Source organism: Balearica regulorum, chromosome 3 (assembly GCF_011004875.1).
Source record: "Balearica regulorum gibbericeps isolate bBalReg1 chromosome 3, bBalReg1.pri, whole genome shotgun sequence".
In the NCBI taxonomy this organism is placed as follows: domain Eukaryota; kingdom Metazoa; phylum Chordata; class Aves; order Gruiformes; family Gruidae; genus Balearica; species Balearica regulorum.
The window spans coordinates 15497978-15642156 of NC_046186.1; positions in this window are offsets into that span (position 1 = coordinate 15497978).

Genomic DNA, 144179 nt, shown 5'->3' on the forward strand with positions numbered 1-144179 from the left:
TAAGGTAACTAACTTGGATGCAACAGCACAAATGTGCTTCCTACCCTTCATTTTTTCAACTGCAAAGCCATCAGTTGGGCAGATTGGCAGGGAGTTGGAAGGAGTGAAGAAAGGTTAGGTTTTTCTTCATTTTGTGGGCTTTTTTAGTTTAAATTTGGTAGCTAGTAAGATGGACATCTTGTGATCTTTTTTTTTTTTTTTTTTTTTTTTTTGGAAAGAAGTGTCTGTTTTCTCTATTAGTCAAAGAAAGTTTAACATTGTCAACAGCTGCCAAACCACATAAAGATATACAACTATTATAATGGAAGAAACTATTATCAATTTAGATAATGCTTTTCACAGTGCATTGAGCAGAAGCAGAGTTGATACACATGAGAAACATGAAGAATTTCCTTTTATTGTGAAGTTAAATCCATATTTCCAGTCCTGAGCTTGTTCACAGCACGCTGGCTTAAAGTCAATGGTAATGCCATTCTGTTCTGTGTCTGCCACATGTTAGAATACATTTTTCTGGTCAGACCATCAGGTTCTGTTAATAGCAATTTGCCATCACTGGTTTTCTTACATTAAACCAATGTACCCATAAAGCTAACGGCTGGCTGTTTATAGTCAACTTATCAATCAGTCTTCAGTAGGAAAATAAAGACTTTTTTTTTTTTTTTAAATAGATCTTTTCTATACAAATGCTAACTGGAGGCACAGCTCCTTAGCTGTCAAGGCACGTGCATGGAGTCTGCCATCAACATCTTTACCTCCATTGCCCTCCCCATTGTGATAGTGTGTAATGTAGGAAGTCATAAGTTTCCTCCAGAGTTCTTAAGAAACATGCATTAGTAATAAAGAAAAATAGAAAACCCAGCCTGTGACTCCTGAACTGCTAGTCCTGTCACAGCTGAACTACCAGAGTAATTTTTATCTTTCTGTACTCCATAGGGTTATTTCAGGTTTCCACTGGTGTACAGAGAATCTGGGTCACAGCTCAGCCATCTGTCTGTAGATGACTTTTCCTCAGAAATGTTTTTTTTCAGTCTGTACCTATGATCTGAAAAGCAGCTAGTGCTGGGTAGGATATTCCACAAAGTATGTTTTCATTCAAGAATGCTGATGAGTTGAAACTGAAACTTTTTGTTGCTATTTGTTTCGACAAATATTTGTTGAGATTCTGTGCTTTAAGGTGAGATTTTTTGAAGTTTCATTTCAAACCTGGCTAGTCCACAGTGGCCTAGTGGTTACAGTGCGTCCCTGAGGAAGAAGTTTCCCTGGGGAAACTCAGCATCAGATCCCTGCTTGATGTGATTTGAAGCAGAGATGTGAGCTCAGCTTAGATGAGGAGACTTCATAAGCTACTTTTAAACCCTTGGAAGAGTTAAGGCTCGATGGAAAGGGTTAAGTTCCATGAGTATGTCATTTTGTGGAAGCAGTCCCCAAAGTAGCCTCATAGTATGGTGATAAATTCCCACTGTTAAGTACCTAACAGTGAGAAGATGGAGCAAACTCAAAAAAATCTATGTCCTTCCTAGGTCCTTCTGTCCCCTAGGACAGAATAATCTGTGGGTGTTGCTTCATGCTTATTGCAAGTTAAGGCTGAAGGTTAGATATCTTGAATTCTTTACTAAGATAAAGGTCAAACAACATGTTACAGAATTTGGAAACAGGTTTACAGAGTAAAATCAATAGACTCATAACTCCATTCCAAGCTGTTGATTCAGGAGCTCTCTCAGGAGTGCTGATCACAATTGAAGTTGACGTTGTCCGTGTTGTTCTGGCAATTATTCTCCCCAGCTGGACAGGGCTTCTCAGAGACTAATTTTGCTTTGGTTCGAGGCTCCAAGTAATGCTTCTGCTTTGGCAGCACAGTCCTAGATGGTAAATAGAGGATCTCTGTGAGGGCTTTATGTCCTTCATGGAGGTTCTTTAGACAAACTTTGAAATTTCTTGTTTCCCTACTAACCAAGAGATCTTCTATTCCAACGGATGTGACTTTGGCCATTTCACATCTATGACTGATACTAGAATTCTCATAAGTTTATTCAAGAAGATGTCTTTGAGTCCAGAAGTGCTCTGAAGTATTGCTTCCACATTTCTGTTAGCTCCTTTTCCTAGAAGTAGTTTCAACTTCAGACTTAAACTTTCTCAATATCATTTTGCATACCAAATGCCCTAAAGAATTCTTTTGTTTTTTCTGCAGCAGTTTATATTTTGGTTCACCCCTCCAAGACTGCATGATTTGTAATTTGAACCTATTCATACTTTCATAATAACATGTAATTTGCCGTATAATAAAAACCATTCTCTGCAGAGCATCTCCGACCTGTTTCACAATTGAAGTTATGTTAAAGACTTTCTGCAGGGCCTCCACATAGCCTGTCAACGTGAGATACATGACTGATTTGACACTTAGAATGCTTCTATTTTCCCTTTGTCATAGAAATAATATCTGCACTAACATTCAGTTAACCCCAGTAATGGACAGACATTCCTACAATATTTGCTTGGACTTGTCTGCCTGAGGTGAGTTAGTGCTCCTTTCCAAGCAAGTCTGAAGACCATGATTCCCTGGCAAAAGCAATATTGACTTTGCATTGCCTGTCTTTAAATTACATCTCATTTTATATAGTAGGATTTTATCTTCTATTTCAGTCTCTTGAGACATTTGGCAAGCTTATCTTTTAATCCTTGGAAAAGCAGGATTTTGAAATATTTCCTTTCTGATGTTAATTCCTGGTGCTTTGGAAGGAAGTGTCAGAATCCCTGCAAAGGGACAATTAAATTGTAACTTGCCCAAAGGAAAGTTTCTTTGTAGTATCAGGCAGTAATTCCTTGGCATGTATCCCAAAACATGAGGATTATATATTTTACAAGCATGGTATTATCTAAAATCACCATAGATTTAAGTATTGGGTCATATGAACATGTAATCCTCTATGTAAGACTTTAGTTTTGGATAAGGCCGTAGGAAGATGACTGTGATGGCCTGAAAACAAAGACCAAAATCATGCTGACCCCAAAAGGATTCTGGAACAGTGGGAATCACAGGTTTTACACTGATTATAAAGTAAAAGGCACACTGAAGTGGGACCTGAAATGAGATTGTTATATACTGTGAGGACAGTTACAGTTCCCTTAGAGCTGCAGCTGTTACCTGGCAAAAGAATGGCCATGGGTCTGCCCAGATCAGTTCCCCTGACCTTGACCAGGTCAAGGAGATGGATAGGGAGATATATAAGAACAGGACAAGAATGGAGTGATACTTCCCTAATTCAGTCTTTCTTCTTTGTGGAATCTGAAGCAGTGTAAACCATCACACAGTATCCTGTGGCAAGAGATTTCCTTCCACAACATAACCATGTGTTTTATGGGAGAAAAAGGCCTCCATTAGCCTGGGGGTTTGTGAACTTTCACCTGAGAATGTTAGCTGAAATAAAAAGTTTTAAAGTAAACTTCAGGATTTTGTGTGTGTGTGTGTGTATATGTATATATGTTTTGAGATGACACTTGTTTTGTGGACTCATAATGGCAGAATAAATATTTTATTTTAATTTGATAAACGTGAGGTAGTTGGCTGTTAATGAAAACCCCTGGTATATCACATATTTGGAGAAATGGTCAGAGCTTTTGTCCTAGCAAGACAATTTTACCTGAAAAACAGAGCTTGAGGTAGGGTAAACACCTGTTTAGCTAGCAGGAATTTTTTTTCCCGCTTTGTAATCTGTGGTGTTGCCACAAATATTCAAGCTAGCTGGAAATATCCTGTGCTGGCTGTGCACTACACTGTGGTGCTGAGGTTGCAACTATGAGTGCGATGTGGCTCTGCCTATATCATGCCCTAGATGCTCCTATAGAGGATGCAGCACTATCAACTTCCCCTTGTAGTCTTGCCTGGGGTCCCAGTTCTGTGACGTGAATATTAAAAACAAAAAAACCCCAAATCCCCAAAATGAAAGAAAGCAAGAAAGCAAGCATTGTTTGGCCCTACTTTCAAGATAAACCTGTTTTAATGAATTAGAGCAGTCTAGTTCGAGCTAATCTGAAAAGATTACAGGCAGGACCACAAACTGGTACTGCAAATCTGTAAGACTCAGCGGAGGGTGGGGAAGGCTGTTTGTGTCACACTGCTGATAGGATTTTTGCTTCTTGTTTTCCCACGGCTGTGATTTGAGGGTTAGGGTGTTACGTTGTGCCCACGCTGCCGTCAGCTCCGGACACAGCACCCCGCAAAGAGGCGGTCTCCTGCTGAAGGCTGTCCAGATGAGTGCAGCCATAATCTCATCCAAGAGGAAGGGGTGTAGTCCGATGTACACATCCCATTGCCTGCAAATGGCTCTGCCACCCCATTGTTTTGAGTGTCTCAGTGGAAGTGGATCAGGAAGCTTATCTAAGGCCATCCCCACCCTTTCATTGGCAGCAGCTGTTTGAACACACCACATTTCCATCCCTCTTCCCTCCTCCCCTCCGCTCCGATTTAGAGCTAGCCACTCCAGTTGTTCCTACAACACTCTCCTTACAGTGTTCGACATTTGGTGCAAAGAAATCTCATTTTAATTCCTCAAGTGCTATCTGTTTCGTTCGCTTGGGGCTCATGACAGGTGCCCCTTTGTTCTTTGATTTGACGTTATCTCAAATAGCCTTGGAGCTTCAGCCAGGCTAAAAAACGCACTAGCAGCAAACTGCCCAAATTAGCATTTTTGCTAATTCCAGAGAAACGCAAAGTTGCTGAAGCCCTGCCAGGAACCTGTCAAACTAATTTGCAGTGGGAGAAGTGGATCTGGGGTGAGGAAAAGGTTCAGTTGAATATGGCACAGAAAATGGGCTTTATAGACTTTCCTATTCCTCCTTTTAACTTTTAAAGATAGAATTATGAATTTGAAAGTCAGATGAAGTAATTTAAAATTTTTTTTTTCTAACATGGTTGAAAATCTTGCATTTGTCTGAGATCACTTTTAAGTATCATTTCCCTTCTGTAAGTTATTAAACCATTAATATTTTCTCTGTAAAGCACTTAAAATGCTCAATATTGTTGGATTTTTTAATCTCAGTAATTGTGTAATTTTTCCTATAACTTTATGTTTTCGCAGTTTTCAACAAAGTGGTTCTCCTATATTTGTCTGTGCTCTGAAGCTCAGAGTTGCTGGGCTTTTTTCCTGTCTGCTTTGTTAAATATATAATTAAATATGATTTCTTCTTCCTCTTCCTCTGCTTAATTTGAGTTTCATTTCTTGCCTTGTGTGAAAAGAGTATGCCCAGCTTCTGTCTACGTAACTACCTGGGTATTGTTTTAGGCAGGGGGAAGTAAGTGGAGTCCTTGGTTTTACTTTCCTGTTCTCTGCCTTTGCAATATATCTGGACAACAGAGACAAAACAAAGGGTTATATAAACAGTAGATGAGCCATTGCAGGGTGGGTCATATTTTACAACTGGAGTAACTCAGGAGTGAATTGCTCTGTGCCAGGAGCAAGGAGGAATTGAGGAAAGAACTGTACATCTGAGTCACAGAGTCACTCCCAGGGTGGTGTGGTTCATGCCCCACCTTTGCTGGAGGCGTAAAGTTTCAACCCAATCCTTTATAATTTTCATTAGTAATATCATTGAACGTTCATTACTTGTTTTGAGGAATGAACTATATTATGCAAGTTTTGCTTACCAGTACCTTGTCCTGGTACTCAAGGAGGCAGAAGTAAATGGTCATATCAAGGCAGGGGATACAATTTCTGTTAGTAAAACTGCTTCCTCTTTATACATTGCCAGACTTCTGCATTCCCCAGTTACACTGCATGTCTTACTGTGGTGTGTGTGAAGGATAAGCTAGCAAATCACTGTATTATAGCTAGGAAAAAAGTTTAAAATGCAGGGCTGGGGAGGGTGGAAGCGAGAGAACTTCAAACTGTGATGCTTTCCAAATTGAGGGTTTGTATTCTGGCTGAGGCTGGTTTCTATTTAGAGTAGACTGCTAGGACCATTCAGTGAACAGTGGTAAAACCAGGTCTCAGCTCAGGTCTCCAGTTCCCAAGCTTTCTCTTGTTTCATTCATTACCTGCACTGCAAGAAGAAAGGTTGGAGGAACAAAAAATGAAGTTATAGACGATGATATGCTGTGTGTCACAGGGAGAATTTCTCTTACTTTGCAAACCAGTTTTGAAATGATAGGAAAAAAAAAAAAGAAAAAAATAATCCCCCAAGATTCAGTTATGGATTTTAGCTGAAGATCTGTTACTATTACCTGCTATTTCTATTATTTTGTAGTATAAAGGCTGGGCAGTCTCTTCCTCTCTGATGTTAGTGTATTAAGCAACCTGATCTAACTTTGAAGATAGTTCTGCTTTGAGCAGGAAGTTGGACTAGGTGACCTCCAGAAGCCCCTTCCAGCCTATTTTTTTTTTTTATATGACTTTATCAGCCCTTACAGAAACTATTATCTGACACCCTGACACAGTAATTCAAACATCCATCTGTCCTCCCACCCTCACCTCTCAGCAGAAAAGCAAATCTCTTTTTCTTGGACATGCCTCTGCTCTGCTCTGTGCAGGCTGGAGTCCAGTCGATGCAGGTACATGGCAATCAGAGCCACAGAGACTGGGGAGGTCTCCCAGTATCCTGTACCTGGCACTTGCACTGACTTCACAACATAGGGTGGCTTATGCCTGTCCCTGGCCAAGTGCTCAGTAACGTGACTTTTGCAGCGTTACCTGCATACTCAAAAATCTGAGCGTCAGTGCTTCGTTGAACTGAGACTTAGCATAGAGGATAATTAAGTTCTGTCTCTCTTTGCTAGTCCATCAGTGAAGATGACACTGGTATAAGAGCAAACAGGATGAAAGCTCAGGATATGGCCATGCCGAGATCTTTGGTAGGCATTGAGGGCATCTCAATAGAATAAATAGTCCATGTTTTGGAGACAACACTATTAAGTGATGCTAAAGCTAAATCTGAGACTCAAATTTTAGCAGATTAGCAGTTTTAGTGTTTCCGCAGAGCCCTGACACATTCCTCTGCTTGTTTCCTAAAAGTACTCTGCTTCAGTATTTCTCAGCTAGGGTTTATCTCCTGTAGTATGGATACAAAAGCTGGGCTTCAGTGTTCCTCGCATGACCCTGCCTGGCAGAGTGAATTCCTTGGGGGCTAGTTCTGATGCTGGCCTGGGGAACAGGCAGCCCAGCCCTTGCTATCCGTGTCAGCCATTGCCTTTAGCCAGCTGCTGCTACTGAGCTTTCTGCCTCCTTGTAAGGGCTTTGGCTTGATTCTGCCTTGCATTCACTCATTTACCTGCCTTTATCTTAAAGCTGATGTCCTTCTTCTCAGCCAGTATCAGTGCAGTTTGGAGGAGTCTCAGGTCCAGTATCCCGTGCCCTACCTTTTACATATAAATGCAGATGCAGTTTGTAGGATCCTTTATTTTTGTAAGTTGATTTTCTGCTTGTTGTTTTTTTTTTTTCCCCTCTCCTAGACTAAATAACTTTCATAATTTTTATCACAGAGTATAACACACATGAACTTTTACAATGCTCATAGGACTGAGGGTTGCAATACCAGCGACTACTAATACTCAGTGTACACTCCTGCACTTTTAGTGTGTTCTTGGCATTTGTCAGCAGCTGCACGTGATGCCTTTAGACTCATTGTTACTCTAGGTGACAAGCTCTTGAAGGAAAAACATACTCTGCTTGAATGGCCTCTGAAGATGCAATGTTTTCCCTTCTCTAAGCAGCTGTTGCCTTATGGGGGTTCTTTTATCATGGGGATGTTAAGAATTTTAAATCAACCTCCTCCCATTTCCCCCATGCTCCCAGCTAAAAAAAAAAAAAAAAATCAGTTTGAGAAGAGGCAATTAGCTAGTACTCAATCTGCTGTAATGCCATAATAGTAATAATAATGGTGCTTGGTCTGGATGCTCATAGGGACGCAAGAAATTCCTTATCTTGTGCAGTTACTGGAGTTTTAATTTTATTGTTTTCACTTCATTTTCTTTTGCATGAAAAGAAAAAAACAGAAAAGCCAAGCACGCTTTGGGCATTCTTACAGTCTAATAATAAATGTGTGTGCTTGTGGTGAAGTTCTGTTTGGAATTATGTAGAATGAAAAATATTTAGAGATTTTGTACCTCAAAAACAACAGTAAAACTGTTGATAAGAATTCTTTGCAGAATTTTATTAGCAGAATTTAATTAGCATAAGTTACTGGTAAGGCAATTGCTCCTCTCATCCTCTGCTCTCAAAGGATCCAAACATTATGATCTGGACAGAGAGAAGATTATCAAACTAGCTGCTATGGATCGGCTCATTCAGGTCACAGTGCAGAAAACATTAGTTCAAGACTTTTAAAAATTAATAAGTTTTTTCATGAACTGCTCGATACCGAGGGGGAAAAAAAAAATAAAAAAATGTTAATTTGCTTGAGTATCAGCATGGTGTTCAAACTCAAAATAATCAAATTTGACTGAAATAGTAGTTGGAAAAATACCTTGAGATGATCAGGGTTTTCTTTTCAAAAGTGTACCATTGGTGGCATACTTATTGAACTGGCAAAACTAAACCCAGTGAAAATTCAATGTCATCAACAACTTGAATCATGGCCTACCTTAAAGCATAACGTTTAAAAATAAAGAGTGACTTGTGTTTGTAATGACTCCCTGCTGTGATGCCACTTCTGCTTTTATTTCCAGCATAGCTTCTGTAGCTTGGAGTTCCTTTGCCTTTGTACAGTACAGTTAATTTCCTTCTTAAAACATGCATAGCAGAAACCAGAGATTTAAATCTCCTCTTTCCTGCTGTGGCTAAACCACTCAAACAAATCGAAATGGGAGTACCATGTGTAAATAAGGAGAATAAAATCCTGTAATGAATTATTAATGTTAACTGGGTCATCACCTGTTGAGGTGATCCAGAGGTGTGGGTTTCTTTTCATGGACATTAATCTAGATCTTGTAGAACATCCCATTCCATTTCCTACTCTCTCCAGTCTCTATTAAGAACATGACTATGTCTGGAAAGATTGAGAAAAATGCTGCTTTTTTTTGAGAATCACAATAGCATACAGAGGGAGTCAATTATCCTCAGACCGGCACCATTCAAATTCCCAGTAGCAATAGAAGTGCCAAGAAAACCCCAGAAAGTTCAGCGGCTTTGTTTGGCTTGGAAAAATACTCAGAAATTTGGCTTTTCATTTATCCCTGATCCCTACAGCATGCTTCACCCTAGTTGGAGCCTGACTGAAGTCACATTGATCAAGTATACCATTGGAGCCATATGCAGGCACGGGACTTCTAAATGCATTGCAGGCCTGGGCTTCAGGCACAGGGAGCTTTTCTACTGACTTCAGGGGTTTAGACTGGGTTCTGTTTGGGCTATGATTATGTGCCAAGTTAAAGTACAGTTCTCATAGGGTTTCCAGATCATCCTGTTACTAGGTGGGCAAAAAAAACCCAACAGAAAACAAAATGAGGAGACTAATCTCTTGGAATTTGATTGGTCTTCTGGACTGGAAGTAGAAGCAATCAACCAGAAAGAAAGGCTTGGAGAGGAGATAGTATATACATTTCAGGGCTGTGAATAGAGCCAGTTTCAGCTGACTACTGGCAAAATTCCATGCGTCCTTCTTTTCTATAGACAGGTTTATCTGTTCCCATATGTTAGGCCTTGCTTCATTTCCAGATTCATCTGCTTTCATTCTTTTGAATGCATCTGTCCTGTTAGTGGTCTGCCTTGGGAATTAAGAGGCATTAAAATTGCAGCCAGTTATTTCCATGATTTCTCACTCTCAGAACATGACAAACTCACTACAAAGCTTTTTCTGTGCCTTGCATGTACATATCAAATGTGCAGAAGCCAAAAGCCAAAACTAAGAGGTAGTGCATGTCCAAAAAGGACTTCTTGGCTTCCATGAGTGCTTATGACTTTTCAGAATGAAAGATTATTGAACGTTTCCCAAAGCAGCAGCTGTACAAATGGCTCCCACGCTAGGAGGAGGAAATATACATACTAATCCCTGAACTGGCAGTCCATGCCTAAATATGCTGGGGACAAATTGAAACCCCAAAGGGAAATACCTGTTAGCTTTCAGGACCATTGAAATGCTGAGATCTCCTCAGGGTTTTTAAAGTTTCTCTATTTTCCAATCAGTTTGGTTTGCAAAGTCCATTTGTAGCCCTGAGGCAAGTATGGTCCTAACACTTTACTGACCTCCAGTAAGCATAAATTGACCTTTGATTTCAGTAGTAACCTACCAAGTTGTTGGCTCAGCAAACCCTGGAAGTTAATACACTTTTGTATGTTAAGATTCTTTGTCTCCCTGCCCCCCGCCCCAATGTTAAACTATTCCTGGGGGGAAAAAAAAAATATATATAATAAAATTTGTGGAGAAATGGGGAAGGAGAGAAACTACGCACAGTTTCTTCATTGTCAGCATTATGTCAGCTGACATTTCAGCATTGTCAGCTCAGGTTTGGAGCTCTTCTCAAATATCTGCCAATATTTTTTCATCCCTGGCTCAAAGGACTGCCAGGAGCAGTGCACCTTCTCAGATTTGCCTGAGCATCACCTTCATGATCTTTTATCCAGCTCCATGGAGAAGCATGTTCAGCTATCTAAGCCTCTTCCATTTATGTTGGAGTAATACAGCATCTGATCACATGGCCTTTAGGTTTATATCCTGCCAGCCAAAACAGGGTCTATAAATAGGTCCTAATCTCATATCCCTCATTCCTATAGCTGGTTTGTTGAAGTGCAGAACTGCTATTAGATGTGCACAGTTGATTTACCATCAGTGGTCTGACATTTTTGTACTCTTGAATTATGAATGAAACTTAATTTCTCAGAACTTAAATATATCATTAGAAAATTACTAAGAGCAATTTTCTCCCCTTCACATCTACATAATGAAATTCACTTCAGTGACGTACTCTCCCTACATATATAGAGCCTATAGAAAGGTCAGGTGTCCGAAAGCCATATAAAAGAAGGGTGCACATGCAGATTTACAGGAGGGGGACAGAGCAGCTCCACTCTTCCCTCCAGATTAGCGCTTCTGAGTTTTGAGTGTGTGTTCCAACTTTCAAATATCTGTGTAAAAACCAAGATGACTCTCAAGCAGATATTGTCCCGAAGGATCTGATACGATTCTTATTTGAAGTACACAGAAATTTCAATGAACATCAGCAAAAATTAAACTGAAGTATAAACACAAGGTCTTGTGTTTCTATTTCCCTTTGAAATACTCATCTGAGTGAAGACTCTAATTTCTGTAATCTGCAGAAATTTTTATGTCCATTACCCTTTCATTTCCACCCTGGTTTTGGCATTATTGTGACTGCAAGGAAGCATCACTAACATGTAAATTGAGCTGATACAGGATCCTAAACCATGAGTATTAAAGCCTTGTTTTTGCAACTTAATTCCTCTTTCAAAAAGGTATGTGCCTTCCATCTCCTGCTCCCTCTTCCCCATACACAACACTTTTTGTGTTCCCCACCCACAGGCGAACCTCTGCTACCCTTTTCAGTTGATCCCTGGGCTCTTTGTATCCTTTCCTCCCCTTTCTCCCCACTCTGAATATCTGGAAAAGAGTACCTGGGTGTCTGGGACATCTCCCCCAAAGACAATAAAGAAGCATCTCTGAGGGATCATGTAGGAGCAGACAATCTTGTCAGTGGACTAGGTGAACTGCTGAGGTCCCTTCTAGTCCTATTTTTCTGGGTTTCATTGAAGCTTAGAACATTCAATGAATGCTCAAAGGATCAAGCTGATTTATATAATCTCTTTTTATGAAAGAAAGATTAATGCATTTGTTAAAGGTGATCAAATATGCCAGCTGTAAAATATGAAGTGTTACTTTTGGTAAGTTACTTACCAAAGCGGTAATGTACAAATCAGAGGTATAGCAGTTGTTTCTTCCTATTTAAATTAAGTAACAGGGACTCTTAAGTAGTATCAGTATTGGCTGAGATGTTTTTTAGTTGCTGTCCTGTATAATTTGATCTATAAATTATTACACAACTATAATAGTCACAAATGAATCCTGTGATTTACAGGACTTTCCGTTAGGTTGTTATTCAGATGCGGACTGAATGTTTTAAATACAAGTACTGTACATATGTAATTTAAAAAATTGGTTTATGACTCCTGTCAAAGAACTATAATGGCAACATTTGGTATTATTTGATATTATTATTAGGAACAAACTTTGAAATCAGATGGAGAGTGCAAAATATTTCTGCTGTAAATATAGCCAACTATTTGTTTTTGTTCTGTCATTCTAATTGCTCTTTATGTCTCCAAAAAGGAACTGTGGTTAGTTAACCTTGGCTGGTTGCTCTCCCACTCCCCCACCTCAGTAGGACAGGGGGAGAAAATAAGATCAAAAAAGTTCGTGGGTTGAGATAAGGGCAGGGCAATCATTCACCAATTATCATTATGGGAAAACAGACTTGACTTGGGGGAGATTAATTCAATTTATTTCCAGAAATAGACTAGCATGATGATTAACAAAAACTAATCTAAAACCACCTTCCCCCACATCCATCTTTCCAGGCTCAACTTCATTCTTCTGTTCCTGACTCTTCTACCTCTTCCTCCCTTGCCCCCAGTGCCACAGGGGAATGGCAGATTGTAGTTAGTTCATAACAATTTGTCTCTGTCGCTCCTTCCTTCTCATGCTGTTCCTCTGCTCCAGCGTGGGGTACCTCCCTCGAGTGACAGTCCTTCATGAACTGTTCTGATGTGGGTCCTTCCCAGGGGCTGCAGTTCTTCAAGAACTGCTCCAGCGTGGGTCCTCCTTATGGGGTTGCAGTCCTTCAGGAACAAACTGCTCCAGCGTAGGTGCCCTGCAGGGTCACAGGCCCTGCCAGAAGACCTGCTCCTCTCCATGGACTGCTCCTGCCAGGAGCGCGCTCCAGCATGGAATCTCCATGAACTGCAGCTTCCTTCAGGACATACCCATGCTGTGGCATGTAGTCCTCCATGAGCTGCAGGAGGACAACCTGCACCACCATGGTCTTTACCATTGACTGCAGGGGAATCTCTGCTCCAGCACCTGGAGCACCTCCTCCCCTTCCTTTTTCACTGACCTTGGTGTCAGCAGGGTTGCTTCTCTCACATTTTTTTCTCACTCCTCTCACAGCATTTTTACCCTTTCTTCAATATGTTATCATAGAGGTGCTACCAACATCACCGATGAGCTCAGCTTTGCCCAGTGATGGGTCCATTTTGGAACTGTCTGGAACTGGCTCTGTCCGACACATGGGCAGCCCGTGGTCTCTTCTCACAAAAGCCACTCCTCTAACCCCCCTGCTTCCAAAACCTTGCTATGAAAATGCAATACATAAACTTATATGAAACTTATATTTCTTTTCTACCATTATTCCCTGTAGATTTATCAAGAAAGTATGAAAGTTTAAATATGTTTATCTCTTTCCAAGCAACTTACTGTTCTATAAGTGTTTTTCATTACTGATGTTGGCATTCCTTTTATTTCTGTGGTGAAAATGGGCTGCAGAGCATTTGTCTTGTATGTTATATGATACTTTGTACATTGCCTACTTTTAGAGTATTTTTCATGTTCTAAAAAGTTATAAGTTTCAGTCCTCTCCTTGTCTTCAAAAATTCCTGTTGTCCTTGAGTGCATCACTGGTTCCTACAGCATGATTGTATTGCTAGTCTGTTTTTGCAGTGATCAGAAAGGATTTGTCAAATAAAAGATCATAGAACATTTTAGACTTTAATAATTCCCATTCTTTCTGAATGCGGAAATAAAAGGTGAACTGTGTAACTGTTAGGGTTGAGTGTAAGAAGGACCCCGTGGATGAATGAACTTCAAGGACCTAGTTGTGATGAACCTGAGTCATGTTATTTCTTTCTGTGTCTGGATTTCTTTGATCCCATTCTTGCCCAAAGAGAGACGACTAGGGTATGCTCACTTTCCCTCCCTTTTTTGCCCTCAAAATAGTATATGTTAACGCTGATGACAATGATACTAGAAGATGGAGTTCTTTTGGAGGAAACCCAGCATCCTCTGAATTCTCCCCTGCCTTGAAGCCTGAATATGGAATAAAAACATGATGTTCTGCCCATTTTCTTCATCATAACCAGCAGAGAAAATTCGTCCTGCTGTGGCAGAAGATCAGACTAATATTTGCTAGTATGGCAGGAAGTTCTGATAACTGTTTCTGGCTATACCGAAAAGCAATTTTGAATTTACACTTTTCTTCAAAGACATTTATTTCTACTTCAAGGGGTCTGCTTCATTACGTAGCTTGTAGTCTCAGATAGAAATATTGTGGGGTTTCTGGGTTTTTTAAGCTTTCTGTCTTCATGGAACTTGATAAATGACAATCACTAGAGCTGCAAGTTTTTAAGTCTGAAATTTGATTAAAAGATTATTGTAATGAAATAACATATCTTCATATACATTTATTAGTATGGAAGATGCTTTAATTGAAATTAAAGGAAAAGCCTCTCTGGAGCAGGCAGCCAGAGAGGTTGTGAAGTCTCCTCTGGAGATATTCAAAACCCACCTGGATGCCATCCTGTGCAACATGCTCTAGGTGATCCTGCTTTAGCAGGGGTGTTGGACTACATGATCTCCAGAGGTCCCTTCCAACCCGTGCCAGTCTGTGAATCTTTGAATCTGTGAATCTGTGAAATGCAGTATCTGATAATTGATGTAAAACAAATATTGTGATCCCACAGGTATCACCAAATCTTATGTGAATAAGACATTCATAAGAGGTTTTATCTTTTTCATTTAGTTAGTCCTACACAGCATCCTGAGGATAATATGCACTCTTCCTACAGAATGGAATATAGGTACATATTCTTCCATTTGTTGCTTTGTATCTGATTAAATTGCACTGAGGAAGCTAGTACTTTGCACACCAGTAAAGTAAGGAGTTTTAGCTGAACAGGATTTCAGCACTTCCCGGACAGAGCTATATCTTGTGTAATGTTCCTCTCTTCAGCCCCTCTGCTTTCTCCCTGGTGAGTACCTGAGGCCCCTCCCAAGGATCCATTCATAGCCCACTCTTGGCTCTTTCCATCCTGACTCTGACTTCTGGGAAAGAACAACTTACCCAATTTGTCTATCCCCTTGTTTGCCTCCTTCATCCCTACCTCTTTTTCAGTAGTTAAGACAAAGAAACAAGAACAGTTGCTTGATTTGAAAGGCTACCCTGATTGTTAATCATGATTCTATTAGATTTGAATCAGTATATACCTGTAACTTAAAACTTACTGAGGACTGTCTAATTTTGGAAATATCTCCATTGATATCAGAGGCATTTTATAGGAAGTAAAGTGCCACTTGAGATTAGTAATTATATTACTATCTTCTACCTTTCTTGCATTATTTCATGGAGTTCATTTCATGAGACTGCCTGCTCTGTCTCTTACAAGCTTGCTTGTACTACATAGCTCTATTAGACTCTCCTTGTGACTCCCTATTTATAACCATCTAAGTTTAGAAATATTTGATCACATATTAGCAGTTGTATAATGTGAGAAGCCATTTGTATTTCTGTATCAGCAGATTAGGCATCAGCTATTTTCTCTCATACATGGCACAGCAAGCTGCAGTGCTGCAGTACTTTGTCAGGAAGTAGAGGAGATATATTGGGTGTGCAACGGTAACTGCATCCAATGAAGAGATAAGAGTGCTGGTTTAGGCTGATGTACAGTGCACTTTCTGCTGGCAAACAGGTGTCCCTTTACGTTCCGGCAGAACTTGTAAATTGTTTTACAAGTTCTCTTCCTTATAAGAAGCACTATGTAAGTTTAAGAAGGATCATAGAAAACATTTATTATATTTATTTATTATAATTAGCATAAGATAACAAGCAAGTGTTGTAGTATTTAAAGTTCACTCCTCTAAACAAAGATATATGAGCATAAGTGTCAATTTATCTTCCAAATTCTTTACTCTCTCAGTGTGGTGTGAAGAATATAGATTACAAGATGTAAGGGGAGGAAAGCTTTCAGGCTTGTCTCTATAGCTATTGCTGTCATTAGGTTTCAGTATGGAATCACTGGGCTTTGTTTGGCTGAACACATCTGACATTTTTCCTCTCATTTGAATGGAGATATGGTCAGACTTCAGTGATTACATACACTGCAGTAGAGGCAAAATAATTCAGTCTTCGATCTGCAGATTTCCGGAGGCAGCAAGGCAAGTAGAAACATTTTTCTTTCCTATTCTTGATCAGGCTTTTTATCAGCCATGTGGAACCACTTTTGTTTGCTCAGCCACAGTTAGACTGAGGTACAGTTTAATAAGATCCATGTGTTAGAAGGCTTTTTAAGCCAAATACTGGAGACTCTTCTCATTCCATGTTGGAACACAATATAAATCCTGCACATATATATATGTGCATATGAATACATGTGTGTGCATGCATACATTTCTATAGATACAAATATATTTTTCAGTTGTTTACATATTGCTGCTCACAAACTTCAACACTTCAAAATTTCAGGAGTATTGCAGCTAAATACCATTGCAGTTTCTATTTCTCTTCTTGAAAGTACTGAAGTTTTAGATATTTAATCTAAACTATGCAGTATGGGTAGAATTAAAACTTTTTCTGTTTAATGAGGAGATAATCAAGGACATATCACTACTGTATTTAGAGGTTGATTGGATACAACAGTATTGTGAAAGTGCAATGGGTGTTCCAAGACTGGATGTGGCTTCAAAACATGAAACATGAATCCACTTTCCTAGGGAAAAAAAAGTCAAGACCTGTAACTATTTTTCCATGTCTCTGCAGTTCAGACAACAAGATGAAATATGATAAGAACAGAATCCTAAAAAAAATTAAATGCATTTTTTTACAAAGAAGAATAATCTCAGTATTATTTCCAGGATTTTCCAGGACTGCTTCTATGTATACGACTAGTTTTGCAGTGGTGTAACAGCCTCTCAGTCGCGTCAGTCCAGCAAAGGACTGTATAATGAAGAGAAGAACGAGGCCCATTGTTCTCAACAGGAAGACAGTTTTCTGAGTTCTATGAACAGAATGCCTGAGCAATTGCCTTGTTTCTTCTCTGCAAGAGAAGACACAGCTGGAGATAGAGGTGCACATTCACAGCACATGTCTACCTTGGTACCAAGGCTAAGAAGGGCTTTACTAACAAGACTAGCATAGAAAATATCCCCAAATAATGTCAGCAGCTGTGAAAAGATTGCAAGTCAATCCACGGTGAGGAAGTTCATCAGTGCTCACTGCGTCACCACCAAATGTGAAATACAGTAGCTTTGAAAGCTAAGCCAATCCATAATTTTCTGAACAAGGAACTATTTCATAGCTGAAAGAGGAATAAGTACCAAAGAAAACAGAATGGAAGTGGAGACAATTTAGTGCTGTAGGCGTAGAGCTAGTGGAATCGCTATTTGTCAAGAACTGACCTTTTCCTCTTCAGTGGATCTACTTCTATGTTGACCTATCTTAAAATGAAAGTAATTGCTATCCACTGTGTGTTACCTTGGTATTAGAACTTACTTTCTCTGACGTTTATGTATTTCAACTACTGTTCGCAGGCTAGCAAGTAAACAAATTCAGTTTTAGACTAGTTGACTCAGTTGTTTCACTGAAAGGAGCTGAGGGATAAGAGTTTTTCCTTGGCTCTACTCTCCTTTTTTTTACTTACTGCAGAGTCTTCCTTGGTCACTTCTCTGGAAATGAGATCAGCAACCAAATTATAATTTAATAACATTTTTCAATTAGAGCTTGAAAAATGGGGGGGGGGGGGGGGGGGGGGGGGGGGGGGAATGCTTCTGGGAGAGCAAAGGGAGTGGTGTTTTTCTTCTGTGGGACTGAAGGAACTTGATTTCTAGACAAACTTTATTTTTGAAAATTTCATTCTTTCTACAGCCATGGGCAAGATTGTACATTTATGTTGTACGTTCCCTAGACTGATTCCTACAATACAAAAGAGTTTCAAATGACACCTCATAAGTAATGCAAATCCTACTGAATAGGGTCCTTAATATGCTTGAAAGCAGCCAATTTACATCAACAATGGAGGGAACCTCTTTTAGCTGATATTTCAGTGTTGAAAATAAGGTCTTCACAAATATTTTGTTTGCAACAAAGTATCTCCCTGCACCAAACTTCCATGGTGACTGAAGCAGGTTGCATTCCTGTTTCTATCTAGCAGAATATTTAGCAATCTCAAAGTTCAGGATCTGCAGTTCAAGGCCATCCCCTGCTATGAATTAGGAAACTTTGGGCAGCCCTCTCACGACTAAATTTGAATCTTCTTAAATGATCTGAGACTCAATTTTAACTTTCCCAGTCATCCTACCATGCAGTTGGAAATGCTACAGGGCCTTTCTGGTGTCAGGGGATTCTGGGCTTTCTTCTCAACACATTGAATGTTACAGGCTATCTTTGATTTTCTTAAATTAGATGATCTCATGGTCCCAAATTTTCAGGGGCCACCCAGGTTGTTTCTCAGAATAAATCTCCAACAGTTCATTCTTCCTGAAGCAATTTTTGTGTCCCCCCCCCCCCGGAATCTCCCTCTACAAGAGTTAAGAAAATGATTAGTTTTCAATTTTAATTGGAGCTTGTCCTTTTTCCCCCCTCCCTAAATGTCAGCGTTTCCTGTGGAAATCAAATTTTGAGTTTCAACCAGGTTTGAACAAAGAAACTAGCTGCCACAAAACTTGGTCATAGTAAACTGTGAGCCAAACTGTGGAAACTCTTCATGCCAGTGCTCAAAGCAACCCAAACCACAGTCATCCTGCCTAGAAACTAATCAAAACAGCAAAGACAACACTGAATATGGTTTTCAGCTTGAGTTCTACCCGCGTTCTGGAAATGAAACACACATTGGAACCAAATGCTGTTTAAATCAAATGAGTGATTATAGCAGGCGGTAAGACATGAGACATGTTCACTCATTAGTGATCTACTGGAATGTATTTGTGGCTTGGACATCCTCTTGACTCCTGAGAATCTTTCTTCTGTTGCATTTCCCATTATCGTTTCTTTTTGCCTTCTTGGCAGAAGGGCTACAGCCATTTTAGCTAGCTATCTCTAAATGGGTTAAAACCATTTTCCATGGCCCAAATGGATAAAGTGCTAAAACAAATTAATTACTAAGACTTTTGTCTATCTGTTTCTCCTGACTGAGAAGAAGTGGTTTAAATCACATTAAGAGGGCCTTTCTACTGGTTACTTGACACGGGGGGGAAGCCTGTTAGAAATAAAGTCCTCCCAAATATGCTGAAAGCCCTATTTTGTCCTGTACATAAGGTTTCCTTCTCGGGAAGCCCTGTTGCTGTCTCCCAAGTTGTAGTTAATTTTAATTTGCATTTCAGAGAAAAAGATATTCTGTGCGATCGGCTAATCTCATAACTATGGTCTGGAATTCTCCTTAAAGGATGATGGGCAGCCCCGTCTCTTGCAACAAGAATCCTACTGCAAGCTAGGCAAAATTGGATAGTACTTTTATATTACAACAGTTAAGCAAAGCAGTAGTGAATATAGCACTAAATGGGAAGAGCTTTATGGTCCTGCAGTTGGGAATGATAGCTCTTATTTCTGATTACCACCTTGTTATCTTAAGGAAAGATAGTTCGAATATCTGTTTGCAATTTGGTCAGTGGCTACTCACAATGTAATAGGGCAGTTTCCTAAAATATCTATAGCTTTTTTGTTGTTCTCTGCATATTTTCATACAGTCAGATCAGTTAAGAATGTGATTTACTGTTTAAAAAACCCCTCAAATCTCCACCCTTCTTCATAACACAAATTGGATAGCCCTGAAATGTTTTGCTGAAAGGTGAATTTGCTAAAAAAACCCAAATCTCAAAAATGTCAATGCTTAGTTTTTTCCATATGAAATGAAGCTTGCTTTTTTTCTCAGAATTTCAAGAAACAAATCAAATCATCCAGCCAATCTGAGGTAAAAATCAAATCTTTTAATTACAGGTTGAAGTAAATTTCCACATGTATAAAAACATTTATTATAATCATCTGCTGACAGAACAACCATTTGTTTGATGTTGCTGTACTCAGAAGTCACTGAAAGCAACTGAGAAGTGAGTCCAGTGAATATTTTGGTGACCAGCAGCTTAACACTTCTTTAGTAAAGAAGTGTTATCTCACTTTCTATATTTCTGTATAAATGAAACACAGAAGAGCTCTGCTCTTTGCCATGCATTTTCTCTAAATGACTCAAATATGGATTTCCATTTCCATAAATCCATATATATATACATAGGAATATAATTCACATATGACTTCATTTTACCACTGTCCCAAATCCAGTCCCAAGATTCAACATAAATAAATGTTCAATGTGAAAGTCTCTCAGAGATATCTTTTCTCATTTGTTTCTCATTAAAGCCAGTAGTGTAAATTCAACATTCATAAATTATATAAAGTTCTTTTTATCAAGAAGTTTTTGCAGAAAATTAATAAAATAAAAGAGACTGCCTGGCCTTGAAAAGGGAAAGTTTTGTTTTGATCACAATTTTGAAAGTTAAGGAACAGAATACAGTCTGTATATTTTCCTATCCATTCTCCCACATGGGAAAAATTTTGAAACTTCACAAGTGGAAAAAATAAATAGTTCTTAATACCTTAATGTCCATAAGGTGAATGCTTTGGGGGGAAAAAAAATAAAATCTTGAAATTTAAAAACATCAACAAAAAATTGCATTTGGATTATTTATACCTCAGTTGCAAATTTTGTAATTAAAAAAATCACAATTAGTTTAATATTTTGTTAAAAATAAATAATGCTTTCTGAACAAAAATACACCTTGTAGTATTTTTGTTTTTTCAGTTGTAATTTGATAAAGATATGCCAGTAAGGTCTTTTGGTGTCCTTATCTCTTGAGAAAAGGTACAGGACATCTGATGTCCTCAACTATTGCATGTTCAGGAAAGGAAAATTCGTATGGAATATGCAATAACAAAATCAGAATGGAATATGCAACTTTTTGACTGATCTCATCCATAGGAAGCAAATGTATGCGTTAAGTAATGAAGTCTTGACTCCAGAAAGTTTGTTCAGGGTGGACACCATGTTCTTCAATCCCTCGTGGAGATCTCTGATGTCTCGTTGGCAGTCCAGATCCAGATAAGTTAAGGAAACTCTATTAATCACCCATCAAACCCAGAAATGTCCTCTGTAGGTCCAAAGGGTTATAGGAAAACTGCAGCTGAAATGTGTACTTGAAAAATAATTCCGTATTCCTTTGTCATTAATTCTTGTCAGCGCTACTACTGTCATGAAGGCTTCTTTACCAGTTACCTCAAAATGTTCTTGATCCATCTATTTCTTCAGGAATTGAACTTACCTGCTGAAAGTTGGTCTGTGCAATATTTTTTTCGTTTTTTTAAAGCAGCATCAGCTTCCACAGTGGTTCCCATTTCATGTATTTCAACACACTTTAGAAGACCAGTGCCCTTATTAACTGCTTAAGCTGAACTCATATTTCACATGGCATGAGTTACACTCATAAAAGTAAATTCTGCCAAGATCAAATCATGTACAGGTGGTTTTGAAGGGAACATCAGCACCCTGTCTTTCCCCCTTTGCATAGCTGACCTTGGGTCGGTCTGATTGTTGCTGATGTGGTCACTTAGCAGGAACCTGTAGCAGGTGAAATGAAAAGGCTTACTCACAAGACTGTTAAGGTAACTTAATAACATACAGTTTTAGTGGAGAAAAAAAAAAAAAGAAATATAGTTTAATAGTTGCAGCAAATATCTCCTGTTCATTCTAAGCTGTTGTGAACATTTGTATCTTTTTATATTCACTATTGGAAGGGGAAATACTCTCAGTACCCTAGTTAATAACAGCAGCTGATTGAAATCATTATAGTAATTCCATAAAACTTCATTGAAGGTCTTCTGTCTTGGCCAGTTGTCAGGTATGCTTTTCAAATTTTGGGGTATAATGTGATGAATGCAAAAAACTGAAATTAAAAAAAAAATGACCAAAATTTCACATGGAAGGCCAGAAACAAGGTAGAAACCTACATAAACAATGTTCTAACCCTTCTGAGAGGGCACAGCATTAGGCTTTTATGTTTTAACTTTTTGATGTGAATTGTTGCTGACTCAAGTGATTATTCAAAATTTGGGACAGGGCCAGTTGTAGTTAGGATGAGAAACTGGTGATAGATGCTCTCCAGTTTATTTGAAAAAGACGTACAAAATTCCATTTCCCTTATATCAAGAATCCAACAGCAGACAGTTTATTTGCTCACAGCTTCAAGTCCCTTTAACAGAACCAGAGAAAAGCATATCCATATCTTTCTCCTGGTTTTTCTTATGGCGATGCTCCCAGTCCTTAATCTGGCGGTATATTTGTCATTCTGCTCCTCTTCTCCTGCTTCCCTCATCTTTCATCTCTTCACATAAACATACAGATCTCAATTAAAAGAATAAAAAGGCTATAAAGCTCTTTCATTCAGATATAAATTGTACAAGTTTTGGTTTTTTTTTTTTACACTGCATGGCAATGTATTTCAATGTTTGGGATATGTCTAGGGCAATTTGAAGAACTCTTAATTCTTATTTCTTGTTACTCATTACACTCATCAAGCTTTCTGTGATTTGATATCAAGCATAGCAGATGTGCCATGTGTTTTCTCTTAACCAGCTATATGCAAACATAAGTGCACACTGCTTCTGAGTGTTCATGGGGTAGCCTGGGTAGAGTATTACTTGCCACTAAAAATAAGCAGCAGTTAAACTGAGGTAGGAATACTTTATCAAAACTTGTGATCAGGACAATAGCACTCTCTTTCATCTGAGGTACAAAGATACTTATTTCCCTTCATTCGGTGCTGCATCTTTGCCTCTAATGTGCTGAATTTGCTGTCAACTCAGCTGAACTGGTTTATTGGTTGAAAAAAAATCCTTACTCAGCAGATGCCTCTTCTGGTTTTGATTTGCAAATCTACTGTTGCCTTGAAAGAAGACAAAGAAACTGAGGAAATAATCTTTCTGTGCAAGAGCATCTAGCTTGGACAACATCTAGCTACAGTGAATAGGGAATGTAAGAGTTTATGACTTTCCATCAAGATATGTCAGCCTTTTTTTTCTTTTGGAGGTAGGAGAAGCCTGTGTGGGTTAGCTGAGCACTTGAAATAGCTTTATTCTGACTGAGAAATTGATTTGGTTTCACTTAAAAAAAAATAAAAAAATTATTATAACCTCTTCATAAGATTTTATAACCATCATTGGATGTGGTTATGTAGAGATAGAAGAAAAAATATATTAATTCTGTTGGCTTACCAAGTCCAGTTCTGATTTAAAGGATGTGGACTTCAAGCCGACCAGTGATGCTATTTTTTCATTGCCAAAAGTGATCTCTTTACTTTTACTTCTGTACATGTCTAAGTTTTAACTCAACTCATAGTGTATCACTTTCCAACTTCAATGCCTTCTTTGGTAGCAATGTAATATTTCGCCTTAATTGTATGGTGTTTATATCTATCTGTATAGATTTACAAATTCACAGATTGGTAGGGACCTCTGGAAATCATCTGGTCCAACCCCCCTGCTAGAGCAGGATCACCTAGACCTGGTTGCACAGGATTGCGTCCAGGCAGATTATAAATATCTCTGGAGAAGGAGACTCCACAACCTCTCTGGACTACACATTCACACATTGAGCACAATTGCATGGGTGTGTATGTATATGTACATTTCAATGTACATTTTACAGCCAAAGGCACACTGCACAAAACCACTTTAATTATTAGTATCCACTTCTAGAACCTAAATTAAGCTGTAAATGAAAGAAAGAAGACATAATTCTCTTTCACTGTCAGTTTATGTTCATATATGCACCAGAATCTCTGTGTAAAGTCACTGTCATTGGTCCCATAATAATTTTCCATTGCTTTGAGTCCCATTGAGGCCATCAAGTCCAACCTCCTGCTCAGAGCAGGTCCCATTAGATCACTAATGAAGTAGTGAAAGAAAAAAATAAAATTTCCAACACTTAAAACTGATGATAGTCTTTAGAACTCTGAGCTATGTGTTTTCTTGATAGAAACTGCTACCACAGGAACTCTTCTTTTAACAGGAATTAAAACTTAATCTCTTTAGTACTCTAAATCACAAAGGAAAAAGGCCAGTGACCAATGTAAATACTTCAGTCAGATTATTCTAATCGAGAAATACTTATTGCTGGTTTATTACAAGCTATATTTAAAAATTCATGTTAATAGCAACTCTAGGGCACTTTTCAAAACCTTAATTTATTCAACTACATCAAAGGAAAATAAATAACATTTTCTGCTTTAAATTTCTCTTGTTTGGCATGTAATAATGGAGGGATGCATGAGATTCTAACAACTGATTAAAGAAATCAAGGGATGAAATATTCAGAATAAATTGCTTTGCTGTAGCTTGCTATTTATCTTTTTCTAGAACAATGCAGCTTATTCTTTTGTTTGTGGAGTAAGCTTTTGGAAAGCCACCATGGAGAATATTCTAGCTCAGCCAGTTTATGCACACACAGGCTATGTTCAGCTGCACTGTTACCTGTGTCTTCATGCTACTGCTATCTTGATCACCTATGTTGTATTCAAAGGGTGCATCTATTTCCAAGGACCAAATAAAGCAAACATTTCAGACCGTGCTAAGATTTAAAAAAAAAAAAGAAAAAGAAAAAGAAAAAGAAAAAGAAAAACTAGGGCTCCTATTTTTTTTCTTCTGGCTATGCTCTTAGCACTTAATCTGGTTATGTCTTTGGCACTCTATTGCTCTTCAGTCCCTCTGTTCTATCAGTCTTTGCAGACACAGAAATCTGCATAGGAGGCAGGAGAAACCCACTGAATGTCTTTCTTTATTCATAATGAGAACACTGCTATACAGCTGATGAACATGTGGACCTCAGTGGTTCCAGAAGACAAGGGTGGATTTTTGGATGCTATCCTATTTGTTTGCTTCAACAGTGGGTGTTCCTTTCAAGATTCCTTAAAAAGATTTGATCTTCAAAAAACATGTCCCTTGAGAACAGGCTTTTTTTGAACTGGACATTCATACCAGCAATCACCAATTATCTTTCTGAATGGATGCTGGAAGCAAGGAACTCATATAAAAATAGATTTTTTTTTTTTTTTTTTTTTTTTTTGACAGTTCTCCCTTCCTGGTTGTTGGATCACAAAACCAGAAATGTCAAAGTGCTGGTTAATTGACTTCAGGAGTTGTCCTACAGTCTTTGGGCAGAATGTGATACATTTTCTATTCCCTTTAATGTCTTAAAACACTGTCCTTTTCAGGACAGTTGAAATCCTGGAAGATATTCTTATGAAAGAAACATGAGCTGCCTAGCTGAACATAATTTTTTGTCCTTCATAATTACTTGAAGCAAGAGCCATTGGGCCAGATTGTCCTACCTAAATCTGCAAATGAAGAAAATGTTCAGTGTGAAACCTCTTTCTGAAAGGAGAAATGAGGGGATGAAGACTTGAAGCCATCTATATTATTTGTTCGTACAGCATCTTGTACTTCTCCCAGGATTGTCAGAAACCTGCAGTGGGTGTCCAGAACTTAGCACAGGGTATGGAGGACAGACGGAGAAGGATGGAGAGAGAAATGAGCCAGATGTGCTTATAGGAAAGGGAAGATCATGTCTTCCTCATGTCCCTCCGATATCATGAAATATGGCAGGAAAAAGGTCTCAGATACTAATTTGGTTTCCATTTCTGTAGAATATATTAAAGGTTGTGAAGAAGCTGTATTTATCCTTGCTAAAGCCCTGTGAGACTGACTAGTCTGTAATCACATAGGAAGCCTGTGGCAAAACATAATTTGAACTTGTGCCTTCTGGTTTCTAGTTCAACCATTGGATTTTCCTTTTTTTTCTCTTTTTTCTCTGGGGCTTCTTGGGGGCAAGAGAGAGGGATGGAGCTGTAAAGGGATAGACAGAGTCAGTTCAGAGGCAATATGCCTGAATCAGCTTTGCATTTGATAAAGTCACAGATCTATTATAACTTCAGATCTTTTTGTTGGGGCAAGCCTACTTCTCTACAATAGACCAACACTGAAAATGGGGTTAGATGGTTCACAAAGAAGACATTCTAGGCTAACATATTTAAAGTATGCTTTGTGAAACTCCGTCTGTTTTGTTTCTCTCCAGGACCAGTGTATAGTCTTCAGTTGTTTTTGTTTAAGTTAACAACTGGAAGAAACGCCCTTCCTCTGAGATCATTGATGGCTTACAAACTTTGCCATAATGTTCTAACTTTCTTCTTCAGAGCAGCATTTACTGCGCCAGCAGTTAAACCGAGTATGGTAATTTAATTACAACTCTATCAAATGAGAACTGTCACAATCCAAACCTAAAAAGGAGCTTGTTATCCTTTCTAATGAAATACCAGTTCTAAATAACTACAATAAGATTCATAGGGAAAATAAAAGCTATAAAAAAATCTTTTGGTATGGTTTTCATACCAGAACAAAGGTTCTTCCTTTGATAATCCCAAGCGTAAACAGTCAATAAAGGCTTTGTGCAAAATGTCTTATTTTTAGTGGCTAGAATCCTTTTTATTACATCAATAATACCATACATCATCCTGACATTTATCAGTCATTTAATCTAGGTAAACTTACTATGTCTGATGTAATTCCACTGAGAAAAATCTGTTGTATGCTTTTTGTGCTATTTCTGGCATAGATGGGGTTTAGAACCTTGGTAATTGGAAGTAGGGACACTTTTTTGTACTAATTAGCCCACTGTTATTTTGAAACCATGATCTGTATTCTCATTGCACAACTTCCTAAGTAGATTTCTCTATTGTTTAGAGGAAAAAGTTATAGAAAACTACTTATGACTCATAAATCTCTTATATTTGAGTGTGAGATATGGCACATGCTCATATTTCTTTCTCAGTTTCAGCAAAATTATCCTTCACATTTTTTCAATTGTCTGCTACTAAATGTCAGAATCCCATGAAATTTCAGAATGAAATGGCAAACACAGAGTGTACTCCTGAATTTTCTACAATAATACACAGTCATTCCTGTCCGATGTAACTAATATTCTTCCAGGTGAGCTATTCTCCATGAAGTTCAGTTTATAAATACACTGATGCCAGACTCAGGAACTGTTACTATTCTTTTAGTTTTCCTGGTGCTCAGCTCACGTAACCAATCTCAGTCAGTCACACAGAGTCATAGAATAATTTAGGCTAGAAGAGACCTCTGGAGATCATCAGATCTAGTACCCTACTTAAAACAGGCCCAGCTTTGAAGTTAAGTTCAAATATTGCTCAGGGTCATATCCAGTCAAGTTGGGAATATCACTATGGATGGAGAACCTAAAACCTCTCCAAGTAACCTGCTCCAGCATTTGATTGTTCTCCTGCTGAAAAACTTTTCCCCAGATGGAGTGGCTGAAGATTCAGAATCTGTATGAAAACTTTCAGCACAATATCAGTTGTTTTGGAGAGGGAGGGAGACTGAGACAGGCTCTGTGGTGTGATTTATGGCTTGGGTTTTTTGCAGTTTTTCTAAAGTGTTTGACCACTGGATGCTTCGTAATAAAAAGTGGAAAGTTCAGTTTTCATGGGGTAGCTATTTAAAACTTGACCTACACTGCCTGAAACAACTGCCTCCATCATCCGAAATCAAAGTGTGGAAAGGTGCCTCTGAGCAGCAAAGCAACGCCAGATTGAAAAGAGGTAAAAGCCAGGGCTTGGCTGTAGCTGAGCCCCCTGTCCAGAGCAGCAGCCTAGGCAGTGGGTTTGGGTGAGGCCCCTTTCTTCCCACATCTGTATATTTTCTTTGCTGCTCTGGGTACTGAGTTTCTCTTTTATCCACCTGGGGCTGTTCCCATCCTGCCCGAGTGGAGTTAGTCAGCTGTGTTGGGCACTTCTTCCCCTCTCCTGTAGGAAAGACAACATGATCCAGCAAGATTTATATATTTTGTGCTGAGTAATCACATACAGTGATAATACACATATAGCCAATCTGGCTTTTTCTGACAGACTGTTTCCAGAGAGCAAAGAGATTCTAGCCTTAGACACACAGAACAACTTTGTGGTGACAATTTAAGATTTCTTTCCTTCTGTTCTATAAATCTACCCCTAGTAGTCAGAGGAAGGAGCAGTCATGCAGGGAAGGCATATGTCATTCATCCTTCTCCCATCCCAGAAGAACTCACCAGGACAGACCCCACCATCTGCCTTGTCTTCAGAGAACTTCCTCGGCATCCATAGCCACCTTCTTACCATCCTGATAGCATTTACTGGGGGTGGACAACAGCCCCAAGTTAGCATACACTCATTTTTTTCTGTTTTACTGTGTTCCCTAAAACTGTATAATCTCTTATGCTACAAATTAGTGAGTAGAACCCTATTTACCTATCTCTGCTAATAATGTTCCTTTACATTACAGTGGACATATTAAAGAAAACATTGTAATGCTACTGCTTAAATACTGAACTGTACTCACATCAAAACAACAAAGTACAGCATCAGACTGTCTTTCAGGATGAAGAGCATCTTCTGTCTAAAAAGGAAGCAGAAAGTGTAAGCAAAGTAGAAAGGGAAAGAGGCTTCTCTTCTGTGACTTGAGTCAGTAAAGCACAGGGTTAATATTTTGCCTTTCAGGTACTGAATGTGCTCCTTGAATACTTCCTCTGATGACCTAAACATGGCCTACAATAGTCCTCATAGTTTCCTATCTTAAATAACTAGAAGCTTGATTGTGATTTTATCTTCTTTTTTACTGAGACAGTTATATGAGAGTGCTGACCTTCAGTTAACTGCCTGTTTCCTCTGCACAGGGTACACAGGACGTGAGAGCTTGGTTCAATTAGGCACATTGAGATGCATGTAAGTGGAGGCCTTGATCTCCACAAGCGATAGAATTGTTTTAGTTCACATGTTACGGTATCTTTGTGGTCTGCTTGTAACAACAGGGCAGTCCCTGACTCATTTCTACCTTGCCAGTGTACATGCAATGACTGATACAGTGAAAATACTGCCGTGCTTGCCAGTGTGGCTAAAAATAACCACAACTTAAACCTGTTAACAGCTCTTTAGCATCTCAGGCTGTACTGTTATTTAGCTATTTAAAACAATTCGTATACATCTTGAACAGTTAAAAATGCCACAACAGTTTATTTCCTTTGGGAAAAGGAAGGGTTAGAGCCTACGAAGATCATTGCTTTCTATGTGAGGGTCCATCAGGAGATTCTGCACGGGATGAAACGAGCATAGCTGTTATATGGCACTGGGAGATAATACGGAATGGAATAGCATGGAATGGCATGGAATGGCATGGAATGGAATGGAATGCAATGCAATGCAATGCAATGCAATGGTGATTTTTTTTTAAAGTATTAGTATACACACAGCTGAGCCAGCATAAGGCAAGCAATGTTGTAAAGAAAACAAGAGTTTGGATGAACTGTGAACTCAAGACTTAACACTGCCCTCTCTATCAAACAAACAGCTGGACTTGGAGGTTCGTATCCACAACAGGGCTTTAGGTTTTGATGGGTTGCATTTTGGAATATCTAATTTCCCCCAAAGATTGTGCAGGGGCACACGTCCCTAAGCTGGAATAATAGATCTCACCAGAGAGCTGCCTACGCTAGCTAGTACAGTGCTTGAAGGTTCAGTGCTTACTTTACTTTTGCATCTGGACTGCAAGACGTACAATACCTGTCGGGCTAGAAGGGCAGCGGCTAAATAAGTTCATCTCTGTATTGTGGCCAAGAAGATGACCTCTGTGCTTTGGGAGAGAAACATTTACCAGGTGAGGAAGCAGAGAACAAATCTAGCCCACAGTTCTCATGATTAAATCTCTTCTCAAGGACGGAGCATACATTATAAAGAAAAAAATATTTTTAACTGTCTTCCAACTTGCCCCTTAATTCTACTTCATTGATTTCTTAAAGTTGTTTCCCCAATGTTTTATATTGTTGACACAATGCTTTATGATAGGTCTAAGGGGAATGAAGCAAGACAACAAAAGCTACATAAGCAGCTATTCATTAATTGTCATTATGGCATAAATCTGTCAGTCTGGCTGATTGAGGGGGAATGGTCATTCCTTGCTGAATGATGTATTTTTGCTTTCATTGGTTCCATGATCATTTTTAATTACAGTAAAACCTTCCTCAAAGACACTTTTAAACATGGAATTCCGTAGCTTTCTAGCATCTCTTAAAATGTGGGTTGACACATTTTGTTAGTGGATTGTGTGATGTGGCAGTTAAGGTAAGAAGTGACTCATCTTATCTAGTCATATTGCCCCATCTTACAGCAATGCAGACAGGTAGATGCTGTACTAACTCCAGCAACCACTGCCCACTCTGTCCTAGAGGACTTAATAGATCAATAAGAAAAAAGAAACTCATATATACTCTGAAGGACAACTCTTGAATGGATAGAAAAGGACAAAAGTGATGGAAAGTCCCTTTTCATACAGCTTCAGCATAGTTTTAAATGGTGAAAACTGTTTAATTTATAGGGGTTAGCTGAAAAATTAACTGACATCTATAAACTACTTTGAACGTCTTTAAAACAAAATATGCCAGTGCCATGTTGTCTTAATATTATTTAGTTGCTGGAAAAAGGCAATCACAGCGTCTCATTGTTGTATTGCTCCTTGTCTCACTCTTTCCCTAATTCCTCAGGTTAATAGCATTCCTCAGTAGCATCAGATATTAATATCTTTCAACATCAGATATTAGCAGTAAAATGGTTTCACCTAGAGGGTTTTTCCTGGACTAGGGTTTCCATTTACTACCCCTGCAATGACACAGAAGCAGTTGACGAGCCGTGACTTAGCTCAGGACTGGAATCATGTTGCTTAATTTTAATTTGCCTGTTCGGTCCTGTAATCAATGGAGAGGAATAATTACTTCCAGAGAGCAATGATCCCATTTACACTCTGAATCAGGGTCTGGAAATGACCATCTTTTTTGACAGTACAGAAACCTGGGGAGATTAGGCTTCTATTTTATTTTACTAACCAAATGCTTATACTGGGAAAGAATGAATATATAAAGCCTTGCCAATAAGTGCTAGACAGACCTAGATACAGCAGATTAGTTGGAAGGTCTTGCAAGAAGTAGCAGTAAAACAATATTGTGAATGTATTCAGAAGCATTTTTGTGCTCTGTTTATAATTGTTAATCACATGGGACTGGCCCATTGCAGGAAACATTTTTTTAGCCTTATCTCACTGTTAATTCTGTTTCTGCCCTTTCAGATCAGTAAATGGCTGAGACATATTCCTGTTTCTCTCTATCACATCTTCCAGACTGAGTTATTGTGCTTTATATGGATGCTGTTGCTCCGAGAGTTGGGATTTACTCATAACTTCACAAGCTAATGCCAACTGCATCAGTAAATATTGATGGAAAACCTGCATTCGCTAGTACAAAGGAACTATCAGTAAGTAAAAAGCCTATTTTAGCTTCTTTCAGGACAACATCAGATCAACGGTAACTAAACTGTGCCTTTTAATATTTCCTTGGTTGCAAAGTGTCATCTTAATTACTGTACAGTGTGTATCACACACACTATTGCAACAGCATTTTCACTTACACCTCCTTACAGTGGCAAAAACTGTTAATAAAATAGATCATAATGTGTTAGCGGGAAATTAGAGCATGCAAGTGGTATATTCCTATCTTTCTAGGATTGATTTATCATTATCTAACTAGTATATCTTTCACTCATGAGAACTGTGGTTGAATTATTTGGTGATGTGATTTTTCCCCATAGTAGTATGAACATGTTATTGTGGTTTCCTTTCAAATCTGCTTATCTATATGCAAAAGAAAGCATGAAAGGAAGACAATAATTTAGCTGAGGGAAAGAAGGAGAATATGTGAGAAACAAAAGCAACAGAAAGACTAGCTTGTCTGATAAATTCATAGAATCATAGAATCACAGAATGGTTTGGGCTAGAAGGGACCTTAAAGACCATCTAGTTCCAACCCCCCTGCCATGGGCAGGGACACCCTCCACTAGACCAGGTTGCCCAAAGCCCCATCCAACCTGGCCTTGAACACTTCCAGGGAGGGGGCCTCCACAGCCTCTCTGGGCAACCTGTTCCAGCGCCTCACCACCCTCACCCTCATAGTGAAAAATTTTGTCCTTACATCTAATCTAAACCTACCCTCCTTCAGCTTAAGGCCATTACCCCTTGTCCTGTCACTCCATGCCCTTGTAAACAGTCCCTCACCATCTTTCCTGTAGACCCTTCAGGTACTGGAAAGCAGCTATAAGGTTTCCCCAGAGCCTTCTTTTCTCCAGGCTGAATCCCAACTCTCTCAGCCTGTCCTCACAGGAGAGGTGCTCCAGCCCTTTGATCAGCTTCGTGGCCCTCCTCTGGACTCGCTCCAACAGCTCAATGTCTCTCTTGTACTGGGGCCCCCAGAGCTGGACGCAGTACTCCAAGTGGGGTCTCACCAGAGCAGAGGGGCAGAATCACCCCCCTCAACCTGCTGGTCACACTTCTTTTGATGCAGCCCGGGACACAGTTGGCTTTCTGGGCTGCAAGTGCACACTGCCTGCTCATGTCCAGCTTCTCATCCACCAACACCCCCAAGTTCTTCTCCGCAGGGCTGCTCTCAATCCATTCTCCATCCACAGCCTGTAGCTGTGCTTGGGACTGTCCCAACCTATGTGCAGGATCTTGCACTTGGCCTTATTGAACTTCATGAGGTTCACAGAGGCCCACCTCTCATGCCTGTCAAGGTCCCTCTGGATGGCATTCCTTCCCTCCAGCATGTCGACCACACCACACAGCTTAGTGTCATCAGCAAATTTACTGAGGGTGCACTCAATCCCACTGTCCATGTCACTGACAAAGATGTTAAACAACACTGGTCTCAATGCCAGCCCCTGAGGAGAGCCACTCTTCACTGGTCTCCACTTGGATATCTAGCCATTGACCACAATTCTTTGAGTGTGATCATCTGACCAATTCCTTATTCACCGAGTGGTCCATCTGCCAAATCCATGCCTCTCCAATTTAGAGACAAGGATGTAATGTTGGACAGTGTCAAATGCTTTGTACAAGTCTAGGGAGATGATGTCAGTTGCTCTTCCCTTATCCACCAACACAGTAACCCCATCGTAGAAGGCCACCAAATTTGTCAGGCACAATTTGCCCTTAGTGAAGCCATGTTGGCTGTGACCAGTCACCTCCTTATTTTCCCTGTGCCTTGGCATAGTTTCCAGGAGGATCTGCTCCATGATCTTGCCGGCACAGAGGTGAGACTGACCAGCCTGTAGTTCCCCAGGTCATCCTTTTCTTCCCTTTTTAAAAATGGGAGTTATGTTTCCCCTTTTCCAGTCAGTGGGAACTTCTCGCAGACTGCCACAACTTCTCAAATATGATGGATGTTCTTCTCAAATATGGCTCAGCAACTTCATCTGCCAGTTCCCTCAGGACTTGCGGATGCATCTCATCAGGTCCCATGGACTCATGCACCTTCAGGTTCCTTAGGTGGTCTCAAACCTGATCTTCTCCTACAGTGGGGTGATTCTTCATTCTCCCACTCCCTGCCTTTGCCTTGCACAACTTGGGTGGTGTGGCTAGAACACTTGCCAGTGAAGACTGATGCAAAAAAATTGTTGAGTACCTCAGCCTTCTCCATATCCTGGGTAACCAGGTCTCCCATTTCCTTCTGGAGAGGACCCGCATTTTCCCTAGTCTTCCTTTTATCACTGATGTACCTATAGAAACTCTTCTTGTTTTCCTTGACATCCCTGGCCAGATTTAATTCTATCAGAGCTTTAGCTTTCCTAACCTGATAGTTTCCTAACCTACAGACAGTTTCTCTGTATTCCTCCCAGGCTACCTGCCTTTGCTTCCACCCTCTGTAGGCTTCCTTTCTGTGTTTGAGTTTGTCCAGGAACTCCTTGAGTGCATTCAACTTGCTTGAGTGTAAACCAACACTGCTTCTATATCCCCAGACTGTATGCTGGTAATCTTGCCAGCATATATATAGGGCTGCAATGTCACTAGCATGGACTCAGATTAGTTATTGTAATATGTTTATTAATTTCATTTCTGTATGCCATAAATTATATCCACTTATTAGTTAAAACTACCTAGGGAAGGTGGCAGGAGATCTCATACAGCTAAAAGATATAATTAGACAAGTAAAATATATGTGTAAGCTTGAGGCTTGGATTGGACAGTGATTTTCAGAAGGGAATAGTCAACAGTGCTGTTTGGTCATGTGGTTCCACCCTTATGTGTTTGGTCCCATAGAATCATACTATCGTTTAGGTTGGAAAAGACTTAAGATTATCAAGTCCAACCATTATCCTAACACTGCCAAATCCACCACTAAATCATGTCCCTAAGCGCCATGTCTACAGATCTTTCAGATACCTCCAGAGATGGTGACTTAACCACTTCCCTGGGCAGCCTGTTCCAATGCTAGATAAACATTTTGGTGAAGAAATTTTTCCTAATATCCAATCATCTAAACCTTCCCTGGTGCAACTTGAGACCATTTCCTCTTATCCTGTCACTTGTTACTTGGGAGAAGAGACTGACACCCACCTGGCTACAACCTCCTTTCAGGTAGCTGTAGAGAGTGATAAGGTCTCCCCTCAGCCTCCTTTTCTCCAGACTAAACAACCCCAGTTCCCTCAGCTGCTCCTCATAAGACTTGTGCTCCAGACCCTTCACCAGTTTCATTGTCCTTCTTTGGACACACTCCAGCACCTCAATGTCTTTCTTGTAGTGAGAGGCCCAAAACTGAACACAGCACTCAAGGTGCGGCCTCACCAGTGCTGAGGATACAGGATGATCACTTCCCTAGTCCTGTTGGCCACACTATTCCTGATACAAGCCAGGATGCTGTTGGCCTTCTTTAACCACCTGGGCACACTGCTGGCTCATATTCAGCCGGCTGTTGACCAACACCCCGAGGTTCTTTTCTGCCAGGCAGCATTCCAAGCACTCATCCCCAAACCTGTAGAGTTGTTGTGACCCAAGTGCAAGACCTGGCACTGAGGCTTGTTGAACCTCATACAGTTGGCCTCCACCCATCGATCCAGCCTGTCCAGATACCTCTGCAGAGCTTTTCTACCCACAAGCAGATCAACACTCCCACCCAACTTGGTGTAGTCTGCGAACTTACTAAGGGTGCACTTGATCCCCTCATCCAGATCATTGATAAAGATAAAAGGAACGGGCCTCAACACTGATCCCTGGGGAACACCACTCATGACCAGCCACCAAGTGGATGTAACTCCACTTACCATAACTCTTCGGGCCCAGCCATCCAGCCACTTTTTAGCCAGTGAAGAGTATGCCTGTCCAAGCCATGAGCTGCCAGTTTCTCCAGGAGAATGCTGTGGGAAACAGTGTCAAAGGCTTTACTAATGTCTAGGTAGACAACATCCACAGCCTTTCCCACATCCACTAAGTGGGACACCTTGTCATAGAAGGAGATCAGGTTAGTCAAGCAGGACTTGCCTTTCATAAAGCTGTGCTGACTGGGCCTGATCATCTGGTTGTTCTATACATGCCACATGATGGCACTCAAGATGATCTACTCTATAACCTTCCCTGGCACTGAGGTCAGACTGACAGGCTTGTAGTTCCACAGATCCTCCTTCTGGCCTTTCTTGTAGACTGGCATCCCATTGGCTAACTTCCAGTCAACTGGGACCTCCCTGGTTAGCCAGGAGTGCTGATAAATGATTGAAGTGGCTTGGTGAGCACTTCTGCCAGCTCGCTCACGCCACATCAAATTGCATTATAGAAGGATGAGATAAGAGGGTCCTGGGGGGACACCTTTGCCCCATGCCCCACTGCAACCTCCTGGAGATAACAAAGTGCAGAATTTGCCATAGGGCACAATAGTGGTCCCAGATGTCTCCTGCAGAGTAAACAGGATTGGTGTTAGATCAGCTGGTAGCCAGTAACAGGTCAGCTTAGTGAATAGCCATGGAGATAAATCTCACTGGGGTGCTATCCTGTCAAGAACATGAGGTGTGGATTGGTGGGCTTATTTTGTTTGGTTTTAGGTGTTTTTCTTCTCCTTAGGACTACCCTTTGGTTTAAATTTAGTGTGGCATATTGTCTGTTCACAAGTTTCCCAGAAATTCATTCTAGCACTGGAGAATGAATTATCACATACCTAATATGATTAATGTGTATATGAAAATAAGCTTTCCCATAAGTGAAGAAATATAAAAGTAAGCTTCCCATGGCCATTTGTGATTACAAAGACTACATCCATCTTATTCTGGAAATCCATGTAATTTCACATTCATATAAAAGTTAGTGTGTGCATGTATCACATTTAACAGAGGTAATATGAAAATCACTTTGTCACATCTACAGTGAACCAGTGTTACTATATATTACGACTGTCAAAATCAATACACATGCTAAATATTGCAATATAGCTTTAAGTACCCACATTTTTCATATTCCATTGAAGAAATCATATTTTCAAAATGCATTTGCCTGCCATCATAAAGATATGTGTGTATAAAATGTTGTTGGATTGTGTCCAGCTGAGACTACTACCTTACTGTGTTAGGTGCTGCACACATCTAGGAGGTAAAATAGAACCGTTGCTATGAAATACTGGTAGTATAAGGGCACAAAGAATATTCTCTTTCCTTGATCTTTGTGTTAAATAGTCTTACCCATATATTTGGATGGTAACTAGGGAACATGGGCTAGATCATCACAGCTGTAGAGTTCACTGTAACTTCTAACTTTAGGAATCCTCTCATCTGCTGGAACCATCCCAAAAACACCGGCAAAATTTAAATACCCCTGAAATGCACCCTCAGAAGCTGGCGAAGCTAGCCAGGAGGCAAAGCTAGGATATATTTTTCTGATAGGGCCAAATAAAGTAGGATCCTTCTGCTCAATGTTATGAATGATTTCTGAATGTCCTCTTAAATTGGACACCTAAACTTCATTGCTGAAGGAGGATGAGAGACTGATCCCATGATACTCACTAGACTAGGGGCTAGACCCTAGCCTACAGGAGGCAGAAAATTAGAATTAAAGATTAAACAGCTCAGGGGCCCAAACTCGCATCCTACCTGTGTGTTGGAAGCGGCTTCTGGGATGCAGCTACAGACAAACCTTCTCACCCCTCTGGGGAGTCACCGCTTCCTCTGGCAGGTGGCCCTGGGGCTGCCCTCACCCCTGTGAACTGTGGGATTTCAAGGATGACTCTGTCTAACCTCAACTTCCAGCTCTAAAGTTCCTGTCATTAATTTGCCTGTAGAATAATTCCTTGCTTTTAGATCATTCTGCCACATCTAAGTATCCTATATGCAAATGATCAAGTTTTTCTTTCTCTCAGCCTTTGCTTTGAGTAGCTGAGTTGATTGAGCTCCTCGTAAGCCTCTGAAAAAAACGTGTGACTCTCTTTGAAAACTTCCCTGAAGATCCCCAGACTTTTTCAGACACTAGTACTGGGCACAATATTCTGGTAGAAGTCTTATCAGCTCTGTGTGCAGAGGGAAGGTAATTTCCCTAATTTCTAGATATCACTATTTATGCATCCCAAAATTGCATTAGGCTTTCTAGCTTCAACACAGTACTTGAGAGCCCATGCTGAGGTGATTATCTGTGATGATGATCTCTGCTTTAGCTGGAGATCTTGCTGTGATATGCTGCAGTAGTGTGTTTTACTAGCATTATTTGTAGCTTATGTTTGTTCCTTGCTTTTAAAACAGGTTGTGTATATATTGAATTTGCTTCTATTCATTACACTTTTTGTATCCAGAATCAGATGAAAGAAATATATCATATAGAATTTAATATTTTATATTATCTTAAATACCTACTACAGCATTTCTGATATAAGACTGTTCTCTAAGAAATTTTCCAGATTCTTTTCAGAATGTCAATGAGGTCAGTATGTTCAAAAAGAGGATTTTAAGTTACTTATGCACCAATGTGTGAATCACGACAGATCAGATCCAATTCAAACCACTCCCATTAATTTAGAGGGGCTTGAAATATATGGTGAAATAGCCAGATTTTTCAGAAGTCCAAGCACACAAAACACATGGGGTGAACAAAATAGTATATTACCCATTGAACTATCTCAGTTCACTTGGTAGACTTTGCCCAAATTTGTGCACACTATGGTTCGTTATTACCATTCCGTAGTTAAAGATGTCATTTTCTTAGGATTAATTTTAGCTGTAAGCCTTGCTCGAATTACTAGGACCTGATTTTCATATCCACTAGAAAGCAGCTTTGTAGGCTTTTATGGATTTAAACCTACCTCACCTTTGGTAGATTTAGCAAGTACGTGATCTCTGTGAAGGACTCCTCAGAAGCCAACAACTGTGAGAGTTAAACCCTGTGTGCTTTCCCTCTTTCTTAGCCCTATTCAAAAGGGAGACACAGAATATATATAGCATTTTCTTGTATTGGAGCTAGCCCTGTTTAAAACGCACATTAGAGAAACCACCATCTATTGCTGTTTAAAATAGCCATAAAATTGCTTTAATACGCTTCAGAGAGAAAGCATCTGGGTTTAGGCTTGGGGTGAGTAGTAAAGATAATTTTTAAAGAATTTCTTTATTCTTTATCCTGTCTTTTTGCAAAGCTCTATGTGGCAGCCTTGCATCTCCTACATATAGCAATATGTTTAGGTTAGTGGATGTTTTTTGAGGTTATTCAAGGGCACATGAGTTTTTGTGTGCAAGTATGGCAAATGATTGAATTAGTTCAATCTAATAAGAATTATCTAATTACAGTAATAACTGGTACAAATTCTGTATACCCTATCAGAAACAGAGTAATCTCATTCCTTACACAGATCTTAATAATTTAGAACTACTTGAAAAAGGGAAGTTGAATCATTTGCAGCAGAAGAGTGCTGTGCAGTTTTATCTGTTTCAGCCTTATATATCAAGACAAGATTTGGAACTCAACAAGTAATTTGGTCATTTTGGATCAGATCCAAAATGTTTTACATATCCAGAAAATCCTATGGATAAAAGAACAGTTCAACCCTATAATGTGATACCAGTAATAAAGAGCTGCGTTAAGAAAGAGTAGGGAATTTTAAATAGACAATTTAAGCAAAAAGAGTAATTATTGCCTCCTATTAAATTTCAGAAACCAACACATGGAACCCTGTTTCGGAAAGAGTTGGTCAACTTAAGCTGAATAAGTTTCAGTTCTTAATAATATCATGTCAACAGACTAAATCCCTGGCAAGTTCAGACTTGCTTAGGCAGAAAAAAATAGCACCACTCTGAATGCACAGACTTGAATGACAATGCTGAGTCCCAGCTCTCTGCCTTTGACACAACAGCAAATTCCTTACCAGAACGGATACTGTTAAGTAACATGTTGCTGACTGATTAATGCTCTAGCACTGTCTCTTATTGCACCAGGGAGGTGATATTTTCTGAGGAGGGGCAACAACATTGCACATCAATACCCAAGAAAATATGGTTATATAAAGTTGGTCTATAGAAGTCGTGTTTGCAGTAGTGTGGTCAGATGTTTTGGTGTGCATTTATCCCTTAAGTGTCAAAAAAAAAATAATAGTAGGCCCGTTTTGCATATATAGTCCTTTAAAAAGTTAAAATATATGTAAAAAAGTATTCCACCTTCATACATAGGGACACTGAGGAACTGAGCTTTGCGACAGGTTGCAGAAGATGTTACAACAGAGACTGGACCCCAAGTTACCTGCCATAAGCTGTTCTCCAGCTACTCTTACATGAAAATGTTGTTTCTGATTCTCAGAAATTAAACATATTTCATGTTCTTATTTCAATTGTATCAGTAGACTCGGAGTCAGAATTATGGTTTTTTTCAGTTCCATCTTTCTAAAATTCTAAATGCTAGCAAGCTGTCTTTCATGAATTTAATCACTCTATTTTTATAGCACTATCATTTTTCTATGCTGCCTGGTTATACTGAGGCTTAGTCTCCAGTACACATTTCTCTTCCCCATTTTCAGTGCAACATGAGCTATACTCATCCTAATTTTTCCTACCAGAAGTATTTATTTATCTACTTTTAATCATTAGAAGTAATTTTAGAGGTTGTCTGCTTTTTCTTTGTCTGTATTTGTTTTCCTATCTCCATGCAAATCTAATTTAGCTTGTAAATCCTTGAGGACTTCATGTTTATTTTAACCTTATTTATATTTAATAATAATAATGGACTGATACCAGAAATAGCAGATCTAGACACTCTGGCAGTATAAGAATCCCTCCTTTCATTTTTGTTTACAGTTTGTTTTACTTTGTTAAAAAAGTAGAATTCTATTTTTGTGATTCCAGTATCCAGCCTTCTTGGAGCTTCTGAAATCTTTCAAACTTAAAAAAAGTTAAGTTTTCCAGCATCAGGGCATGCAGTGTGATATGCTGTTCTGCTGATCTGAATATTCTTAACAATACCAGGCAATATCCAGGTGCATTTCAGGGAGTGCTACCAAAACTCAGTAAAAAAGCGCTGTTGAGTCCATGATCAACTTTGTTCCTTTATTTAAAAATCTGAATTTAATCTTGATGAGTGGTGAGACCTCCCTATGTCACTATCAGACAGGATCCATGTGTTAGAAGTGAACATCCTACCATTCCTGACTTACCACTTTAAAGTCCTGCCAGTTCTCTTAGCACTTTTATCTAAAAGTCTTAGATCATATGTGTAAAAACTTCCTCTGGAAAGGCAAAAAGTTCCCTAGTACTATGACTAAAACATAACTGTGAGAGAGATAAAGGTAAATTTGGCACTTAATAGCTGGAAAATGTCAAATCTACCTGTTTTGTTAAAATATTCCACGTCACATGAATACACCCTGTTAGTAATAATAACAGAAAGTCTTATCATACAAAAATCTTATGAGCCCAAAGAGGAAAGAATTACATAACCATTAAATGGGCAAATTGCTGCTATATCCCCTTCCTTTTTTTGCTTTAGTGGTTCCAGAAGTTGCATATCAAACACTGTTCTCAAGTTTGTAACTGGCACAACTATGCAATTAACAGAAAGAACATTTGGCATGGACACCTATCCTTAGTCAGATCCACCAGCGTAATCTTCCTAGTCTAGTCCTATCACACTGCATAAGTAAAAGTGAGAACGGAGTGAGACTAACAGTAGACGGAAGCCTAAATCTTTATTTGAGCTCTTAGTCAGGCTGTTGATAAGTAATAAGAACACAAAGGTAGGGCAGATACTAGAAATGAGGATATGAATTATCATGCTTAAATGGCAGCAGAATGTGGATGTCTGCTGAAGCCAAGGGAACTGGTCTCCCTGCCACAGTGTAGAAAAAAATCAGCCTTACACAAAATCACAGCCACGACAGCAAGGTTATAATTTGGCTCTCTGAAGAGGGTTTGTACTCACTCTTTGCTCACTCTTTGTAGAAAAGAAGAATGTCACTCTTATTTACACAAACTAGGATAAATATTTATAAAAGATTTTGACCCTCAAGTTTGATGACATAAAGCATGCAAAACTAATCCCATGTTCTGAAAAGGTGATACCTTCCTCTGGAAGATCTAGCATGGATTCCTGTTATCGCATAACAGTGAATAACAATGACCATTGATCTCATTCACAACAAACATTTCTGTGGCTTCAGTGGATGATGTGAATGCCAAGCAAGAGCAAGGTTCAGAGGCTTAAAAACTGCATTATTATAGCAGAAAAAAGATGTCCATCCTGAATACCGGAAATCAAGTCTGTTGAATGATCTGATTTTCCTCTTTGTTTTTAAAATATATGTAGTTTTAAATTCAAGTACACATCACCATGTCTGCTGTTGCCAACATAGCTGATGAGGAAGCGTTGTGTGATTTCTGACAACATCTGAGTAGAATAACAATCGTTTCAGAGCTGGACTTGAAGACTTCTTTTGAAATCAAGTGCAGCAGAGGACATCCTGCAAGAATTCTTCCCCTCCTCTCCTAGTGTGAAACTATTCCTAAAGACAGAATGAATATTCACACGGACTGACTACCATCAGCCAAGCTGGGCTCCAGCCAGAGGTCTTTTAATAACCAAGTGATACTTTAGATTTCTTCCTCCTGTGCTAGAAAAGGTGTTGCCAACAGCAGATAGGATCTGACCCTCAGAAAAAAACCACTTGCGATCTTGCATCCGCCGCTTGTTGAGTGATCATGCATAACTTCTTTGTGTCTTTTTGGCTGCATATTTTGAGCTCTTCCAAATAGGAATTGTCTTAATGCTGTAGTACAGTATGGCTCTTATCTAAGTTGAGACGCTGCTAAAAAATAATAAAAGGACATAATTCTGCCTTATGTGACACATCTGGATGTGTTATTGTTTTGTTTCTTTACAATATTTTTCCTTTGTTCTTCACTCTGGATCCTTATACTGTATCCTGAACTCATTGCAACACAAAACCAACATGATATTTGCAGTGATCCAAGATAAATATTCGTTGTTTCAATTACTTTGGTGCAGAAATAGTAAATAGAATAGTGAATAGGAACATCTGGAGCAGTCTTTGGACCAAATTTCCAAATTACTGCAGAAATTTGACTTGTGTATTCTAGACTTGCCTGTGTCCCTTGTATTTCAAACAGTACCTATGCCAGATCTCTATGAAGGTGAGACAATCCATCTCAACAGGAGTGACCCAATGGGAAATAAAAGATCACTTTAATCACTTTAAGTTATCAGGAGACTTTATAATAAAAGATGCACTTTCCTGATTATACATCCTTGTCAGAAATACCAGGAGAGTGACTGAGTTTTGTGTGGCTTGCATATCTGCTTTAAGGTTGCTGTGACAGCAAATCTTGGCAAAATTAAATATGAATCTTTGCATGTGGTTTCTATAAATCCGACATTTTCCACTTTACCATCCAGAAAAGATGATTGAGCAGATGGTAATGCAAGCCACTGGATTTATGCAATTTTTTGCTAAAACTGGGAGTTTTCACTCTCAAGAGCAGCTTATATATGAGGGACTGAAAAGACTGAATACTAATTTTTTGGCAAAGCACCATGCTCACATAACCTAGGTACACAAATACTAGTTATAAATAAGCTGACTGTAGGAGGTATAGAAAACAAATTTTTTCTGTGTCAATGAATTATCTCTGAAGTCAACTTCATATATGCATATATATATTTGTGTGCAATCTTTTAATCTATTTATAAAACAAAGAACTAATGTCTGTCTGCATTTAAGTAATCTAAATAAAATATGTTAAAACCAAAAAATCTAAGGACCAGAATGTATGAAGCATGAGCAGAGACATAATAACGAATGCATTTTTATTTTAGGAATTCTTCTCAGGAGCTGCTGTAATCAGTGACTCAATACATAACTTATTAATAATGCTTCATGAGATGCTCTTTCAGCAGGTTTTCAACTTTCCTACTGGGGCCCCATGCAAACTAAAAACAAAGCCCTGCATTTTATTATTGCTCTGTTATTCTTCCAAGTTTTCGCTGAAGGCTGAAGTCTCTCTGCTCTGCCTGGGAACCGTGTGCAGAACACAAGGACATCCCACAATTTTTTCAATGGCTGTGCTTTCACATTTGTCACTGGATGTTCCATTTTCTCATAGGATCTTTCCAGGGTATCTGTCATGCTTATCCAAGATTTCCAGTCAAAAACACTGCATTAACCTTACCATAAGACCGTGGAAGGAAAATCTATCTCTTCTGCTATCAGGTACAGCAGCACCAATGTGCTCATGCTTAGACGCTTCTGTAGTCAGTAGGAATCGAGGGGGTCTTCCAGGAAGTAATTCAGCCAATTTAAGACCAGAGTGACCTTCCAGCAGTGCCTTTCACTCGCTCTTTAACACAGAGATTCCTTAGGCCATTGAGTGTCCCACCAGGACCTATGTTTTTACCATGTCTGTCACCAATGTTCTTTTGTTGACAGTCTTGCTGTGGATGGACTTCTGTGCCTTGTGAGAGTTAACCAGCCTTCCCATAGACACAATGGGCTGTGAAGAGCAGTACTTAGGACCAGCATCCTAGACTGAAAAATCCTCCAGCAGGGATTGTCTTTATTTGCAACTCATACAGAGCTGAGCACATTTTTTGGCTCTTTACACTGAGCAATAATTCTTAATAACAGCACTGTCTGCAGGCCAGAAATGCTCTGATTCATCTCAACTTGTAATTCTGGAGCCTGTATTAATGTTTCTTCATCAGCTTTTTTTCTGAATGGATCCTACATACTTTCATACCAATCAGGGTGTGATTTTTATTCTTTTTTTAATTGTGGCTTCCAGCCTCCCCTACCCCTTATAAATGCCTTCTAGATTTCCCATTGCCTGCTTGATGCTGCACTAAAAGCCCAATGCACTAAAATGCCCACTAGCCTTGGAACGTATCCTGGTAGTGCTTCACAGCATAAATCCTTGCAGAACATTCTCAGGACTCCAGCAGTCTCCTGAAGTTTGTTGACCATTGCAAGAGCTTTGTGATTCACTTCTGCCATTCTCATGAATTTCCCCAAAGAATCTTTAAGGATATTGTACGGGTAGAATATTATAACTTCATAATCACATGCAGGTAATTTAAATGAAGGGCACAGCTCCTTCCCTTGCTGTCAAAAACGTCTGTTGCCTATTACCTCTGAAAGTCCCTCTCTCCCCTTAAGCCTTTGCTCAGAGAGTCCACATTTCTGATCAGTAGCAGATGGAAGAAAATGATTAAACTTACACATAAGGACCAGATCCTGCAGTCCTAGCTCCTTTCTTATTCTGGCAGTTTTCCCATTGACTTCAGTGCCAGAGTAATAAACGTAGAAGGACAGCTGGATCTGCAGCAAAGATATTATTGTCAGCTTCCACTATGTTTCTCAGAATATTTTTCACAGACTGATTACTGAGACGTAGGGAAGAATATTTTCCTTACCCAATTTCTTGTTTGTATTCACTATGTCTAATGAGATTCCACTGTGCCAGAGTAATGCATTTTAAATTTAAACATTCATATTGTAATTCACAACAGCTATGTTGCAAAGGGGGCAACTTGATCCAAAAATCTTGACATTGGTCTGGTACAGGTGAATTCTCTTTCCTGGGTACTATCTGTGAGATCATGGGTAAATCCTTTAACTATTTTTTTCCTTCTGCTTCAAGAAAATAATTAATCCTTTTCAAATAATTTTTTAATATCTGGGCAAAATGAACTTTGCAGGTAGTAAGTAGCATTGTGAATACCATAAAGCATATATAGATCACATTGACCACCCAATGGAACGTAGTTTACATCAAAGAACAATCACAGTTCTTTGGACTTGCCCACTTTAAAAGGAGATGATTTGTTTCCAGGGTCTAATAAACAATTCATGTGAGTCATTATTTTAATATTGTATACCTTTCCTGTTTGTAAGCAGTAGCGAGAACAATCTGGAAATTATTTCAGAAGGCATTTTCATTTTTGCAAAACATAGTCCCAGACTTTGTCTTCTCCAACATGCTCTCTTCTTACACTGCACATAGTTTGAGGATTTGGGTTTTCTTTTACATTTCATTCTAAACTCTTGGGGACAGAAATCTTGTTAAATTTCTGCATGTAAATAAGGAATGACAGCATATCCATTAACAAATATGCATTTGTTAAGTATAAATCATCACAGTTCCAGTAAACTCAGTAGAAGAAGGATGATCCCATGGTTAGGTTATTCGGGCAGAGTTTCCTTCTCTGTCCATATGTTTCCTGCATAACTTTGAACATCTAAGCCTCATCCTACTTCCCTTTTACTTACTTAATTGAAGCATTGAATTTTCTAGGCTCTCTCTGTTACTGGTGGTGAAAAATAGGCACCTCAAATGTGCCTACCCATTATCTGTATTCACCCTTGAGATGGGATGGGATAGAGCAGAACTCAGCTGTTCGATTTTTATAGCTGCCTAACCACCTTTGTGAGCCTGGTCCTTATTTTCTCTGTGTTTCTTCTTCATTTTTAAAATAGAAATAATTTTAATACTCTTCTAAGATTATCTTGGTGATGACACTTAAATAAATTATTAATAATGTATCAGTGAACTGAAGCCAATGAAGACAAGTCAACAGCTTCTTAACACAGCTTTTAAGACTGGTAAACAAGACAAAGGATTTCAACATTGATATAGTAGTGGCAAGAATTTAGCACCCACAATTTGAAAGCATGGGAAAGACCTAGCAAAATAAAATACACCGTGCCTTGCTGGTTTGGGCATAACTGGTGTAGATTGAATGTAAATGAAATAGCTTAAATAAGTTTGACTGAAGTCCAAGCATTTGTCCAAAAGGCAAAATCAGAGGATTAGGTCACTGTAATAGTCTCAGTGCTCTTGTGTAGATTACCCCAGACCTATTCACATGTCATTATATTCTGCTCTAAAGCCAAAGTTTCCCTCATAGCCTTTTTTGTAAATTCATTGCACTGGTTTCACAATCAGAAGTACGTGGAGTTTTTTCTAAGTACTCATAGTATTATTCATTGTTATGAGTCACCACTTGTATATAGTGTCATGTGTACTCATGGTTTCCACCACAGTGTGTACAGATGCATTCATTGGTCTGCAGTTTTTCAAATTACAGCCCCCTGAAACCCAGAGAAGTTTCAATCACTATAGAGTAGAAATGATTGTGAGAGGCAGAAATAAGAAGGAATAACAAAAAGAAAGTTGGATGAATATTAGCCTAAATAGGAACAATCAGATAGTAGGTAAATAGTGAGGAGGCAAAGGCAATTTAGCATGAGTCAGTAGTTTGTAATGAAACAATAAGATGGAACTAAGCGAAAGAAAATTTAGGTTGAAAACCCAGGAACTTTTCCTAATAGAGAGCTTTATTACGCTAGAAATAGTCTCCTGGGGAACTCAGTGGAAACAGTATCAGGTGGATCAATTTGTTACAGAATGGAAAAGTTTTGAGTGCAGGGAAAAATCTTCCACTAGAAATGGACAAGTGGGTTAACCTACTGTTTCCTTTCTTCACTATGCAGCTGACGGATATCTGAGAATTAGGAAAAAGTATAAATTGGGAGGGAGAAATACAGGTTTGATTCCCAGACTTGCTATAGAGTTTCTGTGAGAACTTGATCAAATGACTAAAGTTCTCATTTAGAGCTGACTGGGAAATGAATTTCACTACTGTGTAGAATGTCAAGGTTCAGGGAGAAAAAAAAGAAAAAAAATTGTCTTTAACTAGGATGAACTTTGGCATATTGCACCACAATGAAATTCTGTGGGAATAAGAAAGGCAATGACCTCCCATTCCCTTGGTACTGCTCAGCTCCCTGGCTGTTCACTTGGCAACCATCTGGAGTCAGAGCACTGAGGCATCCTTCCAGCAGGTGCAATTTGTGCATACAATGTTTCCTCTATGGCAATCTGGGTAAAGCACAAATAAAAACATGTACCCACAGGGCTGGATGTTCAGCCTAGTCCCTCCTTGCTCTGCAGCAGCTCCTCTGCCTTTCTTTTATACTGGGCTGACACAGGATCAACTCTTCCTCATTACTGCCTCTGGGAGGGCTACTTCAGGTTTCACAGTGGGGGCTGGTTGGGGCTTTGTTGGCTGCTAAGAGAGGAGAGAGCAGCAGTGTTTACATTTGCAGCTTTGCTCCCTTCTGACTTTGTGCCACTGAGAACTCTGCATCCAGAGCAGCTGCCAGGATAAGGCTAACTGCAGCGCTGGATCTCTCCCTGTGCTCCTTTGTGGAACAACCTACAGTTGTCATATAGAAAACCCACGCCATGATCTGCTGCTTTGGTAAATGAAGATCCAACACATTTCCCCATTACTTGTGTTGTCACAGTTGCTGAGTTTTCGCTGCCTTATGGGCAATCTGTGAAATGAATGCTCCTCACAGCCCGCAGTCACTTGCACAACAAACAGCCACTAAACATTTTGCTGCCTTAGGCAACCAGGGTTTGACTGATATGTGTGAACTGGCTCTGGCTCCTTGTTCCTCCATTTGCTGTTCCAAGCTATTTGGGTTCCTTGTTCACTGCTCTGTTTGCTGTCTGAGTTGTCTCTTAGCAGAGAGTTCAGGATGAAGCAGGTGTGAGGAAGTGGAACAAAGAAACTGCTAGTTCTTAGAATTCAACTAACCCTCCAGCCTCCTGCTAGACAATGGCATTTTTGAACATACAATTTTAATTTTCCTTCCCAAAGATTTTTCTCTGACTACCTGCATGCACACACTGCATTTTCTTTCCCCATCAATCATTGCCCTTACAGAATCAACTGCTTTAACTGGTCTGTGCTGTGGTTGCAGGCAACCCACGATGGGAGCATCACCATCAGTGACTGTGCCTCTGTAACAAGGATTATTTTATACCATGGAAATGGCGCAGACCTGTTTAGTTGCCAATACTAAGTCCTATGACTTATTTGGCTTAATATAAATAAATTTCTCTAAGATGACCACCTACAACTGGAAATAAGTAAGATATGAAGACATCCATAGTTAGCTATATAATGTAATCTCCTGTTTATTACCCATAAGATTTTAATAATAGTTGTGCCCAGGACTGTCATGTGCAAAGAGGTGATACTGCATTAGGGGATGTATTCAGATGACATAAGAGACAATCTTTGTCTCAGCCTAAGTAGGCAGAGCAAAGAATGGAAGAAGTGTTCACTGGTCCAAAGATGAGTGACCACACAGTAAGTGACAGTGTATTTGACATGGGAAACAGTTAAATCTTATCTCAGTGCTTTTAAAGAAAGTCTTTCTTCTGCTCCGGTCTCATTCTGGCATTTCATTCAACTGTGTTCAAGCAGGATTTATACATGCATAATATATATAGCTGCCAGCAACAAAGGTGACCTGCAAGAAGAATTCTTAATATCTTACCGTAGTGAGCTATATCTTTAAAATAACCCTGAAATTAAATCTGTAAATGACTACCTAAAGCCCTCTGTTACTTTCCAGTTTGGCTGATACTTGGCGAAGAAACTTTTATTCATGTCTACTAATTTTTGGACTGCAGATAATGCCGATAAAAGAAGCAGATGTTAGATGATTGGACATACATGTTAAAAATTTCAATCTGCTGCACCGGCATCTGGTACATGGGCACGTTTTTTGTTGATGAATCACAGCTCCACTAGTCAGTCGTTACAAGGTGCTACAAGCCAGCTTTCTTTCAGTAGTGGCGGCAGATGCTTGACTCCCTGTGTATAAAAAGTCTCTTCAACCACAGCTACAGCAAAGATCTCACTATACCAAAGTGCTCCTGTCTTAAGTGTCTGCAGAAACAGACTCCAACAGAAAACATCAAGGAACAGCGGTATGTGCCTTGAATGTGTCCCCTGCAACTCCAGGGCTATTAAATAACAGACTGAGGCAGGAACTGCGGTTAACTAAAGCAGAACTTGGTGCATTGCCATAACGTAATAAAGGTCACTTCCATGTAGTAAGAAGGATTGCTTTTGCTCTGAGTCGCTGTATCTCACCAGGATACATGGTAAATGGTGTGTGCAGTGTCAAACAGAATCCTCTTTTCAGACCACTGAATAGCAACAGTGTCAACGCACTATGACAAACATACCACCTCCAGGATTTCTGTAGGGAATGTACTATCCAATGACATTTGGTTGGCAAAGCCATATATTTTGAGTCTACTAACCCATCTTCCTGTTCAACATTTCCTAGTGTGCTGGATGTTTCAATTAACTTTTGCGGCAAGCAAACTGAAGCAAAATACAACCTAAGTTCTCCGTTCTCTTCTTCACTGAAAGCAGAGATAATTTCTAATTTGTTGTTAAATGTGCATGTAAGCTTCTGCAGAATGGAAGCCAAAGTAAAGAGTTCAATCTAGATATCACATGCAAAACTCCTTAAGCATGAAGTAAAACATGACCAGTTTATTTTCTCTGTTCTTTGGGTTTATGCAAATTAGCTGGAATAATTTCCAAATCTCAATTCTCACCAATAGGTGGCACCAAGATTTTCTACTTTCTTCATGACTCATTTTCAGTAGCTAGATTTAAAGTCTACCCCAGTGTTAAATTATCTGTTAAATCATGATGAGTTCTGTTCTGTTCTTTTTCCTGCAGATTGTGGCTGATCACTGTGCAGTGGTACATGTTTTGTTCTCTAAGCATTTCACAAACTTTGTGTGGGATGTTTTACTAGATACATTACCAATAACTCAGACTGCTGTTCTCTTTCACGTTGTGGGAGTCATTTTAACAATGCTTTATTGGAGTCTGGGTTCAGGGTGGGGGTTTTTTTGGTTTTTGATTTTTTTTTTAATGTTTTATGGCTTTCTTCAGCCTTTCACACAAAAACGTTACTGTATGTATCAACTTTTTTAAAAAAATGATCTTTCCTTCCCCTCTCTGCAGGTAATAAAAAATTGAAAAGTAGACTTGTAAAAAAAGTCATGTAGTATTTTTTCCTGCTTCATGACTGTATGATTGCAGCCTTTACAGCCAGGATTCTACTGAAAGTAATTTAATAGCTATTCTCTGAAAAGTTTCAATTGTGTGAGTTTTATAGTTGTTTTGGGGAGTATGGTGCTAAAACTCTGTCATAGGAAAAGTCACTGGAACCAAAAGCAAGCACAGCTGCAGCAAACTCAATTAATTGATTCAGAGAATATTCACTGCCCCTTTTTGGAGGGAGGATCCTTATTCCCAACAGACAAATCCACTACAAGTAACCAGTAACTCTACATTAGAGTTCAATGGGTTTGTTTTCAAATCATAATTTGCCTGTTCCAGATCAATTCTCAATGAGCAAATGACTTTAGTTTCCCAATTGAGATTCAGAGACAAGACTCTTTATTTAGTCTCTCCTTTTGAAGTTAGTCATCATTACAAGAATGTGTTTTCAGGATTGTAATAGTTATTCTGTGAATCATAATCCCAAACTTTATAACCGTCATATTTTTAGGGATGTGAGGTTGGATTCACAGACTATTTCCTATTCACCTGAATTCATGGCATTTCTGGTCAGGAAACAGGAATGCTGTTTCATCTAAAATTTTAGTTTAAAGCTTGCCTACCTACTTGCCTATATGCAGAAATCATTTCAAAGTGTTTATTCAGTTTGCTGTTCTGAGGAACATTATGAAAACAGAACCTGTTGCATGGAAGACTGCCAAGATTAAGGAAAGTTTGGGCATCCAAGTGCCAATTACATAGAAGTTAGTCTCCTCCTAACATAATTTATACACATGACTTGTCTTCTTTATATCTTATTTTTTCATGAATCAAACCAAACCTCTTTATTGATTCTGTACCACCTTGTTGCGTTCTGAATATTCGCTTCCCCAAGCCTCATATTCACAGACTTGTCAGGTGCTCAGAGTCATTTCTCCAACTGAACACCACGTTTGCATATACAACATGAGCACACGAGCTGTAGCAACTCCTAAGACACAAAAAAATTAACCAGCAGTATTCTTTACAGCTCTGGTAATCTTGTGGTCAAGTTTTGTTCTCACCATACCTAGTAAACAGGTTTGTTTAAAATCCATTGGCAACATCTGAAAATGCCCTTTGACTTGAATGCAAGTTCTTGAATTACTCTAATGACTTCATTGGTGTAGATATGCCCTAAAATGGGAGACATTACCTTATCCAAACTTTTCAGGAAACTCAATGCATTTAAAATAGTCATTATCCCACTCCTTAAATGATTTAACATTTTGCTGGCCTTTATATAGCCTTAATTAACCTCTCCCTTTTTTATGCTGAACATTCTGGAGTTTTCCATTTCTCTAAACTGAACAATTCCAAAACACACACCTATGGCTGAAACTTGTTTAATTTGGGATTTTAGGTATCCACCCTGTATTGCAAAAGTAGCCTGTGTGACGCAATATTGTTTTCAGCAGCAGACTTTGTAAAACAAGTATTGAGTAATCAGAATATATCTTTATCCTTGTGTGTGCTTAGAAACCTTACAGGTCTGGATGACAAAAAGTATTTGCCCTTGGACAGCAATTTAGCAAGACACCAAACAGCCAGGAGGAAAAATAAAAACTTTGCTTATATTTCACAAGGAACAGAGAATGAATATAGAACCTCACAGTCACGTTGTTTTATATTAGGACAGCATTTGAAACCTTTCACTTTTAGACCTGGGCAGATGCTCTAGGGAGATCTGGAAGCAGGAACAAGAAAGTTTCTCTTTTTTGCATCCTATGGAGTAGCTGTCAGAAGAACAGCTGTACAGGCACGAGATATTTCTTGACCTTGCTGTTAGCACTAAATGGATATTGTTCAATAATGATTAAATTTAAAATAAAATAAAATAAAATAAGTAAATGTTACTTAATATGCTTCAAAATGCATCTCAAATGCATCATAAAAAACCAGTGTGATTAATATGGTACACAAATCTAATGTGATCAGATTAAGACTTGTCCAAGTAGTAATGCTTTCCAAAGAAATCCATGAGAAAAGGACTTATTAATATCTCTCAAGTCTCACACTGTGCCCCAGAGTCCAACAAGAAGATATCATGGTATTGTTATATAGAATCATAGAATGCTTTGGGTTGGAAGGGACCTCAAGGACCATCTAGTTCCAACCCCCCTGCCATGGGCAGGGACACCCTCCACTAGACCACGTTGCCCAAAGCCCCCTCCAGCCTGGCCTTGAACACTTCCAGGGATGGAGCGTCCACAGCCTCTCTGGGCAACCTGTTCCAGTGCCTCACCACTCTCACAGGGAAGAATTTTGTCCTTATATCTAATCTAAATGGACCCTCCTTCAGCTTAAGGCCATTCCCCTTGTCCTATTACTACAATACTACTACTACTATAATAATACTACAATATCACTACGATATTGTACATATAGAAAGTAGATCAGAGCAGCAGCTACCTGTAGGTATCTAATCATAGTCATGCTACAGCTGGTATTGAGGTGACCATGTTTAGGGAGTTTACATACTTAGGAGCAGAAGAGTAAGAAGGCATTCTTTTGCACAGGGTTTGTGTGTCCCTTACTGAGTAGCACAACCTGAGTCTTCCTCTGCTGTTGGGCACCCAAAACCAGTTAGTCAAAGGAGTTATGACTAGATTTAACTTATCTTACTGGTCTGAGGAGGTACCTAAAGTCAGAATTGTTTCTGACCTTGTCCTTGTTGACTGCCTTGCACTTAGCCTGTATTCAGACTGCAGGCAACGCCCACCCCCTTGCAGCAAGCAACCTTAGGAAGGACTCTAAATTGTCTGCCCGCTAATTTTGTAGGAGCAGAAAGGACACATGAGGTCTTCTGGGTCAGGCACAGAGTACACCTTACAGCTCAGTATGTCCTGGAGCAGACACACTGCAGAGCAGGGAAACCCAGGTTTCCAAATGCGTATCCCTTGCCCAGTCTCTTGAATACTGCAAAAGGCAAGGAATGGCAAGGGCTGGCAGCTCCCATCTCAAGTCCACACTCAGGGTCACATCTGTGTTCCAAGATAAATGTAAGTGTTGGGCACAGGCTTCCCTACCCACCCTGATTCATGCTCTTCTGTGCTCAGAAAAGAGAGAGTTTTTAAAAGAATTAAGCACACAGAGATGCAGTTTGGCACTTGGTAGGAAGAAAGTATTGCTGAAATTAGGTTCATACCCAATTTTGGAAGACAAATGCCTCTAAAAATCTGCTGCCTATGGCTAAATAGAGGACAGTTCATGCAATCCATCTCCTCTGACTCTCACCATCTACAGTCTAGGTGTCTACTCTGGCCCTAGTGACTTTAGGCTCAATAGAGGGAAATAGATGCTTTTAAAGAGTGAGTCATCTGACCTATTTTAGATATCACTGTTAGGAAGAGACAAATGAAGGTCTGAAAGTGCCTGGTTTTTTCCACTGACTCTTAAAGAAATCCAGATAACTAGATCAGAAACTATCCATGTAGGTTGAATCTGACCTCGTGTATCCTAGAGCACTCACTGCTAAGTTGCAATTCACATCATCCAATTTATGCAGTGACTGACAATGCAATGCTAACATTTATAGCTTAACTAATAATCTATGTAGAGGTGGTACAGCTGGTTGGGAAGGAACAAACAAGCAATTAAAGGAGTACATTTGCTTCCCCTGCATTCAGTCTGTGTGGTTTTGTTTTTATGACTTTGTCAGAGCAGCAACAGTCTTTGCTAACCTAAGTCTCACAGCAGACAGAAATGTCTGCATGAGGGGAGGCAGAAAAAATTACATCTAAGAAAGTTAGTTTCTGGGGTTAAGGGGAGGAATGACAGCTTTCTTTTTAACCAATAGTACATTTATTAAGGTAGGAATCCAGTATCTAAATTTGGTTGCTGATGAACTAGTCCTTCTCAAGCAAATGCCTAAGTTTCCAATACATTGAATGAAGTGAGATAAGCTTGCTGAAGACATACATAAATTACGTACCTCCTTCTTGCCACTGACTGTAGCAACCCCTCAAGGTGATCTGCCTATGTCAGATGTCAATCCACCAGGAAGCTGCTAGGAGTTCCTGGGGCCATCTCCTCAGAGTGTGTCTCCATCATCACATTTTCTCTTGAGTTAGCTCATTCCTTGCCTAAGCTGGATGGCAGTGGCACTCTGGCATGAGAGATGAGTGTATATATCCCCACTACATCTGCACAAGTACAGGTGACTCAGTTACACACCTGTGAATTTTCCAGGCTAAGAAGGGAGTCACTTCAGGAATATAACTAGAAAATAGCAGCCTGGAGTCTTGTTTGGATTTTCAGACTGTTTTACACGGCTCAGATCTCAACAGATATGATCACGATGTTCATTACAATGCTTCAGTATAGGTCACAACTTTAGCTGTTGTTTCCAAGGGTCTGTTATATCAAGATCGTACAATGAAGTCTCAGCTGTACATATATTATTCTCTCATTTTATGTTTTTTTAAGCATTTTAGTTGATAATTTTTAAATTATATTATTGCATTAACTCATGTGGGCCTGCAATTTCTGTGCTCTCAAAAAAGCTTGAGAACACAAATGCAACTGCTTTAATTTTTATTAACATTGCATTAATATATGTGAGGATATTCTTGTAACATCAGTTCTATCACAGGTATCCCATATTTGAGAAACTGCATCTTGGACTATTTTGATATTGCTTTCCTTTGTCCATCTTTGCTTTCAGCAATACAGGATGAAATTAAATGTATTCATATGTTACGTTCCTAAAAATGAAAGTCATATTTGTATAGAATCTAAAGTAGTGATATCTTGTGTGGCTGCCCAAATATTTAATCCATACAAAAGTTTCATTATTGATGCAGCATTGTGGCTAAAGATAGAAAGTCAGCTGCAGTCGCAGTCATCGTATATACTCTAAAGATGGTCTGGCACAAACTTTTACATATCCTAGATTTCTCTAACAAATGTCCCATTGGGTGTCGGGTTGCTGTTATACTACTTTAAGACATGTAACAGGAAGTAAGGAGATGGAAACTTGTGAAATCTATCCTCCACTTTCTTCCACTGGAAAGAATATTAAAGAATACTTTAGGAATACTGTGCCTGGTCACATTTACCAAAATCTGCCCTTTTTCTTTTTCATTTATATACTGGTCTTAACCATGTACTTCATCTATATGCTGGTCTGAACTATTTGTTAAGAATACCCCTAGGTAATTTGTTTTCACCTTCTAGGCTGTTTGTGAACGAGTCAAACTCTATCAGAGTATTCAGTACTCAAATTTTTAGTCTAAGAACTGGTTCAATTCATTGGACTCTCTGTGTTAAACCGACATCAGACTATTTCCACTTCCTCCTGCGCTGACCATCGGATATTGCTTACTGTATTTCCAACAGGGCACTCAGTCATGATATGAAAAAGTCTGGAAGTGAAGGCTCCATCATTTGCCTTGATAATCTACTTGAACACTCATACCCCTCACAGTTAAACACGTGTGATTTATTTCTACTTTGTACTGTAAGGCTTTATCTTCCAGTTGTTGGTTCTTATTATGGCATCTGGGGCTTGTCTGTAAACTGGTTTATGTGACTTAATGACTTACTCATGTGTGACATTGCCATTTCTTTAGCCCCTGCACACTGTCAGCTATTAACGAAGCATTAACCTCAATTGGATGTGGTACGGGAAGCAGGGGTAGGGGAACTGAGATTGTTTCCACCCCCTTTTACCACTGTCTGTGGAAGCTCATCTCCAAGCTGCATTTCCAGTTGGTAGCCCACGGATTCAGAGCAGGGCTGGATACGCTCCCTATATCTTCCAGGTTCTCTCTCTTTCTTAAGAAAATGCTTTCAATAACGTCTAAACATGGAGGTAGAAGTCAAAACGCATAGTTGCTTTTACACAGCCACTTTCAGACTGGCTCATGCCTGCGGTGGCACATCGAGAGCCTGCTGTGTGCAGGCACACCTGGATAGTTTGCAGAGCTTTGCATACCAAATGTCACCTGCTCTGTTTCCATAACTCCACCTGCTATGAGCTATGACTCATGCCAGCCAGCCTGCGCTAGACTAAGGGGTTTAAAAGGCAGCACTATTGATCTGCCACTGTGTTACTGATAAGTGTGAAAGATTATTTTTAAAGAGACATGTAGCAAATGTGAAAATAAATACTCATCGGTCCGACTGCCTTTGAACCCCTCGATAAGGCACCTCCCATGGAAAGTAGTGGAGATGAAGTTTCTGTTCCACCCACCCTTGTGCAATTCACCTGTTCGGACAAGGCATTTCATTATTCCTGGAGACATTTTTAATTGTTTATGATGATAGCAATTTAATTGCTTACAGAAGAAGAATGAAAGATGGAAAAAAAGGAAAATTCTTTTGAAACTGTTGATGTATTTGAATTACATGGGATAATCAAAGGTTAATTTAAGCAGAGAAAAGAACATCAGAAAGACTTATAGAGCATTAAATTATATTCAAGTAAGGGTTAGCATTAAGGAATCAAAGTAATGGATAGGATAGCTAGGATATTGCATTGGATTTATATTTGGCTTATATAGAGAAATTTTATACTTGAGAAACACACAGTTTTTACAGTGAACGACAAATGTTATTATCACCATTATACTTTGGGGAAACTACAGACTCATAAACTAAGACTGTATGAATTACATGCTGAAGAACAAAGAGAACTGCTAACACAACTAGGTCTCTTGACTCCCACTCTCTGTTTTTGCCATTGGACCTTATTGAATGAAGGATAAATCACAAGCAAAAATTTTAAGGAATCCTTTTCTTTTTGTCTTTATCAGATATTGCACTATCATTTGCATAAATGGAGAAGAAGAAGCCTTTCTTTGCTGGGTATATCTTTTTTTCCCACAAATCTTTAGGAAATTAATTGAAAGTAGTTAGAAGCAGTAAGAAACTACTAATAGTGGAGTACCGATATCTGTGAGTAGTTCATACTTATGGAATATTTTAAAATTTAAGTTCTAACCTTCAACAAAAGCCATGATATAATAAAGAGGGACTCCAGAGTGGGCTGTATGTCAAGAAGAGATGCAGAGCATCTCTAACGTGCACATAGATAGTCTTGCTGCCCTGAGCAATGGGATTACGTTACATTAAGACGGCACCTGTCCGTTGGCTCGCCTTGCTGATTGTATCTTTGCTCCTCAGACTGTCAGCTTTTATTTTGGCTTTTTTTTTTTTGTGGCTTTCTTCTGTTCCGTCTGATTATAGTCTGAGCCTCAGCTGTCCCAGAGCTGCCAAACTTTACATTTGTGTTTGAGAGCTGCCATTCCCTCTCACCAGCTGCTTGCCCCACCTAATAGTTCCTCTTTGTTTCAAGCTTGCTCCTTTTGTCTATTTATGTATACATTAATGCATGTAATTTTAGAATATACTTGTAATGCATTATCCCAGCAGCAAGGCATCCTAATTTTGGACCTCTTATGTCTATAACTTGCCTTTTCCTTGGCACTAACAGAATCTAGTTTAATTTTCTTTCAGGCTGCAAATATAGGGCAATTTTTTTTTTTAAAGCCTCTGTGGAGCTGTTTCTTTTCTCTGCGGAGGCTTTTGTGGTGTACCTATCTCAGCATGGTACAAATTTCAGTGAAGTTCATCCCCCCCCTAGCCCACTGTTGTGCAAGCATGGGGAGCCAGGGATAGGCATATTTTATAAATTAAAAAGAAATCAGTCAGTACATTGAAGCAATTAGTGTAAATGAGTTCAACAGACAAACAGGCAGACAGAGTTCCCTGTGCTGTTTGTCTTTTCCTGCCCCCACAGCCTTAAGTGTAGTGCAAGAGCTAAATGAACAGAGTGAAAAATGACCACATATCATGGGCCATGTTCCAGCCTCAGTGACAGAGCTGTAAATACAGAATAAGAACATAAAACCTGCCATCCTGGGTGAGTGTAAAAGTCCTTTTAGTCCTTTTAGCTCAGTCCTGGACAACGGTGGGCAAAAGCAGAGGCCTAGGACAAGAATAAGGCAGATAAAGTGATATTTCTCCTGCTGTAGCCTGTGAACTGAAGGCTAATTTGATGGAGACACAGATTATAGTCAACGATAGAGTTTAATAGCCACAAATAGACCTCTCCTCCATGATCTAACCCCTTCTTAAATCCGTGTATGTTTTGGGACCCCACAATGTCCCAGTGCAGTGAGCTCTGCAATTTCAATATGTTTTAAGCGAAAAAGCTCTTGCTTTCAACCAACTGCCTGATCATTTCACCGGATGCCCCTTCTTGTATTGTGAAAAACAGGGATGCACTTTTCTGTTTGCTGGTTTTGTGCCATTTGTGATTCTACAGTAATTTCACTGATGCCACTGGAGGCCCTTTGTTGTGGTTTAACCTGGCCGGCAGCTGAAACAACCACACAGCCGTTCGCTCACTGCCCCCGGCCAGAGGGATGGGGGAGAGAATCGAAAAAAGGTAAAACTCATGGGTTCTGGCAAAGACAGTTTAATAGGACAGAAAAGGAAAAATACTAATACTCATACTCATACTACTAATAAAAGAATATACAAAACAAGTGATGTACAGCACAATTGCTCACCACCCCGTGACCGATGCCCAGCTAGTTCCTGAGCTGCGCACACTCCCCAGTCAACTCCCCCAAGCTTATAAACTGAGCATGACATCATATGGTATGGAATATCCCTTTGGCCAGTTTGGGTCAGCTGTCCTGGCTGTGCGCCCTCCCAGCTTCTTGTGCACCTCCTGCGGAAGGCTCACATCTCCTAACTGGTAGGGCCTGGGAAGCTAAAAAGTCTTTGATGTAATTATAAATGCTGCTTAGTAACAACTGAAACATCATTGTGTTATCAACATCATTTTCATACTAAGTCCAAAACACAGCATTATACCTGCCGCTAGGAAGAAAATTAACTCTATCCCAGCCGAAACCGGTTCACCCTTTCAACTGACACTGCTGTAAGGCAAGATCAGAGACTTGTTTTTAAGGAATCTGATTAATTCAAAACTCCAGCTACTGCCTTTGCCAGGATAGTGTCCCTAAACATCACTGTTTGCAAGATTAAAGCCCTTAGCAGCACGCAGTGTGCAGGGAGGAGGGAAGGAGGTTAAGGGTATATAACCTGGGAGGTGCCTGGAGACACTGTGCACTTCAAACACACAGCTCTTCAAGACATCCAGATGGCACAAAGCGAGAAGCCTGTTCCACAGATATAGCCAGGACCAGAAGTGCATGCAGCTGTGTAGAATTTGCAGCAACCCTTAAGGGTCCGGAAGGTTTCTGCTTTCCAGAAGCTGGGTGCGAAGGTGTGCCTAACTCCTGGATTTCATGACAGCTGCTGCCCTGCTGTCTCCCCACTAGCCTTTGCAGTCCTCGGAAAGCATGACTGTCCACACTGTCCCAGCCCTACAGGATGCTCTAGGTTTCTTTCATTTGTGGTTAGACTAACCCCACATTTAGGATTGCTCAAGAGTGAAGAAGTCTGTGTTTTCCAGTGCGTATTCAAAAGGCTATGTAGTACGACCAGCATCACCATATTGTTATGCTAGGCCCCTGCGGCTCTATCTCTTCATGTACACAGTTCTTCACATATTATCAAATAGGTTGCACACACAGCTAATGTTGCCCAGAGCTCTGACCCCAAGGAAACAAGCCTGTTTCCTGGAGGAGAACCATGCATTTCTGGCCATATTATCAGAGTGCACATGGCATCTTAGCTTTGATGTGGCCTCTGTGTGACGACCACTAGCTACCTGGTTGTTCCAGACATTTTGTAAATGTTAGATTAGGGCTAGATTAAGATTAAGATTTTTTTTTTTTTTTTTTTTTTTTAAAAAAAAGAACAAAGAAAGTAACACTACTTATCAAGAATATTAGCCAGAAGTCCCAGGACTGTTTCTGCAGTAGCCAGTTCATCTCACCTTCTGTGGTGTTCCTTGGGTTGTCCAGTGTTTGCTGCAGCAATCTCCTAGGCATCTCTAAACTCCTACCCTGATGTGAATAGCTGACTATTCTGTATAGCTATGCAAATGTTTAGGAGAAATCAGTCTCCTGGGATACGTGGTGTAGAAGTTGACCCCAAAAGTATCAGCTCCCCTCCAACAGCAGGTGATGATAAGCAAGGTATGAGTGAGTCTATGGGTATTCCCAAAAACAAAAATGGAGGGGCCCACAGTGGAGTATCTCTTTACAGGATATAGATGGAGAATGCTGAGGCAGTAAATGTATGCACAGGATGTGTATATACATACACATCCTCAACTTCATACTACTCTCTTTTCTCTTAGCAGACTCTTGGTTATGACTATGACACACCTGTGTAACAACCTTCAATTCACAGCAACATATTCACAGGGATTAGAATATACAGGCAAACATATTTAGCCCAGCAGCCTACTGTACCACTTCACTCAGAGAGACAAGTCAGATCATTGCACATCATAGGAGCAATATCTCGTGCGTTCTCCATAGAATAATTGGAAGATGGTCTCATGGGTTTTTTGCATCGAACACAGTGCTTAACTGCAGAAACCACCACATGGACTGAGGTGGACTCATCAGCATTAAGCAGCATGGGTAAGATCAAAAGGAATCTACTGTGGTATCTTTGTGAGGATGGTAGTGTCTTGATTCTGTAAAGGAAGTCTTGGAGACAGCTGTACTACTTGTCCAGAACTGATATTAACTCCTCAAACAAGGCTGCGAATGCATCCTTCTGCATCCTGAAGAGCCCAATATAGGTTATAAAAGCAAAATAAGTGTGGTTCTTGTGAAGACTGTTCAGAACTATCATGGTGCCCTGGGCATTTTTCAGCAATTCAGATGTACTTTTCAGGTATTGAAGTTTGCTTCTAGCACCAACCAGGACATCATAAAGCTTAAGAGTCGTCACATGCTTTGTACTGTATCAGTGCTGCTAGAGTTTTCCATTTAGTAGAGAGAGGCAATAGAAGAGATCAGCAGTGTGGCATGCTTACTTGTACTATTCATGCTTCCAGAGCAGTATTGGTAACTGCAGGCTGAGTTATTTCCTTTTTTTTTATGCTATTCTCATAACATCTGCTTTCTCTAACATTATTTTGGATCATCTGTTCCAATTTTCTGAAGTCCCTTTTTTGAATGTATGTTTAAGCTGTTAGTTCCCATTTTGGAGACAACATGATATAAGCTCTTAGTAACTAACATAAACACAGTTTGGGAAGACCAGTAGACAATTTCTTCCTCCACCCTGTCTAATTGCACATCAACACTATATTAAATAACCCTTCATCACTCATCTCTCAGCTAGAAGGAAGCAGAGGCAATATTGCAGAGATATCCATGGTCCATCTGATCCTTGGGCCTTGCTGCTGTCTGGGAATCTACTTTGTACGTTCTTAAAACTGGATCTTTTTTAAACCATTCAGGGAATATAATTCTGCTACATGGGAAAGAATGAGAAATAATAAAACACAAACTACTGCAAAATATTTACATACATGAAAATTAATTTATATATTTTTAATCAATATGTTCTGATCCAAAATAAATGGGTCTATTGCCATGGAAAGAGTTAGGATCTGGGGTGTATCTTCTGTCCTCCTCATAGAGAAATTTTTGAGACTGTTGTGAGAATAAGGGAGGCGAAGTGTGTGTGTGTGTGTACGTCTGTGTCTGAGAGACTTTTTATCTTTGATTCCTCCTTAACTTCACTAATCCAGTGTCTTTCCCTTTATCTGTCATGAAACTGTGTCTCCAAAGAGTTCAGTGCCTGAGGACAGGTCAACAACTCTGTGGTTTAATGCTTAATATGTACAAATTGAATCAACACACCAGGATATCCTAATTCCCAGTGAAAAAGTTTCCAAAAAAACTGGCAGCTTCTTGTGCCCAAGATAACATAGAATGACAGATCTTCATCACAGACAGTGACTCATAGCTAGAGCTTGAATTGTTGGGGGGGGATTATCTTATCTGTTAGCTGTATCAAACTAAGAAAGATGGGGGTACAACCCTGAATGTCTTATTAACTGCCAAAATAATTACATCATGGGCAAAAAGTGGAGATGAAAAGTACTTACATCAATTTCCACTGTTATTCAGTTTAAGTGTTCTGGAAAAAAGTCTGTATCGTGTATCAAAGGTCTCAGGCAAGTTTCATACTTTACAGTCTGACAGCTTCTGCCCTTTCAGTGTAAAATGTTTATTTTGATAAAATGTACTGATGCTGTTGTTATTTTCTCATCCTCTCAGCTATTTTTGTTTTTTAAATCCCTTCACAGGATATTTCATCCTGTGTATATTTTGTTCACTTTTAGAGTTTTACAATGAAAGATAGCACAGTTAATGCTGCATTCACCCTGCATTCAGCTTTCTCCAAGGTACTGGTCATTTCCAGCAGTAGACTGCTTGTGTGGCTATGGGTAAACACAGACGTTTATGGAATCAGAATCCAGCTAACTGGTAAGATTAAAAAAAGAAAGAAATCAGAAGTAGAGAGTGCAACCATGGCTGTCCTCAGTGGAGAAGGTGGATGTTTTGGGTTTGCGTGGCAAGGTTTTGGTAGCAGGGGGGCTACAGGGGTGGCTTCTGCGAGAAGCTGCTAGAAGCATCCCCTGTGTCTGACAGAGCCAATGCCAAATGGCTCCAAGATGGACTCGCTGCTGGCCAAGGCCAAGCCCATCAGCGATGGTGGTAATGCCTCTGGGATAACGTATTTAAGAAGGAAAAAAAAAACAAAAAACAAAAAACAAAACCCACAAAACTAGCAGCAGATTTTGCAGCCAGAGAGAGGAGTGAGAAGATGTAAGAAACTCTGCAGACACCAAGGTCAGTGCAGAAGGAGGGGCAGGAGGTGCTCCAGGCGCCGGAGCAGAGATCCCCCTGCAGCCTGTGGAGAAGATCATGGTGAGGCAGGCTGTCCTCCTGCAGCCCATGGAGGATGGTGATGGAGCAGATATCCACCTGCAGCCCGTGGAGGACCCCACGCCGGAGCAGGTGGAGGCACCTGAAGGAGGCTGTGACCCCGTGGGAAGCCCACGCTGGAGCAGGCTCCTGGCAGGACCTGTGGACCCATGGAGAGAGAAGCCCTCGCCAGAGCAGGTTTGCTGGCAGGTCTTGAGGGACCCACGCTGGGGCAGTCTGTTCCTGAACATCTGCACTCCATGGAAGGGACCCACGCTGGAGCAGTTCATGAACTGCAGCCCGTGGGAAGGACTCACATTGGAGAAGTTGGTGGAGAACTGTCTCCTGTGGGAGGGACCCCAGGCTGGAGCAGGAGCAGAGTGTGAGAAGTCCTCTCCCTGAGAAGGAAGGAGTGGCAGAGACGTGTGATGAACTGACCACAACCCCCATTCCCCATCCCCCTGTGCTGCTGGGGGAGGAGGAAGAGAAATGGAGAGTGAAGTTGAGCCCGGGAAGAAGGGAGGGGTGGGGGAAGGTGTTTTAAGATTTGTGTTTATTTCTCATTACTCTACTCTGGTTTGATTGGTAATAAATTAGGTTAATTTTTTCTAAGTTGAGTCTGTTTTGCTCATGATGGTAATCGGTGAGTGATCTCTCCCTGTCCTTATCTCGACCCACGAGCCTTTCTTTATATTTTCTCTCCCCTGCCCAGCTGAGGAGGGCAGTGACAGGACAGCTTTGGGGGGCACCTGGCCTCCAGCCAGGGTCAGCCCACCACAGTGGACAAAATATGTGAGCTTGCACTAAAAACCCTGAGGTCAGCAATTTCTCTACCGTGGCTAGCCAGGCTGCATTTTTTGTTCTTAAACTAAAGAAAAATGTTATTGTCAGAACCACAGTGTAAGTCAGGAAAAGCTGCCACTGTGGGAGGCGGTGAGAGTCCCAGCTCCCGGCAATCTCAAAATCAGGAGGATACAGGATGCCAGCATCAACTCCTCAAGGCATCCCGCCTCTGTGCAAGATACAGCGCCCAGGCTCAGGTGTGGTGGGATGCAGGGAAAGGATTCTGCTTTTCTCAGAGAGGCATTGCAGGGTGCTGTGGCTCCTCACTGCCTTCTCAATGCTGGCTCTGCTGCGCACCCCTTGAAATCCTCCTGCAAGCTGTCTTTGGTACAGCACGGTAGATTAGCAAGTTTCCCGCTAAGCAGGTAAGAAACCCACAATTTGTGATCCAAAGCAGACACAATTTCCTTATCGCATCAGGTCCATTCAAAAGTATTTTCTCCTCTCCTTCACAGTCAGAGCAGAAGCGTTTGTCTATGAAGGGCTAAATCCTTCAGTTACAGCCCTCCCAAAAGTCATTAACCCTGCAATAGGGTTGAGATGCGGCTTACAGCCCCCTGCTACCCATAGCAGTAGTGGCTGGGGCATTACTCAGAAAAACTGGAAGGAAAAAGATTTTAAGAAAGAAGTAGGAAGGAGTGTCCTCCTGGGAGAGGCCGGCATGGGAATTGCTGTTGGCAGGAGCATGAGGCCTCTGTGCAGAGGTGATGAGAGAGTCTGCAAGTCAGCAGATGGGGAAAGCTCAAACTCCAAGCAAGCTGTTTGTTTTCTAAAGCAGACATGGTGGGAATTCCAGAAGAGAACAGGCAGGTTTGATATTTTGAGAGAAGGGCTGGGGACTCATTGGCTGCCACCCTGATTTCCCTGTGAACATCAGAACTGACTGTGTCCGCCTAATGATGTCTGAAATTATTTTTCAAGAGGGGAATGTCTGATTGCCCTTCCCTACACTTATTTTGAGCATCAGCTGCTGTTGCAGTAAAATATCGGCCATCCCCTTGGCTCTTATATAAAGAGAAGGAGAAAACGGGTTGAAGATTTAACCCTTTATTCTCCAGGAGTCCTCTGCTCTTTGATCACCATTTTTTTTTTTTTTTATACTTACCTACTTTTCTTTTTCCTTTGTTGTTTCTTCTCTTTCACCCAGAAAAATTCATCACACATCGAAATGTATGAAACTCTGCACATGCTATGTTAAAGTCTTCTGCTGTATGAAGTTATACTTTTTAAAGCAGTGACTGACAGGTGACACTGCTTTGCCAGGTGTGGATCTACACAGCGGGAAGACAAGTTGTCAACTGCTAGTGACAGACAGAAAAAATGAAGAAGACCAAAACCTCCAGAATATTCCAAAGGACAGTTATCCCCAGGCCATTCTTTGTGTTGGAGCAGCAAGTTTTAGCTCTGAGGGGATGAATGATTCTTTCCCTGAATGTTTCATAGTTAGATCTTCACTAGGTAGTGGTCCAATTCTTGACATTTCATGGTCTAAACTCACTTACTTATCTTCAGTTATGTCATTTTGTGTATATCTGTGTACATATGTGTGTGTGTGTATATGTACTTGTAGACATCTTTTGTGAATAACTACTGTCCTGTCCAGTCTTTTAAAGAAAAAGAAATGTGTATTACTGTAACTACTGTGCTAAAAATTCTGGCACGCTGGCGCTGAGCAAGTGTTTGACACTGAAGTGTTAACACCAGAACATTTCTTTGCTGTTGTAACTTGATGTCTGCCTTCCTCCTGTCACAGCTGGCCAGTACTGGTAGCTGACAACCCGAAGGAAAACAACTACCTCTCTGCATGTGTGTTTAGTCCCCCGAGGGCTGTAAATATTGTTTTACACAAGAGAAAAGTTACAGCAGGAGGGGCTGATTCTGATAATCATTTTACAGTACAGAGGTCAGAAGGCTGGAGACACGGAAAGAGGAGAAATGGGATTGTTTTCATTAGCTATGAGAAGAAAAATCAGAATGGTTGACACAAGTCAAATTAATTTTAGGATGGACTTTCAGAAAAAGCTTTCTGGGTAGTGAAGTCCATGAAAATATGAAGCAGCTGTGTTTTGTGGGTTGTGTGGATGATGCCATTTGAAATGTAACTGGACAAAGAGTTCAAGTACATACTCTAGAAAACAATCATTTGGTACTGGGATGGAGTAAATTACTTAATAACATGTCTTTTTCCTTGTCTTATTTCTGTGGTTCCATGATTGATAAACAGTCTTTTGCCTGCTGGTCTTACATTCACTGTTATAAAATCCTGTGGCATAAAATTAATCTAAGTCTGACTTGAGTGCAGTTAGGAGTCCGTGCAAGTAATGGCAGTGACGCAGCAGCAACTGGCCCTGAAATGTGAAAATGAAGCTTTAAGATAGAAAAGTGAAGGAAGGTTTTCTATGCAGCTATGGGCAAGTTCTTTCTCTCTGCAGTGCAGTCAATGCAGTCTGTAGTCTGCACCTGAAGTTCTTTAAATCCTGTAGCCTATATCCATGTTCCTACAAACATCCAGACACAGATGAAACTTGGCTCCCTTGAGGAGATTCATTGACCTGGTTGGGACTACTCCTGTGTAATGGTATACCCTTTCTGTCGTAAAACCAGAGGACCTTGTACAGACATTAACTATGCTGCTACAAATCACGAAGATGTGCCCAGTGAGTCATTGGCACAGCATGGCATAGAGCTCAGGTCTAGTAAATCAACTTTTTCCCTTCAGGAAGAAAATGCTTTAGGTGTTTTTACACAGTGCTTGAGAAGTTCCTTTTATTTCCAGTGAAATTACAAAAAAATCCAAAAACTTAAACATCTACCCCAAAGCCTGACTTTGCAGACACTTATTTAAATCAATTTTACTACATGTGTGTTTATGTATATTGAGCTGTGAGGTTTAACAGAAACAATTTTATGCCAATAATCTACTAGTATACAAAATGTATACTAGGAAAGGTACAAGAGTCCAAAAACTGAAACTGCACTGCCAGTCTTTGAGAGATTTTTGGTAGAAAAGTAGAAACCTTAGTCTGTCTTCTGACTGTCTAGGTTTAAAGATTATTTAAGATTATTATTTCCACTGATTTTAGCAGATGACCAGCATACACTGCTACCCAGATAGCTTCAGAAATGGATTTAGCTATCACAGCACCAGAAGCAAGCCTGAAACTCAAGTCTAATATTCCTTTGTTGTGTTTTGTTTTCAGCAAGCCCTCCTCTGCGTGGCCTCCTCTGCTTGCCCGTTTGTAGCAGAACCCTGTTCACACCCATAGATTCAACACTAAAGCTTTAGTTTCACAGGAGGCTTTCCTCAGTGGCCTACGCTCAGTACTAACCATTTCACATGAAGGCAGGACTATGCCTAATAATGCGAAAAGGTCAATTTAGCCACTGCCTTCATGTTTTCAGACAGTCTTTGTTCCTGCCAGTCACACGCACGTCCTGTCCTTGCTAGGGGACAAAGTAGTTTTGCAATTTGAAGTGCTGTTGATGAACAACTCCCATTGACATCATGACAGTTGTTCAATAAAACAAAGACAAAACGAGATTTTTCTCACACTTTGCAAGTATGAGTCTTACCTTTTGGGAGCTGGAACAATAAAAGATGTTGTTACAGTCACCCACTCCCCTGGGCAGCAGCAAGTCAGAAATGACAGCGCCCATCCTGCCAGCCCTCCTCTGAAAATAGATTGCACAACAGCACTGATAGCAGTTATAATGGTAATAACAACACAGATATTTCTTTCTGCAACAGTAACAATTAAGAAAATCTTAAGCATTTTCTGTAGTATCAGAACGTTTTGAGTCAGCAAGAAGAATAAAAATGCCTCCTCTATGGAGGTCTCTGGAGAGAAACAAAAACCCAACGTGTGCCACAGCTATGAACGCTTCTTTTTTTTTATTCTCTCTTAATGACAGGTTTTAACCCTAAGAAAGAAGGAGGAGAAGCTTTTACTTTTCACTTTACCTCAGCCTAATTTTTTTTAATTTGGATGTTTTAAAATGCACTTTTACAATAAAAGGACTCTCCTCAGAAAGTCCCACATTTAGCCAGTTTCCCATGGTAAGTCTGAAATATTTTTTACTGTACTCCCCTTTCAGCTGCCCTAACTGCCCAATAAAAGGCCAAGATAATTAGATTCATTACCCTATTTATAAATTTTCACGGGAAACAATTACTGTCAGAAATAATGAATGTTTCATATTTACAAATTCATTGTTGGTCCCTTCCCTCCCCACCCTTTTCTTACTAGAGAAGACACATTCTCTTTGTTTATCCGTAAAACTGGCTTTTCTTTCATAAAATCTGGCCAGGTCTACAGTAGGCACATTTTCCAGCACAGCAATATCAACTGAGGTTATTTTTATTTTAACCATTTTTTTATATTTTCAAAAGCTTGGTGTAGATATGGTTACACTATGATGGAAAGTGTTTTTGCCAGTATAACTTATTCCACTTGGGAACCAGTATTTTCTGTACCAGCAAAATTACTTTCTTTTCTTTTCTTTCTGGCCAGTAGAAGCTGCACCCACACAAGGATGGCTTGCCAGGACAGTTATATTGGTAAACTTTTCCTCATGCTGACCTGGTCTCCAAAACAGCATTGCATAAATAATAGAGGCAGGTGGGAGCAATCATAAGTGAATGCCAAAAAACTGCAGCTGAGTTCATTCTTATGTCAGAAGCACTGTGGTGGTGCGGTTCTGTCAAGGGTCAGCTATTTTGGGCCGGGTGGAGAAAACTGCAGAAGGAGATGACACACTTCAGCATCGTGCTTAAATTTGGCCTTTGCAAATAACCTTACGGTTAAAGCTGCTTTGCAAAAGAGCAGGGCCAGATTATGGCCTGACTCCAATTCCCAGGTGGTCAGGACCAGAAGCTAGAAGAGATAAAACAAAAGGAGAAGCTGTCACGGGAGTAGCTGAAGAAAAGGAGAGTTCTTTTTAGTTGAGCCAGGGAAGAAAAGGAGAAAAGTGCGGGATGCTGGCAGAGGGAGACAGGAGCTTAGGTGGGCTAGGCCAGTACGGACACACAGCTCTTTGAACACACATCTCTGCACTGGCTCCCAGTGTGCATTGGATGAAAATCAAGGTATTGGCTATAATTTAAAAGCTATGGCTAGCTCTGTTCCTGATGGACTGCAGCACTACCTCATCTCTCTGGTTGTCTTTCACTGCAGCTTCAGTGCTGGTCCCAAAGGCTGGACTCCAGTGAGGAAGTAGTATGTACTCTTCTTGGGAGAGGACTTTTTGTCTGGAATTTCCTAGTTTCTGTAGTACAGTAGCATTCAAAATGAATCAGTGTTTTAATTTTAAATCTTTTCATGTCCTGTTATGTGTTCATTTTTGCATGTGTTTAATTCATGTGTGTTGGCCATGGGGGTTAATTTCCAAGGGATGTATCTGGCATAGCCAGGTTCAGATGTCTGCTCCGAACCAACTTTTTTGAACTACACCAGTTGTGAACAAATGTTTCTCTGAGCAGCTGTAAGGCACCTGGATATTGTGATGAATGTCACAATCTAACCAAACTAAATAATGCCTACGTAGTACATAACAGATAACCTTGAGTATCTATTGCTGGTTATAGCATTTGTAAACTTATTCACTGCTTTTCATGAATAAGGGGTGTTGTAAGTATTTAGATATTTTCCATCTCTGTATGAAAGAATAGAAAGCAAAGTGTATATTGGAAATGCTGGAGTAGTCTTATATAAAAGAAAAATTGAGACTGTTTGGCACTATTTTTTACTTTGTTATTTAAACTAAAACACCAGACTTATCACTGTTGTTCACAGGTCTTCCATGTTTTTCTGGATTTATAGATACTTAGACTTTAATGATGGTCAACAAAAAGCTATACAGAGGAAATTCATAGTGTGCCAGTGTCCCGTGTCCTAACTTCATACGAAGATAGATATTATCTTTACTACAGCGATGGAAATTCATCCAGAACGAGTTTGAACCCTTTGCTATTAATGCCTAGTGCCTGAAAAAAAATTTCTTGCAACATGTTTTTTCTACCGCATCCTGTTAGACTCATTTTACAGTCTGGCAATGACATTATGGATTGCTTCATCTTTTCTTTTTGTAAAGAAAAGTCGAGACTTGCCATCCTACTAGAACAGTGTTCCTTTTGTCAACAGAGGGTTAATGAATAAAATTGCTTTCAAGGTCAGATTCGCAAGTCAGGCTTATAAAAAATCACCTCATGCTTCAGCAGTGATAAAACAAGAATTGCAACTCAAGTTTTGCTTCTTTCTCTTAAAACCATCTGATTAAAAATAATAATGACAGAACACTCTGACATGCATCACAGGTTTGAAAACCAATTCATACTCTCCCATGCTATTGCATTAGTGACTAACTTCCTCTGTCTGCACAATAATGTAAGGATACAAAAATCACTCTGCAACAAATGATAAACTTCTATTCAATATCAGGATCAGTTTAGGTGTTTTAACAAAAGACTCGTGTAATAGAAAAAGATTGTATCTTGGTATATCATTTCCTTTCTATTTTCTTGCTGTTTGGTCTCAATAATTGGAATTACTGTATCCTTTTAACTCCTTATAATTCCTATTGAATGTAGAGTTGCTTCTTGGTTCAAAATCAAAATTGTTCAGTTAGACAATACCTGGTAAAGCATCAGTTACTGATGGCTTCTGTAGATACTTTGGCTGTTCAGCCAGCAAGACCCTTAATAGCTTTTTAAAATGGCATATGAGAATTAAATTGCATGCTGTGAAAATCTAAGGTTGGGGATTTCCCCCCCACACCCATTTGTATGCTTGAAATAATGTATATCTTAGTTGTACTTCAGATTATGCTTAATGGTAAATTTAGCCAGGAATGTGTTTTCATACTTTTAGGGCCACTCTTCATTACTGCATTCATGTGCCAAACTGCCCCAGCACAGCGGCAAGTGAAGAGCAGTAACAATCCCAGTAACAGCCCTGTTAATAATTTGAGGAACATGAATGGGGAATCCACTTCTAATTTTGTGAGGGTTATTTTTTTTCCCAAGCTACTTGTCACAAACTGAATTTTTGGGTGCTTTTTTTTTCTTTTTTCCCCAGTCCTCACCATGTAACACTTTTACTTACACCTCCCAAACAGACCGCACACAGATAATGACCATATTTTGAGATACAAAGACTTAAGGAAGATTTTGCTTTCACCAGTAAAACTGAATATCAGTCATTTTAAGTTGCTTTGGTTTTTAAGCCACATTCACCATGGTGTTTTTTGATCCACATACTCATGTGGTGATGTAGGAAGACAGTCTAAAACCCAGAATTAACCTGATAGCTAAGCAATAAACAAACTTGAAGGAGTGGGGGGAAATTCCATTGATTTCAAAGGCTTATGAATTGGAAAATAGGAAATTTTTCAGGAAAATAGGGGGCCAAAATTAATTTTTATACAAATTAAAGTTAGAAGAGCTAACTTAGAAATAAACATGGCACCCTCAGGCTTCTTTTTTGTGTTATTATCCTTCATCAAAAAACTTCTGACTCCAGAATATTCAGACTGAAGCACCTCCATCACTCTTGCTTGTTACACTCTGTATAGGAAGAAGTCTGCTTTTTTTTTTAAGCAAGGACTCAAATTATGAAGAACTTTAAATAACATTCTTCAAGCTGTAATTTTGCCCTAGGAGTTAATGAAGACTCATCACTTTCCCCTCTCTACTCTCTATCATAAATCTAATGGTATAGATAAAACATATTCATGTTTGAAACACACCAAGCAGTTTTATTTCATTCTGCTCTATGCATGGTATATTAAGATGCATCTGAGGAAAGTGGCATGCCTTTGTGTGTTTGGGGGTAAGTCTGGTCATCTGCCATCTTCTAGCTAAGTTTAGATTACAATAAGGATTTGAGAGTGCAAGATACTATGTATAGCAAGGGACAAATACTTGAGAATGGTAACTAAATCCCACATTTTGGGATTATCACTGTGACCAACTGCCCATGAAATGCTTTTCATTTTAATGTATAGTGTTTCTGTATATAATTCTAGATCTGTATTTATATCTGCAGCCATATGCTGCTAGCTTTCCATCTCCTGTTCAGACAAATTACTTGAGCTGCAGTTGCCAAAGCAAACAGAGCTTTTTTTTTTTTTTGTTCCCAAAAGCACTGAACACATAACACATGACACATTTCATTCTTTCTTAAGTGATAACTTTTAAAATAACAAGCTACTAATATGCACAATGTGTAAATGGGCAGCAAAGTTAAAAACAGAGGGGGAAATAAGAGAGTCAGACATTTGTTACTGGCTACTAATCAGAGCAGCTGTTTGGGGAGCCCTTCTCAGAGAAGGCAAGAGACACATGTGCGCGTCCTGTCATAAGTCACTGTTTTTTCCTGCACCCCAGATTACTCCAGAAGATGTCCTTGCTCACCTCAGATTGGTTAGTGGCAGAGTCTGCTAGAAAGTTTTCGGTAAATCACTGGAGGTTAATGTCTTACAGTCTGAGGTTTGCTGGGTACTGGTTTGTTGGGTTTATTCATTGCAGTGGGATTCCAGAGCCAGAGCCTAACCCTTGAAGAAGAAGTTGCCAATTTAATCAGGAACGTAACAAGTTCAGAGATTAATTGCAAGGCAGGGAATAGCAATTGGCTCATTGATAATACTGTCAATATATCACTAGACAAAGCTCCAGAAAGGTGTGTGCCATATCTCATTGAAATCTTGTGTTCATCTGCTGATTTGACAGCAAGCCTTTTTCAGTGGAGCAAATCTATACATATTTTCCAGCCAAGAGTTATGAGTGGGAGTTTTTCCTGATTTCAACAACTTAGTAATCTCTCTTTTGGCTGACAATGAAGCAATACGAATATTTTTTTGCAAATATTTGTCTGGCAGGCGCTCATTTATATTCCACTGTACAAAAATGTTTGAGGATAAATTAAGCAGCATTGTCAACTAAACTGTCATCAACATGCTTCTTGCAGACTTACCTAAGTTTTCAAGAAAAAGCATGATCACCTCCTGTTTACCTGCATGCCCTTTGACATCAGATAGCTGCTTGCATATGTCAGCTAGAATTCAGTACAGAAAGTGACAATTTGTACCAAAAAATAGCAAAAGCCACTCAGCGGTGTAATACCCAATCTGTTTCTAGGGTGAGATTTATCTCAGTTAATGATGTAAAAATTGGAAATTTAGTTTAGCATAGTTCTCTTGACTCCATAGGATGACAGTACTAATGTAATAATTTTTAGTATAAACTACAGGAACTTGCACATAGCATTCCCCCTGTCACAAATTGTCAGCACTCTTTTACACCTTAGGACCAATATGGTCCTGTAGCTTCTTCTGTAGTTGTTAAAGAGAGGTGGGCTGCTCCAGGTATTCTCCACACTGCCACAATCATTTCACATCTCTCAGCCACTCACACTACAGCGATCTGACTTGCTCTCTGGAGGTGGCTGGGGTTTTTTTCCTCCTCTGGCCGTAGACAAAAACAAGATTCCTGTCTTGGTCCAGACAGCTTTAAATTATTAAAGTTGGCTCAGACGCACTCTAGAGTTTGTTAGTGGAACCTGAGTTGTCCAACAGAAAAGAGATGTCCCAAGTGAAACTATGTGTAATTATTGCATCTTGTAGTGTAGGGCAATGTCTCTGCCTTCCGTTAATTGCACCAAATAAACATCAGCAAAACCTTTGCCTTGGCAAGCCTATATTTTCTCTATCCTGTTGAAGTAAGGTTGCCAGCTGTGTATAAGGAAGTTTGCTAACCATTCAGATAATTCCAATATTCACATGCAGGATTTCACAACTGGGTTTACTCTTATTTATTTTCCAGTTGATATAAAGCATAAATGTAACTAAACGAGATTAGAGTCATGGTCAGAGAAACTGCATTGTTCATCCAATACGTGTACATGCTTGAAAAAGAAGGGGCCCTTAAATGAAAGAGAAAAATATCTGTGACATTTATTTTTAGCTACTCAGATGTCATTAAGCCTGATGTTTTGATAGTATTAAATAATGAGCTATGTTGATGTAAGAAGGTGCCATCATTCAAACTTAATTGTGTGTCTAGGTTTCTTGTGCCAGCTGAGTCCCTGAGTTACTTAAGAATTAGGGGAATGATTGTAGAAAGTGATTTAACTGTTAGCTTAAATGCAGTTCTCACAAAGATTACATGGAAAAAGTGATAATTTCTCAACTTATTTGTTGCTTGTCTTTATGCTGAATCACATGCTTACTGGCATTGAATTACTTCTGACTGCAAGGTAGTCAAAATTCTTTAATCAAGATGTATGTAAATATATTCATTTTAAAGTTCCCAGATGTGGTGTATTAAATACTTAACATGTCTTTCAGTTTAGTCTTTGAAAATCAAACTGCCACCAGATTTCACCAATGAGAACAAAGAATATGGTAAAAGAAGATATTGTTTGGTTCACTGTTGCTGCTAATTAGAAGTATAGTGATAAATATATGCTAGGCATTCAGTTACTACCGGCAAAAATAGGTTTGTTTATGCGGTGCCACAAAGTTACTGGTTCTGTTAGACAGCTGGAGTCTAATTTGCCTGATGCAATATGTAATAAACAGTTAAATGAGTTAAAGTAAGTAGAGGCAGAGTTCTCTTCTAAGGACGTTATTATCTGCTGTAATCAGCAGGGGCTGAACAGCAAAACCACCACACTGCCCTGAAAACCTTTATTATTTGTATCATTGTGCTGGGAAGACTCTTGAGATACTAGGAGAGTTTGCAGAGCTTGTTGTTAGGAGGAGAAAGACATATTTTTTCTTCCCATCTGACTGTATTTGAAAAGTAGAAGAGTCACTGTGTACCCATAATAACAGCTTCTTGTACACTCACTTTCCATTAAATCCTCTATCAAAACTTTACAAAGTATATTAGCACCTTCAGTCTGGGTGAAAGGTTGTATTTTAATATTTTCACTCTCTGTTTATTTCAGAATTCCAATATTTTTGTGAAATGCTATTAGTAATATCTTACTAAAACCAAAGAAAATTCTTCTTATTCCCTCATTTTGCCAGTGATTCCAGTGGTAATATTCTCTACTTTTTTATTTTGCATGTCTTTTCTATAATTCTGTCTTTCTAAAGAACAGATCTTTCAGGAACTGTAATTCTGGAAAATCTTCTAGCCACCAACTGGGAGCATTGGTTCATTGGAAAAGCAGGAATCAGCTGTAAAATCATAAAGTCATAGAAATAATTAAGGTTGGAAAAAAAGGACCTCTGAAGGTCATGCAGGCCAATCTCTTACTCAGAGCAGAACTAACTTCAGAGTTGATCAGGATGCTCAGGGCATTGTCCATTAAGTTTTTAAAATCTCCAGCAGTGACTTGGCAGCCTTTCTGGGCTACCTGTTCCAGTGCCTAACCACTCTCATTGTGAAAAATATTCCTTGGTCCTAGTCAATATTGTGTCTATTGCCTCTTCTCCTTCCACCGTGCATTGAAGTGTACGGCACCAGAGCATTGCACAGCCCTGATCCTCCCGCCATCTGGAAAAAGGGCTTTCTGGAGTACAGCACACCACCTTTTCTGTTCCTGCCCTTTGTAGAAACCTTTATAGATGTGAAGGATGAGGCATACCTGAATCTTATCTTGATGTGGATCTCAACAGTACAAATCTAGTCTGTGAATCTCTCAAACTGCGCATCCATCTGGGTTCACACAACCGTTTTCAGAGTTGTGGTGACACTCCCAGTAGAGCATAGTGTGGAAGGATGGAGCATCTAACAGACACCGACTAGTCTGCCTGGGGGTCACATTGCCAGTTTTGAAGGACCCTGATGTGTAGCGCAAGGTCTGAAAAAGGTTTTGCAAGCACTAACTAGAAAGAGTGTGAGGGAGAGTTGTTGAAAGTGATTATGGGAGGGAAATGATCAGTGGTGGAGCCTGAGGGCAGGATGCTCTGCCTGGAGCAGGGCTGGCCAGATGGAGATGATGGTGGTGGTGGGAGCTCCCCCAGCAGCCAGAGGGCCTGGAAAGGGAAATAAACTGTGAAGGGGTGAGGAGGTCATATTTCTTACTGGAGAAGGCAAGCATATCCTCTAGAAGGGTTTCTAATCTGGTAATGATTTTGAGGGAAAGAACCATACTTTTTGTTCTCATTTGGTTTTAAAATGAAATTTTCCTGCTCTCCCTGGAAAATCCATCTGACTTGGTAAATTAGAAACACACTGCCACCTCCAGAGAGAAGGACAGGAAAAATTCTCCATGGTGAAAGTTCCTCTGAGTCGTCCTCAAAAGTTTCGCCTCCAGTTGCAAGTGTTCAGTGCTATCAAAAAAATTCAACCATTCGGTGACAACAGTAGCAACGGATATTTGTGTAGAGAAAGCAGCCTCTTAATCCCCTGTCCTGCCTGATGCCGCACTGACCAACTCATTCTTTTTTGGTGCAGTGGCCACAGCTCCAGTGAAATACGGCCCTGCCTGTCTTGCAGGCAATGTGAGAGCTCTTTGCTAATCAGCCTTTTCAAAACAGACCATTAAAAAACTTACTTCTGTGTCTCCAGACCTTGTCATTACAGGTCCGGAGAGGAGATTGCATAGCTGAAAGGACTGACAGGAAACCTTTAACCTTTCAGGACTATGTAAAACTGGCTCAGTACAGTAATGACCGATGACTGTTAGTGGTTTGTGTAAAAATGACTAAACAGCCTCAGGTTTTGTTGGAGATTACTGCCCAGATAAAGGAGCCACAACAGGTCTTTAATTGTCGGTCTCACTGCTTCTAGTAATTTTCACTGGAATAAAAAGCAAGTGGTAGAGTCTGTGAAAAGAAAATCCATCAATCTTATTTAACATGAAAAAATCCAGCAGTTACGGGTCTTTTAATAACAAGAGAAACATATTCTCTCTTCAGGTGGCATTGTGGTTGTTAATAGGAGAGTATCTCCTTTTCTACCACCTCTAAACAGGTCTTTTCAGCTGCCGTTAGTTAATCAGTACAGTTCTACTGCTACAAGTTACTTTGCAGTCCCCACAGGACATCCTCAACTGGAGACCTCTTACTGCATTTCTTCACTTTTTTTTTTTCTTCTTCTTTTTTTTTTTTTTTCTGATAAATGTATAACCCTGAATGAATTGTTGCCAGCTTGTTTACAAGATCCTTTTAAATGTTTTCCCTAGTGCTGGTAGCACATCTTTCTTTTTCTTTGTTCAGTTTTTCCCCTTGACAACCGAAAACAACAATAATAAAAAGTGCCCAAAAGCTATTTTAATTCTTTATAGTTATTCTAATTGCAGTTTTCATGGGATTTCCCTGCTGTTCTTTGGAAAGAGATAGTAGTTTCCATATTGAAGCAAGTCTGTGGTACACAGTAAAAGAGTGTGACATAGAATGGTAATGGTTTAGGTATAACCTAGATATTTATCAAAAGATTTCACTTTATTGTGTTAAAATTAATACCCTGCAGATGGTTATGGCCTCCCATGGAGAACTTAATTTCCACTTAAATTCATAGAACCAAGCACAAGGTAATACTCATCCAAAGTATAAAGAGGTCAATGCCTACTGAATTTTTTAATAGAAATGTCTATCATCCTTTTCAAACCTATGGTTGTTTTTTAAAAAAATCTAAATGTTTTCAGAAAATCCTTCTAAAGACGATCCTGCTTTTTTAGGCTGATAAATCCCTTTCAAAATATAGTCAGTAGCAAATACCAGTATTAAAATTTCACATAAGACCCATTGTCTAATGTTTTGGTGGAAGTATTTAAGAATGCAAGAGGACTCAGATTGTTGTTATAGGGGACTGAATTTGAGAAAGAAATTCAGAACTGTTACTTTATAGATTTATAGAGAAGTCACTTTGGTGTTTCTTGGTCAATGAGCTATTCAAGCTTGTAGAATCATAGCAAAAAATATTTTACTTCAAATCACTGTAATACAATATTAATATATTATTTCTAGCAGTCTTAATGACATTTATTAATAGCTAGCTTTTTAAAAAGGTAGCATTTGCCTGGAAAGTAAAGTTATAACAATGAATAATTCAGTCCATTTGCATTCTGATCGATTTTAAAATAATTTACTTTTCATAAATATTCTGTTATAATTCTCCATCAAAAATCTGCTGGTTTTTTTGTAAAAGCTGTCAGCACAAAAGGCCAAACTGTGATTCTGTTACGTATGAATAGTGGTACTGTGGTAAATAACAAAAGAAATAAGTACACCTGTTGGGCAAGCTCACCTGTTGTGCGATAGAACCAGTTATTACCCCGCTGCCCAAATCAGAAGGGGATGTTTGTGTCTACCTTCAGTTATACCACACTGTAGTGTCTTACTTTGCTGTTCCATGGTTGCTACCCATGGAAAATTACTGTTCATTAAGAAGGGCAGCAAAACGTGGCCTCAGGGACTGAAACATTGTTATGGAATGCATTTTCAAAGGAGCCTCTACTAACCTCTAAATTTGCTCTGAGTTATTTACAGGTGTGAGACTGCATTCATCAAAGCCAGGGCTAGAATCATTTGGTGCATAGAAGCGGTTGCATATGCTTAATTTGCTTTCGTGTTCTGTGAAGTACGTAAGCACAGAGATTTTCATCCTTCCCTTTTTTTATAGGCAGTGGGAAAGTCACCTTTCTTTCAGTGGTAGAACAAGAGCACGCTGACATTACTGGACTTGACTACTCACAACTCTGCAGTTGGTCATCTTGCTGCACAGTGGATCTGAGCCCCAGTCCTGCATCCTGTAAAATTACCTGGGAATATTCCCACAGTAACTGGGGTGTACAATCAATCACTGTTACTATAATTAATGGTAAAAGATGCATTTAATTCTGTGGGAATGTGGAATTGTTTAAATGTTAAGTGCTGCAGGCCAAATACCAAGACAGGAACAATTCCTTTTAAATAACTACGTCTCAAACAAAGAAAAATTCTTGCTCTCCAAGCATTTCTATAACTGATATTTCATTTGTTTATGAGTGAGCTTTTATGGCTATCCTGAAAAGAAATCTTGGGCATACTTACTTTATGGGTTTTGTATAGAAATTTTCATATGTTTCTGGAAGTCGGAAGGGGGTGGTGGAAGAGATTTAATGGAATATAGCAAGAAAATACAGAAAGCAAAGAATACAAGATAAGCTGTAAATTATGTGGATAAGAAATATACATTTATTCCAGATTCACTCAATGGCTGTGCAATGTTAGTTGATATATTGAGTTTGAGCTGAGTGTCTCCCAAATGAAAAGAGTAAGCCTCTATGGCTTGAGCTCAAAACTGTAGTCTCCTTCACTGGGGCAGTAAGAGGATCATATCCTTTGTGTTTCAGGCACGGGGGAGAAGATGAAGGAAACTGATCTCTACAGATGTTTGTGTTCTGTGCAGGAGATTATTCTACCCAGTGTTTGCTGGAAACAGCCTATAGGCTGGAGCTGCTGGGGAGGTCACATAGGTTTCTGATTCAATGTTCCTGCTCTAGAGTGCCAAAGTGGTCACGCGCCTCAGCTTTAACTCGGATCCGTGAATAATAGTCTCCAAAGGACATTATGTTGCCTGGTGATCCCAGAGTCCTTGGCACCTGGACACTTTTATTGTTCTGTCCCAGTGCACCCTCTGGACATTAGGAGGGGACAGTTTTACCATTGATCTGCTGGAGACTCTTTCATATGAGGAACAGAAGTTATCCTTGGAAGCTGGAACCATCACTACTAAATACCAAATAGTCTAAAGAGTTACAATAGAGAGCTTCTCTCAACAGACATATTTTTAGCTGTTCTTTCCAACTGTGGTGAAATTATGCTATGCAGAAACATTACTTAATCAGGTTTGATTGTAGCCACAGCACAATTTAGTCTCTTTTATATACTGCCGCCTAGTCTAGACTACTAGCTCACACAATATTAATGCAATACAGATTAAAAGAATATTGTTGGAAAATACTGAAAGCAACCCTTGTTTATGTTCCACTCCTACTAAAACTGAAATTAAAATGTCTATTCTTCATCTACTGAATAGTCACTTCAATAGCATTCATTTAAAATCGCCTAAAAATTCTTAGATTGACATTCTGCAATTGTAGGTTAAAGAGAAAGGATATGAATTATGCTATTTTCCTGAACTGAGAAACTACTGCATAAAATTTCTGTTGGGATAGAAAGGAAAGAAATTAATAGATTCCCTTTGTGTTTGTTATGGTTTTTGTTCTCTTTCTATGAATATTCTAGGAAGCAAGGTAACAGAAACAGTGAATTTTAATATAAATCCAGAGTATATTCATGAGAAACTGGTTCTGAACAGTAAATATCCATACAGACAACTTGATTCTCCAAGAACACAGCCCTCTTTCCAGTGCATTTTACTCTGTGAGACAGATTATATATTTGTGCTCATCTGAAGGCTGAAGGCCTTTTTGCCAGAACAAATTATTCGTTGAAAATAGTTGTATTCAGTCTTCCAGGGCTTTGGCCTGAGAGAATGAATCTAGTTCCCATAGAAATCAATGAGTCTGAATTATGCCCACTGTCTGTTGTTCCTGAAAATAATATTGCATGAAAGTGCAGAGGAACTTCTTTTGGAAAAAAAGAAACCTATGACAAAATTTTTGGAGGCATACAGAAAAGAATAAAAATCATTCTGTGGGTTGAGGGGGGGTGGTGTGGTGTGGTTTTGTGCGGGTTTTTTTAGGGTACACAATTGCTATGTATAATTTTCTAATGAGCAAAAATCCCCTTTGTTAGGTATTTTTAAGAATAGGTGTTATGAATTTTATGAACAGTATCAAACATATTGTATAAATTATATATGGCAGAATATTTCTCATAGCAGACAGCTCTTTAACCACACACACACACAAAAAAAAAAGTTATGGTTAAATAGCTGGAATCTGGAATTAAACGAATTCAGGCAAGAAATGACCCTACGCTGTGGCAATTTCTCTGCCATGTGAAAACCAAATAACACCTAGGCCTTCAGTATAAGTGACAGCAGAAAGTTAAGTTTAAGGGCTTAACTCTATAAGTAGTTGATGATGCTCTTTGACCTAATATTTAGACATGCAACTTCTATCTGATTTTAAAATCTACGATGATATGAAAGACCTGAAGACTCCTGTTTCTGAACTGCTTGGACTACCCACCTCTCTGTTGTGACTGTTCTTTTGATATGTTCTTTTCATATTCTTATGAATCATTGCTGTGATTTTTATCACACATCTTTTATACTATTCTTTGAATTTATTCTAAAAAAACACAGTTTCTGGCAGCATGTGCTTATGCAAGAATATTAGTTTCTGCTAAAATAACTAGTTAATGACTTTGAGAGAGTACGGTTGATAATTAAGAAAAAGTCTATGTTATACTATGACACACTTTTAAATACCTTGCAATATTTCTCTAAGCCAGTTTTTATTGCACAGCACAAGACTTGTAAAGGCTGTTGGTTAGAAGCCATTACAGATTAGAACCCAATTTTTTAAGTTTACATAATACTTTCTAATTTTTAGGTGAAGTGGGTTTAGTGCAAACCAATGAATATTTGTAATTTTTTCCATCTTCTTTTTTTTCTCAATACCACCCTATTTTTTCTGCACTCAGCCAAGCTTTTCAGATTTTCAGTGATATACATGAAATTATAATACATAAGAATGAAAGTATACAGATTTCTGTATTTGTAAGAAAAAGGACGCTTCTGACAATCTCTAGTAGAGATTTCTCACCTATTCCAATAGTTCATTTGCTATCTATTCATATTCTATTTTTCCCCTTTCTGTAATATTCAGTTTATTCATGAAGTCAGTATTTCCTTCTCTTTAATCCTCTTAGTTCAGCAAATATTATCTAGCTTGTGCAATATTTTCTTATTACTGGATAGGGTGTTAAAATAAACCTCCCAGTTTCCCAGTGATTCAAGGTTTTTTCTTAGATTTTTATTAACTCTATTTCTCCTTTCAGTTAATATAAATTAGATCTTCAGCTGCTGTTAGCCAGTATAAACTGATGAAGTTTTGCAGATTTATGCAGCTGAAATTTGAGTTAATCATTTCAATAGGTTACATTTAATGGTAACCTATAAAATCAGTTGCCTGTGCATCTGAAAATTAATCCACGCACATTGTGGATTGAATGATCCCCACCTATGCTGGTAGAAAAGGGGCAAGCATGAATAAATGCATGTATGGCTAATCTGTTAGTGAAGACTTGTAATGCTGGAATCTCAAATGGGCATTTCCACCAAGGACCACTCTACACCTAATGAAATAAACCCAGTTCTGCTCCGTTGGGCAGAAGATATAGGGTAGGTCAGATACAGATACTTGTATGATGATGTCTGATCTTGCAGCATAATGTTTTAACCACGAGGTCTTAGTCTACAATTTCTTCTTTTGCTAGTATTCAGTAATAGAAAACCCTGGGTATAAATCTGTTATGGAAAGTATAGACTAGATAACTCACTTTCATAGCAGAAATTGTGCACGCATCTATTCTTAAGGCTTAACACAGTGTTACTTTCTGTTGCTTTCTTGAACCAGATTTTTGTTCATACTTTCTTGTTAGAGGTCTTCAAAACTAGCCGAAAACAGACAATGTTCATTACCCTGATCCAGTTTCCCTTTCACATTTATCCCCTTGTGGCAAGTACACTAGTGTGGATTTTCCCCATGGCTTCTACCCATATTACTTTGCTCAGATTCTCTTCCCCTGTTCTTGCTGAGATCTGGAGAAAGGGAAAGGATCTTCTTACTGTCTTATTCACCTGCAAAAAGAGACATAAAGAAGAAATCTCTCAGAACCTGTAGAAATGGGAGCAACCATTTGAAGATAAAAGCCTGTGCAGTCATTTAATTTCATTCAAGGAAGGGTATTTTTTGTGGCTCCATTTACTATCTCCTTTTTTAAGAGAGAAATACATGAAGAGATGACTTGTCACTAGGCTTGCACCAGCGTGTGGGAGACTAAGACTTAGCCAGGACCCAGTCACACACTAATTTCAGAAACCATCACATCTCCAAACTTTTCACCCCACCTAAATTTTTCAAATGCTGCTTTCCAAAAGATGATGAGAAATAAAGTTGACTGGTGAAGGCAAGAGCAACAGTTCCTAATGGTCAGAAATATTGGAAGGAAAAGTAAAAGGGAAGGAAAAGGAAATAAAGGATTGGGAGAGGGACTGTTTACAGGGGCATGTAGTGACAGGACAAGGGGTAATGGCTTTAAGCTGAAGGAGGGTAGATTAGATGTTTGTTAGGAAGAAATTCTTCCCTGTGAGGGTGGTGAGGCACTGGAACAGGTTGCCCAGAGAAGCTGTGGATGCCCCATCCCTGGAAGTGTTCAAGGCCAGGTTGGATGGGGCTTTGGGCAACCTGTGTGGGTGTCCCTGCCCATGGCAGGGGGGTTGGAACTAGATGATCTTTAATCCCAAACCATTCTATGATTCTATGAGAACAGAATAGAACAGAGCAGTTCAGTTGGAAGGAACCTACAACCATCATCTAGTCCAACTGTCTGATCACTTCAGGGCTGACCAAAGTTAAAGCATGTTGTTAAGGGCATTACCCAAATGCCTCTTAAACACTGACAGGCTTCGGGCACCAGCCACCTCTCTGGGAAGCCTGTTCTGGTGTTTGACCACCCTCTCAGTGAAGAAATGCGTCCTAATGTCCGGTCTGAACCTCTCCTGGTGCAGCTTTGAACCATTCCCGTGCATCCTATCACTGGGTACCAGGGAGAAGAGCTCAGCACCTCCCTCTACCACTTCCCCTCCTCAGGAAGCTGTAGAGAGCAATGAGGTCAGCCCTCAGCCTCCTTTTCTCCAAACTAGACAAGCCCAGAGTCCTTTAGCTGCTCCTCATAGGAGTGCATATTAGTAGTTAAGGATTATGATTAATCCACCCTATGCTTGTGTGCTCATACTGAAACATAAAATTAAAAAAATAAATGTTATCAGCGCATTTAAAGTTAATGTTGACTAAGATGGTTATTTGGTACACAGACTGAGGGAGCACTAGTCGCATAGCTTGAGCTCAAAACCTGCTACTTACTGTTGTGATACTGGAACACAGCACATATAATTACATTTAGTGCCAGCTTTAAAAAGAGAGAGAAAGAGACACTACAGTTTTGTGGGCATAATTTATTGCAGGCACAAATGCTAATATTTTGATGGTAGTCAACAAAAGCAGTCAGAGGTCTAGAAGCTAAAACATTTGAACCTGCAATTTAGTGCAGAGATTTGAATGTGGATTCATAATTATTTTCATTTGCAAGGCTACTTGCCCTCAAACATCGATTGTTAGCTTGTTTATTAAAGCCTTTGCTAATTTAGACAGTTTCCCCACAAATTGATGTATGTCTTCATTGTTCTGTGGCCACAGCGGCAGAAAATATTACATCATATTATTATAAATTATACTCTTAATTGTTTTTCTAAAATAAGATCTTGCCAAAATATTTTCTTTTGGTGAGGTTAAAGCCAAATAAGAAGTGTCAGACTGCACCAGTTTAGCAGCTGCAGAAATGTACTCATCAAGGTTTGCATTGCTGAACCAATAGCAGGTATTTTCATATGCACATCTGTCCTCTGATGCATATACGTTCCTCAACCTAGATACGTATCTGTATTCACAGCTGTATAATTATTGCCTATTGTACTGAAAAAGGGGACAATTATTTCCCCAGTGGAAATCACAAGTATATCAGCACAAGGCTTTCTCTTTATTTGATTAAATACTTCACATGTCAGCAGCCTTCCACATCACCAAAGTCACAGGGACCAGTGTGACAACACAGCAGACTTGAGCAGCAAATGTCACCTGCATTCTTGCATCCTTATGTAGCATCACATGAGACAAGGCCAGTGCTGAGAATAGCGGTTATTCTGTTAGCTTTATAGAAGGCTGACAGCATGCAAATGGAGGGATCAGTAAGACAAATGAATTTACAATGATTAAGCATACCTCCAGGTGCACCTCCAGAGAAATGAGGAATTGACTTTTTAGGTATACACCAGCTTGGCATCTGCATGGATTCATGCAGGAGAGGGAAATACTGTGCTCCATCATGTTGTTTTCCTGAACTCTTTCAGAGAGGCTTACCAAAGGAAGGAATGGCTGGCCCTGTTTTACAGGTGACGGCATCAGAGGGAAAGAACAGCCAAGTGTTAGAAATTATTTTATTAATATATATATTCAAATGTGTACTTATGTATATATTAATGTGTTACAAATACCTAATATAATGAGTTGATTACATTCACCATTACTCAGCTCTATCTGATTAAGACCTGTCTTATAAGAAGCCAGATGCTAGAGCAGAATGTGAATAAAGCACGTTGATATCCCAGATTTCCTTTGAGATACAGAGTTTTGGGGGGCTGTCAGACTGTCCCTTTTCATACACCAGGATTTTGTATGGAGGGAGAGGTCTACGTAACACAGTGGGAATCTAACACTTGCAAGTCTTTCAGACTATTGATTCAAACCAGTATTTCCACAAGCTGTTACATTTTTTTGTAACTGCAGCTAATTTGCGCTCACAAAGGACAGATATCCTCTCCTGCCTCTGAAACATCAAAGGCAGGCTGGTAATGAGATAGTGGTGAGCAGAGCTGTAACTGATTGCTTAAAATTGAGGGTAGCAATAATGGCAAGGTGTAATGAGCTGACTAGTAGCCATCCTGAAATACGTTCGGTCCCTAGGAGATCAGCAGCATGTACCCCAAACAGCCAAACCCCAACAGGCACCCACTGGAGGTCTCTATTCAGGGAGGCCATGGACTGGTTAGGGAGACAGAGTCATTACTTTTTTTCAGATTAACTCATACCTCGTAACGTATCGCCGTCTCAGAGGACCCCCTAAAACTGATGTGGTGCAGAGCTCGAGCTTCTGTCAGACGGTCAAGAGGAGGAACTTGAAGGATGCTGCGGTGTTGAAGTGGTGACACGGGGACACTGAGGACAGCAGTGGCAGAAGCCCAGATGGCAAAACAGGCAGTCCCAGGGGCAAAAGACAAATGAAAGAAGAAGGTAAAAGTAGCTGCAGGAACTCATGAAAAATCAGCTTGGTATTCACTCCAAAATCATTAGTAGCTATTGCTTTAGCTGTTGGATGTTTCTTTCTAGGATGTGAGTTGTAAACAAGATGCTACAGTCTGCAAAGGTCTAACCAGTTCCAACCAGTGACATGGCTGCTTTAGGGCAGGTGGGAAAAGAAAGAGCAGGTGGGCAATAGTAACAAGAGCTTCTGAAGAAACATCATGTTAGGTTTTGCAGGCTATTTGCTCTTAATTTGTGAGCATTTGACAGATAAAAAACACTTCGGGAAGCAACTTATATTTCCATTTTCCAGCTATGCAGCCTCTTATGAGTTGGCTGATGTCTCCGGATTCCTAAAGTGTTGCTCATCTCTATCTGTGTGTTTGGTGAATTAATTGAAATGCTTTAAACCATAGGACTATGGAAAAATTTAAACAGTATTTTCCTCAGAAAAAAGCATAGACCAATAATGATTATCACTCAAAGTTTTGAATTTCACTTTTTCTGAGTAAACACAAAAAAGATTCTATGAAGACAGCTAATCAGATGCTGATTCAATCATACATTCACGGGTTCCTTGTCCTTCTCCTGAGCATTACTGATTAAAAGACAAGAGATTATCAGTCTAATATGGATACGATGTCTTGGAGATGTCAGAATGAGGTTCTCTGAAAATTCACTATTTCTTTCGAGCTGTTTAAGAGCATTCTGCAAGCACTCCTGCTGTTTGTGCAATGAAAACAACATATCCATTGCTCAAGTAATAATTAAACTAAGTTTAATGAGCATTGTAGACCCAGACTTTCCTTTTCAGGATCAATTCAGGACTCTTGGTTAAAGCATATATGATGCACTGATTTCCATAAGGTTCTCAATATGATTTGTCCTGATCTGCAATGGCAGTAATATTCAGTATTGTTTTATTGGACCTGCCGATGTCAGCAACAAGCAACAAAGATTTATTGTGCAAATTATTGGTTTTGATAACAAGCCCTGCCCTTCAGGTGACCAGTCTAGTATCTTCTACCTCTTTTTAATATATAGTTGGCAGCTTAAAGTTCCCATTATTTCCTGTAGTTGTTTCTGAGTGTGATAAGCATCGCTGAAAATGCCAAAATCTGTCACTGTAGTTGCCATAGACTGAACTTTTCAGTTGAAGTACATGCTCAACTCACAGCAGACTCAATAACAGTTGGCCCAACTCCTTCAGATTTCTTGAAGGAGAAGCTGTGATAGCTGGGAATGTCAGTTCCCCTCCACTCTCAGAACTGTTTCCTGAGAAGTTACTAAATTGCTTCAGGGACTTCCCGCTCGGTGCCTTTAAGCACGGGGCGGGGGGGGGGGGGTGTGTGTGCGTGCAATTTACAGGGGAAATAGTTGTAGACAGAACCCTACAAATCACAGGTGGTTTGGGAAAAATTCTTCAGCTCTGATGATAAACAAAAAGGGAGATCAACATTATCTCAAATCACTTATCTCAAATCACACGGTATAATTACCAGATTATTTGTTAGAAATAACAGAGTAAAATTCTGTATAACCTTGCAAAGAAGGAGAAACAGCAACATGCTATGTAGTGACCTGCCACCGATGCTAGAAAGAGCATTGCTGTCTAATGACCACAGGGCTAAACCCAGGCACGGTGCGCAACGCCACGTAGGGTCAACCTATGGTAAGTACCTGACAGCTTGTCTTTCTTACTCTCTGGCAACACTTGTATAACTTGTTACGCCAGTGAAGTCATACTGAATTGAGCAAAACTAGTTGAAACCAAATATGCAGAGAAACATATTTGTCATTGCACTTAAGCTGACAGCTGTAGCAATTTTCTCCGAGCAGACACACACAGCTTGATGACAAAGAGGGAAGCTTGTGTGGATTTCTAATTGCAGAGTTCTGTTGCAAAGGCCACCGATAATGGGACTCTAATTTTAAGAAGGATTAGGAAACAATCAAAACCAGGTGGTTTGTTTGGATTTAATATGCATGAATCATTAGTGATTTCTAACAGAATTAGGGAATAAGCTTTTCAGATTTTTCAAGGGGAAGCAGAAACTATTGTAAGAGTCAATGTAGGATAGAAGTAGCATGATAATAAAAAAGGGGTCACTACTTTACAGACAATATAGGGAGAATTCATTAAAATCAGCGGTAACAGTGGGAGGAAGTCTTCATTTTCACCACCATTTCACTGATCACTGTGACATTGACAGCAGTATCAAAGGTCACTTACTGAATTAAAAGAGTTATTCTGATCTACTTGTATGATTTCATACTGAAAGCTCACACCATTAAAAACATTGCAAAGGGGTAACTGTCCATCCATGTAGGTGCCTTCAAGTCCACAGCAAACACTAGGCAAATCAAAGTAACTTAGCATGTGACAAACAAGTACTCAACTAACTCATATGACTTTGCATTTGCTGTTCTAAGAGTGACCCTGGACTATTACCACTGCTCAGATAATGCACGTTGGCTGGCTAGTCAGCAGTAACTCGTGTATGGCTAAACAGTGAAGTTGAAATGTTTGGCTGGAAATGTTTTTATAAGACAGTGAAAATCCCTACCTACTCTTCACTTTACTGTCAGCAGAAATAATTTCTAAAGTATAACTTTAATTATAATTAAAATATATGTATAGAAATGCTCTCTGATAAGTCAATAAATAACTTTCTTATATCCCCAATATGTATGGTGTCAGTTCCCTTAAACTGCAGCTATCATTGAGTCCCTTTACTCCTCAGAGATGCTAGTGATTTCCCCGATCCATTACTAGACAGTTGTCTTGTTTCTCTTCACCTCTAAATTCATCCAGGGGTTTAGGGCAATTTCTTTTCTCTCACTCCTTGCTAACGCTCTCCCATTTTGATTTCCACTGCAGTGACACTGCCTTTCCACCCTTTTTCAGTAAGCTTTTTACTCAGTTGTCTTGCAGAACCTCAGCCCTGTTGTTTTGACAATGATGTCACTGATGGTAATGCGCTTGCAAAGTCATTTTCTCTTGTAGTTTTTACAGGTCTCTACTGTCTCTTCACCCTATTCCTAACTCTGCAATTGTTCCTTTAGGGGGTCTACATCATTCTCTCTTTGCTGCAGAGTGCACTCACAGTATAGCCTCCCTGGGGAAAGTCAACCTATGACACGTTTTCACTTTCCATTTTTCTGCTGATGAATGAAAAGCCTACCTTTCCAATCTTGTAGCATGACTTGTCATCACGCAGGTACCTCTGCTTGTCTGCTCTAACATAAAATTTAGCAAGGCAAAACTGAACTCCTGGCTCAGGTACTGAGGATGGATATTTTTTCCCATTGTGAAATATCTTGGAAATATCATTTAAGGGTTTCCTACTTGTTAATTTAGGTTTCCGAATGTCTTCTTGGTTTGGCTATCCATGTTGTCCTGTGTCCTTTCCCTTCCCTTCCTTTTTGTTTTGTTTTTTTTTTTTTTTTCTTTTTTTTTCTTTTTTCTTTTTTCTTTTTTTTCTTTTTTTTTTTTTCTTTTTTAATGGGCATAAAATATAATGCTCTTGTCAAATGGTATTCTATAAGAATTACCCATCAAATATTGTTTGGATATGAGGGAGGCAGCATGTGACCCAAAGATGCATGTCTATAGTGAAAGACTGAAGGGGAATGGACATGTTGAGTAATAAGGTGTTCTTATTATATAAGCAGTTTTAATACTCAAGCATCATTTTAATATATTTAATAATAGTAATATCTGAAAGTCATTACCAGAATTTATGACAATTGGTTCAGATCTTTCACGAAGAATATGTTTGCACTACAAACTGGCAGTGACACAGTAGAATAAGTTCATTACAAGAAATCAATGTGCAATTTTAGGCATCATTACAGTCTTATTTTGTGTGTTTTCTCTTGTATCTTCAGTAAATTAAATTTTTAAAAAAATCACTCTGAAAACATTTTTTCCCCACAAATACCAAGCTAAAGTAGTTTGTAATGAATTGAACAATGCTGGATAAAAACAAAGCAGAAAGAAAGACAATACTAAAAACAAGCTTCAAATGAATAGATCATTAATACAGCGTATCCATGTAACATTAGCTTTGCACAACCTGTCAGCTTTCAGTTTGATGCATCTTCCAGATGCATCAAACTCACAGAACATGAATCTTCTGTAAAACATAAATTAAGACAGCAATATGTGACATAATAGCTTCGGTAAATTGTTTCTTGTTCACAGGGTGGTTTCTGGAATTGTGAGGATTACTCCTTCGCATCAAACATCAAAGAGGCTGGCACGGCCAGAAAAGATAAACTCTGACCCTCGTGAGCTTGTTCACGTCACTTCTACCCATTTAAATTGCAGTTAGGTTGATCAGAAGCGAGAGAGAAAAGCTTTAAATTGCATTATTAACAATAGGTTAAATCTTAGACTGCTGATTAAATCAATTTCTCTCAGATAAAATCGTAATAGGCAATGGCTGTATTTGTCTGACAGGAAACAAACATGTCACTGGTAATGCTTTGTGCTGCCTTTAATGAGTCTGATTGTCATCTTCCAGCAGGGAGAGCACAAAAGGCACCTGCAGGTCTGGGTGAATGGGATCGCTTATCGATCAAGTTGTCAGGCCTGTCAAGCGTTCAGAAACAACTGAACAAGTACATAAAATCGATGTGATCTTGTATTTATATGGAGGCTCCCCAGATTAGTCAGCTGATTGAAAATTTTGACTGTATAAGTTGCATGCTAAATATCATTTCCAAAATTGTGTAGCTCATAAAAATGTTTATGTTTAAAAGCAATCAAGTTGTAGAATAGAATGTGTGTGGGGGGGTGTTTTTGAAGAAAATAAGAATTTTTTTAATATAATTTTGGCCAGTTTTATCTCTGGGTAGAACTGCAACCTACTTGTTGGTTTGGTGTTTTTTTTTTTCCCTACAGGAAATTTACAGGTTAACTTTTATTTATTATTTATATTTAGCTCCTGTTCCCTATTCACTGAGAGGCAGCTCCATCTTAGTAATGATCTTTGCTACTATGTAGCTGTGCTACAAAGATGAGGCTGTTCTAGAAAGTAAGCAGACAAGTAGAGTACTTCATCTTCCCTAAGAAAACTGCATACTTGCACGTGAGCTCTTTGTGGTCCAAATCACCTTCCTGAGCATGGAGCAAGGAGAAAGGAAGGAGAGCAGCCCCAGTGAGGAGGTATATCAGGAGGAACCCTCTGCTACCTCCAGGTCAGCCTGCTCCGGCAGCCGAGTTGCGTTCTAGGTTGACAAATGCACAGTTGAGCCCTGAGTCTGTGAAAGGCTTTGGAGTTACTGGGAATGGAATAAATAACATTAAAGTAGCAGCTGTGTGTCACACCTTGAAACAGGCTTCTTTACAGCGGATAACCAACATGGTCAGTTCTCTGTGTGATGCAGTATATTTCCTTTTCCAGTCTTTTGTTTACTGTTATCTTTTCTGTTTTCCCTCTGTCACTCCACACCCACGTTTTATAATTCATTCACTGGATTTTCATTCACATCCTACCCTTCCCTCACTCCGTTATTCTCCCAGGGAGTCACTTTCTCCTTACTACCTTCCACCTCTATCTTCTTTCTTCATTTGTTTGCCTTATTTTTAGTCCTCAAACTCACAGAGGAATAAAACTAATCTAATTCAAGCCTACATCCAGAAAATGGCTTATTCAATTCAAATGTATTCTTTCTGCTGTTTTTGATACACGACATTTTTTCTTTGCAGATGGATAGAAGTCATGCTTGGACATGAAATTTATTATCAAGTTTGAAAGGCACAATTTTTATTTTTTTTTAATCTTCTTCAAGTTTTTATCTGTGCATCAGTCATTCCTGCACTTTCACTGTGCAAGCTTGCCCCACTGTTATGCCTTTGGAGTCGGATTAGCTCTCAGCAACTTTCAGTAGGAGTTAGTCAGTTAAAACTTTGCCATAGCTGTAGTAGTACGAACACCACAATTGTCAAGTTCACTATAATTGGAAGTAATAACATAATTTTTTAGCATCCGTTCATGTATCAGGTGGGGATAATAAGCATGCTGCTAGGAGAAATCTCTTTCCAGCCCACACGTTGTTTGCAAAGTCCCTCCCCAGAAGCCTCCTGGATTAGCCCTTCTTCTTCCCAGCTGTGAAACAGAAGTTCAGGAGATCTTCAAGTCTTCTCACCTTGCAAAACCAGAAACCCTCAAATTCTGCCCTCTTCATGCAGGGACATGTCTTATACTCTGATTCAGGGAGGAACCTTCATGGATATAAGTCCCAGGTCCTAGATGTCTGAATTTTAGAAGAAAACACAGTTTGTAGCAGAATTATGTGTGTCTAAAGACTGCCGATGTCATTGTAAATGTTGTTTGAAATTTAGATAGTAATGCAACTGTGGCGGATTTAAACTTTTTAAAGTAAATTTGGAGAGTTCACAAGATGTTCTTGGTGATGATGAGGCTGTTACTGTAGAGTTCTTATCTGATGATTAATGAGAACTCTAAATTAAAACTCTTAATTATACATCTATATTATAACAGGTAGATGAATCCACAGTAGAAGTGGTTGGTGGGGGAGGAAGACCGATTTCTAAGGATACTTACATGAACTCACAGATGATTGTTTAGAATCAGAATGTTCCAGGGCACATTACTCCACAGCCTTTACTGGAAATAGTAATAGGGATATAGCTGAATCTTCCACAAACAGCACATTTCACTTAAATTAGTGACAATTTTGCTTCTTTGGCAAAGGCAGGAATGAGATCTTGGGTTTAAGTTGCCATGGCCAATACAAAAAGCAGCTCCAACTGCAGATGCATAGCCAGGTTTCTGATGAAATGTGTGCAGTCAAATGTCAGCACAAAGGAAAACACGTGTCATTGGTGTTATTGATTTGCTGAAGTACAGCATGAGTGCTTTTCTTCCTTCCTTGATCCTTCCTACCCGCTGATGTCGTATCTGTAACTTCCTCTTCCCCTGTATTTTCTGATTACCACATAAGAATTTTTGAGAGTTTCTGTGACTTACCTGTCTTCTCTAATCTAGACTACTATTGTTTTGAAGTTGAACTGATACATCAATCCTAAACAACAAGCGTCTGAAACTGTTGGGGAAAAAATAGTTTAATACAGGATATATTCATGGCTTTTTAGTTTATTTCATTTTTGTTAGCATCTCAGACAACCAGGCAACAAGAGTTGTACACAAGCAGAAAGTTCTTGCCCTCAAATCTATGGTCTGTGCATTTACAATCAGTGCATTATTACACTCTCCCTCAGCATACCTTTATGTAACATTTCTATTCATCAGATGTTCTTCAATAGTTCCATTAAATGGCGGGATCAGAAATGGAGCACAGCAGCCCTGAAAGGTGATGCCCCCTCTGCCCCAGTTTTACATGTAGCCTTACAAGGCAGTGCATAGAGGAACATCATGCTGTAAGCTCCTGGCTAGTTTGCTAACATTTCTCCCTCCTGCAGCAGATATAGCTATAAATTGGGGAATGGATGTGCTCTTTATTTTCTCTCAGTAGGCATCTGTAAATCAAACTCAGCAGGTATCTATCTCCCCCATTTTCATATGACCCAAACAGTTGGATCTGTTAATAGCCCTAACTACTCCAGATCCTCTTAAAGTGACTGCATAAAATTGGGGAAGTATTTTAGTTTCCATGTGCTATAAATAGACTGTAATTACGAGATACACAGATTAGGAACATGTCCCCTTAAAGACTGCTAACAAACTCTATTTCTTACAAGTTGGGGCTTTCATGTTAACACCAGGATCCAGTTTGTTATGACTTTGAAATTCTGGTGTTAAAACACTTTATCTTCCAACTAATTTGTAAATTATTTTTTAATGTATTCTAATTATTTCTCTAAGATTCCAGTAGTTACGTACAGGAATCAGAATTTATAACTTTACAGAATGTGAGCTACCATTTGAATTTTAAAACAGCTTTTGATTATCAAGACAGTTTCAAACTAAATGAAAAAATAGACTCTAGCAGACACTGTCATATAGATTGTGAGTTCCTACGTATTTTAAAATGTATGAATTGTGACATGATCCAGGGAACTTTGAAACCATATCAATTATTTTGCATCTGGCATTGCACACCACCTGCATAATGAGAGAGCAGAGGGCTTGATGATTTTTTAAACTCGTTTCGGTGAGTAGTCACATGAGTGCATTGTATTGTTCTCCAGACAGATGGAAAGCTAGCACTGTCCCAGAATTCAAAAATGACTTGTATTGAATCTTGGCTTACATTTTGCTTTGTTTGTTTGGTTGGTTACTTTGGCATATTCTGATATATCAAAAAGCTGAGTATTTTTTCTAAAGAGCAACTTAAATTATATACAGCTATATCCTTCTTTCTACATGCAGTTGGGCTGCCCCAGGGGAATTGAAAGCAGAATGTGATATATACTGTCTAAAAGGGCACATTTTAATATCCGCAGTTTCATTGTTTATTAGGCTTCAAAAAAGACTCGGTAGCCAAATAAGTTAATGTATGCGAACATTTCGACACTCTTCAAAGACTTTTATTTGCATCAGAGCAGTGTTTCTAAAAACTTACCCCAGTATAGAAGATCTGTTTAAGAAAAAAACAAGGGCCAGAGCTGGTGCAGTCAAGTTAATATTCCTATTGGCAAATGGTGACTCACACGCTGCAAATAACACAAGCTCTTAACAGCATAGTATCAAAACTCTGCATTACTAGATACCCTTGCATATAATTTAAAGAAATGATTATGCGTTACTTCAGAGTTCAAAAATCATCCAAAATAATACAATACTGATTGACAAAGACTACTTTCAAGCAAATTCATCGCAGCCTTCATTTTCCACTGCTAAGTACTTTGCGTGGTCATTCACACCAGTGTGATGCAGCTGTTACAATCTGACATCTTGCAGCCTTTTAACACCTGTGTGAAAGTGTAATAACATTTGTGTCAGTGTAAATATTACGTGCAGGCTAGAAGACACTTGATCCTTAGCTTTTGAAGCAGAACTTTCACCTCTCTCATACCAAATGGGTGCCCAGAGATGAGTCAACTGGAGGCAATGACCAAAAAGAAGGACTATGCTGCAACTCCCTGCTAAGAGGGAAGGGTAAGGCCTCGCTATGTAAGGCGTCTGTGTCATCTCCTGGCTGTTGCAGGTCTGCTAGAGCTACAGACAATTGCCTGCCCTGAGATCTTTTGTCTTGAGCATTTTCCCAGAATATTTGTACACCTAAGCTCTTAAAAATATTGATTTAATTATGTTACTGCTACGTTACAGGAGACAATAAACTTAACTTCCTCTGGCATCAGCTTCTAAAAAAGTTTTGGCCCTCCAATGAGGAAGTGAATGACCATTTCAGTGGAGGCATACATACAAATGTAAACTTTTAAAAGTAGGTAAAAAGAGTGGACTCACAGATTCATGTGGGTTTGAAAGGTTCTCCAGAGGTCATCTACTCCAGCCTCTGCTCTGAGCAAGTCCAGTAAGATCAGGTTGCCCAGTCAAGTATTGAGTATCTCCAACGGTGGAGCTTGCACAACCCCTCTACACAAGCTGCTCTAATGTTTGACTACCTTCATGCTAAAAAAATCTTTCTTATATTGAATTAGAATTCCCCATGTTCCATCTTTTTTTCATTACCTTTCATCTCTCCACTGTGCACCTCCATCTTCTCTATGCTCTCCCAATAGGTGGCTGTAGACAGTAGCAAGAACCCCCATCAATCATTTCTTCATAGGATTAAACAAACCCAGTTCCCTCAGCCTCTCCTCATACATCCTATGCTCCAGCCCACTGACCAGCTTGATGGTCTTTGCTGGACTAGCATCAGTATAGAAATATCTGCCTTTACTGGGGAGCCCCAGGTGGACACAGTATCCAGATATGGTGTCACAGATGTCAAATAGAGGGGAAGAATCACTTCCCTGAAACTGCAGACTATACTCTTGCTAATACAGGATGTGGTGGGCCACCTTTGATGCAAGGGCTCACTGCTGATTCATGCTCAGCTGGTTGATGAAAAGGATCTCCAGGCCTTTTTCTTCAGAACCACTTTACAGCCAGCCTGCCCCCAGCTTGTACTGATGCATGGAGTTATTCCTTCCCAGGTACAGGACTCGGCATATGCCTATGCTGAATTTCAAGAGGTTCCTGTCTGCCCATTTCTCCAAACTGGCATGTTCCCTCTGAATAGCAACTCATCCCTCCAGCACACTGAACACTCCCCACAATTTGTTAGCATCCACAAACTTGCTGAAAATCTGCTTTGATTTTATGTGTCTGAAAACATTTTACAGAAGAAATCATCTGCAGGGGAGAATGAGGCACAGAGGTTTACATTTGTCAAAGGTCAGTAGGCCAGTGATCAAATCTGGGCTAAACTCTAGCTGCCCTGGAAGTGAACATCAAGGTTGTCTGGCAAGATCCCTATTTGTGCTAATGAGGTGTACACACGTGTCCAAGGAGACCCTCGCTTGATACAGAAGGAATTTTCTGCTGGAGCAACTTTTGACCCTTCTGACAGATAAAGACAGTGGGATATATTTCCAAAGACCATTCTCCACTTTTCAGTGTTATATAAAAGTAATACATGAATTTCTTGGTAGGTATCACTGCCCCACAAAAATCTGTCAATTTCCTGAATAGAAAGAGATTCTTCTTCCTTGACTCTCTCTCTCTTTTTTTCCCTTGCTAATGTAAAGTAGGTATAGCGCAGAAAATATAATTGAATCAAATGAATGGGCAGTTCTGCAAGACATTCTGTATTTTAAAAGTGAGATCTATTTCAGATTTTCTTTACTTATAAGAAAGAATCCTTTCTCCTTGCCTGAAGAAATTTTGCCTACTTTCTCCACTCAAAATGACTTTTTACAGCCAATCTATAAACCTTGAAAATAAGGTGTTAATAGAAGTACTGGTTGACCTTTAACTGGAAGCACAACAAATGGCTTATCTGTAATAATCAAAAAGATTTAAAAGCTCCTCAGATACACATGAAAGTGATTTATTTTTGATATGTACTAATTAGACATGAATTGAATAGATTTAAATTGATTGGACTGACTTTTACTGTGGAATTTTGTTTTAATTATCACCTACAAAAACAATTTGTTTAACATCAGATGCTATCCAGTTTTTTGAATAGGATGTCAGTAACATCTTCCAACAGATGCAGATTTCCTAACGACTTTTTATTGTCACTACACTTGCTGTCTTTCAGTTTAATGCTTCTCTGTGGCCTGATTCTCTTCTCCTTGTTATCATTTTCATTGGTTTGAGAATAGAATCAAAACTTTTATTAACAAGAAATGAAAAATGAGCTAAGTGAACCCTTTGAGTTCAAGTTTCAAGATTCGGATCCAATATAAGAACACTCCCAGGACCAGGGATATTTAGATTTGAGGTTGTGAGTAGGATTCATCTCTATTTTGGGGGACAGTTCATTTGAAGGACAGTTTATGTATTTTAGCATATCTGTGCTGTTCTCATTAGAATTCTGATGACTTATCTCAAATGGAACAACTCGAAAGTCTCACATTGTGTAGGCTGATGGGCCAACATCACAGCATCTAACTTTCATCTGGCTGACTCTGGGAAGAGAGTTCAGATGAGCTAAATTACTTAAGCTATATGTATGTGTTGACCCCTTCTTCTGGTCCAGGTCCTATACACTGCCTTTCATAATCAATGGAGAAAAATAACCATTACAGAAACGGGGATATTTTAGAGTGTGATTCATCTGGCCTATTTTAGATGCTTCAGGACTAAATTAATCACACCCAGTAAACATAAAGGGAATTTTGATTATTAGTTTATACATATATTTCTATAATCCATCTGTCCTTGATCAGGAATATTTCAAATTTGCTTTAGATACCTATAAGTTATTTGCAGTATAGACTTAGGCCATTTATATTCAACTGAATGTCAACAACCAGATTTTCAGAGGTACTTCAATCCATCTAAGTAGTGCCAGATTCCCATTGTGATGTTCAGGCACTTAATTAAAAGTAAATTAACACCCAACTTTCTGAGATACTCTTGAAAGTACTATCATGCCTGCATTGCCAGGCACACAAATACATTTGAAAACTGAGCCCTAAGTTTCCAATTTACTTTTGAAAGGAAGATGTGTCTGATGCAAAATTTTATTGCAACTTCTAGTATTTCCTTTTCTTTTCATTTAAATATTTTACATACCACCTACCACAAGATATAAAGACAGTGGCTGTCAACAGTTGTGCAATGGACTACAGAATAAAATAAGATAACAAAATATCCTTCGTTAGTTTCAACCAGTCTCACAGCCTAGTATGAAGGGTATGAGATGTACACAACAAGAAGTCAACAATTCTGTAATATGGTAGAGTATTCCAAGACTCAGTGTTAGATCTGGCCTTCATTTAATGTTCAAAATGAAAAATAAGTCATTTCCTGTCATTGACTTGTTGTCATCGACTTGTTGTCATCGACATCAATAATTTTAATAATACCTTCTGGTAAACTTTAATTCAGTATTTATTAAAACAAATTTATTGAGTTGAGGTTTTGAGATATTGTGCTGAGACAGATCTGATTTCTGCAAAATACATTTAACTAGTTAAATCATTATATGTAATTATTAAATGTTATCATCATAACAGAGACTGGCCCACTTGGCTGTCTTAGATGCTTAAGAATGACCTACTACAAAATAACTTTAAATTGCATGTCCTGGTCTCTCAAAATGCAGACATGAACAATTTTCTGTTTCCTAAGCTAAATAACCTTTCCTTAATTCTGTAATGAGCATTTAGATAAATTGCTCTTATACAGCTCTATTCATTTATCTCTGGTGTGTGGGGGAGATGACACGTGGCTTTCAAATGGGAATTACTTTGCATCCTGAAATACATTTTAAAAGCCTTAGACCACTTTTTGGTTTTAAATTCCTTTATTTAAATTGTTTTTAGTATAGGAAAAAGTCTTTATATCCAGGCTGGCATCTGCAGTATTCTGCAATACACAGTAGCAATGGTTTTCTACAGGAAATATAAGTTGCTATTTCTTTGTTTAGAAGATGAGCAAGAGCAGTATTAAAATGGCAGAACTATTGGTATGATTTCTGTCAGCAGGTGCAATTTGCTGTGATTGCAGACATTACAGTCATTTCAAAGCTGGGCCCAATTTTACTTTGCTTTATACTGAATGTAACACAAGGAGCTCCTTACCTTGATCCTTCCTGGGTGTTTCTGTTCTTTTGGCTTAGAACATTTTCCAGACAGCTCATTTTTGAATTGTGAATAATAAAGGCAAAGAAATTAGGAAAGGCAAAAGAAAAACACAGAATAGCCAGTGTGGTGGTGGTGAGACTTTTTTCTACCTATTGATGTCTCTTCCCCTTGCTCTTTTCCTAGCTCTGCCTGCCTTTACTGGAGGTGTCATTCATAAGCTTTGAACTTGCTTGAACTCTGACAAAAACTTGCCATCTCCTGAAGCACTTTCACTGGACAAGTCCCCCAGTAAAAGCGGAGCCACTTGAGCCTTGTGAGTGGGCTCTTGTGAATATGCTTCTCTTGACATGGCCTACTGAATAGCCATCGAAGCTTAGAATAGACTTTTCCTCCTGCGTCATCATGGTAATTGGACTGTGGTAGTAGTCATGCTGTAGACCTTTTAGTACAGTGCAAATGTGATTGCTGAAAGCTTTTGAATCAGAAATAGTTTGGGTTGCTTAGAAATACTTGGTTTTATAATTCCTGAGCTCCAGGGGTTTTGGAACAGAGGCTTGTTCCCACTCCACTAGAGAAAGGAAGATATTCTGTGAAATTCTCCTCTATCTTTGAAGCATGTGGAAGAAAAATATCTCATGGAATTGTGTTATTTCAATGCCCTTTACGATGAAAGAGGAAATGTTTCTAAAATATTTTTTTCCTTTAAAAGAGGTGAAGTCAGGTGCACCCTCAGACTATCAAATATTAGTATTTATAATGAAGCTACAAAGTCAGCTCTATCGTGCCAACTTTAACAACAATAAAATATATCATCTCCCCTACATATGTGGATATACTTCCCATCACAATCAGTGAGAATTTTAATTTAAGACAAAATAAATGTAATTAGCTTTTTTTAAAAAAAAGAAGAATTAGGACTACAAATGTTTTTCTACCAGAGACTTAAAAATAAATATAAGATCTATCGTGGTAGAGGAGATGGGAGAAACATTAAAATATAGTTAATAATGTATCATTAATGGGTTATCCAGCAGATTAAGAATTGGATTCTAGTCTTGTAAACAAATGCCCTGACCATTTTTCTGGATTCTGTTTTGGTACAATCCCTTTCCCACTCTTCTTCCTCCTTCCTCCCTTCTCCCCTCTCTCTTTTTGTTTGACCATACTGGATTTGAGAAAAAAAAAATCTGGTTTGAATCTAATACATGTTGAAAGTTTGTATTTTCATTAGTAGTCATTCTCCAATGCTTTATCAAAAGGTATACTTTAAATATGATAAGACCATAATCTTGCTATTTCCTTATTCATGTAAAAAGGAAGCTTTGAGCAATTAAAACCAACAGAAACTGCCCATTATCAGCAACACCATCAGACTAGGGACTCTATTGACTTGTTTACAAAACTTATTTTCAAAACAATTAGAGTATTCTTAGGGCAAAGAAGGGGTTTGCAGTAAAACTTGCATTTATAAGTATATACAAATAACCAACCCCTCCTGTAACCACATCAGAAAAGTTTATTTTGAAAATACTCTCCGTTGTTCTCAACAGAAGGGCTGGATGATACTGGCAGGTCCTGGAGCAAGAATTTTCCAATTTAACCTGTGGATGGTCTATCTGCCAGGGGAAGAAAAGGAATAGAAAATGCTGCAAGACAGTATTGAATGTGCCTGTGGGACCATACTGTACTGTGAAGTGTAATGCAAAAGACCATCTTGATGCATAAATAGAAAGATTAGAAAATGTGGGGAATGTTTTCCTAGAAAGGGCATTCCCAAAACCAATGAAGCCATGCTATGGGAACATGTGTACTATTGATTCTAATCTAAAATATAAATAGGAATTCCTCTGAAAGTTTGATAAATGTCATCCTGAGAAGTTGGGCACATTATGAATAAGAGCCATTGTGAAGGTAGTAAACAGGAGTCCTTTGGTCTTTTGGTCTTAGATTGAGATAGGCTCAAATTGCTGAGAATTTATCTGTGTCTTTATAAGCAAACACATTCAGTTTAACCATGTACTATTCATAAGTCATTTGCAGTATGCACAGATATTTTAAGACCATTTTAACTATCAAGTAGTACATGACTTACTCTTGCACAGTGTCAAATTTCTCATCCTAGGCTCTAAGCAACTTGCCCTGGTTTCCTGAATTAACCACAAGGTCATCTTTTCTCTTGACCACAAAATTATTTTTCCGGTCTCATATGGGTATTTCAGGTCTTGTTCAATTATGGCTTAGATGCGTGCTCACTGAAGTAAACAGCTGGAGCAGTTTGATATCTTACTTCCCATCAACCAGAGAATAACACCTCATCAACTCTGGCAGGAGAAAAGAAGTATGAACCTTCCTCATCTGTTGTAGTATGAAGACCAGAACTTAGTTTAAGCTAAGGTCCTATGACCTTTTAGTTTATGCTACTGGTCTTTACACTGAAGCAGCTTAAGTGTGTTCCGACACTACAACCTACAGTCAGAGGCAGGGGTCTATAGGAAAAATTCCTTAAACTGCTACAGCCATTTGTGAAGCAAATGTATGCCTAATTCCTGTACCAGGGCACACATCCCGACAACTTGTAGGCAATCTAAAGAAGTGTCTGCTTTTCCTTTCCTCTCCCCTGTGCTGTTTGAATACACAGGAGCAGCTCTTGCTGGTTGGCCTAATGGAAGAGAGAGAGAGAATGGACATGAAATCTTGCAACTTTCTGCCAAGGTCTGTAGATGTGGTGGAAATTGTTCATACCTTCTCCTAATGTCCTTCCAAAGCCATAGAGCAAACAAGGGCACACAGTGCAGGTTCTGTGCGTCAGTTCCAGAATCCAGCCTTAAGAGCTGTCAGGCTTTCCATGCGTAAATGGTGCCAAACAGAGTAAAATATTAATGTGTGTTGCTGTGAATAATCCAGAAATGTCATCCTGTAACCTAAGAAAGTGGCTTCTCAGTTGTTTCCTGGCCTTCTGTAGCATCGGAACAATTGCTGTGCTACATAAAACAGATGAAGTGTTGCTTTGTGATCTCTGAGTCCAGGTTTTCTGCCTCATGGCACAAACCTTGCAGGGTGCATTGCTATGCAAAATATTGCTATGATGAAATGTCCTTTATTACATAGTCATTACTGATGTCACATGATCTTTAAAAAATAACTGGTTTATGTTATCTGTAACTCCTCAAGTTGAAAGGTTTTCTGGAGTGTGTTCATTCCTCATGGAGCTACCACTGACAGCCTGAGAAAGGCTGGAAAATTAGAATTTTTAAAAGGATTCCTGAGATATTTTAGAAGCACTTGATTTTAAAAAGTAGTGTTACTCAGCTTCAGAAAATGGGTTTCCTTTCAGTTGGCTCAGGTTGGAACACATAATCACAGACCACTCTTGGTGGTGTTGTCTCAGTACATGGCTGTACTGTTCAAAGCAGTAACCAGAGAGGTCAAAGCCACCCTCCTCTCAGGTGATGAAGGTGGTATGTGTGTGAAAGCTTCTCCCTGCCCCCCATGTAATAATGAAACAAGGACTTCTGGTTATTACAGCTTTCATGTATGTGGAATGCAGAGTGACCTGTTACACCACATACTGCCACATAAGAAAGATTGTCTGTCACCATGACTATTTATGGCCTTCTCAGTAAAAATCCATATTCAAAGGTGTCTTTTTCTTTAGAAAAGGTGTACTTCCTCTCATTTGTCAAATATCAAAGTTCCTCTGCCTCTGAGCTAACAGTCATTGTCCTTAGAGAAGAACTGCTCTCCTGCAGGACAAGGACTTGAGAGGAGGATTGTGATCATACTCCCTTCTTCAGGGCAGTAAATGGTGGGTGAAAAAGAAGAGGGAGAGAAAGGAGGGAGGGGACTTTAGACCAGCTGTGGCTTTAGGCTGAACCTCATGGTATGGAAAATCCTGCTGTAAAGCATCTGGAAAATGGCATGTGGATGGGTATTTGAGCCAAAATCAAAATGTGTCCTACCCTTAAGCCTCCATACCTGTTCACTCAGAAAATCATTCTTACTCACAGCATCCACTCCTTTCTCTCTGGAGGTGATGTTTCTCCTCACTGTAGCTCTCTGAATCTCTACTTGTGCTTGCCACTGAGCTTTCCAGCCTTTCATCATTCTCATACTCATACTGAATAATCTCCTTTGTGGTTTGATCATATGTTTCTTCATACGATCCTCATTCTCTTTTCTTTGTCCCATGGATTAGTGGTCCCTACAGAGGGCAAGGGACATTCTGAAGCTCCTTGGTTCACAAAGCAGCTGCCATCACACTTCTGCTTCCTTGTGCAAGAGAAAAAGTTTTCTGTTTCTTCACGGGTTGTTCGCATGACTGCAGGAGGATCCTCTGCAGAAGTGAGGAAGGAAGGTCAGTAGTTAAAGCTAGTCAGGCATTTTCTATGCTTCCAGGCATTGGAAGTCTTTCTCTGTTCATCAATTAAAGGCCAACGGATATCAGGAAGTTTCAAAATCTGCCTTATTTCCTGCCAGCTCACCTTCCTTGCTGTTCATCATCTATGTGGCTGGCTAACGGGGAACCAAGACCGTGGTAGCACTGCCTGTCCAGCATGGAGCCCTCACAACTGAACAAGACTAGGATGGGAAATAACTCCCATTCTCCACCATACCTTAAAACAAAAAAAATATTTTTTAAGAAAATCTAGCTTGTCTTGCTTTTGCAGGATTTAAAATCTCTTTCCTGGTAAACTATAGTCTCATCTACAGATTTGCAGATACTTTGAGATTTAAAATCATCCCTTATTTTCATTCTCTTTTTCTCTATGTTTCCCAAATAGTGCGTCTTCCTCCACAGGTTTCTCATTAAATCAAAGGAAGGACAGCACTTCTCTCTTCTTTGTTCCCTTCTCCTCAGTGCCAGCAGGAGCAACTGCAAGCGCCCTTCCACCCCCCGGATTCTCAGCAGGCAGTTGCACCGAGCATTAGCTGCACACATGTGCTGTGCCCATGACGTGCATTCAAAGTATTTTTAGAATTTTGTTAATAGGGACTCAGATAAAGCACTTGTATTCCTGTGTTTGTTTAGTTATGGAAAAATGGGGTCAAATCCATTTTCAGAGCACTAAAGGTTTGAAGACTGTTTGTAAAAAGTCTCTTTATTTTACACCAAAAAGGTAACAAGTTATTTTAAGTTATATTAACTATTTATGTCTGTTTTTTTTCATTAGTACTGTTGTTAGCACAGCTTTGTGAACAGTGTGGGTTCATCACTTGGATATAAAGCTTGAGATCAGTTTATTTTTAAAGTATATTAATAGTCTGGAGACAAATCAGATCAAAGAAAATTCTTCTTGCAAACTATCTGGTTTTGGTACCTTATTGTGTTTCAAAAACTTCTTGCAAGGAAGGTTATATTATGTTAAACCATTCAAATGAAAATTGGTGCAAGATCTGAGAATATTCAGACATTAATCCACTTTTCTTATGTACCTTAAACAGTCCTCAGATATTCAGGCTACCTTGCCTACAGGATACCCACTCTTGACAAAATAAAATGTGACCAGATGCCCTGCCAAATGCATACAGTTTAGCAGTAAATAAGCAGGTTCCCAGTAGTTCTCTTGCAGTCAGCAAGGGAACTAATTTCCAGCTGCTTGTTTTCTTCTAACAGCTGAATAAATACATTCCTGGTACTATAATACCTTCAGCAAGAAAAAGATTACGCAGTAATTCAAGACCCAGATATACTCCTCTTGCTGCTGTTTATCTGAAAGCAGGTGGGATATGGCCCAGGTACGTCTCAAAAAATTTTATAAGATCCTACAGATGAGGGATCCAAACCAAGAAAAAACTCTGTCATGGGAGGCTGTAATTGGGATATTTCCCTTTCAATTATAATGTATTATAGGTGACTAATTTAATGGTACTGAACTGGAAACAGAAAATTAAATTCAGTATATGAAGCTTATAGAAAATAACAAAGATTTTTAAAGGTGGATTTCTGAGACAAGGTTTCTTTTCTTTTTTCTTTCTTTAAGGGCGTCCTCCTTCCTCCACATAAACTTTTTGTTGTCATTGTTCTGTTGCCTTTGCTAGTATTCCAAAGTGCATCATTATCTTTTCTCCTTAATAGCTCTATAATCAGTACTAACATCCTGTGATTATTACTGCAGTATTAGACTTCATTTTCTGAGCAAAATAATAAGGAATGTAATTTCTCATGTTTCCAGGAATTCTGTGCGTAGAGACTCTTCTCCTCTCTGCATGTAATAATAGAACTGTGCAAAGAGTACATGGCAAATTTTAGTGCTTCTTTTATAATGCAGCTACCTAGATTTACAGTTCATTCTTTAGTGGCATAACTGAGAGCTACTCTGTGTAGAGAAATGTACAGTCAAGTCCTTCTTCTAGCACTTCAGCTGACAACACTACTTTCATAATTATTCTGCTATGCCTGAGCTAATATGACCTTGCTGAAATCACAAAGCTCTGATAATGGTATGTCTTTTGGCCTTCACTTGACCAAGATCCAGGGTTTTCTTGCAAAGCTCTTTTCTGGGGAGGTCATGCTGGACTTGGGAAGGTAAAGGGAAGTTTTTTAACTGCTTATCTAGAGATCTGGGTTACTGGTTTGTTGTGGGTTTTTTTTTCTTGTTTTATTAAGCCTACAGTGTGTGACAGCCACAAGTGAAAACCCCCTGCTAAATAAGTGTTACCAAGCTCTGGTGAGTCACATTTTCTTCTCACACAGCAAGTGGGAGAGTACGCCTGATGGAAAGTGCTGTGTTCATGCTGAGGTGTGTCAAGCATGGCCAAACTCTGGGGGACACATCCTGGACAAAGAGCCACTCACCAAACAGCAGATGCCTAGAGACTTTCTAAACAATACTGTTGCCATTAACCTTTCTTGCACATGGCTTCTTTCAGACCTTTCTGTTTGTCTTATCGTGGCTTCCTTTTCACAACTTTCTTACCATTTCCCAGAAAGAAATACCGTGTCCCTCCACCCAGCTGCTGTCACTCATGCTGATTAGAGTAAATGTGCCTGACCAAGGGTCAATGAAATCAGTCTTAGTGAGACCTAAAATACCTAAGATGGATCCATCCCACTAACTCAAGACATCTGATGGTGAGCTATCTAAATTTTAGCTAGCTATTGAGAAACAAGCAGCACCAGATGGTAATGCAACTCATCCTAAAGTGTGTGTCTGTAAAATATTGGGAAAAATGACCTTCGAGAAGTGTCTGTTTCTGTCCATTGACCAGAGAGGAAGCCAAGGTGACTAGTTTGGTCTTAGGCAGTTGATTGATAGATGTGTAAAGTTGAGTAAAATGAATCACACTGGTTGTGGTTACGTCCAGACTACCTAGTTTTATAGGCCATTGCCTAAAAAGTAAGCACCTGCCCTCAGCACAGTGAGTCAGCCAGCCTAAGATAGGTAAGGGGAAGCTAGTCATCCTATATATAGATGTATATATAGGCATAGTGTGAAAACTCAGCACCTCTGAAGAATGATTCATAAGATGAAGTGCATTTTCCTGCCTCCATTAATCATGGGCCTTAAATGCTTCTGTAGCTTGGCTCAGTGCACATTAAGCACGGAGCTGCCCTGAGCCAGCCAGCGTGAAAATCTAGGTGATGCTGCCCAGATCTACATTGTTAGCCTTCTTTTGAAGAAAAGGCTTCCTTTTGTGTAGTAAAAGAAAATGAGAACACTAAGTTCTAGACTTTTTCAATTTGACCAAGTTTAAACACACAGATCTAGTGTCACAGTCCCTTAACTGTCACTCACAAATAGCAAGAGGGTGTCCTCATCAGTAAGTGATGGAGTCATGTACCGTCTTGTCCATTTGATTTCTCTCCTGGCTGGAAATGGAACACTTCAAGAGGAAGGTTAGCCAGTTGTACAGTTCTAGTCTTCTCCAAAAGCTTTTCATTTAGGACAATGGACCTTAGAAAAGTCATGATCCAAAAAGTATGTATTGGTTGATTTCTAAGGTTTGGTAAGTGATCAAAATCACTCACTGAGACATGGTCTGAATTTGGCCTGTAGGTCTTATGTTTCAAGAAGAAATTACATGAAACATACATCAAGAACTCCTCAAACTCTGTGCTTTCTGCTCAAAATGGATGATTTGCAAGCATCTGTGTCTAGTGTTCTTGCAACACCTCATAGTGTATAAAATTGGAAAGAAAATGAAGAATGAAGAAAAAAGAAAAAGGAATGAAGAAATCTGTTCTGTTAAGTTCTTAGGGACAGATGATAGTGTCAGAAAATCAGTACTTCAGAGGATTTGGCCCATAACACAATGAAACACCTGATTCTTAATTCAGCTTTGTTTTTTCTGATGAACATTAGGGGACAAGGTAAATAGACATGTAAAGGCCATTCAGAAATTCTATATGGCAACAAAACAGACTGCAAAGCAGTCTACATAGATATGTTTAAAACTAGACTTCCCATATAGTGGATCCATTATCAGACTGACTTACCTTGAAAAAAATCAGTTTATTTAATTAGATATTAGAAGTCAATGACAGAAATAATAGGCCTGTAACAAGCAAAGATGACAATTAAATTGTGCAGTATTACTAGAATATGCAATTTATGCTAGACTTACCAAAAAATGTGAACTCTTTGAAATGTCTGAGTGGCATATCACCTTCCTATAACTTGTTCTCATACATGCAAATGTGTCTTTCACATGGCAGGCTAATGGATGGCATCAGTTTCCCCTTAAATAACTTGATGATCTTGAACACGACAGTTCACCTGCTACAGTGTGAATATAAAGCAAACAAGGTCAGGATGGAAATTATGAATCATTGGTTCCATCATTTGCAAGCCGACTCAAGTTGAAAACCAAATGCATTTAGCATTGACTCAGAGTGGAGCTTCCTGACTCTGTGTGTACATGCAGAGAAAGGAAATCCTATTTAAAAGTAAACCTTCTAAAAAGCAGATTAGTCTCAGCAAGATTTCCTGTGACAGAAAGGTGGAAGTAGCTCTCTCAATTTTATTTTTACACTTATTTGTGGAAGGACTGGGGTGCCTTTGAGTGAATGATAAAAGGTGATCTCAGGTTTAACAACTGAATTGTTCACTGGGCTTCATGTGGTTTTTTTCATGTTCAGGTGGGTGAACGGAAAGTCTGTCTCAGCACAACAAAAGGGGGTGTCATTTTTAAGTGCCTTTTCATGTTCAAAGAACAAAATGTTAAGTACGTTTCTTCATTACCTACTAAAAATAAATGTAGCAGGGCACTTTTTAACAGACAGTCCTCCCCTTACTGAAAGATATCTATAGATAATGATTATCTATATAGATATAGATAATCAAACTCTAATAGGTTTTAGGTAAACCCTTTGACTGCACCTCACTCCTTTGGGAAGTGATAATATGAATGCATATATCAACCTTATTCACAAGACAAAAAATGAAAATTATAAGATGAAAATTAATAATAGAAGGACCTGTGCTAAAATATTTGGGTCTAATCCAGTATATCATGTACTCAATAGGAAGGGTATTATTGCAGTACTGCATAATATATTTGTACCATTGTCATGAATTATTGCTCAAATCCTGCAAGCACTCGCATTCACCACCAACTTCTCACGAGTGAGCAGTTCTTTTCAGATAAATAATCATATTTATAGTTGTAGGATCTAGGTCAGAATTCATAGCTGTCTGGTGTATCTGTGGATCTCAAGGGTTGTCAGTGCAACTCAGCAAGCATAAAAACTTTTGACATATTCAGGTGCTATTTTGAAGAGGGGCCTATTTAAATTATGAGAACTGTCCTGTATGCATATAACCTTATTACAGTTAATAGATAAATATGTCAAATGTTTCTCTATGAGCTAGAAACATAAATTTTATTGCATTTCAGCACAATATAGACACCAACAAATCTGAATCTCTTTTGAAACAGCTTTTGACTGTCCTAAATTACTTAGGGTAAGATTCATCTCTTCTTACTTTAGCCACACACAAGTTAAGCAAAACATCTGAGACAGTTGTCTAGGCTCCCTTCATCATCTACAGGGAGAGACAGGCAATCTCTGAAGAGCAATGCCTCCCTCTTGTTTTAGATACCTATTTTAGGATGAGCTAAATCACACTCTAGAGGTGCTTGTCTCTCTCCATTGATGATAAAAAGAGCCTAGAGAGTTAGCTTAGATGCCTAACTATCAGACTGAAAAAGATACTAAGAGAAGTAAGACACTCTCTTAGACCCTTAGGAACATTAGCTTCGTATTTTAGACTCTCTTTTCTTAATACCAAATGATGCCATTTTAAAGAAACATCCAAAAAACATCAGTCAGGTGCTGAACTGTGGTAGATAGCTGTTCATCTATTAAAATATTAAACAAACAAACAAACAAAAAAACCCACCAAAAACCTTCTAAAGCTATAGAGTTCTTGAGTTTTGAGACACCGTGATGCAGCTACCCAAAAATAATGTGTTCCTAAGATGTATTGAGAAATACACTATCAAAAGAGACTAGGAAGTGTTAATGTTGTTGTGCAAGAGATTGAGGAGACAATTCTGATCATCTGTGTTCAAGAAAGATGAACTTGGCCTGGAGTGGAGTTAGAGAAAGACTGCCAGGATAAGTAAGGGAGCAGAGGGTCTGTCTGGCAGGAGTTTTGTCTAAGAAAATAAAAGTTGAGAGGAGATGTGTTTGTTGTATGGGGGCAAGCAGAGATTCAAAAGAGCTATTTTAAGCTAAAGAACAATGCTGGCATTACAAAAGTCTAGTATAAGTTGTGCATGAATAAATTGCTGTGGAAATTAAAACAGTCAGAACAATGATGTTTTAAAAGAGCATTCCAATCAAAATAGAGGCAGAAATCTGCTTTTCAGATGAAATTTGGGACTTTAATGCATGGGATAATAAGACATGGTGCCTACAACAACAGAGGAGCTGACTCCATGTCCTGGCACAAACAGCTATCCAGAAGTCAGTGGTACCAAATCCTGCAGACAGCTCCAAGAATAAGAATATAACTAGAAGATCCTTCCTAGGCATCTGTTTCCAGTGAAGGCTTTCAGACTATACCACAAGAAAAAAACATGATAAAGAGAAATATTATTAACCGTCCAACTTAATTTTCCTATTGAATCAAAAAGGCTCATGTTGAGCCCCAAAAGCATTAGAAAAGTAGAATCACTTCCTAACCATCAAAGAAGTGAGATTCTGAAGGAATACTACTTGACTCCTAGTTTGAAGTTGAAGGCTGCTACCTTTATGATTTGATTGTATTGCATGGGCACTTGTGATAGGAGGGCTTAGGTGTCATCACTCATGATGTATCTTCAGGTCTGTTCTTCCAGGCTATTAAAACAACAGAGCTGAGTATGGTAGGACTGAATATCAGAATGATAGTTGGGATATTTTGTTACCACACACATGAGAAGCCATGAACTAGGAGTGATCTTCTAATCACATCTTTGCTAGACATTATCATCAATTCAGGAGACAGAAATCTTTAGTTTCTAACCTCTCTTAGGCTCAGGGTGTACCTGATGTGAACAGTCTCTACATTCACGTGTCTTCAGCCATGTGTATGTATGTTGCAGGGGTGAAACTAAATCCATATTACCAAATTCTGAGGCATGACCATGTGACCACAACTGAAAGCATCCAGTTCAGGATCTCCAAATATTATGGCCTTCCTTTGCTTACTATTTATGACCTCTCATTCCTTAGCATAAGCAAACAATGCTCTAGAAAGTGGAAAAAGCCATCACTTGTCACCACACTCCAGAAACATCCTGAAAGAAAGGACTGGAGCAATGCAGTTTGTTTTGTTTATTTTTTTCCCACAGATCTTTGTCACAACCCCCAGGCAAACAGTCCTGTGTCATAGCCAAGGGTACTGCATGTGACAGACATACCCTGAGGTCTGAACATTGTTAAAAGGTCTGATTTAAAATCTTTGAGGGATATGATATTGGCAGTAGGCTTCAATAATCAGTGGTAACTCCAATTTAGTTTCTTGTTTACTGTGTCTGTCACTGGAGGTTCAGCATAAGATGATTATTTTTGAGGCCTTTTCCTTGGCTGGGCTGAAGTTAGTTGCTTTTTACACTCAGGAAGCCTGAAGGCTTTTAATTCTCTTGAATATTGCAGGATTTGTACTAATGCAGATACAACACAAGGGCTGAGGTCACAGCTACTCCCCTGAGAGGAGGCCATCTCTACATGCATCAGCAAATTGTTCAGATACTTGTCAGCCTTTGACTAATACTTCAGTGATACTCTGGGGATCCCATGTCACTTTTATTCCTTCGGGGAAGCAGCAGTCAGGCTGACTAGCTGTAAAAGCAGGTGTCCTTCAATCTAACGTGTTAACGTCTAAGCACAAAAGCTGAACCAATTTCTATTAGTCTGTTAAAAGTTTACAGTCTACTTAGTACAGATAAAAGAATGATTCTCTTGTTTTTCTTTTTCTTTTTTTTTTTTTTATATGCATGCAGTTTATTCTTTTTGATGGGAAGAGAAATAGTTTGTATATCAGCATCACTTTTCCATGACAGCATTCTACTCTCCATTACACTATGAATACATAGTACTTCTGGCCAGTAAGATTCTAGCAGTACAGTATTAGCAAGCAGATCAAGTTTTAGTAATATTTAGTCTGGAAGCAGAGAAAAAGAGGAAAAAAAAGGCAATTTAATCCTTTCCTTGAAGATTGCACATACCTACAACAGACATGTGATCAATAGGGATCACAGCCTCTAGATGGCAAAGACTGGAATGAGGCTTGTCTTTGCATTGCAGATTTCAAAACAGTGCAGGGGATTAAACATTGGTCCTGCAATACAACATATAGATGATGAGGCTAAATATTTGCATGCTTGAAGAGCTTGGTCTTCCAGACTGTACTGGATGTGATTCAGTGAGGATCTGTGGCTCTTTTCAGCTTGGTTTTCTCAGGAAACAAAACTGTTCAGCTACCATTTTGTTTATCAGTTCCCCACTGTCCTGAAGCCCAAATATTTTCTTACCATGGATTCAGGATAGCCACAGCCTTGCCAGCTTTTTTCCCATTCAGATTTAAGGGCAAATATTATTGCAACAGTTTAGCTGGAGCCACATATATGCTTAGAGAACAGGGGACACAAACTTAGGGAACCAGGTTTCACTCGCTGCTTTGCTTGTTCTTCCTTGTTCTTCCGAAGAAAATGAACTAACAAGTTTTTCCAAAACCTTGATGACTTTTTGGGTTGTTTAGCCTTGGATAGCCTACACTACTTCTTTTCCTTGAATTTTCTGGCAGAGATGGATTAGGTATTTTTATATATAAACACTAGGGAGAAATAGGTTGGATGAGTTTACAAGCCTAGTGGAAAAACTTCCACCGAAGTAAACAAGTGGGGTTTGCTCTAAGGTGGTTTTGCAGATAAACTATACAAGGAGGAGAGCTTGGAATGGAGTACATGCAGCTGTTCCAAATTTTTATTAGAATATAGCGAGCTGTTGTCCCCAGGAGCCATCTTGTTATTAAAAGTCAGACCAGGTAAAGCAGAGAACAATTACATTATCTTGTTTATTCTTTATGTTAAGTGAGTTAGGACATCAAGTACAGAATCATGTCTGCAAAAGGCACGAAACTGTATCTAGAGGTCTTGTAGGAATTGCAATGTTAGCCATGTCCTGTCAGCAAGGTTTTAATAACAATGAAGATAATAGCTGCTGCTTATCTAATGTTTTTCATCTGTATGGCTCAAAGCGTGTTACAAAGGAAATATTATTATCCCCTTTTACAAGTGGAGTATCTGAAGCATTAGAGAGATCAATGACTTGTTTAAGGTCATACACAGAAAGGGTTTTAAAATGCTCGCAAATGCTATTGCTAACATTTCGGTAAGTTTAAGAAAATGTCTTTTCTTTGAGCAATCTGGATTTTTCAATGAGTCACTTGCAGAAACTATTTTATATATGTCACTGTCCCTTTGCCGAAGGAAAGCAGATTGCAAGGCTGTGGTCTGTCAGATTTTTGCTAAGGAAAAATTAGTGACACAGAATTAAGGGAGTTTAGAAAATTCACAATGAACCCTGCAACATTATTCAAACTATAAAGTCTGTTACTGTGCTGGCACAAGTACATCCAAGGAAATCACTGGCACCTGGGAAATAATGAGTATCACAGTCTGATTCTTTAAATGTAAAGAATGCTTTTTTATTTCAAGCAGTAGCTGCTAAGACAGAAGAAGCAGCAAATCCAGGTCTAGCAAACATAGGTAAGATACTAATTACTATGTCCTGTTGATGAGAAGCAGCTTTCTTCTCTCACGATCTCTGCCTCTTGGTTTCAGATCATATGTTGGCAGTCTGGCTCCCCCGCCTTGCAAAACCCTTTAGTGCAAAACCAGTTCCCAGGCCACATGGGACTTTTGTATTTTCTGTGTGAGTGGTGGTTTTGTCCCCAGAAAATACAAGTGTGAAATGTCATCTATGGAAATGAAGGAGTCAAAATTTATGGTGGTGCCTACATTCTTCTAAGGAGAGAATTAACTAAGAAACATCTAAAACTTAGTCATTTAATTAAAGCTGGTTGTATAGGCTTTTTGTGTAGTAGATTGAGGGAAAGGCACTTTATTCCTTCTGTGTAAGTACCAAGATACACCATTTCACGTATTTTTCCTTTTAGTGTACTGAATGCAATCTGGCCAACGTATCAGGGAAAAAAGCTTATTGTCTAGAAGCAGCTATTTAGTGCCATTTCATGCCCATGTAAACAGAGGTTTTGGGGGACAAACACCAGACCGTAATGTGCTAAAGGAACTGAGTGAGTGTCCTGGTGAGCAAAAGAGAATGAAAATCAGGAAGCCTTCAACTTTGCTTTAAGTACAGCGGCACTACCAGCTACTCAGTGAGTCAGATACCAAACAAGTCCCTGAAGGAGCAGAAAGCTACAAAGTCTGTACGTGATAACCATCCTGATGGGATGAATCAAGCAGCATCCAAGAGAGGTGTTTCAGCCTTCTTGCGAGACAGATAAATTGCCATTCATCACTGCATACTGGGAAGAACGGAGAATAACCAATGCTGTAAACTCAAGAATACAGCTGAAAATTAGATGGTAACTCTCTGAGGAATCATTTTCTGGAATAGTTTCTCAATAGAAGTTGTGAGAGGACATCAGTCTTTTTTTATTTTCCAGTGAAGTTTGATCAGTTTTAGGGTTAACAGTGAACATAGCTTGGTAACTGTTGAAAACCATATTACCTCAGGCTCCTAGGACAGAATTCAGCAGAAGTCACATGGACAGTAAGACTCTGAAATATTTCACTAGAGTAAAAATAAATCTGTAACAATAAGTTTGGGAACCTCCTACAGCAATTATGTCATTCTTCCATAAGGAGATACCACATGAAATTAGGCGAATTATAGTCTTCAGGATGTTAAACAGGATTCGGCTGACTTCCCTGGAGATGCATTCACTTCACGAGTGACAGCGTGGTGGACTGTTGAATATACAAATTACATGAAAGGGAAGATTTGGGATTTGGGGAGTTTTCCACAACAATTCTGTGGAAAAAAAAATACTCTTTTCATGTAAGCAGAGGCTTATAAATAAGGAGTACAGACTAGTCTCTCTGGTCAATGGCAAATTGAAGAAGTCTGGAAGACTTGGTTAACAGTGATGACAATAATATTTTTATCAGTAGAGATGATAAAACCAATGTATTACAAACTCCCTTTTTTTTGCAAATTTATGAAACCAGGGAGAAATAAGGTGATGAAATGACCCTTTTGTTCACATATTTAGGCTAAAAACAGCAGAAAACTCTTGGAAAGCAGAAGTGTGTTGCAGTTGGCAAAGCAGGATATAGTAAGCACATTTCAGGTGATTGTAATTTTAAAATCTTTGGCTACAAGATGTAAGGACACAATGGGAGAAAGCATGGAGATGCAGCAAAACATTTGCGGGTATTGGGAACTCAACACTACATGACTTTGCACTATGTAATTTAGCTCAGGAGATGGTGATCATGGGAGGTTTGTAGCAGGTCAAAGAGCTAAACCAGAAAACTGTCCACCATACCTTCTGGTCATGTACAGAAAACAAAATATGTTTTGTTTGGGAAGTGTAGGCTGTAGGGGACAGGCATGATAATTTCTAAAAGTTAGAGAACATAATTTCCTATATAAAAGGTTTGGTACTCAACAATGGTTTATTTTGTCTGCTGTTAAGATGGACAAAAATAAATTGTTTCCTGGACCTACAAGTAGGTGATTGCCTACAGAGTGGTGATCGTGATCTGGTTATATTCAATAGGTAATTAAACAGATGACAGTCCTAATCAGCTGCATACATGGTTCCTCTAAACAACTAATTTCCCGAAGCTGAGGGTAAGTATGAGTAATATTGAGTAGGAGGGAAATGCATACAGAAAGTGAGAGAACTTGAAGAGATTATTAGAAGCCAAAAAGCCACTGCTCCACAGTCAAGAAAGAAAAATTTGGCCAAGAGCCCACCATATTTCGGTGATGGTATTACAGGCCTATTGGCAAAGTGGAACAAGTAATGTTGTTAATAGCAATTCAGAAATGCAGTTTTCAGAACGTACTTGTTTGTGTCAGAAGACTTTTGAATACTCTGTTTTCCATTAGTGATCAGGGAGGTTGTTAAGGAAAGGTTTGTTAGGGAAAGACCTTTAAAAACCTATAAGCCAACATTACTTTTACCCCAGCATTATAGATGAGAGATCTCAGACAACTAGCCTCCTGGTGCTCCAATATAGTTTTGTTTCCTAAGAAAACAGTGCTTATGTGATCATGCTGTCTGCCTATTGAGCTGCCTGTCTGCTGTCTGCTCTCACTCCTCATTTTTTCCAAAAAAATATTCTCAACCCACTAGCCAATTTCAACTACATTTGAGAGAGTGGTAAAAGATTCAAATATAAATAAATTCCTAAAACTTTCCAGCATAGAAGTGCTATTTGGGAGTTTTAGTTCTAAACTTGATCAGAAAGAAAAAAAAAAAAACAAAAACCAAACAACTGTCCACATGGAGATTTGCAACATAGTGTGTATCAGATGATAAATTTTCCTAGGAATGTAACAAATTCTAATGCTTAGATAGGCTCAGTATTTAACAGTATACCAAACAATTTTTTTTTTTTTAATTTGAACAACACACTATCACTGATGTTTACACAGTAGCTACACTATCATTCATTTCCTGCTATTATGGGTGTTATATCCTTGCACAGGGGCAAGACAGCATCTTACCTGTAAAGAAAACAGGAATTTTTGATCTCTGGATGCCCAGCTTGTTAGGAAAAAAAGACATCTGCTTCACACAACAATCAAAAAGCAGCTTTAGCTAATCAGTCCTCATGTTGGAGACAGTGACTTCCAGTTCCCAGTGAGATCCAGGTTAGCAGGAGCTGGGACTGGAGAGCCACTGCTGCAGACAGAAAGAAGAATCCGTTTCAGCCTTGTGCAAGGCAAAAATTCCTTGACCTGCATAAATTCAGTATCATAAAAGGAATTAATTCCTCCATTCCTCCTCACTTATTAAACACTTTTAGCATTTTGAGCCAACAGAAAGCAGCGTTTCTGCTATCCTGAACCCAGCAGAAAGCAAGACCCTTGCCTGCTCTGGGTGTTGCACATCACTAGTCAGTGGTGCCCATGTCTGCAGCCTGCTCAGTTGTTTCAGCCACAGCTGGCAATGTGACAGCCAAAGTTTAAATGACAGAGACAAAAATCATAGAATCATAGAATCATAGAATTATAGAATGGTTTGGGTTGGAAGGGACCTCAAAGATCATCTAGTTCCAACCCCCCTGCCATGGGCAGGGACACCCTCCACTAGACCACGTTGCCCAAAGCCCCATCCAACCTGGCCTTGAACACTTCCAGGGAGGGGGCATCCACAGCCTCTCTGGGCAACCTGTTCCAGTGCCTCACCACCCTCACAGTAAAGAATTTCTTTTTAACATCTAATCTAAATGTACCCTCCTTCAGCTTAAACCCATTACCCCTTGTCCTGTCACTACACTCCCTGATAAACAGTCCCTCACCATCTTTCCTGTAGTCCCCCTTTAGATACCGGCAAGCTGCAAAGATATACTTTGGGATTATGTTCTTGGTTCTAGCTGATCCAAACTTGCATGGTTTCTCATTCAGGTGTAAATGATGTAGAAGTAGCAGATTTCTCAAATGCATGTCAAGAAAATGCAGTTTATGCTGTCTGACATCAATTTGTAGGGGTCAGGGTGATGAGTGGCAGCACAGGAAAGGAAGCGCAGAGAGCTGCGTGAGGTGGGAAGTTGTACTGTTGTACTGAGAGAGCAATTTGATAAAGAAAACAAACTTTAAGTGTCAACACCTTCAGAGCAATAGGCCGAGAGAAATTTCTCTCACAAAGGAAATCTTCAAAAAGCTTTTTTTAAAGTATTACCATGAAGCAATTTTTCCATAACTTTTCATTAACAAGAGTCAGAAGATCAAAATGTATTGATATTGTGAAACATTACAAAAAGTTCAGCAGCTGTAGTTCTGCCCTGAATCTACAGTGTCAGAAATCACTTACACACATATTCATTTTTCATTCATAGCCTCTCTTCTAGAAAGAATGCTACAGTACTTTACTGTGGGATTGCTGAAATGTTTGCTTTCATCATCCTCTCCCATGAAATCATCCTTGGATTTCATCATCAGAACAGATTTGCACCCTTCAGATCTCCAGAGGGGTGGGTCTGCTGTCACACAATGTTCGGTTCGCTGTCTGAGGAAACAGGCATTGCTCCATGTATGCTCCATGCATATGTTCTTGCAATCTAGGATGCCAGCAGGAAAGCTGAGCTGTATGAGGACAAACAAATATGAGTCACAGCAGCCAGAACTTAATGCCACTCCATTTCACACTCCGAAGGTGATGGCTCCAGCAGCAGCCTGTTCTTAATGCACAGAGGCATCGGTTCAGGAAAAACACAGCAACCTGCTGAATAGCTGGGGAGGGAGGAGTGTTGTCTGAGGGTCTGGGGGTTTTTGGTTTAGTTTGTTGGGTTTTTTTAGCTGCAGCTAGGTATCTCCCTAGATACTTCTGATCAATGTTAAACCTGCTTAACTTGTAAGCACAGACAAAGGGGGGGAAGGCTAGCAGGTTTGGCACTCAGCTTTCGATGAATTTAAAACCTGTTTCCCCACATACTGCATGAAAAGGTGTTCTCCCTCATAACTCATGGTGTTACCACCAAGCAGGACTAGCAGCTTAACTCGAGAGAGAGGAGAGCTGAAAGGAACTTGTTTGCTGGGGTCTGTGACATGTCAAAGACCATGAGATCAGAATCAGGACCTGGTGGTATTTTTTAGGGTCCATACAAGTTATTAGGAGTTGGTAGTTCTGTGCTACTTTAAGTCCTTAAGGAGTATCTTTTCAAAAGTGTATCTGTTATATCAACATCAAAGAACATGGAAACTCAGTTCAGGTTCTTTCTCTTAACACCCCTGCCGAGTCTGCTTCACATATAATCATAATTCCAGGTGTGGGCAAGCCTCTTTCTTGCTGATATTTCAGCTAAAATACTGCCTTTGACTGAGTCCCATATTTCAAAACATTTCCGTGTCTCTTTGGCAGGAGGCTTCCCTCACCGCTGTATGTTGCAGGTCGTGCTCCTGGGTAGCTCCTGTCCCAATTGTAACACCTCCAGTCAATTTTCCCTTCTTTTATTCTTTTATATTAGTAGTTTTGCCTTATTCGACTAGTTATTTGTCTTTTCAATTTATTTCAGTTTTTGTCTCAATGCAGTCACTACCTGAGATGCTGAAGGTCCCGTTGTCAGTGATGTGAACACTGAGGATGTTCTCTACCATGTTTGCTGATGACAGTCTCTACTCTTCAACTTTGTGAGGAAAGGTACCAGAAGTTACTTCTAGTACTCTTCTAGCATAGAGAACTTTGGGCTACAGTGTGCATCCTCCCATAAGGATATGATTTTTGTTTATATTCATTTTTGGAAGCAAACAAATGAACCATGAATTCCCTTTAGAGAAACAGGAATGCAGGAGGGATTTCCAAGAATGGTGGACTTGGCAATCATCATATGTAAATCCAGACAATTTCTGTGTCCAACACATTCTTGTTAGATCCTAGAGCTGGCCACATTTTATTTTTACTGCTAAATTACCAAGAGAAATCTTATTTTATGGTACAGTCACTCAATCTGTATGGTTTTCACATTTTCCTCTCTTTCAAAATCTCTTTCATTTCCAGAAATTGCCACATCAATGATTAATTCTGCCTTCAAGTTTTCTTAAATCAGCTGATGTCATGCTGGGCTTTCTCTACCTGTACAGCTGTTGAGTCATACAGAATTTATACACTATTACGCTGAAGTGTTTCTTAATGTTATGTCTCCATACTTCTTCACCACATTCCAGTTTATGCTTTTTCAGCATCCCCTAGTGCAGATTTTCAGATAATATAACTTGTCAGGGAGCCTGCAAAGATTGACCATTGAGTTACAATATGTAGGTTTATTTTTGATGTCCCATTATGTAAAATGTCTGATGGCAAGATTTTCTGAGGAAGAAAGTCTTGGGAAAAAATGAATGATGCATTGCCAGCTCAGCTTCAGATTCTGCTTTGCTAACATCATAGTCTTTCCAAAATATCGCATGCTAGGGTAAGATTGTTATTTTGTGCAACAAGAGTTTTTTCTTAATTTCCCTGTTTACGCATGACATTATGTCAGGACAGAGACATTCACTTACCTACTGCAGTCATAACTAAAATAGGCAGTCACAACAAAAAAGTTAACCTGGAAATCCAATAAGAATGCAGTTCTAAATGTATAATTTAATAATCAAAACTAGATTCTGCTACCCAAAACATTATACATGATTGTGGCTGAGAAGATAAAGTACAAGTTGCTTTCCAATAAACAAGGGCACCACAAAATGAGTGATCTAATATGTCTGCTATTCCAAAAGTGCAGGCCAAACATTTGATACTCAAAATTATTATCTGAAAAATGACATATTAGCTTTGGGCTGAATTCTCTCTTATCAGTGTTCAGGCAAAGAAGTAGGGAGGGAAAGTGAAAAACATGATTAGGATGGGATGAAAGGACAGTCAAGGAGGACATATTTTATATGTCCCTTTTTAGACCCTATTTGTTTCTCCATACTAGCCCGTTTGTACTATTTTCAATATTCAAAAAGGATGGTAATGCCAGCTTAACCATCTCCTGGGAAGGGACTCAAAAAGTGCAGTAGTTGCTGCTTTCTTAGTATGTAGAATGACAGCAGGAAGTGCAGTATCTGATATATACTTACTTACTTTTTACTGCTAGTAAGTACACAGAGTGTATTGCTGCCACCTCGAAGGCTGGGCTCCAAAACTGAGTTCAGGCAACACCTTAATTGTCTCAAAAGAAAAAAGGGATTGGTAGAGTGTGAAAAAGGAGGAAGGTGACAAAAGCTAGCAAAAAAGTAAAATACATGCTTTAAAGCTTTTTCCAGTTCCTCGACTGTCTCATAATCTTAATGAATAGTTTCAGATTATTTAGGTAATAATGTTACTTTTTTTCCCCCTTTTAACACTGAATTTTAATTTATTGTGCTGTTAATGATGTTTCAGAAACCATCAAACTGGTTACTTTTTTTTTTTTTAAATAATTGCTTAAATATCCAATCTCAAAAATACAACCTAATGGGCTAATGTGTGCTCACTGGAGTGAAATGAAATGTGTTAAATCTCTCCACCTCATTTTCTTTCTTGAGAAACATTAAAAAAGAGACTGTATTAGTTTCAAGTGGAGTCTGTACATCTTAAAGGTTACCTTTCTTAAAACTAAATAAATTAATGTATAAGTGCATAAATAAATATTTATGAGCTCTTCCTTTTCCTTTGTCAGAGAGAGCCAAACCCCAGACAAAGCTCACTTTATAAAGTAGAAATGCTGGTACATACGGCCATATTACCTACCTTAAAGGAGGATTTGGGTTCAAATGCAGGTACAGATTTGCAAATAACATTAGGTTTCAGTGTACCAGCAAAATATCAGATTTCTGAAAAATCAGAATGGAAAATTAGTTTTCAATTTTTATAAAAGATAAATTTTTGTTATCAATGTTTTCTTTACATATACAAAAGCAAACGAAGGAGGGTTTTCTTCTATCTCACATTTTCAGTGAAGGAGACTTAGTCCTCCTAAAAGCATTTTAATATAATTTTAAATATAACTTTAGAATTAGCAAAATAGTATGGTTTCAAGATGCCTATATTTTTAATTCATCAATTTAGTTTACTTGAACATGTTTTTAGGAAAACAAACAAACAAACAAACAAAAAAACGCACCAAAAGAACAAACAACTTAAGTCCCTTAAAATTCCTGGATTTTATTACCAATCAGAAAAGAGATCTGTTGGTAAATTTGTTCTTTGGGGTTTTTTAGCATTCCAGACTTAAAAAATTTAATTATTCTGATCACTTTCATGAAGCTCTTCAGCAGATAGTGATTAAAAGAGCTTACATAAGAGCCATCCATTATTACTACATCCAGCCAACATACCTGAGACGTCAAGTGCTCAGAATGAAAAGCTCTTTGAATGCACGTGTCTATTGGAAATTGTCTGTCAAAATGTGAATGTTGTAAAAAATACGGTTTTGTGATAGTTTAGATTTCCCAAGAAATACCCCTAATTTATGAAACTCTGGTTTGCCTTCTAGTTTGTCCTGGTTTAGCTTATCTTGGTTTCAAATGGGAGGAACACTTTGGTTTCTTTTTGGTGAAAACTGACCATCAGCATTCTATTTGCTCAAAAAGGAGTCCCAAAAATAATTCTTCCCCAAAGGAAGTAAAACCCCAAATTCAAACTCTTTTCAACAGTAGCCACCCACTCACCTTTCCTCTCTCCTTCCCTCACTAGGACATTTTTATCAGAAGAAAAGAAAATTTCCTGAATCATTCCATTAGTTGTTGATGATCTGATATAGGAAAATATCCTTCTTCAGCATTAAGAATATGCTTAACTTTCAGTTATATGCCATCTGATTAAATTTAATCATATGCATGAATTATGTGGTTTCAGTAATCAGGCTTAGCCACATGAGCTTTAGAGCCTTATTAGGCCTGAATGTGATACTTTTGGTATAAAACAAAAGCATTACTTTCATAACTATGATAGTGCTTGTAACACTGAAGGCATAATTCAAGACAAACCACTGAAATCCGGCCACACACCCAGCAGGTAGTAATAACTTTTAGTTGCTATTTTAATAGGTTGTTTGTTATTTTGACTGTTGTCATCATGAGGCATCATGAATGCTTTGTTCATTCTTATTTTCTTTATTCAACATGCAAGTGCCAAGAGTTGCTGGTCAGAACAATTGCTTTTGATCTATTGTCATCAAAATTACTACTTCAGACAAGACATTATCACATTGCATTTAGAAAGGTGTTGACTGGTTCAAGCAATGACTAAATCACCACTAGAGGGAGACTGCACGTATTAAAAAATAATAAAATGTTCAATTCAGTTTACTAGAATGGCTGAAAGGTCAGAGATTCTATTATTTGGTTTTGGCCTAATTCATTTGTTCTTTCGTAAGCTTTAACCTATGTGAATATTCTTAATTTAACATTTCTGGAAACGGAGCAACAGAAGAAGACCAAATCCCAAAGGAAACTCTGAGCCCCAAGCAGACAGACAAAATTTAGAGTATAAAGTGAATTATTGTACACCCAATAGGTCAGGATAGTCTAGAAATGCCATTAAATTAATGAGTATTCTCTTCAGTAGGCCTAGCACTTGAACTAGAGCTTCTTTTCTCTTTGGATCGCCCCCTCAGCTGAGTCAGAGTGAAATTCTGTACCCTTTTCTGCAAATTAGACTGTTTTGGCTGGAACTAACCGGACACATATGTTGCCACCTGCTGCACATTCTTTAGTCTGAAGTTTTACAACAGCTTGGTTTGTATCTTTGAACAATTTGTTCATTAGAGAAGGTAGAAGCAGGGAAAGGGCAGTGCATCCTTGATAGAGTTTTCAAGGAGTCCTATCTGATGTGGTTTAGTTTATTCCTCAGGTTGGGAATTTACTATTAGGTTGCTCCTAGGTGGTACCCGAGTATTAAAAGAGTACAGAGATTTAGGTATTTTCATTTCTGAATGCATTTGTTGAGTCAGTGCTGGAAAGAAGTTCCTTCACATGGTGATACTTTATTCAGATTTGTAAAAGAGAGTCTAATTGTACATTTGCAGATTTTTTTCATATTCATTTGAATTCTCTTTTTGGTGTACAAATGGGTTTGTAATTGCACACAATTGTACATGAAAAATGTACATGAAAATTTAGAAAGAGTAGTTGAACATTTAGCTTCTTCCATTTGCTGGAGAGATGACTTCCAGTACCATGGATGGAATAGCAACAGTCCCTTTTTTCTCTTTAGCATATTTTGTCATTTGCCATCCTTCCTGTTATCTTTTTCTCTCACACACAACCCCCTAGACCTCATCCATTCAAGCTAAGCAGCAATAATCATAGTCAGATTAAGAATATTATATAGCCATGATGGCACCCCTGTGAAATTTCATGCAGCTTAATAGAACAATTTCTCATATTTCAGTCAGCATCAGACACACAGTCAAGGAACCCTCATCCACAATGTCTCTGTGAACAGAGACTATCAGTTTGGCTTGCTATGGTTGTGTGCTTGCATTATTCACTACCCACAAAGACTCCTCTCAAGTATGTAACATGTTTTGTATGCCAAAAAGCTGTAGGGGTTTTAGCATCCATGATTTTTTTTTTCACCTCCATGATTATTTATAAGGAAAGTTTATATCATAGTCTCATGCTCCATTATTAGCTCTTCTGTTAAAATGATTCAGTCATCCACTCACAGTGTTATCCATCACAAAAAAGAGATGTGGAAAGCTAGGCAGAAAGTTCGCAAATGAACCATGCTCCTAAAAAGGTTGATCCATAGTTTTCAGTAGAAACTTATGAATAATAAATGCACATGTAGGAGGTAATCAGTCTGGACTTGTATGGAATAGGAATAGGTGATGGCCTACTTATAAAAATGTATACCCTTAATGGTACATTAGGGAAAGTAGATTGCAGGTCTTTGGTTCTCATCTCTGATTATTGAATTATACATGAGCTTATCTAGACAGTTCTAAAGCAATTTTTTATTTGTAAATATTCATTAAGCTTGTTCACTTACGTAAGCTTGAAACCCCAGCTTTTAATGACTGTTGTTTTGAAACAGTTTGATCAGTTTGTTTTGCCGTTCCTCCCATCCTCACTTGAGAGCAGCTAACAAAGCGTCCACGCCTAACAAAGTTAAACCTTGGCAACACCAGGCAGTCACAAAACGTTCATCACTTCAGAGACTACAAACTGCTGTGGGTCACTGCAAGGCATGTCGTGACGAGCAGGGCCCGTGTGCCTGGGACGAAGCGCAAACTTCGGTCTCACGCTCCTTGGGCAGCCTTTGGGAAGGGTAGGTGCAGGGGGAGAGGTTATTGCACAGCCCGGAGCACGCCGGGGTGGAGGAAGAAGGTCAGGGAGATGTGAGGGAAGGGTTGGTGGGAGCACCCAAAACCATGTAGAGGTGGTCAAGTAGGTGACAGGGAGCCCCAACAAAGTTCCTCATTGTACTGAACAGGGTATTTCCAGAGCTCTAACTAAAAAAAGTTTGTGTAAGAAGGGAGGGGTGGTGAAAAAAGGCTGTAACGAAAGTAAAAAAAGCTTAAAATCATAAATATAAAAGGCATTCTGCATACTTGTTGGTTTGGCAGTGTTGAGTAATTTAGAAAGTACCTTCTCCTTACTAACAAGCAGGGGAGATGCAAGTAAACTAAGAGAATTCAGATTCCAGCCAAAGATATTGATTTCCTGACTGTGATTTTTTAAAAATAGTTGAACACTACTGAATATTAGAATAAAATCTAAAGTAAATATTTATATATCATAATTTATGCTAGCAGCTGTCCACATTACATGAGAGATCTATCATCCATTCTTCAAAACATAAAAATATTCTTAGTAATTGAATCTAATAATTTTGAGGTGTTATGTTTTGATTCCCAAGCGTGAACTTCAACAGAAATCAATGAACTTAGATCCATTTATGCTGGTGTTTACTAGTCCACAGGGGCTTACCCTTGAAGATTTTATCCTATTTCTATTATTCATTAATCTAGTTTCATCAATGTAAGACATCTTACAAAAAAAAAAAAAAAGAAAAGACAAAACCAATTTTTAAAATCAGTATGCTTTATTACATCATCAGGAAAACAAATCTCTTTTCTAATATCTTTGGAGACTGCTGGAATAATTTCCTCCCATCAATCTAATGCGCAGGTCACCTCAATTTTCAGACAAAAATGTGAAATCTTCCAAAAAAAGCAAAACCTTGTAGTCACCACTGAGGAAATACTTATTATTAAACATTAATATCCCCCTGTGAAATACTTCATGGTCCCCCCTTATTATGTGGGAAAGAAAGGTGCATTTAGAATCACTGATGTCAGATATCAGCTGAAACAAAGTAAGTTAAAAGAAGTAAGTTCTTTTAATTATCTTTCTAACTAATCTGAGGATATGTTAGGCATGCTGGATTTCTGAGCTGTCAGGAGTTTAGCAACTCTAAATGCTGTAAAGGTTTTGCTTTAGGACTAGACAAACATGAGCCCCCTCTCAAAAAAAAAAAAAAAAAAAAACAACCAAAAAAAAAACCAGCCAAAGAATATCAATTAAAAAAGATGGAGACTGTTCTGGGAAACTTAAATTACAAATCCCTAGAGCTCTGAAATGAAGAATAAGGAAATTGCTTTCTCCCTTTGAGCATGACCTTTTCCTTTGAATGGATTCCACAGAATAAAAAGAGGAATCATCTTTTATTTAAACAGGAAGCAACTGGAGGCAGTTTGGGGCTCTTGGGAATATTTAAACACATGCTGAGAAAGAAATTGAAAGCCATGACTATTTCAAGGACAGAACTTCGGCGATCTATGCCTTTAATGTGATACCCAGCCCTCCTGATACCAAGAGCAAAAACAGCATTTATCCTTTTATCAATACACAGCATTAGCAATGCAACTGCCTGTGATAATGGTTGAAATTAGGGACAGAGCTGTTTTCGGGGCCTTCTGGAAGGCGCAGACACTGCTGGTAGGTCCATTAGAAGTTACATTAGGGTAATTTAATACCGTCAGCCCAGCTCCGTTCACAGCTCCTCCTTTCTTCCAAGTTAGTTTGTTGAATCAATAGCCATTAGAGCAAATCAACCTCAGTGGGAAAACGCCCTTGTAAAATTGTAGTCTGATTCATTGTCATCATTGCCGATCCCTGCTTAAGCAAGAAAGTCACATTCGGATTCTCAGATGAGATGTACTCTATTTTCAAAGCAAAATCAGAGCCTGTAAGCAATGCTGTGGAGCTGTGATACCCATAGTCAAAACTCCAGCAAACCAAGGAGTAAAACAGTTGAGACTTATTTCATCTCACTTTACATTTGCTTCCGTAAGAGCAACTGCAGTCCCCAAAATGCTGAACTTTTCAGAAATCAGAGGATGTTAATTTATAATAGAGTCTTATACTCTGTTAGAAAGAGCAAGCCATTTCTCTCTGTTCTCTTCCTCCACCCAGGCTCCTGTAATCTCCTATCTTATATTTGCAGCTAAATGTCTCTCAGTGACGTTTTTCATTTGTTTTAATGACAGAGTATCAGCCTGTGACTTTTTGTGGCCCTCTGGAAGAGCTGAGCCCATTTATGCTACTCACTTTCATCAGCGTGGTCATACAGCAGGCTGGTAGGGTCTAAAGCCACTTCCACTCCCTCAGTGCATTCAGGTGTTCAGAAAAGGATATTCAAAGATGTGCCAGAACCTTGCAGGTGTGTAAGAGGTCAGGGGTCGTTTGGGATCGAGAAAGCAGGCAACCTGGGGACAGGACTTTGTGTAAAATCTGTATATACTGTAAGCCACAAATGAATTAAAAGCCACTGCATAAAAATTAGGTTGGAAAATTAACATATTTAGCTGCGTTATTTCCAAATAGATTTTGGCCACCACGAAATGTTTTCTATCACAGCCAAGATAGCAGTATATACTCTATGAATATATTTGTGCATGCGCTTACTATATGGAACTGAATGCATTAATCACAACTGAAGATGAGTTTTCTTTTTCTGTCTTTCCTTGCCTCTTCTTTTATACCAGATCTAATGTACTATGGTATTTTTTTTCTCACTAATTAACTCAGAGAAGAGCCAAAGTCGTGTGGCTTAATGTACAGTAATGAGTATGACATGATTTTCAAGCTGTAATATGAAACACTGAAAATGTGTTATTCATGTAGAGAAAAACATTACATACCTATTTATAAATCTCCTGAAATGATTAATCTTTCAATGCTGCTACCTATTTATAAACAGCTCAGGGGTATAAAGTACAATGACAATTTGATGACCTAATATCATATTATATTTTTACTTTATTTAATACACATGCATTCTGTAATTCGTAACAGCTCATATTGTATTACTTTATGGCATGTCCTGAATATAATAAATTTACCAAGTTTTGCAGATAAACCACAATAGTCACAAACAATTTTATTTATTTTTATTACAAATTATTCATCTACCTCTAATGCTTATACTTTAGTCTTAAAGTAACAGAATAAAGGATAGGATCCCAACCACACTTTGATCACACTGTGTGGACTTTTTTTCTTGCTAAAAGCGCTTTAAGCACAAGTAAAAGCTGAGCATGAGACAGATGACAATGGATGGAAAGTATGAAAGCTTTGGTTTAATATGGCTCAAGGCTGAGAGGAATAATTGATGACAGGGAAATAAAAATTGATGGAGACTCTGCTATTTTAAACAAGGATATGAATGGCAATAAGAAACAGAGGAGATGAGCTGGAACAAGCTCAGATTAAGAAATGCTAGGTTGGTATGCTTTTTTGAAGCATTATGGTAAGACTTAAAGTACAGAAAGCTGTTCTTCCTTGCTACATATGGTGATACCTTATTAAACTTGGGCTGATTATTGGAAATTTTCTAGTTCTAAAGGAAGCACACCAGGATGATGACAGGCGATTCACACAGAACAACCGGGAGGTTGCAAAGAGCCATCTCACAAAACCCATTTCTTGTCCTTTCTACACACAAATGCCCTGATCCTGCAGGGACAAACATGTTACTTTTAGACCGTAAAGATAGGAGTGATTTTATTGATTCTGGGTGCTTGAAGTTGGTCAAAGTAAATCTTACTGATTTCCAGCTAATCGTGTGTTAAATTTGTGCAATGGGGTTACAGGCAAGTTTTTTTAGGGTTTACAACACGTTTTTCTTTTAAAGATTCCAAAGCAAGGTACGCTTCTCTTACTATCTCTTCAAAAAATGAACTGATACAAGAAAGCCTTGACAATTAATTAATTGCAGCAGTGGATGGCCTCTCATTTCTTTAAATTAACTTTAAACCAGGAACATGCTGTGCTTCCAGGCTAAGATATTACTAATTTTTCTTAAGAACTGATTTCAGCAGAAGGGACAAAATAATTTCTTCATGCCAACTTGCATGTTTTCGTAAAAATACATGTATAATAGCTTTGCAAATTCAGGTAACTGATTGTTTTAGAGGCCCCAGGCTTCTGAGACCAGATCACACCGACTGTTTTCTCACTGTAACAGTTTTATGTTAAAGTGTTTATCTTGATTTCAACTGAGGCAGCTATTTTATAAACCATTCTACAATAGCTGGGAAAAAAGCAAACCTTTATCATATATGAAACTTTCATTTTATTGCAATGAATTCATTCAGAATGAAATATAAATATGAACTGTACTAAATGCACAAGATTTGATATTAAAAAATCTTACGATACCAACCTCTCCCACCTCCCACCCATGCACTGGAATGCAGTTAAATCAAGATGATTCAGTTATCCCCTGAAATGCTGGCTGAGCCGTGCGAGAGGAGGGAGAGGTGCACAAGACAAGATCGTCAACTGAGGTAAATCCAGGGATTCAACACATCCCTGCTGATTGACTCCAGACGAGGAGCCAGCCTGTTATTTTTAGTTTTTAAGTTTTACTGGAATTTCTCAACGTTTGAGCTCCTTTCCAGCGGAGTGTCGGTTCTCCCGTTTGCAGGCAGAGCATGCACAGGGCCAACAGCTCTGCTCCCACACAGCCTCAAGCTGCTTCTGCCGCTCTTCCAACCACCCATCCTTCCAGCTCGCTGACAAACCTCTCTCAACTACAATAAGGTGGCTGCCCACACATGTGCTGGCTGACTTGCTTCACGCAGACCCAACATACCACCTCCACAATCACAGCAGCCTGTTTCAGTGATTAGAAGTGTGAAAGAACAGCAATGAGCAGGTCTCACGCACCAAAGCATCTCTGCTTCAGTGATGGCTTTATACAGAGATTCTTGTTCTCTTCCCTGCAATACGTCACTTCTTCAGGGACTTCCTTAGCAGAAGGTTAATAAACCACAGTTACAATAAAGGTTGCACCTCCTCCCACGCAATGTATGGCACACTGCCACCAGAGAGACTGCTTCAGGAGTTTGTTATATAGTCAAGTAATACTTAAGTTATGTTGAGTGATTTTGCTGAAAGTTTCAGCACTCAGAGATGACACTGCCGCGTGAAGGTTTTGATTGTTTCTTTATATATTTTTTAAACATCCACACATCCTGCTTCTGACCAGCTTCCCGTAGTTTTCCACCTGTGTGAGCACAGCAGTCAACTTTCGAGATGTCTGTCAACCAGGAGTGTCTTTGCCTGAATGTTAGGGCTGTTTGTTCCTGGGAAAGTGCTAAATTTATTTCTGCAGCAGTGGGATGGCCTGGTCAGTAGTCTTTCAAACGTGTCTTTAGAGGGCAACAGGCTTAATTCATCAATAACTGATACTCTTTTGAGACCCACTAAACACTTTAAAAGAGCTTGGGATGATTAACCAAAAATGCAGGCTCTCCAAGAGGAGCTATATTCCATGAAACATGGTGGAAGTATACTAACACCTGAACTATATGGATGTAATAAGAACCTAGAATAAAGAGCAGGCTAAGTGGGAGTTGCAATGCTGCTACCAGCCTAGCTGAGGCAGTCAGATGTTTCTCAAAACTCTAATTTACCCTTATTTTGCTTTATTTGTCATGTCAGGTGGTTTCCAACATCTTCAAAATTCAATTATCAAGAGGTTAAAGCTGTTATTTAGTTTGTTGGTCTTTGCATATATTTTGTTTCGGTTGCAGATTTACACCTCCATCTGGATTTAATTGTTTTTCACACTCAGGGAAACACTGATTTACAGAATGGTATATTTTTAATATTCTTTTGGTTGTGAACTTCACAAACAATGCTGTGGATCCCTGCCTTGGGGCAATGAGTCATCAGAAGTTGATGGAGGAGTGAAATGATTACTTTGAAAAGTGTATTTTTAACTACAGGAGGAAATAACTTTCATTATCATCAGATTGGCAACGTACTTGAAGGTAATAGTTCCATCAGGCAATTTTTTTTCCTAGTCCTTATGTCAGAAAATAAAAAAAAAAAAAAATCCCACCTCTTTTTCCAAAACACTCTTCACAGCAGTGGAAAATTAGATGGAAGGGCAAGATGCAGACACTGTCAAAATAAAATAAGTGTTGAAGAAAATAATAGGTGGATAAAAAGAGAAAGAAAGAAAAAAACCCCTTCAAGACATTCATTTCAAATGGTGCTTTTTTTTAAGATCCTTTTGGAACACAAAAAACCCCACATTTAAAACATTCTAATTCATGGGAAAAATATTTCTGATAAAGCCTTTACACCTATGATTCTGGCTAATAAATTGGTGTTAATTATGTATTTAATGAAGGAGGGAAACATTTTTACTGTTGTATTTTCTATAAGACCTAGAAATACGTAGACAAAGACTACCCTTGTGCTGTGTTTTCCTTTGCAGTCTGCCACTTCGAACATCAGCGGCTGTGGCCATCTCGGCCATGAATTCAGTTCAATTCTGGATCAATTTCTGTATTCAGGCAGTCCAGCAAGCAGCAAAAGAGCCCAACATGAATGTGTTGTGGCTGCACAATAATAACAGGACCTGTCTGTCCAACAGCTAAAATTCAACATATCCTATTTACACTCATCTTCATATAGAAAGTATGTGCAAGTTACATTTCCAGCTTGTCAATAGGCAATGCAGAACAGTCACATATCTGATACACACGAATCAGTTTCTAGTGATGCATTTGTCATATACATCCTTACAATATTTGGAGCTAGATTGAGTGCCAGGAGATATTTTGAATCAGGTAACTTTCATGTTTATCTGTAATCTGAATTGACTGAGTCAAACTACAGGCTTTTGTTAATTTCTTGGCATAAATACAAGACAGCGTTATGCATCCTTACTCAGTGTAGTTTAGCAGCCCTGCGGTAGATGATGGTTCCTCTCCTAATTTTCATGGCTAATTTTTATGACAGTTAGTCCCAAGCCTCTACTTGTAGGCAGCCTTCTCAGAGAAGCTGGAACAAGAGTTGCCAGTAACAGAATAGGCCAAATCCTCTATATTAATTACAACTTAATCGCTCCATCTAGCAGCCACCATCTGCCAAGATCTGGCCAGAACTGGGGTGGTCCCCAGGCAGGGTTTGCCAAAGTAGTGACAAAAAGCTGAATTAGGCTTCCTTCAGCTCCTGAATGGAAAAATTCTTACTTAATATAAACTTCAAAACACTTGAATTTCTCTGACCCTTTCTATGTGGACAAAGATGTAGCCATGGTGAAATTTGACAAAGCGTTGGGTGTTGGTCTCACATGCTGCATCCACATCTCATCTAAGCTGTTTGATCTAAGAAGAAACCTTACATTTCCAAAGCTATTTCATCCATATTTTCCTTACAAGTGGCCTAAAATGCCTAAAATATACTGATCCTTGCAACAAACAGTGCCATGACCTTTCTGGACTGTCTTGGTTGCCCAAAGTCCTTGACGGACCAGCACAGCAAGGTAGGAAGAAGAGCACCAGAACATGTCCCTCCAGTTAGCAGGTACTGTGCCAGGGCACCGCAGCCACCCTGGGCACTCCTACCTTCCTCATTGTGGACTCACCCTTGTGCATTGCCTATAGCGTAGTTCCTGTTACGATATAAGCCAAATTCACATCAGGCACATATCATTATACATTATGAACATATGGCATAACATAAATCTGAATATGAGTCTGGAGAAAACAGCAGGGATATGGCCTAAGTTGCCCCTGGCTTACTTGTGTTCTTCTCAGTCACACCTACTTCCTTGCTCCTGAAATATTTCTGTTCACTTTAACAAGTCCAGCTGAGGTTTGAAAGGGCTGGTCATCTGAGGTAGTCATGCTTTGGTCTCCAAGAAACTTTCTCTGCTTTTGATTGCTGTAAAAAGAAAATTTTAATATGGATTAATATTCAGTACTTGTTTATATGCATACTATTCCCTATAGAAACCTGTGTTTCTAATATGCTGTTCACACTATGTATGGAAATATTTCTAGATTTTCCAGAATATTTCATTTTCATGACATTTTAACTTAATTGCACTGATATAACAAACCAGGCCCATTTACAATCCCTGCACAGACCAGTATATATCAAACTTCCGACCCAAGCAGAAGTTTTTAAAGCCTTTGATTTGCTGCGTGGTTACTGGTGAAATGAATCAATACCTACTAATAACATTTACAGCAGGAGAAATAATATGACTCAAGTGTGTTTTAGCTTCAGCAGACCTAATTGTTTCTCTGTCTCTCAGTATTCCCGCTCAGTATCTCAGGGCTGATGAGGTTTCGTTGTTCTGTGAATATCAAACCCAGCACTCACAGCTCTGCGTGTGTTATTTATTGAGCGCAGCAACTGCTGTTGCTGTGGCAGAAAATGTGTCCTGCCAGTTCTACGGGGCAGAAAGTGCAGGTGGACAGTCTCCCTCTAAGGGTGTTGAACAGCACCTGCCTACTGGACAGAGAAAGTAGACCCTTACAAGAGGAAGACTGACATGTTTAGGATCTTGTATTGAAGCAGATGTGTCATGTACTGGATTCTCTTCTCTGTCTCTTAAGCTCATCTGAGTAACAGAAAATAAATTCTGTAAATATATGTTTAACTACCCAAAGGGAAAATAGCAAGGTTACAAAACATTAATATGAGATGGCTGTTGTATGACTTCTCAGTTCTGAGATAACTGTACAGTTACCACTCCCAGCATAGATTCTTGGTTGACTTGCTCTTGACTTGTTCCTGGTCACAACCTTTCAACTTGTTTTCCTGCTTTGTCTTTAACTCTGATAAACTACTTTAACTTTGTCAAACAAGCATCCTGTTGATCACAAGGCTGTCACTCAGCTGCTCTTTTTCATTCTCCTCACAAAATCAAGCATTGTTTTTCCTTTCCTCATCACCCCTTGAGGGACCTGTATCAGCACTTCCCCTTCTTACCAAAGGCAGCAACCTGAGAGTATAGGTTAGGGTTGACTTGCTGGGAAACAGCACTGCGGAGAAGGACCTGTGAGTCCTGATGGACAACAAGCTCTCCATGACCCGCAATGTGGCCAAGAAGGCCAATGGTGTCCTGGGGCACATTAAGAAGAGTGTGGTCAGCAGGTCGAGGGAGGTTATCCTCCCCCTCTACTCTGCCCTGGTCAGGCCACATCTGGAATCTTGTGTCCAGTTCTGGGCTCCCCAGTTGAAGAAAGACAGGGAACTACTGGAGAGAGTCCAGCGGAGGGCTACGAGGATGATGAGGGGACTGGAGCATCTTTCATATGAGGAAAGGCTGAGAGAGCTGGGTCTGTTTAGCCTGGAGAAGAGAAGACTGAGAGGGGATCTCCTCAACGCTTAAAAATATCTAAAGGGCGAGTGTCAAGAGGAAGGGGCCAGACTCTTCTCAGTGGTGCCCAGTGACAGGACAAGGGGCAACCGATGGGCACAAACTGGAACACAGGAAGTTCCATCTCAGTATGAGGAAAAACTTCTTTACTTTGAGGGTGACCAAGCACTGGAACAGGCTGCCCAGAGAGGTTGTGGAGTCTTCTTCTCTCGAGATATTCAAAACCCACCTGGATGCCATCCTGTGCCACCAGCTCTAGGTGATCCTGCTTTAGCAGGGGGTTTGGACTAGACAATCTCCAGAGGTCCCTTCCAACCCCTACCATTCTGTGACTCTGTGAGATCAATGAAAGCTCTTGCCTTGACCTTATGGGCAACCTTGGCCTGCTCTAGGACTTTCCATGCTTTTTCAGCCTGTAGTTTTTTGTTTGCCAGGCTGCCTGTTCCTAGGGCCATGCTGGACAGCTTCAGATGACCTTTTCTCTCTCTTGGGCAATGTACGTTCCAGGGCAGCTGCAGTTCTTACCTCCAGCTGTTACTGTGATGACCAAGTTTTGGTACATTAGACAAGAGAAATCAATATCTAGCAGAATCAGGAGAGTCTTGCTGGCTGTTTTTCATCTGGAGGATTCAATTATTTTGTTTTCCTGCATTGTTTAAAATAAAGTTGGTTGACAAGAATGCATAGTCAGGTTAATTTTACCTTTAAAAACTATTGTTTTGGGTTTGGGGTTTTTTTTAAATCAGTAGATCAGGTCTACATATAGGCTAGAGCCTTTGCTGAAAAAGTCCTTTCTTTTTTTTATTATTTTGCTAATGGTGGAATGATTCATTTACCTACTCACACAACTTGTCTTTTGACTTCCCCTTCTATTCCCTGTGGGCAAATGCATGACAGAAGAAATAGATCTTGTGCTGGTCTACAGTTCAGCTCTGGTGAGACAGATCTCCCCATGGGACAAAGCACTGTTATGTTTCACTCTTCCCTATCTGCTCTTTGCCTACAGAAATAAGCTGTAGAGACAGGTGTCACACCACTTAACAATGAACGCTGCATGCAGTCTCTTTCCTCATGCTTCTTCCCAAGAGGTGGAAGTACAGAGATGACCAGGGCGGGGGGAGATGTATGTTCATGCATGAAAGTTCATGCATGGTTAATTGTGTTTTGGTTTTTGGTGGTTTTTTGTGGTTGTTTGTTTGTTTGTTTGTTTTGGTTGGTTGAGTTTTTTGCACAACACTATTCTGAGATGTGAAATATTATTTGCAAATCTGAAAAATTAATTACATTACCTTCTACCTGTCTTCCAGGAAAATGGAATAACAACTCCAATAAAATGTTCCTGATAGAAGTTGCTAATTTCTTTTGGAGTGTTACTTTTTCCCCTTTTTATTTATTCCACTGCATACTGACTGTTCCCACCAGGTTTCTCTTTGTAGACTTTTAAGCGATGAGGCTGTGAAGGTAAAACTATATTCTTCCTTTCATCACTTTGCAAGAAAACAGCAAATTGCAGTGTTGACTATGTCTGGATGGGTGTTTGTTATTTTCATTTCATCTGCCCGATGATCTGCCAATATTTCGTAGTTTTTTCTCTACTGTATATTCATTGTAACATTATACAACATTTACAGTTCATCATGTCTGGTTTTGTAATTAAATTATTATACCATTAGTATGTATAAACTGGTTTTTTGCTTACTTTATCATTGGATAATCCACCTCAAAGGATTAATTTCCTCTGTGCCAATTGCTAGGAAATTATGATTTTTAAAGCTTGGGAAAATAGCTAATTTTGAATAAAAGAAAATAAAACCCCAAATTTTCTCAGTTATAGACATATTTCAGAACCATTTTCAAATAGAATAGAATGGGCTTGAAATGCGAAGCTGATCAGAATACTGTAGAGATATGCAATTTTTCCTGAGCACAAAAAAAAATCTTTTTGATTTAATGTTATAAGCTTTTGAACAGTGATATCACTGATTATGAAAAGACTTATGCTCTGTTCAGTTGTGTCCATTTAACTCAGTGGAATTTCTCCACTGATTTCAACAGTCTTTGTTGCAGATTTATTCAGGTGAGATTAATTGGGTCCTGGGCGACGGATTTCAAAGTGGGTAATTTTAAAAACATATTACAAAACAATAATAAAGCAGGGGTATTTCAAATGAAACAATGATGATGTGAAAAATAAAATAGCTGATTTACTTGTTCACTCCACATTGAACAAATTACTTTTGCATAATTTTAAAGAGTCAGTAAAAAAAAAATCACTTAAATTAGGTCCAGATTTAGTGAACATAATGAACTTCCAAACTTGAATAAGAATGGTATTTTCCTAATGCTTAAAGCTATATTATAATCTTGTCTGCCTAGTAATAAATCAAGATCTATTCCACGAAGTTTTATGAAGTCATAGTGGAGCCACATAGGTGGAAGAAAAATCACATATTAACCTCAAGTTTTTCCATGAAACACTAATCTGGAATAGTCTGTGCTTTTCCACCAAGCACAGATCTTTGCCAACAGTATTTCCTTTATTTACTTGTGTTGAAAAAGAACCTGTAGTATATTTCATGTATGCATATAAAATGTAGACTGTACAGTGGAGATATCTGCATCTGAACTAAGTGCATAGACCACGTGTACGACCAATGGGGAGAACTGGCAATTGCAGAGTGCATCTCATCTCACTTACAGTACAGGTATATTACAGATGAGATCACCTACGTGCAAGAAAATTTCTCTTTCTGTCTACAGTCTGCAGAAGATATCTAGATCCCTAGCTCAGATGTCTGTGCTGTATATTTGTGAAGTTGAGAGTTGAAGCCTGCTATTTCATTGTTACCTCAATTAAAAAAGTAACATTAGGACCTTTTAGATCAGTGTGCCTTTTTAAGTTTTAGCATTTATTGCAGATCTCTTTATTTTGTATCCTTCACTTATGACTTAGCTTTTGCCTCAAAATGTCCTTTTTTAGTTTCCTTCTATTATTACTGAAGTCTAGCTGCATTAGTAACACAAATTCTTAGAAAAAAATTAGAGAACAGTTAGCAGAAAAGATATTATGAAATATATTTTGGTTTACTGTCATGAATTGACTTTTAAAAATATTTATGCAAAAATTGCCAATTTTCAAAATTTTAAAATGAGGGAATATCTTCTAAAATTATTAAACATTTTCTGTATGAATGAATGAAACCATATAAAAAATATAGAAAAAAAATCCCAGAATCTATTTATTTCATAATGATCTGTCCCCCTTCTTACTATAACTGGAAACAGATACCTACAGTTCTACAATTGCAGCAACACAACAGTAATTTTTTCAGGCTCTTCACTATCTAAAGGTTGATTGACTTTTCAAGCTGTGCCCACTCATTGATTCCAGCTCTGAAACATGCCAGTAAAATTCCTGGTCAAAACATTTGTCTTGTCAAGTCACTTGTTCACTTCAAGGGAAATTATTTTTAAACACTATGTTTCAAAGAAGTGTATTGTGAATGTGAGCAGACTTCAGTAGAGGAATGAATGTTTTCTACCGGAAAGGTTCATTGACTTAAGCACATTTATACCAACTGTGCACGTCTGTTCCAAAGTTCCACCTACCTAACTCTGTTCTGAAAAAGAGTTTCTGAACTGCTTTGGGGATGAACTAAGACAACCTGTCCAGTGCTATAGCTGCTGCCAAATTTAAGCCTTGTTTCTTTGCTTGGAGAGGAACATGTGCTAAAAGCAATGACCGTGTTCAAGTCCATTCATTAATAGGGAAGCATTCCTGAACTGGAGTCCTGAGTTGCAGAAATCCAGTGTTCAATAAGTTTCAGACCCAGCCTGAGGTCAGCAGAAGTGGATGCTTTTTCTGGATGTCTATATGTACATGACTTCTACAGAGTCTTATAACAGGTACTTCCAGAAATATGGTCAAAGTCTTTAACATTTTAAATTCCTGACATAGCCTGAGAATAGCTTGCATGACAGACTCTTTTTTCCCTAAATGAGACAGAGGCATTTTTCATTGCCAAGCTTGTTGTGCTTGGCAATGAAAAGTGCAGACTTCAAAGGATAAATAACGAAACACTTATTGTGGAGAAATCTGATCGATAGATTAATGGAGGTGATTTTGCTAGGTTCTTTTGGTGCCCACCTCCAGAGGAGAGATTTTTAAAACTTTGAAGACTTCCTTTTAAGCTGTAATGATATTGGTATGCTAACATGACATAAATGATCCATATTTGAGTAGCAGTACATTCATTCTACTGGACTTTTACGCTATATAAACCATGTAACTTTAACAAAAGATACTGTCATTTCTCTGGTATGGTTTATTGTGGTTATACATTTGGATATGCGAACTTCACAAGTTAACATACATTTTCAAGCCATCAGGAAGTAAAGTTGATGACATCATGTATTTACTCAAAGTGCTCAGTATAAACATCAGGCATTCAAGACGAGAAGACCAAGGGTCAGTTCCTGAGATATTACAGATATGGGTGGGAAGCTTCCTGTACTCACCAAAGCCACAGCAACACTTGCTTATGTGAGTCAAAGGACATTCTGTGTTGTAACCAAGAATGTCAACTGCACTGAAGATCACTCACTGAAAATAGAAAAAAATAAATTTTTTATCCTATATTTAATTATATTTCATTTTGATCCTACCTTCACAGTAGCTTTACCTTCTCTTGTTTCTTCTATTTTTGTCAATATGACCAAGAAACCACTTCATTATACTTTTTTGACATATATTTTTATACTTATATTTTATTTGTGTTTCTGTACTTACATTTTATTACATGTTTTAATTTCTGTTGTGAGGTATAAAAAAGCTTGACTTATATAATTTCTCACTCTTTCCATTACTTTCTTATCTCCATGATATGTATTTGTTGCTGATCCGTTCCTGTTTCTATTCTATTAGACTCTTAGTTCCTAGTATGCTTATGATGTTCATTCATCCAGATTAACATCACAGTCAATGAATTAATTATATTGTACAGGTCTCATAAATTTAATAGTAATAAACAATAGCTGAAGCTACTATTCTATTTAAAATACATCTAGGTCTGTTAGCTAATGTCTAGTAGATGTGCCAAAGGAGTCCTTTCTTGAGGTCCTAACATGCTCTCCCTACTAAAGGGATGTATGATTAAGTTAACATCTTCTCCACCTTTCTGAGATTTTGGGCCAAGCCCAAACCACTTGCCACGCACTCACTCGGTATCAGTGTCCCTCTGAGGTTCTCACTGCAACTCCAAGACTGGAAGTTTTACTTCCTAACAATTTCAGGATCAAACACAAAACTGCTACACTCATTAAAGAATCAAAAGTGTTCGATTCTAAGCATTTAGAAGGACCTTCTTTGCAGCACATATAGACATTTAGGATCCTCACAAAACAGGGAAATCAGTGCACAGCAATTGAGCAATATAACACAGGGCAAACACATCTGAAATTCTATCTGCAGGTCTCAGTTTCGCAACTCTTTTGACTGCAGTGATGTTGCACAAGTATAACGCAAGGCAGAACGTAGCCTTCTGCAATGAATAGTCAAGAGCCAAGAAACGCCTTCTGGTCCATGTATAATGACAGTTTTTGCTAGCCTCCAAGATCATCAAAGGCACTGTGTGAAGAGCCTCATAATTGTTTTATTATACTGCTTGTAAGGGTGGGATTCACTGCAATCATTATAGGTAACCGTTTCTGACAACAGTATCTAAAGAGATCTTTACTGCAATGCTTATGATTATGAAATTATTCTAGGAATTCAGGAAGTAAATCAGGACGTTCTTCTCCACTGTATAGGAGAAACCAGATACAGTCAGTTCAACTCCTTAGAAATCAATGTTACAGCAGCCAAAAATTTGGCCCAGTGTGTTATAATGCCTGGAAAGGACACACAAATTTTCCACTTTTCTGTATTAAGGATGAATCATTTTTCTTTGTTTTAGCATCAATGCTAAAACAAAGAATAGAGAAGGTGTATGCCAGAGGCAAGAGGGAGAAGGAGGATTTTAATCATTTTGAATTGTTGAAGAGCTCAGTTTAATATGAAAAAATTATTTCAACAATCTGAAAATGAATGAGCCATAGAGGAGGGAAAGCCATACTTTTTGTATTAAATCAGTCCATTCATTTAACAGTTGGATGTGTTGATAGCTGAATTACCATCTGCCATATAACCAGATGTTTTCCATCCGTGTTTTAATGAATCTTATTTTTCTAATCAACTTCGTACAGAATAAAAATCTGCTTTTAAGAAGCGCTGCATTTTCCTTACACTGCACTACTTTGGCCTGTCAAAATTACAGATTATCTTATCAAATTAAAGTGTTTATGTGACTGTGCTTCCTTTTATGGTGTGAAATGCATCCTTGCTTAAGCAAGGATTCTCTCCCATCCTTTTAAAAATGAAGTAGTGACACTGCAGGCTTTCCTAAAGCAAGGCTGTGGCAATCCATCTGCAATATGAGTAAGAGCATGCAGATATTGAAATAATTACCTCCTAGTATTACCCATGGGCTCCCAAGTAATTACCTGTTTCCATTAGCATTTTATTTAATTCACTAATTACCTTCAGAAATGCTGGTTGGATGTCCACTACCTGAAAGGATTACATTCAAATTAACCAACAAAGATTTCTCTAAAGCTGTCAGCATGAAATTATAAGGCAATCTGATGTATGTGAACAGTAGAGCAGTAAAATTCTCTGTGCAAGTCCTTTAATTTTCATTCGTTCAAAATCACAGAAAGTGACATGGATTTACAAGCAGGAAAGAAAAGAGAGTGACATCTGCTCTCACGTCGATGCTAATCATGCAAGCAGCTTACTGTTATCTATGTCATTTAGGACTGGTTCATTACATGAAGGACTATATGAGCACACTTGAACAGAATTTATTGAAGGATTGACCTCTGAAATGTAGATGGTTTCTTTATTATTATATACTATATATACTATACTATAATACTACTCTTTTGATTGATTGATATAAAGAATCTAAATCTGGTATGTTGGCAAAACACTTTGTTTAACTGGTGTTTAATATCTATATGTTTATTATTTATTTATGTTATTTATATTATTATCTATATGTTATATTGCCCTTGTTAACAGGCAATAGAAAAGTGTTTCTTTTTAAATGCTCAGAAAAAGAGAACCCATTACAGGTTTTAACCAGGGAAGTAGTTTCCACAAGCAGGCTCAATGTAGTTCATCTGCTTTTTTGATCTAGTTATAGTTACATATCTATTTGCATTTCCGCCCTCTTTTTGTTGCCTGTGAATGGAATCTCCTAATGTTTAGCCTCAGGCACATATATATACATAGTTATTTATACATAGGTAAAATACTGGGCCTCCTAATGGATGCCAGCAGCTTGTTATTCTGCAGAATATTCTCTGTGTGGGCACCTCCAAGACCCTCCCTTTGGGAAGTGCTGACCATTGAGACCCACCAAAAAAAGCTGTGCAAATTTTCTCTGCAAAAAAGAGAGGTGATTTCAAGTAGCGAACATATTGGCAAAAACGAATTTGAATTTGGTGAAAGGTGTTGGCCATACTGTCACAAATACACACAGAACCAACACATATAGCTAAAAGGTCATAAAATTCTTTACAATATTATTAAAAGTTTTTTGGTTTTTTTTTCCCCTCCAGACTGCACAAAAGGGGCTTAAAGCTAAGAAAAACCAGTTGAGGCAGTTACATGGTGTAGGGCACTTCTCAGTGAAGTGAAATAATTGAATTCATTCATTGAATAAGGCTGCCTCCTGATTTAGATCATGGATTTGAATTTGGAGCTGCCATCTCATTTTCAGATGACTGCCCCAACTTCTATACTATAGTATACATTGGAATGGGCCTCTGCCCCCCTTACCTAATTTTGTATTAATCAGAATAGAAAAAGAGTTTACAAATCAGTGGTTATGTCATCATTTGGAGAAGGCTACCCTAAGATTTTGTTACAAATAAATCTTTATGCCAGACAGAAAGCATCAAATAGAAGACTGAGAGCCTGAGTTTTGACCTCAGTAAGGTAGTGAATTAGAAAACTTACTGCCAAAGCCTGAGATCCAGGTTGAAGCCCACTGAATTAATTAGATATAGAGGATAAACAGGACTCCAAGGTTGTTTGCTTTTTTCTCCTAAGTGAATACCATAACTTTAAAGTGTAAGGGAAACGTCATCTACTCTTTGATCTTGTGAACCCTGGCTTTATAAATGTGGCTATTTAAAAGCAGTTTAAGCCTTGAAAGTAAAACAAAACTTATCATTTGGCTAAAAATAAGCTGGTTTATGAGGAAATTAACTTTTTGTCTTACTAAGGAGGTATGAACATTTCTCTTTGACTTCCCACTCTCAGTTCTATTTTATTTTTCAGTTCACCTACCAAAATGAACCAATACTCACAAAGCTCTTTGACCAACATCCTTCTGTAAACAGCCTATTTCTGTGGAATATTTGGATCAAGGTGCCAAAACAGGTGTTTAGATCAGCAAGCTGCCTGCACATCTGTTTAGTCTCTTGTAGTTCTATGCTCAGCTATACAGGTTTCCCATCAATTTACAGGAGAGAGCTTAACATTGCCTTGGGCCATCATGTCCTTGCCAAGATCCATCCCAACTCTGCTGATAACTTGTCCCACTGGCCCTTTTTTTAGTATCAATCAGTGGCCCTTCCTTATCTAATGTTAGCCATCCCAAATGTAGGCATCCAGGTTAGGTTACATTTTAGTCAGTGGAGAGAGGCAGACATCTCCATAATGAGATCTACACTGATGAATCTTGTTCCCTGGGAGTACTACTCTCATGTCTTGCAGTTGGCCAACTGAGCCACTGGAAGTCTTTCCCTCATTGACTGTAGAAGTAACCAGGTAAGTGGCTAAGGCTTGGCATTTAACGTTTAGACAAACAAACTTAAGTAAAAGTGCTCTAGCAATTTTGTCTACATAAACAGTGTCCTCACTCTGCAAGGGAAATATTAACATGCCAATTTTTGCTCAACCATTTATTTTCCCTGGAAGATGACCCACAAAAGTTGACCCATAAACAATGCTTCAACTCTCGGGTACCTAATAGAAGGTGGCTTCAGCAGATTATGTCTATGTGTCTGAAAAGCTAGATCTTCTTTGATGATAAACATTATGAAATTATCTTACGGAAACAACTGCCTTCTGCCCAAATTGTTTCTTCCCCAAATATGCAAAACCAGGTATGTGAATCATACCCTGAATCTAAATGTACAGGTTCTGATTCCTGAAACTGTCATGTATGCTGTAAAAAGAAAGATGGGTTTTGTGGCATATGACAGGTTTTCAGGTTTGGGTTAGATCACTCTGGAACACTCCTGGTTCTGTTAAATCAATGATAGTGTTTCTGTCACTTCAGATGACGTAAGATTTCATTCTTTCTGAATATTATTCTTTTAAAAAAAATTTTACCAGACAGCAATTTGCCAACAATAGTCTTTACCACTAAAGATGATGTGAAAGCGTTGCTGAAAAGCAGCAGCATCTAAAGATAACACAACACATTAATATATATTGATTATGTGAAAATTATTGCTGTTAACTAGTTTTCAGGGCTTCTTGAGAGAGTATAAAATGGTTATGTTAGTGCACTGCTGTATTTGAAGGGAAATTGTAGTGTATGTAATGAATGATTATCAAGAATCTGTTTTCACTGAATTTTTCTCATTGGCATGTGGATTGCAACCTTTTAATTTGACTGTAACATACCCACACTTAGAAGTATATTTTCCTGTACAATATCACCACATCACCAGGGCTATTCTTGCTCAAAAAGGACATTCCAAGGAAAGCAGTCAGTAAAACTAAGGTAAAATTTCAGATGTGACTAAGTTGCTGCTATCCCTTCCTTGTGTAGCAGCATTTTTCCATCTTCATTTTGATTCTTATGTCCCTTTTTCATCTTTGTGCACCTTTTAATATATCTAGGACAAAATTTATCTCACCACAGGTTTTAAAAATGATAATACCTGATTTCATGGGAAAGTTTCCAGGGCTTAGCTAGGTAATAGGGTCATATCCATTGCAGCGGGAAAAAAAAAAAAAAAAACACAAAACAAACAAACAAAAAAAAAAAACCAACAACCAAAAAAACCCCCAAAATATCAAAACATAGCCAGATGTTTTCCAGAGGCAAAAGAATAAAGTCTGGGTCTAATAATGGCAATTACATT